This window comes from Panthera uncia, chromosome B4, assembly GCF_023721935.1.
Source record: "Panthera uncia isolate 11264 chromosome B4, Puncia_PCG_1.0, whole genome shotgun sequence".
In the NCBI taxonomy this organism is placed as follows: Eukaryota; Metazoa; Chordata; class Mammalia; order Carnivora; family Felidae; genus Panthera; species Panthera uncia.
In genome coordinates, this window is record NC_064809.1 from 25,527,547 (window position 1) to 25,671,725 (window position 144,179).

At 39.6% G+C, this 144,179-nt stretch overlaps 1 protein-coding gene across 8 annotated transcripts; it reads left to right on the forward strand.

Annotated features, from left to right (window-relative positions):
• The first annotated feature begins 30,817 nt into the window (after positions 1–30,817).
• Positions 30,818–118,101, forward strand: WAC (WW domain containing adaptor with coiled-coil). 8 transcript variants are annotated; one of them, XM_049626939.1, is made up of 14 exons: positions 30,818–31,323; positions 32,719–32,755; positions 34,332–34,527; positions 80,556–80,662; positions 86,327–86,442; positions 87,010–87,122; positions 91,431–91,739; positions 104,101–104,370; positions 105,737–105,859; positions 106,783–106,931; positions 109,695–109,813; positions 111,302–111,488; positions 112,749–112,876; positions 114,888–118,101. In XM_049626939.1, the coding sequence occupies exons 1-14, from the start codon at positions 30,836–30,838 to the stop codon at positions 114,955–114,957; spliced, it is 2,412 nt and encodes an 803-aa protein (XP_049482896.1). In that variant the 5' UTR covers positions 30,818–30,835; the 3' UTR covers positions 114,958–118,101. The 8 variants fall into 8 exon arrangements, with proteins under 8 accessions (XP_049482896.1, XP_049482902.1, XP_049482901.1 ...); XM_049626945.1 differs by lacking the exon at positions 30,818–31,323 and adding an exon at positions 31,401–31,728; XM_049626944.1 differs by lacking the exon at positions 30,818–31,323 and adding an exon at positions 31,401–31,728 and having other exon boundaries at positions 32,719–32,754; positions 34,313–34,527.
• The last annotated feature ends 26,078 nt before the right edge of the window (positions 118,102–144,179 follow it).

Genomic DNA, 144,179 nt, shown 5'->3' on the forward strand with positions numbered 1-144,179 from the left:
AAATGGTGAATCTTTTCCAGAAGGTTGCAATTTACTTTGTCCAGATCCATCAGTGTAATCATTATCTAGGGCAGCCATAGCCTTACAAAATGTATTTCATAAACAGTAGGACTTTAAAGTCAAAATGACTCCTTTATCCATGGGCTACAGAATGGATGTTGTGTTAGCAGATGAGAAAACGACATTAATCTTGTTGATCATCTCCATCAGAGTTCTTGGGTGACCAAACTTTATTGTCAATGAACAGTAATATTTTGAAAGGAATCTTTTTTTCTTTAATTTTATTTATTTATTTATTTTGAGAGAGAGAGAGAGAGAGAGAGAGAGAGAGAGAGAAAATCCCAAGCAGGATCCACGCCCAATGCAGAGTCTAACACAGGGCTCTATCTCATGACCATGAGATCATAACCTGAGCTGAAACCAAGAGTTGGATGCTAAACTGACTGAACCACCCAGGCACCCCCAAAGGAATCTCTTTTTCTGAGCAGTAGATCTCAACAGTGGGCCTAAAATATCCAATAAACCATGTTGTAAAACAGGTGTGCTGGGTTCCAGGCTGTGTTGTCCCCTTTATAGACTATAGACAGAATGGATATAGCATAATTGGGGGGGGGGGGGGCGCTAGAATTTCCGGAATGGTCAATGAGCATTGGTTTCAATTTGGAGTCACCAGCTACGTTAGCCTCTAATAAGCAAGTCAGTCTGTCCTTTGAAGCTTTGAAGGCAGGATTGACATCTCGTAGGTATGAAAGTCCTAAATGGAATCTGGCTGTTGGGTGCAAAAGGCCTAGCTTTTAGCTTATCTCAGCTTTTGACATGCCTTCCTCGCTAAACTTAATCATTTCTAGTTTTTGCTTTAAAGTGAGAGACGTGGGGGGCGCCTGGGTGGCTCTGTCAGTTGAGCGTCCGACTTCAGCTCAGGTCACGATCTCGCGGTCCATGAGTTCGTGCCCCGCGTCGGGCTCTGGGCTGATGGCTCGGGGCCTGGAGCCTGCTTCCAATTCTGTGTCTCCCTCTCTCTATGCCCCTCCCCCGTTCATGCTCTGTCTCTGTCTCAAAAATAAATAAAACGTAAAAAAAAAACCAAATTAAAAAATTAAAGTGAGAGACGTGGGACTCTTCCTATCACTTGACCACTGAGAGGCCATTGAGGGGTTACTAAGTAGCCTAATTTCAATATTGTTGTATCTCGGGAAATAGGGAGGCCTGAGGAGAGGGAGAGAAATGGGGGAATGACTGGTGGGTGAAGCAATCAAAACACACACAACATGTACTGGTTACATTTTCCTTCTTACATGGGTGCAGTTTGTGATGTGCCCCACCCCCACCCCCCCCAAAAACAACTACAATAGTAACAGCAAGGATCACTGATCAGAGATCACCATAACAGGTATAATAACAATAACAATAACGATAACGATAACGATAACGATAACGATAATGATAAAATATTGCTAGGGTTACCAAAACGTGACACAGAGACACAAAGTGAGCAAATGCTGTTGGAAAAATGATGCTGATAGACTTCATCGATGCAGGGTTGCCACAAACCTTCAATCTGTAAAAAACACAGTCTCTGCAATAAAGTGAAGTACAATAAAATGAGTATTAGGCAGTAAATTGTAGGCAATATGACACATAAAAAGGGGATGGCCTGGGCGGCTCTGTTGGTTATAAGTTCCACTCTTGATTTTGGTTCAGATCTTGATCTCACCATCATGAGATCGAGCCCCAAGTCGGGCTCTGCCCTGAGAGTGCAGAACCTGCTTGCGATTGTCTCTCCCTCTCTCTCTGCCCCTCCCCCTCTTGCACTTTCTGTCTCTCTCTCTCAAAAATAAATAAACATTCAAAAAAAAAAAAAAACCATGAAAGGAAGGATAGCAACCAATCCCAAACTTTTTCTCCTCTTACCTGTTGCTTTAAATCAGTTCTCAGAAAGAGAAAGCAGAGTGAGCTGCATTATTATTATTATTATTTTTATTTTTACTCTGCAGAATTCTCTTTCAGATTCGAATTATTTCGTTGAATGGAGATGCCGCAACTAGCCAAAATTAAACAACTTAGAGCACAACAAGGTATATTTCTTTCCATCTGTGAGAACTGAATTAGCTGCAAGTAAGAAAAAAACATCCAAAATCACAGGGGCTTAACAAAATAGCCGATTATCCTCTCTCCCACATTAAAAAAAAACAAACAAAAATCTCTCTTGGGCTGGTAACCTATTTCATGGTGCCAGGAAACCAGGATTCTATGTTTTGCTCTATTATCCTTAGCACATGGTTGCCACGTCATAGTCTGAGATGGCTTCTTCAGGCTCCAGATATCACATTCACATTGTAGCTAGAGGAAGGGGAAACGAGTAACAGCCCTTTCCCTTTAAGGACGTTTCCTGAAAGCTCCTTGTGCGACATCTGCTTGTATCATATGGGACGGAATCTAGTCACATGACCACATCAAGCTACAGGAAAGTGGGGAAATACAGTCTTCTTCTGGACAGAGATAGGGCCCCTCAAAAACTAGGGATTCTGCTAAGAAAAAAAAGGAGAAAAATTATTAGAAGAAAACCTCTTTGTCATGGAGGGCTTTTAGATTTGTAATGTTCCATAGGTAAATTAAACACTTTTTTTTTTTTAATGTTTATTTATTTTGGGAAGAGAGAGACTCACAGAGTGCAAGTGGTGGGAAGGGCAGAGAGAAAGGGAGACACAGAATCTGAAGCAGGCTCCAGGCTCCAAGCTGTCAGCACAGAGCCTGACATGGGGCTCGAACTCACGAGTTGTGAGATCACGACCTGAGCTGAAGTCAGACGCTCAACCGACCGAGCCACTCGGGCACCCCATGTTCCCATAGATAAATTAATTTATTATGTAAACAGGTCAGTAGCTCTTCAAACAGCAAAGTAACTCCCACAGAGTAAACATCAAAAATCTATTTTAGAATTTTGCAAACTAAATTTAACTTTCCAAATGATGATTTAAGATGGCCTTTTTTGATAGAACCGATGAATATTCCTTTTTCTAGAAGCATACTTCATGATGAAGAAAGAATGAAAGCCAGTTGGAAAACAACATCTTTTTTTTTTTTTTTTTTTTTTTTACTGTTTATGTATTTCTTTTGAGAGAGAAAGCATGAGTGGGGAGGGGCAGAGAGAGAGAGGAAGAAGGAGAGAATCCCAAGCAGGCTGAACACCATCAGTGCAGAGCCCAATGTGGGGCTTGAACACAGCTCAGATCGTGACCTGAGCTGAAATCAAGAGCCGGACATTCAACTCACTGAGCCACCCAGGCACCCTGGAAAACATCTTAAAAGGAAGGAATTTGGTGCCACCACCCAGTTGCGTTCCGCTTGGCAAGCAGACAACACTGATACAAGTTTGGAGCCCTGCTGATGGAGTCATATGTCCCTGCTAGGCTGGAAGGACTACATGGCCACACACCTTGCATGGACCAAGGGTGCTCCCTGTCGCAATGTGTTTATTGCAGTGGCCCAAAAGCGTATAACATGGGCCAATGATGAGCTCAATTACTCCCTACAGAAGTCATATCATCTCAATATGATAAGGAAGCTTGATTAATTAGGAAGTATTGGACATTTACATGAGCGAAATTATCATAGCATGTCCTGAAACACTGCAAGAAAAACTGGGTCCTAATTATTCGATCCTAAGTTGGGTTCAACTATACTCCTCATGACTCCTTTGATCTATCTCCCAGGAATTCAAGTTATGAATAAATACCTGAATACACATGTTAGAAAGGTTTTGCCGAAGTGGATCGTATGATGTTTTGCTGGAGCGTTAGAGTCTGTCAGGAGAGAGTTGACAGAGGTAATGATTGCTAGCTGCACAGCCCAGAGAAACCCTACTTTTATGGGAAATAATTGTAGAACGAATCGGAAACCTCTAGTGTTCTACACCACACTGTACCTATAAGCAAATTTTGCTTTATCAAAAATCCCTCAGATGGGCTTAATTTTTCTAAATTTTAAGAGAATAAAAGGGTCTGAAAGAAACCACTTGTAGGATTTCCCTTTGCATTCATTCCAACACAGATAATAATAGCTAATGGATGGTACAGAAGCCTTTGAAGGCAGTGATAAACTCTTTGCGGGGGGGAATGCTGCTAGAGTATGAACTTCCTACACTATAAAAAATAAAACCACTTATTCTTTTCATTCACAAGAGTAGCTTGGTACAAGTAGAATTATGAACATTTTTTGAAATAAAAATTGGCTTTCCTATTTTAAAAAAGTGCTTACCATTCTCTTCAGATTTTATACTGTTTTGCAAAAAGAGGTTTGCAAAGGGAAGTTTGCATTGCAAAACAATCTGGATAAACCAGGGATCTGAATAGTACGACCTGAGCAACTGTTATTACGGCACTTGAACTCGCTGGCCAAGGGGAGTTGCCTCACAGTTGGATAACTGGTGCTTCTGTTTTGGGGTAACTTCCTGGCACAACTGAGTGCTTCCTTTTTGGACACAGCTGCTCTATTGTAATACTACCAATGTTACAAGAGAAAAGTAAGGCCTAAAATGGGGATCCGGAAGCAATGTCTCATCAGTTTAAAATTTTAATCTGTGAGTAAATGAGCATACGTACAAGTGGACAACACGGTGCAAATTACATTGAATATTGTGGTTTTGTGAGCAGGGATCGGTTAGTATCTTGGGGTCATCTGTGCTATCTGTCTGATTAGCCATTTCGTATAAGACATGTGGTATCATTTTTTTACACATTTTTAAAAATTATTTTAGAGAGCGAGGGAGAGAGCGCGTGAGTGGGGAGAGGGGCAGAGGGAGAAAGAGCCTTAAGCAGGTTCCGTGCTTAGTATGGACCCCGACATGGGGCTCAGTCAACCCTGGGATCATGACCTGAACCAAAATCAAGAGTCGGATGCTCAACTGACTGAGGCACCCAGGCGCCCCGAGTTATGTAATGTTATTCAGATTGGACTCTAAGTTAAGTAGATAATAATTCCCCACACAGTGCTTTATTTTAATTGTGGTAACATTTTTTTTAGTTTATTTGTTTATTTATTTATTTATTTAGAGAGAGAGAGAAAAGTGTGAGTGGGGAGGGGCAGAGAGAGAAGGAGAAAGAATCCTAAGCAGGCACTACGCTGTCCTCACAGACCCCCAACTCGGGGCTCGATCTCATGATTGGGAGATCATGACCTGAACCCAAATCAAGAGCCACTTGCTTAACCAAGTCACCCAGGTGTCCCTAATTGTGGTAACACTTGTAAGTGTTCTGTGACTTTAAGTACATTCACATTGTCGTGCCCCCATCACTACCATCCACATCCTGTTTTCCATCATATCATACTGAAACTCTGTACCAATTAAACACAGCTCTCAATTACTCCCTCCCTTAGTCCCTGCTAACCTCTATTCTGCTTTCTTTTTCTATGAACTTGACTGAAATCGGTACCTCCTATAAATGGAATCATACAATATTTGTCCTTTTGTGACCGGTTTATTTCACTTAGCATAATGACTTCAAGATTCATCTGTGTTGTAGCATGTGTCAGAATTTCTTCCTTTAAAAAAAAAAATGTTTATTTATTTTTGAAAGAGAGAGACAGAGCTCGAGCAGGGGACGGGCAGAGAGAGGGGGAGACAGAATTCGAAGCAGCTCCAGGCTCTGAGCTGTCAGCACAGAGCCTGACATGGGGCTCGAATTCATAGACTATGAGATCATGACCTGAGCTGAAGTCAGACGCTCAACCGACTGAGCCATCCAGGTGCCCCAGAATTTCTTCGTTTTTAAAGCTGAATAATATTCCAGTGTATGTGTGTACCATATTTTATCCATTTATCTGTCAATAGACACTAGTTTGCTTCCATCTTTTGGCTATTGTGAATAATGCTTTTATGAATATTGGTGTATAAGTATCTGTTCATGGGACGCCTGGGTGGCTCCGTCGGTTGAGCATCTGACTTGATTTCGGCTCACAGTTTGTGAGTTTGAGCCCCACGTCGGGCTCTGTGCTAACAGCTCAGAGCCTAGAGCCTGTTTCAGACTCTGTGTCTCCCTCTCTCTGTCCCTTCCCCTCTCACGCTCTCTCCCTGTCTCTCTCTCCCTCTCAAAAATAAATTAACATTAAAAAAATTTAAATATCTGTTCAAGTCCCTGCTCTCTTTTGGGTATATATCCAGAAGTGGAATTGCTGGATGATATGGTAATTCTGTTTTTAACTTAAAAATACTATATATGTATTTATTTTTGGGAAAGTGCAAGCAGGGGAGGGGCAGAGAGAGTGGGACAGAGGATTCGAAGAGGCCTTTTCACTGACAGGCTGACAGCAGTGAGCCTGATGTGGGGCTCGAACTCACGAACCATGAGATCACGGCCTGAGCCGAAGTCAGATGCTTAACCGACTGAGCCACCCAGGCGCTCCAACTATTTTTAACTTTTTGAGGAATCTCCAGACTGTTCTCCACAGTGGCTACACCATTTTACATTCCCATCAGCGGTGCACAAGTGTTGCAGTTTCTCATATCCTCATCTACGCTTATTATTTTCCGTTTTTGTTTTTTTTTTAATAATAGGTATGAGGTAGTATATCACTGTGGTTTTGTGTTTTTTTTTTAAATTTTTTTTTAACGTTTATTTATTTTTGAGACAGAGAGAAACAGAGCATGAATGGGGGAGGGACAGAGAGAGAGGGAGACACAGAATCGGGAGCAGGCTCCAGGCTCCGAGCCATCAGCCCAGAGCCCGACGCGGGGCTCGAACTCACGGACCGCGAGATTGTGACCTGAGCTGAAGTCGGGCGCTCAACTGACTGAGCCACCCAGGAGCCCCTCACTGTGGTTTTGATTTGCAATTCCTTAATGATTAATGATATTGAGCACTTTTCCATGTGCTTATTAGACATTTGTTTATCTTCCTTGGAGAAATGTCTATTCAAGTTCTTTGTCCATTTTTAATCAGGTTTGTCGTTATTGTTGTTGTTGTTGTTGTTGTTGCTGTTGTTGCTGCTGTTGCTCTTTAGATATCCTGGAAACCAATCCCTTATCAGATATATGATTTCACATAGTGTTTTAAGGAGTAATTAAGTCCACAGTTATGGCTAAGTAGTGGAGGACTCATGGGATGAACACAAGTTTTGTGTAAATGAATGAAACATACTGATAAGCAGGTCTCATGGGGGAAAGAAGAAGTAGTCCAGAAATCCCCCACAAATGCCGAAGTGAAAGAGTTTGATCTTTCAGTCTTAGGCAGAGTCTGTTTTTTATCCTCCTTGGTTGTGTGGGTGTGGCATTACCTGAAGTTTCTTCCTCCTTTTCTCAACCCCAACAACCCTATCAAAGACCCACCTCAGACAGATCAATGATTTGCTTTAGGGCAGTGTTTCTGAAAGTTTCCTCACTTAATAATTTTTTCCATATTCACATAATATGTAACATTTCTTTTAACACTTTTCTTTAAATCAACTCAATTATTTATATATATTTTTTATTTATTTATTATATTTATTAATATATTATATATATATATATATATGTATTTTTTTTTTTTAAAGTAGGCTTCATACCCTACGTGGACCCAACACAGGGCTTGAACTCATGACCCTGAGATCAAGACCTGAGCTGAGTTCAAGAGCTGGATGCTTAACTGACTGCGCCACCTAGGTGCCCCTAAATCAACTCAATTTTAAGAATTGAATTTATCTTAAAAGAAAACTTTAAAATCAATATTGTAAATGGAAAACCAGAATCAGGTGCCCTTCCAGCCACAGCAGATTATAAACATCAGTTACTCCTTTGTCATCCAGGATATCCCTTGCTGCTGGCCCTAGAGAAGCATGCCTTCTCACCAACAGTGGGCCCAATTACATCTGCCAGCATGTTGGGGTGGGACTATTTATTGGACAGAAGGTGCCATTCAATGGACATTCTGTACTTGTGCACAGGTTTGTGCCCAGGGAGTAGAAATGGTCTGATGGTGGCATAGTACCATCACAAATGGTTTTCTTTTCCCTTTTTTTTTTTTTTTTTTTTAGAAAGAGAGAGGGCTCAAGTGAGCGAGGGGGAGAGAGAGAGAGAGAGAGAGAGAGAGAGATGGAGAGAGAAAGAGAGGCCAGGCTCACCTGAAGCAGGGCTTGTGCTCACCTGATATGGGACTCCAACTCATGAACCATGAGATCATGACCTGAGCCAAAGTCAGATGCATAACTGACTGAGCCACCCAGGCTCCCACAAATGGTTTGTATTTTTTTTTTTTTACTTAAAAAAAATTTTTTTTAAACTTTTATTTATTATTGAGAGACAGACACAGAGTATGAGCAGGGGAGGGGCCGAGAGATGGAGAGACACAGAACCTGAAGCAGGCTACTGACTCTGAGCTATCAGCGCAGAGCCTGACGCTGGGCTTGAACTCACAAACCACAAGATCATGACCTGAGCCGAAGTTGGATGCTTAACCAACTGAGCCACACAGGTGCCCCAGAAATGTTTTTTTTGTTTTTTTGTTTTTTTTTTTAACCATACTACGTGAAACACTACTCTAGCTTAGAGAATAGTTCTTAAGATTTTCTTCTTGGTTGGGGAAAGCCACAGATTCTCACAGGGTATGATTTGTATATGTGAGAAAAATGTCAGTTGTCTGAAGGTAATTCTTTAATTTGGTGGTCCTCAAACTTAGTAGTCTCAAGACCTCTTTACATCCTTAAAATTAGTGAGCTTTTGTTTATGTAGGTTTTATCTACTGATATTTAACATATTAGAAATTAAACCTGAGAAAATATGAAAATTTCTACTAACTCATTTTCTTTTTTTTCTTTTTTTAACTTGTTTATTTTTTATTTTTTTTAAATTTACATCCAAATTAGTTAGCATATAGTGCAACAATGATTTCAGGAATTGATTCCTTAATGCCCCTTACCCATTTAGCCCATCCCCCCTCCCACAACCCCTCCAGCAACCCTCAGTTTGTTCTCCATATTTATGAGTCTCTTCTGTTTTGTCCCCCTCCCTGTTTTTATATTATTTTTGTTTCCCTTCCCTTATGTTCATCTGTTTTGTCTCTTAAAGTCCTCATATGAGTGAAGTCATATGATTTTTGTCTTTCTCTGACTAATTTCACTTAGCATAATACCTTCCAGTTCCATCCATGTAGTTGCAAATGGCAAGATTTCATTCTTTTTTATTGCAGAGTAATACTCCATTGTATATATATACCACATCTTCTTTATCCATTCATCCATCGATGGACAGTTGGGCTCTTTCCATACTTTGGTTATTGTCGATAGTGCTGCTATAGACATGGGGGTACACGTGTCCCTTCGAAACAGTATACCTGTCTGTATCCCTTGGATAAATGCCTAGTAGTGCAATTGCTGGGTCGTAGGGTAGTTCTATTTTTAGTTTTTGAGGAACCTCCACACTGTTTTCCAGAGTGGCTGCCCCAGCTTGCATTCCCATTTGCTGACTCGTTTTAAATAATAATAAAGTACATGTTAACATTTTTATGAAACATCACCATATTTTTCAAAACAAAAGAGAGTAGCTTCATTCACATTTTTTAAAATCACTTTAATATCTAGCTTAGTGGAACTCATATCATATCTCATATCTACTTCTGCATTCAGTCTTTTGCAACATCACACATCATGAAGCCTCAGTAAACACTGCACTGTACATTCATGAAAAAGAGTGAAAAAGTCAAAAAATGCTTTATTATTATGAAAGGTTTTGAGGTTCCTGGGTAGTTCGGTCTGTTGAGTGTCTGACTCTTGATTTCAGCTCAGGTCATGATCTCACAGCTTGTGAGTTCGAGCCCTGCATTGGGCTCTGCACTGACAGTGCTGAGCCTGCTTGATATTCTCTCTCTCTCTCTCTCTCTCTCTCTCTCTCCCTCTCTCTGCCCCTCCTGCACTCTTTCTCAAAATAAGTAAATAAACTTGAAAAAACAAGCTAAACTGTCCCAGGTTTGCCTGCCACTTTAAAAATTTCTTTTAATGTTTATTTATTTTTGACAGAGAGAGAGAGAGAGACACAGAGCATGAGCGGGGGAGGGGCAGAGAGAGAGGGAGACACAGAATCTGAAGTAGGCTCCAGGCTCTGAGCTCTCAGCACAGAGCCTGACGCAGGGTTTGAACCCACGGACTGTGAGATCGTGACCTGAGCTGAAGTTGGACGCTTAACCGACTGAGCCACCCAGGCGCCCCTGCCTGCCACTTTTATTATCCATTTGACTTCGGTCAACTAATTTAACTACTTTGTGCCTTAAATAAAATAAAGATAATAATGAGGTGGTAAACATAAGGGTATATATCTATGACATTAGTAAAATAAAATAGAACCTTGAAAGGGAGGTGTATGCAGGTGCTCAGTTTAATCTTGAACTGGAAGTTCGTTTTTACTCGTATTTCCTAGTTTATATGTGAAGTTGGACATTTTTGGTATGTTTATCAGCCATTCGTATTTCTGTTTTTGACTCATTTATTAGTTTACTTTATCTCCCTTTTTGTAGAAATAGTCTTTTTACTCTTTCATGACCTCTTTATACACCATACATATATTCTCAATTCTTATATGTATTGCAATTATTTTCTCCAAATCCATAATTTATTTTGTAACTTTATTTGTGGTGCATTTTTTATCATGAAGAAGTCTTAAATTTGTATGTCAGATCTATCAGTCTTTTTCTTCCTGGCTTCTGGGTTTCATATCTTGTTACACCTAGATCGAAAGTATTCCACATTTTATTTCAGTAGTTTATATTTTAATTTTCAATATTTGGAAATGTAATACACTAAGAATTGACTTTGGAGTATTATCTGAAGAGGGGATCTAATTTTTTTCTTCAGAATGGGTAGCCAATTGTTTCAACATCATTTCTTAAATATTCTATTAATTTGCTGCCGATTAGAATGTTTTCTTTATAATACACTGATTTGTTATAACCATGTGGACTTATTTTTGGATTCTCTGTTTTGTTCCATGTGGTATTAGTCTCTTCCAATATCCATAACATACATTTTAAATTACTTTAGCTTTATAGTAAATTGTAACATATGGTATGAAAAACTCCCCTTCATTATTCTTTCTCATAATTTTGAATTTTTCCTGAATTTTAGAATGAGCTTGTCAAATACAACCCTAACTCCCCCCAAATTTTGACTGTGATTGGAATTGTATTACATTTATACGTTAATTTGGAAGCACCGTCCTCCTTTACAATATTAAGTTATCCCGGGTGCCTAGCTGGCTCAGAGAGTGGAGCATGAGACTTGGGGTTGTGACTTTAAGCCCCACGTTGGACTGTAGTTTAATTAAAAAACAAAACAAAACAAAACACAGATTAAGTTATGCCATCCAGGATTTTAAATGGCTTTTAATTTAGTCCAATTGTTTTATGTCCTTCAGCAAATTCTTAAGATGTTCTCAACATAGGTCTTGCTACTTTTTAAAAAACATACTCTTGGGTATCAAATGGGCTATTCTGTAGAGATCTGTCTGTGATTATTGCCCTCAATCAGGATAAAAACTGTAAATAAAAGTCTACAACTGTGAATTTTCCTATGCACCATATTTTTGTTTTGCCTCATCTTGAAAAATAGAAGTTAAGGCATTCAAAGTTTATAGGATGAACAAAATACATCAAGAATTAAAGAGGATTTTTTACTGGCTAAGATAGGTGAACTGTTTGTCTACTAAACTTGTCTGATCCATTAAATTTGTCTCCTCAAGCAAGATAAAATGTTTGAGTCAAAAGTAGATTCCATGCCTCTCCCTGGGTCTTGGAAAGAGAAAAGTTAGGAGTAAAATCCTTACTTTTAATGTGTAGAATCTCAAACAATCATGTGCATCAGAATCATTTGAAGGGATTATTAAAACAGAATTTGCATTGTAGCAAGTTTCCAGGTGATGCTGATGGTGTTAGTCCAATGATTACACTTGACCTCCGCTGATGTAGTGAAATAATGCTGGGAGAGAAATTCCAGTAGCCTTGTTGAGATAGATGCAAAAGGAGATGGTAGAGAGAGCATTAAAAGTTAGATCTTGGGGCACCTGGGTGGCTCAATCGGTTGAGCGTCCGACTTTGCCTCAGGTCATGATCTCACAGTTTGCGGGTTCGAGCCCAGCATCAGGCTCTGTGATGACCACTTGCTCAAAGCCTGGGGCCTGCTTCGGATTCTGTGTCTCCTTCTCTTTCTGCCCCTCCCCCATTCACCCTTTGTCTCACTCTGTTTCTCAAAAATAAATAAATGTAAAAAAAAAATTTTTAAGTTAGATCTCTTTCCACAGTAAGGATTATTATGTTTGGCATTATACTCCTTTAAATTTATGATTTTTTCCTCTGGGTTTAGGTCTTATTCATATCCCATATATTTTTGTATGAAATGTTCTGGTTTTCTGGTTTTTCAATTTGCATACAATTGGTAATCTCAACTTTGAATTCTGCTGTGACCCAAACATTATGTAGTAGAGTGCTTTAAAAATTAGTAAGGTTTTAAGTCTTTTTGTCTCATTTGTTCATTCATCCATCAAATATTTATTGAGCATCATCTGAGTCACATGCTTGGGATATATCAATGAGTAAAAGAGACAAAGATTTCTACCTTGTGGAGCTTACATTAGCGGGCAGGAGATAAGCAATCCACAATAAACATAGTAAGTAAGTTATATAGCATGCCAGAAAGTGTTCAGTGTTATGGGTAAAACAAACAAACAAACAAATAAAAAAGAAAACACATACACACACAAAAATAGGAAAACAAAACAGAGACAGGGGAATCATGGATGCAGGTGGAGGGGGCTGCAATTTTAAATATGCTAATCAAATTAAGCCTCAGTGAGAAGGTGAAATTTGAGCAAGGACTTAAAGGAGATGAAGGAGCTAGCCAAGTGGACATGTAACAGAAGAATGCACAGTTTATAGCTTGTGCAAAAGCCCTCAAGTAGTAGCATGTCTAGAGTATCTGAAGAACAAGGAGGCCATGGGAACATGCAAAGGTAGAGAACTGGAGATGGGTCAAAAACACGAAAGGGTGAGTTTTTTTATAGATTTTGGATACTAGCCCTTTGTCTGATATGTCATTTGCAAACATGTTTTCCCATTCTGTCGGTTGCCTTTTAGTTTTGTTGATTGTTTCCTTTCCAGTGCAGAAGCTTCTTATCTTCATGAGGTCCCAATAGTTTATTTTTGCTTTTAATTCCCTTGCCTTTGGAGATGTGTCAAGTAAGAAATTGCTGCGGCTGAGGTCAGAGAAGTTTTTTCCTGCTTTCTCCTCTAGGGGTTTGATGGTTTCCAGTCTCACATTCACATCCTTTATCCATTTTGAGTTTACTTTTGTGAATGGTGTAAGAAAGTGGTCTAGTTTCATTCTTCTGCATGTTGCTGTCCAGTTCTCCCAGCACCCTTTGTTAAAGAGACTGTCTTTTTTCCATTGGATATTCTTTCCTGCTTTGTTAAAGATTAGTTGGCCATACTTTTATGGGTCCAATTCTGGAGTGTCTATTCTATTCCATTAGTCTATGTGTCTGTTTTATGCCACTACCATGCTGTTTTGATGACTACAGCTTTGTAGTAGAGGCTAAAGTCTTGAAAGCAAAATCTATAAAGAATTCACCAAACTCCACACCTGAAAAACAAATAATCCAGTGAAGAAATGGGCAGAAAGCATGAATAGACACTTCTCTAAAGAAGTCATCCAGATGGCCAACAGGCACATGAAAAGATGCTCTAAGTCACTCCTCATCAGGGAAATACAAATGAAAACCACACTGAGATACCACCTCATGCCAGTCAGAGTGGCTAAAATGAACAAATCGGGAGACTATAGATGATGGCGAGGATGTGGAGAAACGGGAACCCTCTTGCACTATTGGTGGGAATGCAAACTGGTGCAGCCACTCTGGAAAACAGTGTGGAGGTGCCCCCCAAAATTAAAAATAGATCTACCCTATGACCCAGCAATAGCACTGCTAGGAATTTACTCAAGGAATACAGGAGTGCTGATGCATAGGGGCACTTGTACCCCAATGTTTATAGCAGCACTTTCAACAATAGCCAAATTATGGAAAGAGCCTAAATGTCCATCAACTGATGAATGGATAAGAAATTGTGCTTTATATACACAATGGAATACTACTTGACCATGAGGAAGAATGAAATATGGCCTTTTGTAGCAACGTGGATGGAACTGGAGAGTGTTATGCTAAATGAAATAAGTCATATAGAGAAAGATACCATCTGTTTTCACTCTTCTATGGATCCTGAGAAACTTAACAGAAGACCATGGGGGAGGGGAAGGAAAAAAAAAAGTTAGAGAGGGAGAGAGTCAAACCATAAGAGAGTCAAAAACTGAGAATAAACTGAGGGTTAATGGGGGATGGGAGGGAGAGGGGGGTGGGTGATGGACATTGAGGAGAGCACCTGTTGGGATGAGCACTGGGTGTTGTATGGAAACCAATTTGACAATAAATTTCGTATTAAAAAAAAACACAAAAGGGGCCAATTCGTATATGGTTTTTGTAAGCCACTGTTATGACTTTAGATTTCACTTTGAGTGAAATAGGGAGTGATTGAGGGATTCTGAGCAGATGAATGACACAATATAATTTATATTTTAAAAGTATCACAGGCTGTTATGTTCTGCATAGACTATAGGGAGCAAAAGTAGAACCAGAGAGATCAACTAATAGGCAATGGAGCAGTAATCCAGATGAGGGATGATCGGTTCCTCAAAAAATTAAAAATAGATCTACCCTATGACCCAGAAATAGCTGGGTCAATAGTGGAATCAGAGTGGGGGCAGTGGAAGAACTGAGAACTGGTCAGACTCTGGTTCCATTTCACAGAATTTCTTGATAAAATGAATGTGTGGTGTAAAAGAGGGAAATCAAGGATGACTCTAAAGTTCTTAGCCTCAGCAACATGAAAGATGGAGCTAACGACAGTGAAATGAGAATAACAACTGAACAGGTTTATGGTTGAAGATCAGGAAATTAGTTTCAGATGTCCTCTTGACATCTAAATGGAGATATGGAGTAGACAGATATAGGAAATTGTGTATCAGGAGAAAAATCAAGGTAAGATATCCATTCAGGAATTATCAGCAAATGTTTTTGAAAGCCATAAAACTAGATATCATCACTGAGACGTATAAAGGACCAAATCCTGGGACACTCCAATGTCAAGAGACCAGAAAGAAGCATCAGACCAGTGGAGGATACACCAGTACTATAGGGAGAAAACAGAATTTGGCATTCTGGAAATTAAGTGAAGAAAATATATCCAGAAGTAAGGAGTGACCCACTGTGTCAAATATTGCTGTTAGGTCAAATAAGATTAGGATTGAGGATCAATCATTGGGAGATGGGGGGTATTAGTGACCTTAACAAGAGTGGTTTCGGTGATTGGGTGAAAGCCTGATTGAAATAGGCTAAGGTGAGAACTGGAAAGGAGGAATAGTATAGACAAATAAAGACTAGCATTTCAAGAAGCTGTGTTACAAAGGGGAGCAAAGAAATGGAACATAACTGTCAAGGGAAGTGGAGTCAAGAGTTTTGTACTTTTTTTTAATATAGAAGAAATAACAGAATGCTTGAATGATAGTGGAGATAATCTAATATGGAGGCAAAAATTTGTTAACAGAAGAGAGAGAAGGGAGAATTGTTGAATTAATTATCATTGAGCAGCTGAGCGGATATGATCTAGCAAACTTAAAGGGCCAAATAATGACTGTTTTAGGCCTTGCGGGTCACAAATATTCTCTGTTGTATGTTCTCCTCTCATACCCAGCCATATATAAAAATGTAGAAATCATTCTTGGCTCATGGACTATGTGAAAACAAATAGTAGGATTTGGCCCACAGGTAGTTTGCCAATCCCCGAGCTAGTACACAGGCAGAAAGCCTGATTTTAATAAGAGCATGGAGAATATGCATAGCTTTTGTATAGTCATAGGCTGAAAAGCATAGTACACGAATCCAGCTACTGGTAGGTAGACACTTAGAGTAGCAGAAGCTCTCCTGATTTCTTCAATTTTCTCCAGGAAATGGGAAACGTTATCACTAAGGGTAAGATTGAGAGCAGAAAGTGCTGAATATCTGAGGAGGAGAACTGTATAAAATAGTTGTCTATGAAAAGGAGAACTTGGATAAACTTGGAGCCAACATAATTGGATTGCCTGCCAGCATTGTGAGATCACTTGAGGATTGTGTTCATAAATTTAAAGTGAGACCTCTTCACACTGTCATTTTTCTTCCAGTCATGGTCAGCTTCCTGGGAGCAAGAGTGGAATAAACAAACACCGATTAGAGTTACAGTTTTGCCAGGTGAGTACGATGAATCAAGAGAGAATATTAAGGAAATGTCCAAAGGAGTGATCAATAATAGACCGTGAAATTTAAACAGAGGGAAAAAAGGGTGAGAGGCAGTGAAACAGCGATAGGATCAAATATATTGGAATTCCCAATGACTTGGAAGAATTGTAGGGAAGCAGGTATTTAGATGAGGTGAGCTGGAAAGAAAGAAGAAGGTGGTCATAGAGGGGGATGCATGAAATTCGGATACTGGTGAGTTTGTAGTTACTGGTAATAAGTAGGGAATGACCAAGGGAGTGGCTTAAGTGCCATGGAAAGGAAAGCTAGTCAAGATGAAATCAAAACATTAGAAAAATCATTGAGGAGTGCCTGGGTGGCTTAGTCGGTTAAGCGTCCGACTTCAGCTCAGGTCATGATCTCACAGTCCGTGAGTTTGAGCCCCACGTCGGGCTCTGTGCTGATAGCTCAGAGCCTGGAGCCTGCTTCTGATTCTGTGTCTCCCTCTCTCTGCTCCTCCTCTGCTCATGCTCTGTCTCTCTCTCTGTCTCAAAAATAAATAAAAACATTTTTAAAAACTTAAAAAAAAAGATCATTGATATGCATATTAAGATCACCCAGAATGGAGGCAAGAATGTTGGAGAGACTGGAAAAGATAAATCATCAAGAAATAAAGGTAACTTTTGTTGACTTGAGGTTTTATTGTTTCGAGAGCTTAAGAGTAGGTTTTAAGATTTGTACCTCTGGAAGTTTCACTAAGGTTTTCTATGTAGCCAAACTTGATTAATAGTTGGAAATGCTCCATAGACATAAGACAATATGAATTTCCTACTTGTAAGATAGAAAATTACGTTCATAATTATTTTTCATTAGGTTTTTCTCAGTAAATATGGAGAGATCAGTTAGGAGGACATTGTATAGACAAAAGAATGATGGTTTAGATGAGGCTGGTGAAAGGAAACAGATGGGGGGACAGAAATTAATGAAATCAAATCATCAAGACCTAATGATGAATTGGATATGGCATATAAAGGATGGAAGCACCAAGGATGTCTTCTAGGTTTCTATAAAAAAGGTGAATGATGGTCTAGCATTATCATTAAGAACAGAGATTCAGGATACCTTGGTTCAAAGTTAGCCTTACTTACAAGGTGTGTGATAGCAACACGTTATTTTGCTTCTCAGTTTCCTCACTACAGAGAGCAGGTAATAATATATGAGATTTTTGTGAGGATTAAATGAATTAATGGATGTAAAACACTTATATCAGCCCTAACACATAGTGAGCCTTCAGTGAGTATGAGCTATTTTTAGCCTTTACTGAAACATTCAAAGGTCATCCATTTTGAAAGGCAAGGAACGATCTCAGCTTTGTATGTTTCAAAGCATATACTGGAAGCATACATGTGGAGGTGTTAAGTAAGTGAGCAGTTGGATAGTCAGGCCTGGAATGCAGAAAAAAAAAAAAGATCTGGGCTGGAGATACAAATTAGTGTCATGTGTGCTCAGATGGTACCTATCCACAGAAACCATTGGGGTGGGTAAGATTGCCTGGGAAAAAAAAAAAAACAGTGAGGAGAAAGACTGATTTTTTAAAATTATTTTTTTAATGTTTATTTATTTGAGAGAGAGAAAGTGGGAGTGTGGGAAGGGCAGAGAAAGAGGGAGACAGAGAATCCCAAGCAGGCTCCACACTCAGTGTGGGGCTCGATCTCACAACCATGATATAATGACAGGAGCCAAAATCAAAAGTCAGTCACTTAACATACTGAGCCACCAGGCACCCCTGATTGTTTTTTAATTGAGGTAAAACTCAATTTTAATATGACATAAAATTCACCATCTTAACCATTTTAGTACAGAATTCAGTGACTTCCCAGTACATTCACAATGTTTGCAACCACCACCACTGAATTTGAACATCATTCAACAAAGGCAGTATTACTACCATTAGGCAGTAACTCCCAATCCAACCTCTTGCTAGCCCCTTGCAAATACTAATACTGCTTTTTGTATCTATGGATTTGGCTGCTCCTGATATGTAAGTGGAATCATACCATATGTGGCTTTTTGTGCCCGGCCTCTTTCACTTAGCATGTTTTTCAAGGTTGATCCATATGCATTGGTACTTCATTTCTGTTTATGGCTGGATAATATTCCATCACATCCATATACCACAGTGTGTTTATCCACTCATCAGTTGATGGACTTTGGGGTTGTTTCTACTTTTTGGTTATTATTTGGCTACACGCATTCCTGTACACGTTTTGAACACTTATTCTCAGTTCTCTTGAGTGTGTATTTAGGAGTAGTATTGCTGGGTCATACGGTAGTTCAATGTTTAAACTTTGAGGGCCCCAGAAACTGTTTTCCATAGCGGCTGCATGATTCTACATTCCCACCAGCAATTTATGAGGGTTCCAATTTCTCCACATCACTGCTAATACTTGTTTTCAAATTATAGCCATCCCAGTGGGTGTGAAGTGGTATTTTACTGTGCTTTTGATTTGTATTTTCTTAATGGCTTACATTGTTGGGCATCTTTTCATATACTTCTTGGCCATTAGAATATCTTCCTGAGAGGAATATAGTCAAATCCTTGCCTATTTTTAAATTGGGTTGTCTTTTTATTGATGACTCACAAGAGTTATTATATACTTCAGATTACAGACCCTTAACAGATATATGACTTGCAAATATTTTCTCACATTCATTGGGTTCTTTTTCTTGATAATGTCATTTGATGCATAGAAGTTTTACATTTTGATAAAGTCCAATTTATCTATTTTTCATTTTGTCACTTGTGCTCTTGATGTCATATCTAAGAATCCACTGCTAAATCCAAAGTCATGAAGATTTACCCAAATATTTTCTGACATTTGTACAGTTTTGCTATTACACTTAGGTCTGTAATTCATTTCGAGTTAATGTTTTTACATGGTGTGAGAAAAGGGTTCAAATTCAGTCCTTTGCATGTTGATATCCAGTTTTCTCAGCAGCATTCATTGAAAATACTATTCTTCCCTCAGTGATCTGTCTTGGCATCTTTACCAAAAATCAGCTGATCATATGTGGTGCCTGGGGGGGTCAGTTGGTTAAGCATCTGACTCTTGATTTCAGCTCAGATCATGATTTCATGGTTTGTGAGATTGAGCCGTGTTGGGCTTTTTGCTGACTGCACAGAGCCTGCTTGGGATTCTCGCTCTCCCTCGCTCTCTACCCCTCCCCTGCTCATGCTGTCTCTCTCTGTCTCTCAAAATAAATCAATAAACCTAAAAAAAAAAATCAATTGACCATAGATGTATGGGTTTACTTTTGAGCTTTCAATCCTATTACATTTACATATCTATTCTTCTGCCAGGACCACACTGTTTTCATTACTATAGATTTGTAGTAAGTTTTAAAATCAGGAAGTTGAGGTGCCTGGGTGGCTCAGTCAGTTAAGCGTCCAACTTGGTTTTGGCTCAGCTCATGATCTCATGGTTCATGGATTTGAGCCCCACATTGGGCTCCATGCTGGCAGCACAGAGCCTGCTTAGGATTCTATCTCCCTCTCTCACTGTCCCTCTCCTGATCTCTCTCACTCTCTCTCTCAAAATAGACATTTAAAAACATTACAAAAAATAAAAATGAAAAAAACAAGTCAGGAAGTATGAATACTCCGACTTTGTTCTTTTTCAAGATTATTTGGGGATCCTTTGTTATTCCATATGAATTTTAGGATCAACTTGTCAGTTTCTGCAAAAAAAAAAAAAGATGTTGGAATTTTGGTAGGTATTACAATGAATCTGCAGATCAATTTAGGGAGTATTGTCATTCTAACAATATTTGGTCTTCCAATATACAAACATAGAACTGTCTTTCCATTCATTAGGTCTTCTTGAATTTCTTTCAAAAATGTTTTGTAGTTTTCAGTGTACATTTTTTACACCTCATTTAGACTTAGTTCTTGGTATTTTATTCTTTTTGATGCTGTCAATGGAATTGTGTTCCTAATTTCATTTTTGTAATATTCATTGCAAATGTAGAAAGGCAACTGATTTTTGTAGGTTGATCTTGTGATTTTGCCAAATTTGCTTATTAGCTCTAATAATATATTTTGTGGAGGGGCGCCTGGGTGGCTCAGTTGGTTAAGCGTCCAACTTCGGCTCAGGTCATGATCTTGTGGTTCGTGGGTTCTAGCCCCGCATAGGGCTCTGCGCTGACAGCTCAGAGTCTGGAGCCTGCTGTGGATTCTGTGTCTCCCTCTCTCTCTGCCCCTCCCCCCACTTACGCTCTGTCTTTCTCTCTCTCTCTCTCAAAATTAAACATTAAAAAAATTCTTTTTTTAAATTAAAAAATATTTTTTGTGGATTCCAGTTAGTCATGGAATAGAATCCTTTTACTATGCTGCTAAATTCACTCTTGTTGAGATCTTTGTATCTATATTCATTAGAGACATTGGTCTGTAGTTTTATTTTCTCATGGTGTCTTTGTCTGGGTTCAGTATCAGGGTAATGCTGACCTCATAGAATGAGTTAGTGTCTCCTCTTCATCTACTTTTTTTTTTTTTTTTTTTTTGCTAAGACTTTGAGTCTTCAAAGAAGACTTTGAGAAGGTGTTGTTTTTTTAAATGTTTGATAGAAGCCACCAAGGAAGCCATATGGTTCTCGGCTTTTCTTGTTAAAAGTCTTTTTGATTACTGATGCAGTCTTGTTACTTGTGGTATTATAGGTCCATTCTATTTCTACTTGAGTCAGTTCTGGTAGTTTGTTTTTAGGAATTTGTTCCATTTAGATTATCTAATTTGTTGGCATATAATTGTTAAACAATTCCATTTATTTCAAGGTTGGTAGTAGTAGGAGTAGTAATAGTAGTAATGTCCCACGTTATTTCTGATTGCAGTAATTTGAATCTTCTTTTTTTCTGGTTTATTCCATTTAAAAGTTTGTTAATTTTATTGATCTTTTTAAAGAACCAACTTTTGGTTTGATTGATTCTTCTGTTTTCTGTTGTTTATTTCATTTATGTCTGTTCTAATATTTATTATTTCTTTCCTTCTGCTTGCTTTGGATTTCATTTATTTTCCTTTTTCTAATTCCTTAAGGTGGAAGGTTAGGTTATGGGTTCTAGATCTTCTTTATAAATTTAGGCATTTACAACTATAAATTTCCTTCTTAGCTCTGCTTTTGCCGCATCCATGTTTTAGTGTGCACTGTTTTCTTTTTCATTCCTCTTATTTTAAAATTTCTGTTGTAGTTTCATACCATTGTGGTAAAAGAAGATAAATGATATGATTTCAATCTTTTTAAATTTATTGAGACTTATTTTATGGACCAACCTATATTCTATACCGGAGACTGTTCTGCATGCATCTGAGGTATCTTGGAATATCTCCTTCCCTCCTTTCAACTCATTGGTTCTTTGGTTCTAGAGTGAGTCCCTTGTAGAGAGGATATAATTAGAACATTAAAAACATCCATTCTAAAAAAAAAAAAAATCCATTCTGCCTGTTAATTGGAGTTTAATGCATTTATATTCAATGTGATTAGTGATAAAGACTTACTTTGCCATTTGCTTTCTCATATGTTGTATATCTTTTATGTTGCTCAGTGCCTCCACTACTGACTTCTTTTGTGCTAGCTATTTTCTAGTGTATCTTTTACTTCTCTCGTCATTTATTTTACTACATAATTTTTAGTCTTAATAGTTGCCCTGGGGACTATAATTAGCAACTAATAACAATATTGTTCAAATAAAAATCAACTTAGCTTCAAGGGTATAAAAAACTCTTTGCTCTTAGGGTTCATCCTATGTTATTGCCAATTACATCTTTATACACCATGTGCCCAATCATATAGATTTATAATTACTGGTTTTTGTTGTTGTTGTTGTATTTTAAGTCATACAGAAAAAAAGCTACAAACCAAAAATACATTAACTCTGACTTTTACATTACCTATATAGTCACCTTTAACAGTGCTTACTCATGTGGATTCAAGTTATTGCCTAGTGTCCTTTCATTTCAGGTTGAAAAACTCCCTTTAATATTTCTTGTAGGGAAGGTCTACTAACGACAAATTCTCTCAGTGTTTGCTTTTCCGAGACTGTCTTAACTTCCCCTTCATTTTTGAAGGATAGTTTTGCTGGATATAGAATTCTTGACTGACAGTTGTTTTTTTTCTTTCAGCACGTTGGATGTCATTCCACTGCCCCCTGGTTTCCATAGTTTCTGTTGAGAAATCAACTGTTAATTTTATTGAGGATCCCTTGTATGTGAGGACTTGCTTCTCTCTTGTTGCTTTCAGGATTCTCTCTTTGTCACTGGCTTGTGACAGTTTGATTACAATGTGTCTTGGTGTGAGTCTCTGAGTTTATCCTACTTGGAATTCATTGAGCTTCTTGGATATTTAAGTTCATGTCTTTCTTCAAATCTGTGAAGTTTTTGGCCATTATTTCTTCCCTTTCTCTCTCTACTCTCCTTCTGGGATGCCCATTATGCATATATTGGTATGCCTGATATTGTGCCACAGGTCTCCTATATTCATTTTTCTTCATTCTTTTTCTTTTCTGCTCCTCACGTTAGGTAGTCTTAGCTGACCTATCTTGAAGTCTGCTGAGTTCCTTAACTGACAGCTCACACATATTGTTGAATTCCTCTAGTGAACTTTTAGTTTGTTATTATATTTTTCAACTCCAGAAGTTCTATTTAGTTTCTTTCTGTAATTTCAACCTCTTTATCAATATTATCTATTTGGTGAGACTTCAACCTCTTTATCAATATTCTCTATTTGGTGACACATTGCTGTCCTCATTTCGTTTAGTTCTTTGTTCATGGTTTCCTTTAGCTATTCCAGCATATTTAAAAGAGTTGGTGGAAGGTCTTTGTCTAGTAAGTCCAGTGTCTGTGCTTCCTTGGGGACAGTTTCTATTAGCTTCTTCTTTTTTTTTTTTCCCTGTATATTGGTCACTGAGCAGGTATACACTGACCAACTGAAGTGTTCAGGGCATCCTTTGAGACCTTAGTCTTGGATTAGCTATATACTAAATGAAGAGCTATATGCTAATAGACCAGCATATACACTTTGATTATTACAATGTGGCAAGTCTGGAAATCAGATTCTTCTTCCTCCCTGGAATGTTTTCGCTGTTTACTGTGGTTGCTTTTGTTTGTTTAATGACTTTTCTGAACTAACTTTATGAAGTCTGTATTCCTTATTTGTTACCACTCAAATTTCTGTTCTGTTGGTTTAGTGGTCAGCTAGTGATTCAACAGAGATTTCCTTAAGTGCCTAGAGTCAAAAAATGAAGAAAACAATTTCCAGGCTTTATCAGAGGGCTCTTTGCGTGTGTTGGAGCATGTCTTTATCACCCAAATGGGCAATTTATAAATCTATCTTAGATTTCATTAAGCAAATCTGAGCAGATCTTGAACATTAGCCAGAGGTGAGACTTTAGGAAATTTGCAGGGTTTTTTCTGACCATTTGCCCCAGGTAGTCTTTTAGATTCCAAGGAATATGTAGGAGCTTTTCAAAGATTTTATTCTCCAAAGTATTTCACTCTTCAGCCTTTCCTCCCAGGCCTTCTGTTGTGTCTATTGTTTGCCCCAACTGTTCCTCCTTTCCCCAACTAGCAGCAGCTAATAAATTTGCCTTTAAATGTTCTTGACAAACATCCCCTCAGTAGTCACCTTTGACTCAGGAAGTTCCACATCAGGCAAAATAAGGGCAAGCCCTTGCCCCAGTCCTTCAGGGAGCCACCAGACAGGTCAAAATAAACTACTACAATTCTCCAATAACAAGGTCCATTTTGCTACCTCTGGCACCAGGAACCTACACCAGAAATGAGGCTGTTGTCTTCAAAACTGCCACTGAACTGGGGATGAAGAAATGGGGCTAGGGTTAGTTTAAATAACACAAAGCTCTCCTAATGGGATTCTACCACCTTGTTCTTGATTAAATGTTTGCCTGGTTACTGTAACCTTTTACTAATTTCCAGTTCACATAAACTTGCTTTTGACAATTATTGCCAAATTATTTGCTGTTTATGTGGAGGGACAGGTCCCTGGAGTTCCACAATGGACATTTTTGTTGACATAACCCACAAGAGACTGATTCACGGAGAACTTCAACATTTGGTAGTGGAGTAGAAGAGGATGAATCTGCAAAAAGGAATGAGAGGGGCTGTCAGAGAAGAAGAAAGAAAACAAAGAATGTGATGCATTATAGAAGCTAAGAGAGAATGTAATGCAAACAGTAGCTATTCCTGCCAAATATTCTAAGACCAAGTAGGAAAAAGATTGGAATATGTTCAGTGAAAACAGGTACATAGAAGTCATTTGTGACCTTAAGACTGTTTTTCAAGAAGTTTTCTTCCTTCCTTCCTTCCTTGCTTCCTTCCTTCCATCTCTATGCCCAATGTGGTGCTTGAACTTACGACTCCAAGATCAAGAGTTGCATACTCTACCAACTGAGCCAGCCAGGCACCCAAGACTATTTTTCAACATGATACTGGTATTTTGAGAAGGGTAATTCTTTTTTTCTTTCTTTAAAAAAAATTTTTTTTTTACATTAATTTATTTTTGAGACACAGAGCACAAATGGGGGAGGGGCAGACAGAGAATGAGACACCGAATCCAAAGCAGGCTCCAGGCCCCAAGCTGTCAGCACAGAGCCCAATGTGGGGTTTGAATCCACAAACCGTGAGATCATGAGCTGAGCCGACGTCAGATGCCCAACTGACTGAGCCACCCAGGTGCCCTTCTTTTTTTCTTTTAATAATTTTTTTAAAGTTTATTTATTTATTATTGAGAGCACAAGCTGGGGAGAGGCAGAGGGACAGAGAGCTATCAGCACAGAGCCCGAGGTGGGGCTTGAACCCACAGACTGTGAAATCATGACCTGAGCCAAAGTCAGATACTTAACTGACTGAGCCACCCAGGCACTCCAAGGAGGATAATGCTTAAAGGTGAGGGACTGTCCTACACATTGCAGTATGTTAGGTATACTTGATCCCTGATAACTAAACAGCAGTGCCATTCTTCAGCCTTAAGTGATAACCAAGAATATACAAATCAAAACCAAGTACTGCCGCATAGCTCCAAATGCCCCCTAGAGAATAATTAGCACTATCTCTTCAAGAACCACTGCATTAGAAAACTGTATTTTGGTGATATTATGGGGGCAGATGACAGTAACCTGGAATGACACCAGTGAGGTGCCGGAGACAAGGCTTACTGGAAGTTTAGCTGAACTGAGGAATGGGACAGTGTAGCAACTGGGATCAAGGAGGGGATAGGGTTTTTTGACATAGGATTCAGGCATGTTTTTAAAAAAATGGATACAATCCAAATAAAAGGGAGAGTTTAAACACACAAAGAAAGGGGTAATTGTTAGTGTAAAGTAACTTAAGAGGTGGAAGGAAAGCATGGGGGAAGGAAATAACCTTAGAGAAGCTTAATTCCTGTTTTGAAACAGGGACCTTAGGACGATGCAGTAGCATCCGAGCTAATTTCTCTGGCTTCTTCCTTGCCACATAGACTATTCTTAACGCAGTAGCTAGCATTACTTTTCTGCTTTTAACTCTCCAATGGCTTCCCATCTCACTCAGAATAAAAGCCAACCTTCTCACAATGGCCTGTTAGATCCTTCATGATCTGCCCCTTAATACCCCTCCTTTAACCTATTTGACTGCATTTCCTAAAACTTTTCCCTTCTGCAAAAAGGAATGAGAGGAGCTGTCAGAAGTAGAAAGAAGTAACCACTCCCCCCCCCCCCCACTTCCTTATTGTTCTTACACACCAAACTCCTGCCTCTAGACGTTTGCTTTTGCTGTTCCTCCTGCCAGGAATACTCCTCTCCAAACCGCCAAACAGCTTGCTCTCTCACCACCTTCGAGTCTTTGCTCAAATGTCATCTGCTCAATGACTACTGATTACTTCTTAATCAAGTCCTTCTTATAACCCTCCACTCTTCTCCATAGTATTTACTACTTTCTAAATTGCCATACCACGTATTTGTTTTATTCCCATCTTCCCCCACTAAAAGGTAAGCTGGTGAGGGGGAAGTAAAGATTTTTCTTTGTATGGCTCATTCATGTATCCCCAGCACATAGTGGGTACTCAGTAAGTTGTTAAGTAGGGAGGATGCGTGTAGGGAGATTTGCAAATTTGGAAAGATAAAATTTCTATTTGATGGCTTCAGTTTGGGAGGAAAGTGATGATGTGATCTTCTGAGAGTGTCGGGGAGGTAGTAAAGTGAGGAGGGTAGATTTGAGGAGAGTGGAAGTTTGAAAACCTGGTTAAAAGTTGAAGAGATATATAAATAGAAGATTGTCTAGATGTACTTAGGGTTCATTTGATTTTAGTGATTATGAAATTTTAGTGGAATCAGACTGCTGTATTTTCCAATAGCCTTTGGCAGTGTGCAATTGCTCAGATGTTTGGTCTAATTCAGGCCGCAGTTCTGCCAGACAGAGTCAAAGTGTTTAGGGTACAGTTCTCAGTCTTGGCTGTATTTTACCATCTATCACTTGGAAGGACTTTGAAAAGTGGCTAGTTTGTAAATTCAGACCTCACATGAGTAAATAAGGACCTCTGGACCTGTTAACTATTTACACTATTATCTCTGCTTAAAAAGATACACCATTTACTAATATGGTGCTGTCCTGGAGATTTTTACTCCCCTTTTCTAAGTACTGATTTTGGTTGCAGCTTTCCTAGTTTTCCACATATTTGAATGAAAGCCTTACATCACAACTCTGAGAACTCAAACGGTTTCTTTTTAGTTACATATTGCAGTTAAAATACAAACTCTCTTGGGGGCACCTGGGTGGCTCAGTTGATTAAGCATCTGACTTCAGTTCAGGTCATGATCTTGCAGTCTGTGAGTTCGGGCCCCACATTGGGCTCTATGCAGACAGCTCAGAGCCTGGAGCCTGTTTCAGATTCTGTGTCTCCCTCTCTCTCTGCCCCTCCCCTGCTCATGCTCTGTCTCTGAAAAATGACTAAAACCTTAAAAAAAATTAAAAAATATATATATATATATATATATATATATATAAACTCTGTAAGAGCAGAAACTAAGTTAATTTGCTTAATACTGTGTTCCCAAGACATGATACACAGGTCAATAATGTTTTTGGTTTTTTTAATGAATGAATAATAACCACCAGCAATAGGGCATGTATATGCCAGGTGCTGCTAAAGTATTTATGTAATTTCATTTACTTCTGACAAACAGCCTTATACCCTATCAAGCCAATTTTAGAGACAAGGAAGCATAATCACTGAAATTTTAGTAATTTACCTGACGTCACACTGCTTGCTAGTCAGTGAATAATGTAGCCAGAGCTTTACATTATGTCATTCTGATTCCAAAAGCCATGCTTTTAACCACTATACTATGCTGTATGGGAGGAAGGCAATGACAGAGAAAATAGGTAAAAATTTCAGGGAATACATTCTTATTTTGTGATCCTTTAGTAATTCTAGCAAAACCGGGGCACCTGGGTGGCTAAGTTGGTTGAGCATCTGACTGTTGATTTTGGCTCAGGTCATGGTCTCACAAGTTGTGAGACTGAACCCTGTGTCAGGCTCTGTGCTGGGTGTAGAGCCTGCTTAAGATTTTCTCTTCCTCTCCCTCTGCCCCTTCCCGGCTCTCTCCCTGTCTCTCTCAAATACAACTCCCGCCCCTTCAAAAAACAAAACTAAAAAAATAAATTCTAGCAAAACCTTTTTAAGTCACTTTTACAACTAGAGGCTTGAGGACTTCACTTTTTGACTCTTCTCCATGAATAGGATCACATTAAAATCATGGTCACCTACAGCCTAATGGGCCAATAGTTCTTCCTCTCTATTGGCTGATACGTTAATCTGTTGGTTGAAATATGGATCTTTTGTGCACATACAAACTTGCAATCTCTCAATAGAGAGGAATGTAAATAGTCTAAGATTTGTTATACATGTAAATTTTCAAATGTTATCTAATACAATATTTTATCCGCATTAGGAATAAGCCAGCTTTTCTCTATTTTATTTGTGACAGCCAGACTGGATCTTATAGCCACATGTCTTTTCTTCTTAAGACGACAATACTTTGCTAGTTTCCTTTTTTAGTGTTTATTTATTTTGAGAAACAGTGAGCCCAAGCAGGGGAGGAGCAGAGAGAAAGGGAGAATCCCAAGCGGGCTCTATGCTGTCAGCACGGAGACCAATGTAGGGCTTGATTTCATGACCATGAGATCATGACCAGAGCCGATAACAAGAGTCAGATGTTCAACCAACTGAGCCACCCAGGCGCCCCTTCTATTTCTTTTAGCAATTTTGTAGGTAAATATCCTTTCATTCAACATATTTTTCTGATGTCACAGAGATATCATTATAGTGGGGGACAACCAATAAACAAAATATGTATTATATGGCAAATAGTTAAAAAAAAAAAAAAGGATGACAGAGAGAGAATGGTGGGGTGCCATACACAGAGTCTTCAGAGGAAAGACCTTTCTAAAAGTGAAATAGTGTGAACCACTCAGGCGGCCCAAGTTTTTTTTTAAATGATGGCAGCTATTAAAACATGTTTTCAAGTTGACAGGAATGAATCACTTAAGAGTGAAAAAATCGTAAAGTAGACAATTCCAAGAGTTAAACAGAATTCAAGGCAAAGGTGGCCAAGTTTGCTCTTAGTAATTTTGACAGTTGATCCACAGTTACTGGAGTATAGCAGCATATTCAGATATAGAAAGGTTGGTAGATGCAATGGTGAGTAGCAGACAGCTGTTATTGATTTCTGATTTTTTTTTTCTATTTCCCTGGAGAGATTAGAAGCATAATAAGGATCTACTCAGGAGGAGTAGGATTAAGAAGTTAAACAGCTGTTTAAGAGAACAGGCGTAAACGTATTAAGGAAATTAGACTAAGGGTATGGGGAGAACACAAGGAGCTCAATCTGGAGTTAGCAGGGCTGTGTTTTTCTCCAGCCAAGTTCAACTGCTCTGCAGCAAGCATACAGTGACTTAACCAGGACTGTGGATTAGAAAGATAAAATGGAAGAGAGAAGGAAAGGATTGAAGGTATTCACAAAGGGTTTATAACAATGGATAATGGAATCTAAAAATAGGCAAGGGATTTTTTAAAACATGGGTATAACATTTAGATGTACCTTTTAGTAAATAACTGATTCTTATTTTGTGAGGTAGTTCTATGAAGTCACCGTGAACACTGATCTGTTCCTAGGGGAAAACAGGGTTAGGTTCCAGAAGCACTCTGGTCACAACATTTTCATCAGTTTCTATTTAAACATCTTATATTCATTATTGATTCCTTAACACTGAACTCGTCACAGTCAAGAGCACAAATAAGAAGCCTGAAAGTTTATCTAGGGCCTGTGTTTTCTCCACAAGGCACATCACATTTTGTGCCTAGGGGTACTAGACAGCACTTTAGCACTACGCTTGGAGGGGCATTTAAAACAGCAAAACCAATAAAAAGCATGGAAAGTGCAAAAACCACAAAAGTATATATATTATGAGAAGTACATTTATTTACAATATGAGAGCTGAATTAATAAGGGAGTGCTATCTTGTTCAACACAGCTGGGAATGTTACACTGTTTGCCACCGTGTGCATGCCCATGAATGCTATGCACACTGATTTGGTGGTTACAAATTTTTAGTGAGTAGGCAAATTTGCAAATATGGAATCTATGAATAATGAAAACTGTACATTGCCTTGTAGTTTCCTCCAGTTCGCGGCTTTTGATCAAACGGTATATGTCAAAGTTTCAGCACATGATTACCATCAAGAAATTAGTAATAATTTTTGCTGCCGGTTTTCAAAAAGATTCTGCAAAGGATTTATATATTTGTGTGTACTCTGCTAACCTGTATCTTCAGTGCATTTGTTACAAACGTGTTAGAAATTGCACGTAAGACTCTAGGTTTTTAATTTTTTTTCCCCATTTCAGTCACTAGCAGTTTTGTTTTAGTTACCAATAGCTCACAAGGGGTATTAAGCTTTTACTGGTCCTCACAAAAAGCAATAATCTTAACATCGGGCAGGGGGACTTGACAAATGAGGGTATGTAAGCATTTTTTCTTCAATCAATTGTGATTTCAGGGCCTCTTCCCCACTTCATTCCTTCTCTTTATTAGGCCCAGCAATAAGGATAATTGTTGGAAACCAAGTCAGCTACTTTTGGATACTGGTTTTTGGTGGGGTCTTGTTTTTTTCTGGTTTCCCGTTTTACCTTTCTCTTTTACGCAAATAAGTATATACTTCCTTTATGTTTATTACAATCTATTCGTTAAGTTAATGCTGCCTTATAAGAAATTCAGCGCAGGGGAAAAAAAACCCACCTGAATATCAACCACTAACCACCCCACGCTTAATTTTGGGGGGTACACCTGACTTTTCCCCTCCCAATACGCCAAAGTTGGCATTGCGCCGGTAGCGGTTTATAAAATTCAATTCGTAGCAGCTCCATTTAGCACCCCCTATGCCTTTATTCACATGCAGAACGTTCGAATGAGTTTTCTTTCACCAAAGGACTTAAAGGACAAAGAGGAACTAGAAGAGAAAAATGGGAAATACAGGTGAGGGTGGGGAGGACACTGCCGCGGACGGAAAATACTCAAGGATGAGGCGGCGGGTCAACCCTTTTCCCCTGGAAACCATCCCGCTCCAGATCAGTTTCGGTTTTAATTCACTGCCCCAAGCCGCGCGCGCGCGCCCGCGCTCCCTCCTCGAACCGGGGACCTTCGCCTTACAGCCGCTGGGGCGCCGGGTCTTCCCGCATTCTGTACGACACCCCGTAACGCCTGCGTCTTTCCTCGCCCGGCAAGCTCGCTTTCCTGCACGCCTCCGGGGTGACACTTACTTCCAGCGCGTCGACGGGCGAGCTCAGCGCAGCCCCTGCCCACCGAAGGCCGGCCGCGCGCCCGGCTTCCGGTCTGAGGCAGGTGCCCAGGCCCGGGTTCCGGCTCCCGGGAGCGGGCTAAAGGGAGCAGCGGCACGCTCCCCACCTCCCCGAGGGCGGCTGCTGTCGTTGCCAACCGAGGAAGCTCCTTGGTAACCGTCCGCCCGCCGCCTAACCGGGGAGTGGGGGGGGGGGGAGTCCGACCACCCCGCCGGAGCCCGAAGGGGCGGGGGCCGGCGGCCGAAGAGCTCACTCAAGGGCACCCGCCCACCCCCGCGCCTCTGGGCGCACGCGCAGCAGCCGCAGACTCCTTTATTTAGTCCGCGATGGCTTCTCTCGCGCCCCACCGTCCTCCTCCCGAAGGCGGCTCCCTCCCCGCGCATCCCGGAGCCCCCGGGAACAGCCTCGAGAGGGTCCCCGAGCGGGACTATCCCTAAACTGGAACGGCAGCGGCCAGATTTGCGTGTGAGGAAAAGAAGCGGCAACCGGAAAGACCTGCCGGGTAGCGAGGAGGCGAGCCAGGCCTCAGAGGAAGAGGAAGGCCGGGGCGGGCCGAGGTTTGCCGAAGGCGGCGTTCCGGAGCCGCGCGGGGCGGGGAGGCAGGCAGAGGGTGGGAGAGGAGGGGCGCGGCGGAAACTGCCGAGGTTTTCCGAAGGCCGCGGCGTCCGAGTTGCCCGGATGTAGTTGGTGGAGCGGCAGCGGCGGCACCAGCGGCGGCGGCGGCGGCGGCGGCAGGAGGCGGAGGAGAAGGACCAGGCAGCGGCGGCGACGGGGGGAGGAGGGGAGGAGGCGGCGGAGCAGGAGGAGGAGAAGGCGGAGGAGGCGGTAGCTCTCCGCGGGGCTGAGCCGGACGCGTCTTCTTGCCCCCTCCCCCCGGTTCGCCGCTGCCGCCGTGTAGTTGGCGCCGCTGCCCGGGCTGAGCGTGAGCGTGGTGTCGGCGGAGGGAGATGGCCCGGGAACGCCGGCGCCACTAACGGGGAGGTGCTGAGAGTCGCCGAGGGCGCGCCGGGCCCTGGTGCCGGTGCTGCCGCCCGCCCGCCGCCTGCGCGCCCGCCCGCCCGCCTCTCGCGGCCGCTCTCCCCCTCCCCCGACACACACTCACAGGCCGGGCATTGATGGTAATGTATGCGAGGAAACAGCAGAGACTCAGTGATGGGTAAATTGTCTTTTCGTTTCGGGCCGGGCCGCAGCGCGGGCGGGGGGCGGTGGCGGCGGCGGCGGCGGCGCGGGGAGGGGGGGGGGGGCTGTTCCTCCTTATCTGGTGCTGGCCGAGCCGCCATTTTTGTTGTTAACCCTGATCCGGATCGGGCTGGGGAGGAGGAGCAGCCGCGCGAGCAGGCGAGGACTGAGTGAGTGTGGAGGCAGCGGAGGGCCGGGTTCGCGGCGTTTCGCCCTCGTTACCGCCTTTCAGTCGTGTGTGTGTGTGTGTTCGTTGCCGGTACGTTTGGTAGGTCTCCCGCGGGGAGGGGCGCTGGGGGGGGGGGCACCCGTTTTCTTCCTCCCCGCCCGAGGTGTCTCATATCGCCGTCTCTCTTCCTGTTTTTCAGCTGTCACGACCGGAGGGGGGACTCGCAGCCTTACCAGGTACCAGCCGAGGCCGGGGTGGAGGGGTGGGTGGGGGGACGGAGGGGGAAGGGAGGAACTGCTACTCGAGCGCAGGCTTCAGAAGTCGCTACAGGCCCTTCGGTGCAACAAATCTGAAACTAGCACCGCGGGTCCCCTTAAAATTTGTGTTTGGTGCCATTAGCGCTCTCCAACAACGTTGAGTGACTTATTTTGACAGGTGACTGGAGGAAGTTCAGGGTTTGTTTTTTCTTTTTCTTTCTTTTTTTCTTTTTTTTTTTTTTTTTTTGGAAAAATATTCCTAGCCAGGAAGGACCTGACTCTATTATTTCAGTGTGAAGGAATCGATGGGATGAGGTGATAGGTGACTTCTAAGCAGTATTTATTTATTGTATTTGGGCACTAAAAATAACGTAATGATATTTAAATTAGGAGAGCCTAGGAAGAAATGATTAATTGATCTGCAGCTCTTAGTATGTCCTAAACTATCTCCTCCCCGTTTGAATGGTTTTGGCGTAAGGAATTGCCTTACTAGCGAGAGATAGTGCTTTTCTCTTTGTACGAGTTGAGATCTTTGGATACTTGGATAATTCATTCTAATATAGATGGCTCTAGGTATGTAAGGTTCCTTTTTGTTACTGCGGTTTCTGCATATCAAGTTTTTAAAAATTATAGAAGTGGGCCCTGTTTTGAGGGGGAAGAATCTCATAAACGGTAACTATCAGATGACACCAGAAGTAAATACATTCTACTTAGTACATTTAATCGCTTAAAGGGTTTCTAAGCTGATAGTTCTGTTACTGGCTAGCCGGAGTTGTTAAAGCTCAAGTTAAAAGCCTTAGGTCCCTTGAAGTGTAAAATCGTTGTTCATTACCTTTGGATAGTCAAGAGATTAAACTCTCTTGAATCTGCTCCTCTGAAACATTGTAATTACACACTGTGAAAGACTGGTCTATTATGGTTGTCTTAAGTGTGTGTTAGAATAAAACTGAACCATTTTTCTGAGGGAGTTCCATTAAGTTATGTTAGGAAGTAGGAAGTATTGACCAATGTTTTTATGCCTTAAAATTATTTTTCCACACCTGCAAGAGTAGGTGAGTTAGGCCTGAAATGTTTTATTTGAATCAGAAAGCTGGAGAACCTGATGCTTTCTTTTTTTGTAGGTTTTCAGAAACCTGCTTCTGCTTATTTATGCCTATCAGTTGTAGAACACAAGATTACACTAGTATACAAGATCACAGACTATGGAACTAGTACATGAGTTTCTACTTTGGGCTAAACTTTGTAATTTGCAGAAAAACACTGTGGAATTAATGTGCCAAGGTGTTTGGTTTCTGGTATTTACAGTATATTTAATGAAGTGTTTTTCTGTTTCCTTTTTTGAACATGATTTGTATGAGGAGCCTTATAACTCTGGGGCGTTTAAGTCTTGTCTGAATAACTTAGAGGCAGAATTGAAAATGGAAATTTTAATTTTATTGATAAAAGTTCACGAAACTGAAGTTAATACACCATATGCTAAAATTGATTTGGTTTATTGTTAAGTTTAAAGTTTCAATTCTTTCTCTCTTTTTTTTGGGGGGGTGATGTTTTACAGGCACTTAAGTATTCATCGAAGAGTCACCCCAGTAGTGGTGATCACAGACATGAAAAAATGCGAGACGCCGCAGATCCTTCACCACCAAATAAAATGTTGCGGAGATCTGATAGTCCTGAAAACAAATATAGTGACAGCACAGGTCACAGTAAGGCCAAAAATGTGCATATTCACAGAGTTAGAGAGAGGGATGGTGGTGAGTAGCTTTTTTAATGAAACTTCCACATATATTTAACAATAGCTCTCTGTAAAACAATAGGTAGCAGTGATCTTTCCAGCCTGTGGACATGACCATATGGTTGTGTCATCAAAATATTTTATTTCCATCAATTAATCCCTAAACAAGTCACTATAGAAGTAAGGTGCTGATCTGACGAGCATTTTAAAATGGATACCAATGGCATGTAAGAAGAGAATGCCTTTATGAATATAACCTATCAAATGCTTTATTAATGATGAGAGAAATGCAGAACATTTTTCCAAGAAAGGAATTTTCACCTTTTCAAGTAAAGATTTCAGTTTATTTGGCTCAGTTTAAAATTTTTATTGCTGCTTCATTTACTTTTGTAAGGAGTTCAAATGTATTTCCTACTGATACATTATGAATTTAAAAGTTCAGTAGGGTTTTTGAGATCGTTTACAGGTTTAAAAAACCAGTTGTGATTATAAAATTCTTACGGGTTTTTGTTGTAAGGATTTAAAATGTTACTTTCTGTATTCTCCAGGGTCTTATTAATGTAATTTCTATGCTGTGTTCATACAGATATTCAACTTTTTAAAAGTATGCCTCATTTCTTTTGTATAGTGCTGTTACCCTTAAGTTACTACCTTACCTCATCTTAAGTTCGTTGTGGTGGGAGGCTAAGAAAAAGTAAATGAAGTAAATTCAATAACTTCAGATTTAATTTGCCCAGAATTTATCAAAAAATGCAATTTCATGTCTAAAGCATGTATTGAGCAACAAACCAATTTCACTAAGGTGATTAAAACATGGTTTTTTCCCCACTATAAAATTTCTCCTTAATAGGTAACATGTTTGATATACAAATATTCAGCAGTGATTGTGCTTTTAGAAGCTACTAAGGAAACTCGAGTCCATGTGGCTTTCTGCCTCTGACTGCCAACTACCTTCTCAATACTTACTTTTAAAAAATATCCTGCATCTTCTGGTCTTCTTTTTTGCCTCTTGGGATAGAGAACTGCTTTGTTCAGTGTGCTCAGATAACTCGGAAACATGGGTCTCCTCTGTACATAGTTACTGGGTTGAGGAAATTAGCGATGTCAGAAGATGGTCAGATTGTGTTGAGATGGAAGAATTTAGATGGGTTATTGGATGGGAGGTGAATATAGTTCTGATGAACATAGCTGTAGTTCTGTGCTACTTATGCAGATAAACTATTTTTGTTTGTAAGTAACCAGTAGCAGGTGGGTTTGGTTATTAAGTGTTAGAAGTTCTTTGGCAAAATTACTTAAACTATTAATATTTTTAATTTTGTGGATAAATTTTCCCTAGTGTTATGTACAGTCTGAGATACTATTCTCAATCACTCTTATGTAGTGGATTTCATCTTAAACATTAGCTTTTGGAAGGCAGGTACTGTTTGCATTGTACTGTGCTTTATTTTTCAAATTTTGGTGATTGTGACAAAATAGGATGTGGCACTTCATCTCCTTATGGATAAGTATCTTGGGTTCTCTTTTAGTGGTTGTGATCTGGTTTAATGTATCATCTATTTCTAAATCCAGGAAGAAGTCAGTTTAGGTACTCTAGGAAAGTTCTGTAAGTGCTTTCAAACATTTATAGTTAACTGTACCTGATAATTCCTTTATAGGTGAAATAATCCCAAGACCATTCTGTTACTTATTCAACAAACATGGGGCAACAATTGTGTTGTATTCCTGGAAGTAAAGATAAAATGTGATCCTGTCCTGGAACCAAGTTTGGAAGACTGACTCTTGTCAGCTAGTGGTGGTTTTAGCTTAACTGCTTACTTTCTCTGTACTCCTTTTTTCTTCATTTTTATTTTAATTTTATTTCTTATATGAATTCCAGATACCTTTTCTAGGCTTTTAGTTTTCTTTATTTGCATCTGTTTGCTGATTCTTCCATTTGTAAGAAACTTCCTTGTTTTTCTGATAGTCATTTGCCGAGTTAGGCCCCACTTTCTGATTCGCTTTTTAGCTGCTTATCTGTCTTCCTCTGGAGACTTTAACTAATAGAAGCTGTGTTCTGAAGTTTGGAGTGCAGATTTGGTGTCCATTCTTTTAAAGATACGAAGTCATTTTCTCATTTTAATACTTATTTTGTCATTATACATTGACTCCAGGTGTTTGCCTTGATTGCTGATACGTGTTTGAAATGGAGTTTTTCAAAGTATATAAGTATCATCTTATTACAAACATTTGTATCTTTTTAGATTTTAATTTTTAAATATACATTTATGTATAGATATCTGTACATAGATAGGTATTTGTCTATTTAAACACAAAGCCATTACCCAAAGTCAGATGGAAGTGAGCTGGGTTCTCTGCCCATGTGTTAAGAAACAACTTGATATAAGAACGGGTTACTGCATTGTTTATTGATTTAATATCAGATGTGTTTTCATTTTAGTGTTTAAAAAAAATCTAATGAGTTTAGTAAATACCTAATAACGTAAAAGCCTATGTGCTATGCTTTGTAACTTGCATCTTACAAAACAAACGGATGTGGAACTTACAAAATGTGTGTGTTTTTTTCCGAGATTGGATTTTACTGGCATCTATCCACATCGCAACATATTTTTTTACAGTAATTACTAGATGTCTTCTATAGCACCTTGGATTTCCTTAAAAAGTGCCAGTTCAGATGTATAAAATGACTTTAAGTAATTTACCATGGAAAGTACGAAAGCAATTATTGAGAAGGATTGTCTATTGGATTGTTTGTCCTAGAAATCCTTAGCTAAAAGACTGACTGCAACATAATATGTGCAGTTAAGAGTTAAATTTTGTCCTTTAGGATTTATTAAAGGGAATGTGGTTTATTGTAAGTAAAGGGAAGTTCTGTGAGAGGATAATATTTTAACTTCGTGAATCAAGCTATTTTTTATGTATTCTGTGATTTATTTGCAAAGCAGTCTTTTGTTTAAAATGTTTTGTTTAAAAATAACCAAAAACAAGAATCTTAAGGTTTTTGGGTTTTTTTTTTTTTTTTTTTTTTATATAGCTTAGACATGTTTTAAAAGTGCAGCTGACATCCAGACCTTAGAAGTATGAGCATACGATTCAGGTTGAATTTGTATTTTCGTGGAATTTTAAAAACACTTTCTGTTTGGTTATGAAAGTATTTTTTCTGGAGAACAAGTTTCAAATGATTATTTTACCAAGTAACTAAATTTAAGAATGATGATAGTACAGATGAGTTTAGGAGGGAAAGGTATCTTTACAAGGATTCTGGAAAGCTGTTCCACAAAACTTCAGCCTCGTGGGAGTTCCATTTTTCACACTATTCCTCTCAGAATTAACTGTTAAGAAACTTACAAGATACATTTGGAATACTTTTTAGAAACCTCTTTTCTGGGGAGACAGCTCAATTGACTGATAGCAGAATAATCTTTGTTGGTTTTCTGATTTGTTGGACTTCATTGAATTTGCATAGCTTTTTAGTTAGCATTCAAATATCTTTGAGTACAAAGTAAAGTACCCTTAGTGGTTTAGTAATTATTGTTCTAAAGATTTTAAAGTTTTTAGCTGCATAGTGAAAGCTTTTATCTTGTTTTGTCATTTAGCTATATATTTGGAGATATTCAGAAATGTATTTTCATCTAATTTTTAAACGAAGGATACTATAACATTTGAAATTGTTCAGTAGAAACTATTTGGGGATAATGGGTACTTTTATAGGTTTTAAAATATACTTTAGTAACGTTTGAAGCTTTACATGTTGGATGATAGACTGGTACTTGTGTAACATGGCCTTATAGTTACTCAGATAACTTTGTTTTGAATAGAAAGGAAGTATGCTTTGCATTTATAATGCTAGAAAGTATTATAAAAATAAAGTTTAATTTGATCCTCATGTTGCTCTTGGGAGGTAGAACAGATAGCATCCCTGTTTTACAGTTCTACAAATGAGGGAAAATTTACTTGTATAAAATTGAATAGTGGACTCTAGAAATTGGTCCTCTATACTCTGGTAAATTGTTCACACTCTCAGATGAAACATTTAAGCATATTGGAAGCTTATTTGGTGGGTGTTTACTATAGCACTAATTAATTTAAAGTCAGTTTGCTTGTATCCTCTTAATGCTTTCACCCAGCATCCCCTGTGGTTACATCATACCTAATTTAGTACATTATCAAAACCATGACATTGACATTGGTACAATATATGTGTGTAGTTCTAGACCAAGTTATCAAATCAGTGTTTTAGTTTTAGAAAGAGTTTTAATGTGAAAGTTGACCAGAGTTTTTGCTTTGATATTTAAAGGCTGTCTTGATTGAACAAAATGTTTTTTAGTTGTGTAAGATATATTTAAAGTTTTTGGTGTAACATATTTAGGATTTTTGGTCCATAATTCACAGGAAACTTATTCTAGATTGTCTCTGTTAAGCATCTGCTTCTTGTCTTCTGTTGTGCAGAATGGTTGTGGTGTATGTAGTTTATCATGTTATGCTTGAAAGAGTAAAGATAACAATGAGCTGGGGCATCTTTACAGGGTTTCTGTAAGTGGGACTCACATTCTATAAGTGGGACTATTCCGCTTCTGGGATTCTGTCCTAAGAACTGGAGATAACTCTTTGTTAATCATTTCAAAACCAGTTACTTAGGTCTTGCAAATGTATCCTAAGAAGAGTTTCCTTTCCATTTATGATTTATGTGATAAATCATAATTTTGAAAGCTCTTTTACATTGTTTCTCATCTCATTCTTTAACAACTCTTTGTGAAACAGGCTGATGAGGATTATTCCTGTTTAAGTGGTTGTTCTTAGAAATATAATTTGAAGATCAAACTAAGGTTTCATATAGTGCTAAAAACTTGCTTTCCAGTTTCAATAATTAATAGTAGCCTAAATACTTCACTTGGATTGCACTTATAACCAGTTTTTAGTACTTAAAATGCAACCATTATACTCCTAGCTACTATCTTCTCTTACCGGGACTGTGTAAGAGCCTGCTGAATGGTGTTCTTTTTGCTTCACACAATCATTTCCCCCCACAGTCCAGAGTGGTCCACTAAAATACTGGTCAGTTCACATCACTCGTGCTCAGAACCCTCCAGTGACTCTCTGTTACTTACAAGGCCTATATGAAAATACTCTGTGTAATCTGGTGTCTGAGTTTCTTCAGCCTCTTCACCTACCACTCTTCCCCCTTGTTTGTGCTTCTCCATTCTGGCCTTACAGGAAGAAGTTCGTTCTTATCTCAAGGATACTGCATGTTATGCTCCTCCTCTCTGGGACGTTCATCTTTATATGTCCTCCTGGTGCACTTTCACTCAATAATGTGCTTAAATGGCACCCTCTCCCAGAGGCCTTCCCTAGTGTTTGTTCCTGGTCGCTCTGAAACAGCCATCCCCAGCACTGTTTATCCTTTTCATTGCTTTGTTCCTTGCTCGTATTTAACATGACTTGATGTTATTTATTTATAGTCATTCTGCTATAACATGACCTGTGTTCCTGAAAGGTTTCACGCTATGCAAAATAGCACCACAGGACCTACGGGAAAAATGTGGTTAGGGCCACATTAAAAAGATAGAAACCTAACAAATCCTAGCATAACATTAAATGGTTAAGGAGTCCATTAATAGTGCAGTACATATGGTACTTTGACAAAGACCTGGAGTTAGCTTGTGGAAGTGGGCATCTTTTGAAAGGGTTGCAGATTGTGAGTTATTGTGAATTGATGGGAAGAGGGTTACCTGAAATAACCCTTGTAAAGTTGTAACACAAATTGTGGATGGATAAGAAAGACTCCTACTGGCAGGATGAACCGAGGTAGCTGGCAGATGTTTGGGGTGTGCTTGTGAATTCCTGCGTAGCTTGGTTCAGCTGGGTGCAGTTGGTGTTTTTCATAGGTGAAACCACTCAGAAGTGGGAAATTTGTTATGCTCAAATAATTTCCTGATTTATCAATAGTGCTGGGACAAACTTGTGTTTTCAAAATAAGTGTTAATAGCAGAACTAACTGTATTTTAGTTTATTTTTGCTTATCTTCTGTGGAATACGCTCTAGAACAGAGAGTGAGTTTGTTTTGTTAACTTGTATTCCTATTGCTTAGAACAGTGCCTGACACCTTATAACACCTTATAACATTTCAGTAAATGGGTAGATAGTAGTGGGATTGTCAGTATAATTTAAGGGAAATGAATATTCTAGTTTTCTGAAACAGTGCTTCTCAAACTTCAACGTGTATAGTAATCACCTTGGGATCTTGCTAAAATGCATAATCTAGTTAAGTAGTGCTGGGGTTGGTTCCAAGGCTCTGTCTTTTTAACAAGATCCCACATGGTGCCCCTGTTGCTGGCTGCATGTGAGTAATGGATCTACAGCAGCTCTGCCCAGTGGAAGAAGATTGTGAGCCACAAATGCAAATCCCACGTATAGTTTTCTAATAGTCATAATGAAGTGAAAGTAAAGTACGATTAATTTTAGTATATTTTATAAACTAATTTGTCCAGAATACTACTATTTCAACATGTATTTGATATTTTAAAAACACTTAAGATTCTTTACATTCCTATTTTTGTGTGAAGTCTTTGAAATCCAGTATTTTACACCTGTAGCACATTTCAGTTTGGACTAGCCACATTTCATGTGCTTACTTGCCACGTGTGATTATTGGCTACTGAATTGGACAACACATATTCTCCATATTCTGGAGAATATGATCATTCTGTTGAATGATCTAGCTTCACACATACTCCTATTTCTCTAAAGAAATTTTTCTTTTTTTTTTAATTTTTTTTTTTTTTTTAACGTTTATTTATTTTTGAGACCAAGAGACAGAGCATGAACAGGGGAGGGGCAGAGAGAGAGGGAGACACAGAATCTGAAACAGGCTCCAGGCTCTGAGCTGTCAGCACAGAGCCCGACGCGGGACCGTGAGATCATGACCGGAGCCGAAGTCGGCTGCTTAACCGACCAAGCCACCCAGGCGCCCCACTAAAGAAATTTTTCATATGCCTGATGATTGAAATATCATGTAAAATGCAAGGTATGGTTAGAGTTGATGAATCCTTGAGCCATAGAGTGCTCCTGTACTAAAATTTTTCTCTGTTAGGACCCGTTTGTGATAGAAGAATTAGGAAATGTGGAGAATGGGGGAAAATAAAATTGCCTTAAATGCTGTCACTTGGAGTTAATCAGTTTTCACAGTATACATTTTTATGTCCTAAAATGTCAGTAGGGTTCCACAGGTAGCTTTTCCAGAATTTTTATTAAAATGGTTTCATATTCCATATTCTGTTATGCCCTTTTTGGGGGCTTGTATTTAAGATTTGTGTAGTGGATTCAGTGGACACTTGGTGTTGATGGTATCAGTCTCAGAGGACTGATCAGGAATACTTTTTAGTTCTTAGAGAATATGCATATTTATCCTTTATCCTTACCTAATAGATTGAAGTCTTCTTTCAGTTAGATTAGTGTTTTAAGTCTAGGCTCTGATACTTGTAGCTAGGTGATGTTAGGCACACTACATACTCTGAATTTTTGTGTCCTGTTCCCCTAGGATTGTTGTGCCTATTATGTATCTAAAACACTTCCAAGCAGTTAGGTGAGTGCCTTGACTGTGGCACCCTATATGATTAGGTTTACGCGTATTCCTGTCACTAAGTTAGTGGTAGTTCAGCAGGTGTTAGGTCTCAGGCTACTGCTTTCTTTAGAGTCAGGAAGGAAAATACTAGATATTTTAGTTGCCGACTGAGGAGCCTGGCAAGTGAGAGCCGTGTCGGGGGCAGGGCGACACGACACGGCAATTCTAACTTGGTACCTGCTCCTACCCAGAACTTTGCAGTTTAAGGTAGGATAGATGTAAGGATAATTTCCCCCAGATATTGCTGCTTATTAGAATCACCTGAGAAACTTAAATCTACAAGTTCCTTGACTGCCTCTGAATTACTATAAATCAGAGCAGTTTCTAGGATGTAGCCTAGAAAACTGAATTTTTAAATAAACATGAATTTATTTATGAAGTGCAGGTCTGGAGAGAGTACATGTAAGAGGAGGAGGAACTCTGAGCGAGATTCAGGAATCTAGAAGTTAGAGTGCTTATTTGCCAAATCATAACGTTAACGTGTTACCTTGAGTTTTAAAGAATTTTCTTCTCTTTAATCTTTCCTAATTTATAAATAGTACAATTTCTTTGTAGTTATACGTTAAATACCTAACCTAGTGTTCTGCGGCACATACATCTGATGCCCTACTGTAGAATTCGTGCTGGACAGTAGACAAGTTTCTAACCAGTATCAGTGACTGGGCAGGCTGCTAAGCTACTGGGGTGGTACCAGGAGCCACTATCACTGCGTGAGGTAAAACTGTCTTTGATACTCCATGTCCTCTGCCGCCACCCACCCACGCCGTCCCTGTGCGTTCACGTTGTCGTGAGACCGTTGAATGGTGAACTTCGTTTAGTTTTTGTTTGTGAAATAGGTTTCGCCTGTTGGCGTACTCTGGCTGACTTCAGGTGTTCATAAACCGTTTTCTTAAAATTGACTTTTGGGAATAAGTGCATTTTAAAAGAAACTTAGGATCTGAGTGTGGCTGGTATATTTACTTAGTGTTAGTCTTTTGTTTAATCTTTCATTACTTTTGAATCGTGTGACAGTATACCAGAAGAGCGTGACATATGTTGGCTTCTTCTGAAAGATTCTGACCTGTGCTGTCTGAATAGAGTTAGTTGTTTTTAGCCAAAACGTAACGCTAGCAAAATGCAGTATTTTGAAATATTTTGGCTCATATGGGAGCCAAATATGGGAGAGCCTCATATGGGAGAGGATCATGGTAAAGTTTCTTCACCTAATATACTGCCTGTTGCCTTTTCTGTGGTGGTTTGGTCCAGTTTCTTTTATGCCGTTTTTTTGGTTTCCTCTCAGGGTTTTAAAGCATTTGTATATATAGTATTGTATGCATAAATATCCGAGTCTCATTTATCATGGGACGTTTAAATTATTAACAATGTTAAAGTCACAAAGCAGAGCTATACTTTGTAAACCTTAATTTTATATTTTTGTATAATTATGATAGTTCCTCTTTTCTATAACTGCTAAATGTCAATGTTGATTATTTTGAAGAAAGAGGAAAAAGTGCTTAGCCCCTCAGTCTCCCCTTTGATTTGGGCCAGTTTTATTACTACCTTGAAAAGGAGTGGGTGAGTCCCTGACACTGACTCATAATTTTGGGATGTTCTTGATGTCTTGGGAAGAACAGGTTTCAGAATGCAGCAGTCATTTTAGTATTTCTGTGTTTAAATCCATTAGTGGATTTTCATTGCCATAGTTCGTGGAAAGACTTAAGTATGGTCAGTCTAGAGCAGAACGACTGGAGCTGTGACTCCTAACTGTTCAAAACTTGACTTTGTCAGCACATGTTATTAGCACAGTGAGGGGATTATATACCGTTCACTAGTTTGTCCCCCCCATGCCCTTGTACATTGGCACATTATACATTTAGGATTTGAAATTGTCCTTTGCTGATTTGGGGGCACATTGGCTAAGTTTTGGTTATGTAAAGTCTTATGTTACTAGCATTGCTTGTCGTACTGTAGATTTGAGGTAATTAGGATTTGGGTTAAGATAGTGGAAGTAGAATTTAAAGAGAATTGCGGTCCGTATGAACACTTTTGACATCAAAATGGTTAGAAATGCTAAAGAACAGCTCAAGCTTGAACCTGATAGTCTGGGTGAATCCAAGAAACAACTAGTTTTATTCATATAGGAGTGAGGCCTAGAAAGTTAGATTTTGGACATGTATTATTGGGTTACTTTGGTTGCTTTTATGGCCTTTTCTGGAATTTTACTAATATGGGAAACATCAAAGTGTCAGTCACGTGGACACTTCTCATTTCTCTTTTGATAAGGTAGAATGGGTTGAGTTAAAAACACCTTAAATTTCCTAATTTATTTTTTAAATGTTTGTTTGAGAGAGAGCATGTGTGCACGAGTTGGGGAGGGGCAGAGCAGGAGAGCCAGAATTCCAAGTAGTACAGAGCCTGTCTTGGACCCACGGACTGTGAGATCATGACCAGAGCTGTGATCAAGAAGAGTTGGCGCTTAAGTGAGCCACCCAGGTCCCCCCACATTTTCTATTTTAAAACAGGTTTACTTAATTTTTACAAAATCAGTAGGACTGTATCCAAAGAGAAAGGCCTGTGCAAGGTTGCCATTATATGTAGTTTGTGCTAATTATATGTTTTGTTTCTTCATTAAAATTAGAACAGCAGTGTTGATGAAATGATGTACATTTCAGCTGCTTCCCCTCACTGTAGTTTTATATTAGGTTAATTTGTATAATGTTGCTATTTCTGTAAGTAAAAAAAAGAATCCTCAATTTCATGTGGTTCCACTTAAGTTATTATAGATTTATAGCATATTTTACTGCTTATTAGGGCAGTCGTCATGTTTTCAAAAATATCAGGATATACTTAAATATATTTTCCTGCCTGGATAATCTTTTTATTTTTTGTTTTTATTTTTTAATTTTATATTTATTGCCAAAGATGGGTATCCAGATAATACTCATTGTGTTGATAGGGCATCTGGGTGGCTCTGTTGGTTAAGCATCTGACTCTTAATGTTGGCTCAGATCATGATCTCACAGTTCTGAGGTCGAGCCCTGCATCTGGCTCCATGCTGATCATGGAGCCTGCTTGGGATTCATTCTCTCTCTCTCTCTCTCTCTCTCTCTCTCTCTCTCTCTCTCTCTCCCCCCCTCTCCCCCTCTCCCCCTCTCTCCCTCTCTCCCTCTCTCCCTCTCTCCCTCTCTCCCTCTCCCCCCCCCTTTTCCCACCCCCCAAATAAATGAACTTAAAGACCCGAAAAACAAATAATGTTTATTGTGTTGACAATGAACATCCTTGTTCATGACTTTAATGGGCATACTTCTGTAGTTTCACCTGTAAGAGTACTTTTAGTTTTTTTGTGGGTATTTTACCAAATAAGACTGTTTCTTTTTCCTAGTTTGCCAAAGTATTTGTCAGGAATGGACCTTGAATCTCCTGCTTTTCTGCAGCCGTTAAGAGAGATGATTTTGTTTTTTTCTTCAGTTCATTAATAAACTACAGTATGTTTCTTCATGTTGAAGCACCTTTTCTTGGTCATGGTCTTCATGGTTTTGACGTGCTAGTGTTCCCCCCCCCCCCCATGTTTATTTATTTTTGAGAGAGAGAGAGACAGAGCACAGGCAGGGGAGAGGCAGAGAGAGAGGGAGACTCAGAATCTGAAGCAGGCTCCAGGCTCCCAGGTGTCAGCACAGAACCTGACACGGAGCTTGAACTCTGGAACTGTGAGATCGTGACTTGAGCAGAAGTCGGATGTGTAACCAACTGAGCCACCCAGCTGCCCTGACGTGCTAGTTTTTATTTTATTTTTTAATTTTGTGTCCCATTTCTTTATGTCCAGAAGTGAGAGGAGAAGCACTGTTTAAAATAGGTGAGAAATATTTTTTTTCCTCTTGGAGCAGCTTAAATAATAATTGGAATTACCTGTTTATGAAAGTTGTAGTTGAATTCTGCTATAAAATTCTGCTCTTAATGCCTTAATGAGTGGTAGAACTTTAGCTCTTCTCACATTTTTTGTGCGGTTATTGATTTCCTTTTCCCTGCTTCCTTTAATATTTTATTAGAAAATGTATTGATACAAAGTTTAAAATTTGTATCTAACAACAGTTTCTCTTTTTTTTGTATTAACATTGTATCCTGTACTTTTCAAAAATCAGACCTAACCAAAGACTCTTTTCTTATATTGGTATTTTTAAACAAGCTACAGAGAAAGAACTCTTGTTTTCTATTTTTATTTCGTTTTTTATTGGATTCTTCTTTGGCCTTAATTTCTTCAGTTGAATCAGTTGGATAGTTTATTTTGATGTTTTGTTTATTGAAAACATTTAAACTTGTAAATTTTCTCAGCTTGACTGCTTTGTTCATACTGCATAGGTTTTGATGCAGAGTGATTGCATTTTTATTCATATCTCGATGTGATTCCAGTTTTGTCTTTTTTCTGTTTTTTAGCCCGAGTGTTTGGGAGTGTGTTTTAAAAATGTTTAATGCTGGGGCACCTGGACGGCTCAGTTGGTTGAGTTTTTGGCTCAGGTCATGATCCTGGAGTAGTGGGATGGAACCCTGTGTCATGCTCTGGGCTGAGCATGGAGCCTGCTTGAGATTCTCTCTCCCCCCCTCCCTTGGCCCTTCTCCTGAGGGCATGTTCGCCCTTGCTCTCTCTCCCTCTCTCTCTTTCTCTGTCTCTCTCAAATCAAATGTTTAATGAATTTTATAAACCAGTATTTTAAAAATTACTATTTAACTTTCTGCTAAATTCTAATTTTCTTGGCCTGTGGAATTATTTTTTCCTTACCTCAGGGTAATTATTTTAAGTATTTTGTGGATGTTTGAAAATAATCTTCTTTTTGGTACAAAGAACTGTCAGATCAAGTTCTTTAGTTGTGTAACACCTAACTACATAATATCAGTCCTTAGTAATTTTAATTTTGATCTGTTTTCTGACTGGTGAGAAAGTTTTCTGTTATGATAGTTGATTTCACTTCTCATTTTTTAAAAACATTTTTTGCCTTACATGTTCTATATGTTTGCATGGAGATTTATAACTGATATTTTTTATGAGTGGTAATCTGAAGCTTTGCATGTCTTCATTTTGTCTTTATACAAGAAGAATGATCTTTTGGCTAGATTAAAAAATACAAATCTTTTTTTTTTTTTTTTTTCTTTTCTGAAGATACTTCTAAATTGGCGATTACCATTCATTGTTGCAGATGAGAAGTCTGATCTCAAATCTGGTTGTTATCTATAGGTAGTTTTCCATTGTGATGTGTGTCTTTTACTTTAATTCTCCTACCCCCCAGCTTGGGAGCCTTTAAGATTTTTCTTTGTCTTCATCCTAAAATGTAAAACTTCACCAGTCTTCTCTTGTAAGTGGGGTCTTTTTTCATACTTCTGCTTATGGCTCTTTTAGTCTAAAGAGAGCCCTTAGAGTTCCTTACTCCTACTGCTACTTTCCCCCTCTTTTTTAAAATTGTTTCTGACTCCTCACCTTTTGGAATTCTTGTTATATGTTTTTTGGTTATATTCTACTTCCCTCTTTTCTGATAAACAGTAGACATTTGGATACTTTTTTTTTTTTCAAATGTCTATTTTTACTTTTTTGAGAGAGAGTGAGCGGGGCAGTAGCAGAGAGAGAAGGAGACAAAGAATCAGAAGTGGGCTCCAGGCTTCAAGGTGTCAGCACAGAGTCTGACCCAGGACTCGAGCTTACAAACCACAAGATCATGACCTGGGCCGAAGCTGGATGCTTAACCAGCTAAGCCACCCAGGCACGCCAATTATTCAGATGCTTTTTGAGTGAGAATACATTGCACTCCCGTGGCATATTTCAGCACACTAATTATATTTAAAGATGTGTTCATATCATCTACCTATTGAAAGTTCTATTTTGCACAATCTACTTTTTTTTATAGCTTTTAATTTTATGAATCTGATTCAATAGAAGTGGTCTGGGAATTTAAATTATATTTTCGTTTTTTTTCCATGTCAAATGTTTTCCTCTGTTTGAGTTTAGTGCATCTCTTCCACATTATTGGGCTCCATGAATTTTTTTTTTCTTTTTTTTAGTTTTTTTTTTTTTTTTTAATGTTTATACTTGAGAGAGAGAGAGAGCGCGTGAGCGCGCGCGCATGAGCGGGGGAAGGGCAGAGAGAGATAGGCAGACAACAGAATCTGAAGCTGGCTCCAGGCTCCAAGCTGTCAATACAGAGCCTGATGCGGGGCTTGAACTCATGGACCACAAGACCATGACCTGAGCCGAAGTCAGACTAAGCTTAACTGACTGAGCCACCCAGGCGCTCCCCGAATTCCATGGATGTTTGCTGTTTATAGTTGAGTGTTCACATTTGGAAATGAGAATCTAGGTTAGCCACTGTTCAGTAGAATATATGGTTGAAACGTTTGATGTTTGAGCTATCTATATGGTAGCCACTAGCCACATGTGCTCGTGGAACATTTGAAATGTGACTAGTGCCACTGTGAACTTCAGGTTTTAGTGTTACTTAAATTTAGCCCATTGCCCATATGCTGTTTCTCTCTCACTTGAGGTTTTTTTAAAAATTTTTTTGCAACTGCTTATGATCTCTTTGTTTAACAAGTCCACTGAAAACCTTTCAGTCCATTAGTTTTTTGAAGTTTTCTCTTTCTTTATAATATATGTTTCTTATGATGTTGGTTTTCCTTTCTCTGTTGCTGTTTTCATCTCATTGCCTGCACTGAACGGTTATTATTCCCTGACACGTTCTGTCCTTGCTGCTTCTCATTCTGTAAATCCTACCCTTTGGTGTCCAGGCCCACATGTCTTTTTTGCTTATTAGGCATGTTTCAATATTTTCCATAGTTACTTTCCTAAAATCTCTTCCTAAATTGATTATTCCCCGGTTAATGCTTAGGAATGCATCCTTGATTTCCTTTTTTTTCCTCCTGTGGGGAATTCTAGACCTCATTATCCTCTTGAAGTATTGCAGCATCCTTTTAACAGATCTTTTGTCTCATTCCTATGCATTGCTATCTGAGTAAAAATTTTAGACTATAATTTTAAACATATTGCCTTCATTAACCCTTAGAAGTCTTCATTAATATTGTATTGCCAACACGATTGCCTGTGTATATGGCTTTCCTCCTTTGTCATGTACTTATCTGGGGAATCTGTCTGGTGTACATAGGGGACACTGAAACGAAAAGGGAACAGTTATGTTCATGCCAGAAATCTAACTAGCATCTCAGAGTAGATGTTTTGCTTGTAAATATAGCTTGAAAATTTGAAGAATTTAAAATCTAAGTCATCCTTGCCAAGAGTCCAAATTTCTGTCTCTTCTCAACCTACTGCCTCTCTCTGTACTACTGTCATGTAAATTTATTTACCCAGTCCTAGAACATCAAATGCTGTTGTCCTTCTGTACATTTTCACAGCCAAAACTGTCCTCTCCTATCCCATTTTTTTTTCTCTTGGTAATCCTTCAAGATTCCGGCTCTTTATTGTATGGAGACTTGCCTGAACCTTTTTATATTACAGTTTTTTGTTTTGTTTTGTTTTGTTTTGTTTTTATGGGGAGGTTAATTGTTTGCATATGTGGTTTGCCTGCTATACCGTAAGCTCCTAGAAGGCAGAAACCGTTTTAATTTTTATTGTATCAAGGCCTGGCATATAAATGTATATGCTCAGTAATGTTAAATTAATGTCTGGTATGACATTTGACATGTCTAACACATGTCAGAAATAGGTAAGTGGTAGTAATCTTCAGGGAATTACTTGGGTTCAAGTGAGTTAATTTTTCAAGTGCAGTTGAGTAAAATAGTAAGAATTTACTATTTTAGAATTCCTAAAGTGGTTGAACTTGCTTTTGTACTATTTGTGAAGAAAGCAAATAGTTTATTCAGATCTTGAGGAAAATATATAAAGTTTTAGTTATAAATTTAAAAACAAATTGTAATTGATGTGCTAATTCCATCACAATACTGCCAATCCCTTAAGTAGCCCTGATTTTTAGACTGGTACCAGTAGCTTTATTCTATAAGTACATATATATATAATATATATATATTCTATAAATATTCTATATAAATATATTCTATAAATACATATATATATAATTAGAATAAAATGACATTTTAAAGCACTCTTTAAGTTTATTTTTTTAAACTTTTTAAAAAGTTATTTTGAGAGAGAGAGCGTGCACATGTGCACGTGAGCACGGAGGGTCAGGGAGCGAGGGAAAGGGAATCCCAAGCAGGTTCTACACTGTCAACACAGAGCCTGATGCAGGGATCGATGCCATGAACTGTGAGATCATGATCTGAGCTAAAATCAAGAGTCAGATGCTTAACCTACTGAGCCACCAATGTGCCCTGACATTTTAAATGCTACAGACTTTTTACTAATTTTTAACTGTTCTTTTCCTAAAGCATAGTCTCTTTTCCAAATATAACCCTATATTTGAATATTCAGTTTTTCGAGCTTTATTGAAATTAAGAATTTCCCCAGAAATTCTCATATGTGGTGCTCCATTTCTCAAGGGTAAACCCTTGAGAATTACTGCTCTAGTTATTTTTAATTAGTGATTCATTGTGTTGTGATTTTTATTCCTAAAATGATTAAAATGTTAAGATCATTTTGGATCAGGAAAAAAAGAGTGCAGCTATAACGTGGCATATTTGGGCTCATGAATTTGTGCCTCTTGACAATAAAACTGTGACTTTTAAAAAGTAAACTCTTTGAAAGAATATAAGCTATTCTAGTCCAGCAGTGGCTCAGTTGAAGTCTTTTGGGGTTGAATACATATTTTGTTGAAAATCCAAGAGCCACAGTAGCAGATCATTCTTAATTTCTCTTTAATAACTCATTTTGTTTTTGATATGAAACATTAGCCAGTATTCCTTCTACCATATTTACCAGTATTTTAATTGAATTACTCACTATTTTTAACCCATCTCCAATGTTTGAAGAATTAGCTTAAGATATTTGAGTGAATATATTATAGGCTTTGAAATGGTTTCTCGAGGAGGAGTGATAAATGGTTTGAGAAGTGACACTGGAGAGTCTTAAGGTGAATACTTTGAAGGTTTCTACTTTTTTTGTATGTGAGTATTCTAATTTTTTTTTTAATCACATATTTGTCCCTTTTCCAATTTTTTCTTTGTCTTTAGTCTTAAAGGATGTGTGTGGTTTTTAAAAGCTGTCTTGCTTTGAGGAGCACCTAGGTTACTCAGTCGATTCAGTGTCCAACTTGGGCTCAGGTCATGCATGATCTCACGGTTCATGAGTTCAAGCCCCGTTTCAGGGTCTGTACTGACGTCTCAGAGCCTGGAGCCTGCTTCAGATTCTGTGTTTCCCTCTCTCTCTCTGCCCCTCCCCTGCTCATGCTCTGTCTCTGTCTCTCAAAAATAAATAATCATTAAAAAATATAAAAGCTATCTTGCTTTGAAAAGCGCTGATTTATTTTTGTAGATGTTGGAATGGTGTATCATAAGATTTTTCCTCTAGGCTCAGAATTGATCAAATTAAGTGGAGAAAGTCCATTTGCTGGGCAGAGTGGTACTTAAGTTTTGATTTGTTAGCCCTGTTTTGTTTTATTTTGGTTTTTTTTGTAAACATATTGTAACGCTTTCAGTATCACTAAGATAAGTATCAATGGAGGAAGGCAGGGAGGCATATAGAGAACTTGCATTATGTGCAGTGTTATTTCCAAAGACTCTTACTGGTTAGCCTTTGAATATACATGTCAAAATCATCATGTTAAGGAACTACTACCAAATAAAATTTACAACGTAAAGTTGTCGGATCACAGAGCCAGAACTCTGAATATTGACTGGATTCTAATTGTCTTATAAGAAAAGTACCTTTTAGGGACACCTGGGTGGTTCAGTCAGCTAAGTGTTCAACTTTGGCTCAAGTCATGATCTCGTGGTCTGTGAGTTCGAACTCTGCATAGGGCTCTGTGCTGACAGCTCAGAGCCTAGAACCTGCTTTGATTCTTTGTGTCTCTCTCTACCTCCCACGCACTTTATCTCTCTCACTCTCTCAAAAATGTTTAAAAAAATTTTTTTTAAAGAAAAGTTCCTCTTGGGGTTTGGATATATTTTCGGGATGCTGTGCTGCTAGAGATCGATCATTGTTAACTTGATAACAAGAATTAAGGGGGAAATGTGTAAAGCGGAAAGAGATACCCATATCTTGAGATATGGGTTGTAGTTGTGTTTTTTGTTTTTTACTGGTTATTAGCTTTTTTAACCATGGGCAAATCATGTTCATATAACTTCTTGGCTACCGCTTTTTTTTTTTCCCTTCCCCTTTTTATAACAAGGTTGGATTGATAATCTCCAAGGTCCTTTCCAAATAAATGGCTTGAGATGTGTGCATGAGAATTTTCTGATTTTTGTGCTTTAATTTGTTTATTTGAGAGAGAACTCACTTGCACACACACACAGGAGAAGGGCAGAGAGAGAGAAGCCCAAGCAGGCCCTGCACTTTTGGTGCAGAGCCTGATGCAGGGTGCGAACTCAAGAACCATGAGATTATGACCTGAGTTGAAGTCAGGTGCTTAACTGACTGAGCTACCCAGGTGCCCCCTGCATTTATGAAGTTTAAATTGAGAAACAAGATTGACATTTTTGAAGACTAGTATAAACAGAAGTCCTAGAGTTTTTACTGTATATGCTATATATAATATAGAAATCAGATTTTGTTTATATAAAAAGTGGTTTAGTTTTTAACCTTGTCAATATAAGCTTCTAGTTTATTAAGTCTTAAGTTGCCCACCAAATTCAGAATTCATTTTTTTACTTTAAGTATTTACTTATTTTGACTTTCCAGAGTATTAAACATTTTAAACTTAATCTACTGGTCTAACACCAGTTTCTTGTGGGTTTACTTTTTAAAAAAGTGAAAGATAATATTTGCATATTCTAGAAGTTCTTTTGTAGTCTTTGTATTTTAAAAGTGGAGCCTTTCTGGTTTTTATTTAACGGGTGAGAAATGGGTATTATAAAACAGGCATTATATAGTTACATAATGCCATTTAACATTGTGGGAAGAGTCCTTACAGATTTAAAATATAAAATTTAAATTTTTACATTTAAAATTTTACATTTAAAATCTGTAAGTGATGGGCCCCCGAGTGGCTCAGTTGGTTAAGTATCTGACTCCTGATCTCAGCTCAGGTCTTCATCTCAAGGTTTTGAGTTCAGGCCCCTGTTCTGGGCTCTTTACTGGTCCTGAAGCCTACTTAAAAATATATATAAAGTTTGTAAGTGAAGTGTAAATGTTAATTCCTAAATTTGGCAATTTATTTCCAGTGAAAATTGAGAGTCAATATTTATAATGTTGTGTGTGTTTCTGTAGCTGGGGAATGGAATGAGTACTGAGGCTTGGGTGAAGCATCCTGGGTGTGCATTTGTATGGTTGTATGAGCTTCAGTTCTCTTTGCGTCTTGGTTTCCTTTCCTTTCCTTTGCTTAGCCCTTGATTTTCTTAATGCTCTTATCCTCCCTTATCCCCAATATCCAGTTTTTGAGTCTCTTAGATCGAGCCTCTGAAATAGCTTTTGAATCTATTCATTTTTTTCTCGGACCCTGATCCTCTTTTGCCTGAACTAAAGACGTGGGATACTGCCCCTTCCTTCCCTGCTAGTTCATTCTCCCCAGCACAGCCAGAATCACCTTTTAAGGAAAGTACATTTGCTCTTTCTTTATGTAAAAAATCTTTCAGTGTCTTCCACCCCCTTAAGATAAGGTACAAATGTTTCACTGAACAGCTTGCTATATCTCTTTCTCATTTTCTTGCTTTCTTACATGCTTCAGTTCTTTGAGGATAATGAGTTCTGTCACACATGGGTACTTCACACGTGCCGTTTCCTTCTAGGATATTGTCTCTCCTCCACCTCCTTTAGCCTAGTTAATTCCTTCCTGTTTTTTAGGGTTCACCTTAGAAGTTACTTCCTCTCACCTCCAGTGCTCAGTCTCGGTTAGTTAGCACATCTGTTACCACATGTAACACCTTATTTCTGGTGATTGTATGGTAGTGTCCAAAGCTTGGCCTCTCATTTTCCCCTCCCAAGCCTGCTTTTCCCACAGTCTGCTGTATATTGTTAAATAGAAAATACAGCCTCTCAGTTGCTCAGGCCAATAATCTTGAGCCTCCTAAACCAGTCTTTCTGCTTTCCTACTTTCTAGCTCTTCAGTTTATTCTCCACGCAGCAATCATATCAAGTTACCCCTTTGCTCAAAACCTTCTCACATGTCCTTACAATGGCCTACAGGCCCGGTGTGATTTGTTACTCTCTCCATTGTTACCTCTGACTTTATGTCTCTAGATTTTACTTTTCATTTGTTTGGCTTTAACCACAATGACCTTGTAGTTCCTTGAGCGTTCTATGCACATTCCTGCCTCACAGTCTGTCTTTGCTTTCTTTTTTATTGGATATCTCAGATGTCTTCTGTCATTTAGGTAAGTTTGAAAATGACATACAAAATGTGGATTAAGAATACGTATCCGAGTAATAACACTGAATTGAATGGAATTATCAAAAGGATTACAGTGACATCTGTGGTACCGTGGTTCTTACCCAGGCCAGCAACAGATTGTTCAAATGCTGGGTTTCTCATGAATCTTTTTTTCTCCTGCCAGAGGAGTAAATCTCTAATCTTAAAGACTAAATTCAGTGTGGTAATTTAGAGTCTATAGTTTTTTTCTTTTTAACAAAAAGTGAACATACACTATCAAATATATTCCCAGTAACCTTAACAAGCCTTTGGTATTCTTCAGAATACTTTAGTGTATTTTGGAGAAACCTATATTCATTATGTTTTTAGAGAAACGTTATGGCTTTTTTTCCCTTTCAAAGAGTCACTCGGAGTGTTTAAAAATGCCACTCATTCCCACTCAACGACTACCTGAGTCAGAACTTCTAGGTGATGAAACCTGGATGTCTGCATGTTGGGGCACGTAAAAATTTGACAACCAGTACTTCGTGCTATAGGAATGGTAGAGTTACAATGGAATAGAGGAATTAAGGATTCCAGGGCATGGTCAGTGGCAGAAAGTTTGGGGTAGACTTTTAATTTACAACTTGTCGGTGTTCCTGTGCCTTCTGATTCTGAATGACATTTTGTTACTTGAGGGTTACACTAGAGAACCTTGAGGAATACTCTTTGATTCAAATCAAAGAAACATCATGAACAGTTTGGTAAAGAGAGTTTATACAACTCCTTCTTTCTAGGGAAATGCCTGTTTTGTCTTAGTGCTTTGGTTGCATCAACAAATTTTAGGTGTGTGTTATAGGAATTGGGAACTTTTTTTATATTAGCACTCAGTTTTTAGCCTGAATGTGAATGGGTTATTTTGGGTTGAGGATGGCTATTTTTTCCTATGTGCTAGCAGTAGTTCTGTTATGTGAAAACTTTGTTGCTTTAATCCTTTTAGTGTATAACAGTGTTAAGTTGGAGATTCTCCTAAACGTTTGGGACTGGCAGTTGCATACTTTGGTTATATTTCTGTGAATGCTGCTTAAGTCAAAATTATTCAACTTGAAACAGTCTTTTTCTAGTAAAAACAAGTGGTTATACCCTAAGGTGTTTGGAAATTAGCTTTGAGTATCTGTGTAATTGACTTACAGGCATAATTTAAAGCATTTTCAGTGCTGGTGTAAATCCTGTTGAGGCAATATAACAACAGCATTATAAAATTGTATTAATGTCATTTAGTATTATTGTTACCTATGTGAAGGATACGAAATTTAGAAAGCTCAGTCTTTAGAGAGAAAACTTTACCTCTGTGAAATTACTCATTTTTTTCCCTGCTGCCACTTTAACTTTCTTCTCCAGTGTTATGTGCAGCAGTCTACTTTTATAAAAATAAATTGTAAAAAATTTTTTGTGAGTGGACCAACCTATGTAAGTTAGGAATTTTTATTTTTCTTGGTCTTCATTATTGCACTCCATTGTGTTAAAAGACTGTAGTTATATTAATGAAAGCACATAAAAAATAACTGAATTTGCTTCAGAATCAATAAAACATGGCAAATTCAAGAACTTCATGGAATCCCAAGGTAGGACTGTCCCAAGGATTAAAAAGACGCTGCCAAGAGTGGAGCATAATATTTATGCATTGCAGGCTTCTTAGTTGATGAAATTGGTAGGCACCTAGAAGTCAAAGGTTGACCAGAAAAGAAGTTAGAAGATTTCAAGGAATTGTAAATTGAATCTGTAGTAGTGCATTGGTACAGATCAACGAACATGAATTTGTTATTGTAACAAATGGAATATGTAATTGTAAGAAAATACTGGGGAAAGTGATATTTTCTATAAGATACTGATATAGCAGGTAGAAATAAATTGGACGTCTACCATGTTAGAGAGTTCGAGAAAAGTGCTGCCTCATAGAAAAAGCTGAAGAAGAGGAAATAAAAATAATCTAGGGAAGTGTAGGGGTTGTTAATAAAGAAATGTTGAAAGTAAGGGTTGCTGTATAGAAATGAGGAAGGTAGGGTGCCTGGGTAGCAGAGTAGGTTAAATGTCCGTCTTCAGCTCAGGTCACGATCTCGCAGTTCAGGAGTTCGAGCCCTGCTTCGGGCTCTGCTTACAGCCTGGAGCCTGCTTCGGATTCTGTGTCTCCCTCTCTCTCTGCCCCTCTCCCGTTCATGCTCTGTCTTTCTCTGTCTCAAAAATAAGTAAACATTAAAAAAATATATATATTTTTTAAAAAAATGAGGAAGGTAGGCATATGACTGTGAGGGGAAGAAGTATGTTCCAGGCTGAGAATAGTAAATGGCAAGGGCTTCACATGAGAATGTGTTTGGAATATTTGTTTGAACAAGATAGCTACAGATGTTTTTAGGGTGAGGGTGATAGAAGCTCAAGAGAGGTGAGGCAAGGGCCAGATCAAGCAGGGTCTTGTAGGCTTTTGAAAGGATTTGGGGTTTTACTCAGATGAACCATTGGAGGATATTGAGTGACTTAATCTGTAGGAACAAGACAGGCAGTATTACATTAGGACAGTATTGCATTAGTGGAAAGAGACCATAGTGGCTTTGGATTTGGATGAAACAGTAGAAGTGGTGTTATTCTGGATGTATTTTGTGAAAGAATCAACAGATAAACTAGAAGAATGACTCCCAAGAGTTTTCGCCTAAGCATTTGGAAGCTGGAATTGTCCTTTATTGCACTGAAGAAGACTATAGAACGAAAGGTTTGGGATAGAATTGCGAGTTTTGTGGTTTTGGGTTGTCTTAAATCTGAGATCTTGTTCAGACATCAAAGGAGTAGGCAGATGGCTGGGTCTGGAATTTAAGGAGGAGATTGGGTTTGAGTCCTCGGCATATAGAGTGAATTTAAAAACTAGGAGACTAGATTTCACCCAGACTAGAAAATGAGTAATGATGAGGGTTCTGCAGCCTTTCTTTTCCGTAAAGGACCTAGATAAGTAAATATTTTTGACTTTGCAACCATATGGTCTCTTACAAATACTCTGCTCTACCAGTGTAGTGCAGTGGAACTATGATATCGTACAAAGGAATGAGTGTGGTCAGATGGCCAGATTTGATTAGCAAAAAGTTTGCACACCTCTGCCATCAACAAATTAAGATATAGCTGCAAATTTATCTGGTGGTGCCACCGTGTTTAGAAGTCAGGGACTCTCCATGTTTAGAAATCAGAGAGTGACTAGGAAAGGAGATGGGGAAGGAACAGCCAGTGGAGTAAAAGAGAACCTTAGAGAGAGTATCTCCTGGAAGCCAAGTGAAGAAAGTGTTACATGATGTTTGTGATGACTTCTGTCTAGGTCTGTCAGTAGGTTGGGTAACGTGAGTCCTAGAGGGTATTGACCTCCAGCAGTTTCAGTGGGCATGGGGGAATGAAGACCTGATTGGAGTGTGTTTAAGAGCATAGAAGAGGTGAAGACATTGATGAACACAGGAGTTTTGCTATAAAAGAGTAGAGAACAGAGGTATGGCTAGAGTAGGATGTGTGGGTTAAAGGAAAGGGTTTTCCTTCCTTCTTCCCCCCCCCCCCACACTTCCTGCCTCCTCCTCTTCCCCGCTCCCTCCCTCTCTCTTTTTTTGAAGAGTCATTAAAATATACTGATAGGCTGATGGAACCGATCTAGTAGTGGAAGAACTTGCAGAGGGACTATTGCTGGAGCAGTGTTGAGATTTAGTATACAAAATAAAGGGTTGACCTGAGATAGGAGCATTAACTATTCATTGATAATAAATAAAGAGGACAGCCTATTAGTATTTGAGTGTATATACTGATTGTTCTTTGTCATTTAATTATAGCTGGAGAGATCACTATAGCACCATTTTTTAAGTAAATCATAGGAAGATTTATTTGAAACTATAGTTGCTAAATTGGTGTTCTTAATGCTTTCAAACTGCATCCTTTGGTGCCATTGGTGTTCTGCAAAAGTACCTTGCCAGGTCACTGTTAGCAAGAGAAGAGAGACCAATTCTATTTGTATCTGTTTTATATATCTCTTCTGGGTAAGATTTGTTTTTGGAAAAAGATTCTTCTTTAAAGGTTTTGAAAACCACTTGTCAAAATATTTTATATTTTGTTAATATGAAGTGATAAATGTCAGAGTTAAAAGAGGGCCGCCTGGGTGGCTCAGTTGGTTAAGTGTCGGACTTCAGCTCAGGTCCATTATCTCAGGGTTCATGGGTTCGAGCCCTGTGTCAGACTCTGTGCTGACAGCTCGGAGCCTGGAGCCTGCTTCAGATTGTGTCTTCCCCCACCCCTCTCTCTGCCCCTCCTCCACTCACAATCTGTCTCTCTCAAAACTAAATAAATGTTTAAAAATATTTTTAAAAAAGTAATGGAAGGTGATGATCTGCACCTCTTCAGAACTCTATGCTCCCCACTTAATTGAAGAAATACATCATTAAAAATAAAGGAAGCCTCTTGTGTAACTGCCCTTCTTCAATCATAGTATCCTCTGGATGTCACACTCTCAACCTTGTCCTGCTCCTTTCCTAGAATTACCCTGATTTTGGTATTTGTTGTTCCCAAGAATTTGTCTTCTTTTGATTTTGTGTCACCTAAAATGTACTTTCATAAATTTTCTTTTGACAGAAATGAAAAGTTTACCTTTATCTTATTTATTTTTTAAATTAAAAAAATTTTTTTAATGTTTATTTTTGAGAGAGAGGACAGATAGTGCAAGCAGGGAACGGGCAGAGAAGGAGACAGAGAATCCGAAGCAGGCTGCAGGCTCCAGGCTCTGAGCTCAGCACAGATCCTGATGCGGGGCTCAAACTCTGGAGTTGTGAGATCAGAACCTGAGCTGAAGTTGGATGCTTAAAGGACTGAGCCCCCCAGGCGCCACTAAACTACTGTTTTTAAAAACACTTACATTTAAAAGTAAACTTCTCAGGGCTTTGTGCTGACAGCTTGGATCCTGGAGTCTGCTTCAGATTCTGTGTCTCCCTCTCTACCCCTCCCCCACTCATGCTGGCTTGTTCTCTCTCTCTCTCAAATATAAATAAACATTAAAAAAACTGAAAAAACAGTAGTTCAAAACAGTCTGTATTAGGTAGGGTATGTGGATGTATGTGTGTTTTAATGAGATTTGACCCTAGATTGCAAAACTTAAATTTTTTCGTTGGGGGGGATGGTGAGTGAAATACTTTCTGGCTTTCTCTGCTAGACTATTGCATCAGAATCTTTTGTCGGTAGGGTGGTTGGGGAAGGGTTAACATTGAGACGACAGGAGAACAGAGAACAAGAGCTGATCGTGATACACGATATATTGCAGACATTTGAGATGCGTCCTGTTTTCTTTTTTTTTTTTTTTTAAGTTTATTTATTTATTTTGAGAGTGTGAGTGGGGGAGGGCAGAGAGAATCCCAAGCAGACGCCACGCTCAGTGCTGAGCCCGACCTTGGGGTCAATCTCCCCATTGTGAGATCATGACCTGAGCCAAAATTGAGTCAGACCCTTAACCCACTAAGCCATCTAGGCAGTCCGAGTTCTGTTTTCTAGTAGATTTTCTAGATGTTTTCCCCCCAAGCTCCTTAAAGACAATGACATCAGTTGAAAATCTGATTCAAATAGAGTGATCTCACCTTTTATAGCATGCTCTTTTGTCTGGTACGTGTTGTCCTTGCATATAATAGATGCTGAATAATATGATTTAATGAGAAAATAATGTTATGGTTAATAGTTTTTGAATTTGAATATAACTTAAGAATATACTTTTAGGAGATAAAGGTAACAAAAGTTAATAAAATTGACAATATTTAGGCATTTTCTGTTCCTTATTTGAAGGGGTCAGACTAATTGAATATTGGTTTTCCTATACCATAGGATAGGAAAAAGTTTAGTGGGGATAGTCAATTATGTTAATACCAGTGAGTTAGTGACATTGTGGTACAAGGAAAAGAAATAAAATTTAACATTAGGGCAAAGGACTCTAACCTATGTTTGTCTTCCCCTTATTAACTCTGTAGCCTTGGGCTCATTATTTAAAATTTTTCTTTGGATTTTGAACTGTAAAGTAGGTATTTTTACTACCCCTCTCAAAGACTTGTTTGAGGATTAAATGGAATAATGTACCTGACATCTGTAACAGTCCCTAACGTGTACAAGGTAATCAAAACATGTTACCTTGTTTTTTTTTTCTGTTTTGTGATACTTTCTGTTTTGAGTAAAAATCTATTTGATTTAGGCACAAAAAGCCCTATTCTTTCAGTATTACCCTTTTTAAGTAATCTCTTATTCCTCTCTACTTGTACCTAATATTTCTGTCTTTATTTTTGGCTTCTGCCCAAGCTTAGTTGTGTTCTAGAAGGTAGAACACATGAGATTTTGGATTTCAACAAAAAAAGGGAATGTTTAATGTGGCACTGTTTTTTATTGAAAATATTTCTTGAAATTTAATTCTTAAAATGCTGTATTTTATAGCTTTAATCAGTTAGGTTTCAGAATTTTACAGCGAGCTTGAGCTGAACTGTCTGAAGTCTTTTTGATTACCTTCTACTTTTAAAAGTTTATGGCAATATAATGATAGCAACACAAGAGACTTCTCTATTTTTAAGAATTACAATAAAACCTTATTTGACTAAAATAAAGTCTTTGTGAAATGGCATCAAATATAGAAGTGTAAAAAAGGAAAGGATGGTGTGAAGTTCATTGATGTGATTGGCTGGTGTCGGTGTTGTCTCTGCAAGGCAAGATGATTTATGTGAAGGTGATAGAATGAGAACATGGAGGTTAGACAAGTGAACAGGGTGATTAAATATGAAACAGACTTTGTGGAGATGAGGAGGTTTAGTGGGGATAGTGAGGAGCAATGATGAAAGTCACCTTCCAACAAGAATGGCTTTATGATTAGGGACTGTGAGAGAAGAAAGCCACAATGTCCCCTCTACTTGTCATCAACAAGCAGGATATAGAAGGAGCTGTCACACTTGGGTTTAAATCCCAGCTGTTTGTTTTTAGCTGGTTTCCTTTTTTTAAAAAATCTTTTAATTATGAGGTAATTGTAGATTTGCTTACAACTGTAAAAAATACTACAGAGAGGCCCAGTGTACTTTTTATCTAGTTTGCATGCATGCAGATAATATCTTCTATAACTATAGTATACTATCATTAGCAGGAATTTGACATTGTTACAGTTGTAGGTGTGGAAAACTTTTCCTTTCCCTTCTGAGGTTCTTTGGCTGGTCTAACAATTAAATTGGCATCAAACCGATAAATAGGAGAAAACAATTTGATTTCCTATCTACAAGAGCCCCAAACAGGGACTCATGAGTCCATCAGTTGAGGCACATACGATGTCTTGAGTCAAGGAATGGGATGGGGCCTGGGGCTTCATAGGGGCGGAAGGTAATTCACAGGATGATAAAAGCAGATGTTTGTAATTAGAAGTTTGCCCTGCCATACAAATAGGTCTTTTAGTTTAAAAAGTTATCTCAGGTAATTAGGAAGCTCGTACCAGAAAAAGACTATCTAAATTCTTTTAGGTAGTTATGGGAGAGGGAGAACTTTTTCCTGAGTCTGTAGGGTCTTAATTTTCTTTAGCTCAAAAATATCCACATGCTGAAGTGGCATATTTTTGGGTGACGTATTCTGCTCTCCTTCACGGTCTCCTGTGGCCGTATTCAGATTTTTACCAATTTTACATGCATTGCATATGTGTGTTTCATGCAATTTTATCACATGAGTAGATTAACATGACTGCTGTCACAGTCAAGATACAGAACAGCTCATCACAGTAATTTCTTGTGCTTTTTATAGCCACATCCACTTCCCTCCTTCCACTCAACCTCTAGCAAGCTAACTGCTCTCAATCATTACGATTTTGCTGTTTGAAGAGTATTATATAAATGGAATCACAGTATGTATGTAACCTTTTAAGATTAAATTTTTTAACTCCTCATAATTCCCTTGAGAACCAAGGGGCTGTGTATCAGTGATGCATTTCTTTTGTATTGCTGAGTGGTATTCTGTGGTATGGTGAACCTCAGTTTGTTTAACCGTTCACTTGGGTGGTTTGCAGTTTTGGGCTCTTACCAACATAGCTGTGCGTTCACGTACAGACTTTTGTGTGAAATAACTTTTCTTTGTTGCAGATAGCTAAGGTACAATTGCTGGATCATATGGTAGGTTAGCTATTTATTTAACTCTTATTTTTTTTAATGTTTGTTTATTTTTGAGAGAGACAGACACCGTGAGCAGGGGAGGGGCAGAGAGACAGGGAGACACAGAATTCGAAGCAGGCTCCAGGCTCTGAGCTGTCAGCACAGAGCCTGACATGGGCTCAAACTCACGAACTGTGAGATATGACCTGAGCTGCAGTTGGAAGCTTAACCGCCTGAGCCACCCAGGTTGCCTTAGCTGCTTAGTTTTTTAATGACAACTATAAGTAGAAAAATTTTCACTTAATGGTCATCAGTCATCAAACTGTGTTATTATAATTACTGTTGCCAGAATTTAATCCTCGTGTATTGTTCTCTCTGTAATTATATTCTTCTGTAAGTCATGATACAAATACCTGCATGTTTTTTTAGGAAAGCCTTTAATCACTGGATGCTAATTTAATGTTTCAATATTTATATCTAATGTAGAGTGATATTAAATGTATCAGATTTGCTTTCTTCTGTTTTACTTAGAATGTAATATAAGCAACTCTCCTGGGTAACTTGTACTTTCATATTTGGTCATTATACTTATTGGAACAAATAACACTATTCATTTAATAGATTTAAGGCAATTTTTAACCTGTCAAACTCGAGCTGTTATATTTTCACAGAGGTGCATATTGCTGCTACTCTCTTTTTAAGACATTTAAAAATTGTGTTCAAAAAGCAGTCACATACTCTAGAGTCAGACGTAGCACGGTGCCAATACCTACTAAACTGCAGTTGTCAAAAAACACACCGTAATATAAAATACAGTCAGCAGTAAAATTACTGGATGTTATTTAATCTGCCTTGGAAGATTTAGGAGACTTAAAGAGATTGTAGTGTATGTTGTAGCCTTTGGCACGTGTCTATCAATCACCTGGGAAGCTCAAACGAACTTGAAAATTCTCGTTCTTAAAAGTGGTGGTATGGGACTAGAAATCCCATAGTTTCTTTTGATACATAGTTAAGTCTGTGAAACTAAACAGAACTCCAGGGAAGAATGATTTCTGTTTTATTCTGTTAGTGTCTTGTACCATCTTTGGTATTTGCTCTTCAGTGTTTGTCAAATGTGAGTACTGTGTGCAGCAGGGTGAGGGGTGTAGCCGAGTGCTTTTATGAAATAAAATTACAACAAAGGAAACATTTAAAGTCTATTTTGAGTAAATTAATATTTGCTGTATAATGTCATTTGGCATAAAAGTTTTCAAAATAATCAGTGATCATAAGTGGCTGTTGATTCCAGATGTTAAGCAGGTGCGTTTAGCTGCATTTAGTGCACACTGCTATCTTAGCAGTACAGCTTCCCTCCGTTTGAGATTTGTAATTAGTTCGATTTTTCTTACGATTGTTAGTCTGTGTTAATCTAACCCCATCTTTCCCCAGGTTATGAGTACTTTAATTTTTGAATTCTTAAATATTTGATAATGTCCTACTGTTGTTCATTATAAATGACGTCTTGGTTAGAGAGGTAATTTTCTGGGTCACATCCATTTTCTTCTTTTAGCACAAGACATTATCACTTTGTATTCTAGCATTTAAGGTTTCTGTGGAGAAGTATGAGGTCAGCCCTTTTTTGTTTGTTTTATAAGTGACCTGCTTCTGCTGCCTGGATGCTTTAAGAATTCTTTCTTCATGCTTAAAATTCAGCAGCTTTACCAGACTGTGAAGGAAGATACGCATCAGTTTTATCGGTTTTTTATTTTTCCTCCTGTATGGTGACCCCCTTCAATCTCCAGAATGAGATCTTCCTGTATTTCAGGAAAGATTTTTTTTTTTTTTTTTTTTTTTAAATACTTCAGTGTCCTGTTTTCTGTTCTCTTCTTCAGGACCCTCCAGTTTTATGTATGTTGGCTTCATTTTTCATCTGTGGCATTTTATCTCTAAGTGCTAGCATCCCTGTTGTTTTGTCTTCTGTGCTTTGTGTTATTTTTCAGGTCTGTGTACCTCCTTATGGATGACATCACTTTCAGCAATGTTGATTCTTTCATTACCTCAAATGTTGTATTTGTTTCTTTGATGATTGCATCCTTAAGTTTTTCCTCTTACTTCTTCCAGCTCCCCCACCCCTTTATGGTATCCTTTTGTTTCTTGTTTTGCTTTTGTTTCATAAAATTCCTGTTCTTTGTACTCTGAGATAGAACAGAATTTGTTTAAAAGTTAACTTTTTTCAAAGTTTTTTCTTCACCCTACTAATGGTATATACCATTACTTTGGTCTGTGTATAGGTTCTGTGTAGGGTGGTTTCTGTGTACTTGAGTGAATTTGAGTATCTGTGTGTGTGTGTGTGTGTGTGTGTGTGTAAATTGTGATTCATTTCTCTTCGATTCTGTTTCTTATTCTCCTGGACACTACATTAATTGTATCCTTAGAAACTGGTTTTTTATCAAATGCTTGGCAGTTAGGGAAAGGGGTATGGGAAGTGTCTTTTGGGAGGAGAGTCATGGAAAGGAGTGTCATGAGAAGGCAGTTCATTTGTTTTTTTCTCAACCCACACTGTATGTGATTAACTCTCTCTTCAGAGCTCACTTTTGGGGTCAGTGCAAAGGTTTAGCGTGGCAGGGCCCTCCTTCCTGTTTCAGGTTGTTCTGTACTTAATTGGGCCAAAAAGTCAACAAATGGGCCAAGTGACCTTTCTCTCCCAGCTCTTCTGCCTGCTGTAGTTTTCAAAATATATATCCTAACAGACTTTAGAGGAACTGGGTATTGGTCTTTAGCACTTTTCTGTACTGAATATGGATTTGATTTTAATTTTCTCTTGAAACCATCTGTCAGTGCCAGTTTGTTGGGTTGTGACCATTCCATTGTTGGATTTGATTAAATTTTCTGTCCCCCCCCCCCCCTCCGATTTTGATAGGTTTTATAGAGGGCAAATATAGAAACTTGTTCATGTGGTCATCCTTCTGAAAGTCTGTCTTTAATGTAATTTTCATTACCAAGTTTTTGTGCTACGTAAATCATTTAATTGTTGAAATATATTTATCATTTGAATCATTGAATTACAGGCTTTTAAAATCAATTTGGAAGTAGTCTCTTAAGATGACTCTTCATGGTTCTTTTCAGTGTTAAGGTATTGCTAACTCCATTTTTGTATGGGTTGGGAATTCTGACACCTAGGTAAGTGGTCACTAGAAGACACAAATATTTCTCTGATTGGTTATTAGGGTATTTGCATGCTATATGGAGTATAATGTTGCCATTAGAAACAGTGATGTAGAACCACTTTTTTATTGAGTGAAAGTGTTTCTGGATATTTAGGGGAAAATCCACACATTAAATAAGTAGTATGCTTCTGTGTTTGGGTATTATATGTACATGTAGGAAAAAAATCTAAGAGGATAGAGTTATTTTTCCTGATTTTTTTTTTTTTAAGATTATGAGTATAGTTAGTATTAATACCTGTTTCAGATAAGTTATTGCAATTTTAAAAAAAGTAAAAAAAAAAAAAGTCTTGATTGGGAGTGTTCTTGGTATTAAAACGTATTACTTGGTGATAAATGATCATTATGTATAAAGATCATCCCTTCTTGAAGTTTATCTTCTTCATACTAAGGAAACTACCTATTCCTGCAGTTGGTAATTTGTTGTTAAAAGTCTGTTTGAAATTTATCAAATGCTGTCTCAATCTGTTTTTTTTTTTTTTTTTTTTTTAACGTTTATTTACTTTTGAGAGAGAGAGAGACAGAGCATGAACAGGGGAGGGTCAGAGAGAGAGGGAGACACAGAATCCCAAGCAGGCTCCAGGCTCTGAGCCATCAGCCCAGAGCCCGACGTGGGGCTCGAACTCCAAAGACTGCGAGATCATGACCTGAGTTGAAGTCGGATGCTTAACCGACTGAGCCACCCAGGCGCCCCTCTCAATCTGTTTTTAAAAATCGGTGCATTCAAGATTTATATTCATGCAAGTTCGATATTCAGATATTGTGCTTTCCTGGCCTGAGGTGCATATATAGTTGTGAATTCTAACTTCTGTAACGCCCTATGGTTCTTGTTGTCTTTGTTAGAATTTTGTAATGGGTTTCTTTTATGATTGAGTCTGTTTCTGGAACACATGATACATTATAGGAATTCTTTTTCCTTGAAAGTTTGAAACAGTTCCTAAATCAACCTCTGTAATCTAAGTCTGGCTAGAGCTGTTATTGGACAGGGAGGGGGGTGAGAGATGGAACAATGAGACTGAAGGGAGAGTGAAGAGATCTGTAATATTTATCCAAAAAATGTTGCCATAAAATGGATACGTCGGTTAAACATTATCAGCAAATGTGATCTGTTGAACTTCTCCTCTTCTAATTATTGAGCTTCTATTTTTATTTTTATTTTTTTTTAATTTTTTTTTTCAACGTTTTTTATTTATTTTTGGGACAGAGAGAGACAGAGCATGAACGGGGGAGGGGCAGAGAGAGAGGGAGACACAGAATCGGAAACAGGCTCCAGGCTCCGAGCCATCAGCCCAGAGCCTGACGCGGGGCTCGAACTCACGGACCGCGAGATCGTGACCTGGCTGAAGTTGGACGCTTAACCGACTGCGCCACCCAGGCGCCCCTGTTTTTATTTTTAAAATACCTCATAGTAAGCAGCATTTGCATCTGTGTTTATAAAACTGGTTTAGGCAATGTGTCAGTGTTTACTTTTCCCTTTAATAGACACCCATTTCACAGTTGGAGAACACCTAGACACAGTGTCCAATGTTACATTACCAGTAGCTGTATGTAAAACTTCAGCCCTGTCTCAACGCAAAAGCAGGATGACTTAGCAACAGAAACCGATGGGAGTTTTGGAATAAATGCTGTCTGTTTATGCGTCTCCACTAGGAGCCATGGAAGAGCAATATTAAAAATGTCTTACCTGGGCTCCTGGGTGGCTCAGTCGGTTAAGCCATGACTCTTGGTCTCGGCCCAGGTCATCTACCGGTTCGTGAGTTTGCACCCTGCATCGGGCTCTGCGCAGACAGTCTCGAGCCTGCTTGGGATTCTCTCTCTCCCTGCCCCTCCCCTGTGCAACATGCTCTTTCACTCTGTCTCAAAATAAGTAATAAACTTTAAAAGAGAGATATCCTAACTTAAAAAAAAAGTTCTACATGTAAGGGAAAACCCAATGTTTTCTTTGAGGTTACTCTTCTGTAATGTGCTGCCTTTTTCTTTTAATACCTCATAATTTTGGGAAAGCACTTTTCCGATTAATATAATGGTGTACAGGGAGGAGGGTAGAATAATTTTTTACTAATATGTACTAATTATACAGTTTTAGTGGGTGTTGGCAGGTAGTGAAGGTCATCTTAACACTTTTTTGCTGTGTCATATTAGTTACATTTAACAAGTGAAGTTTATATACTTATATATAACCCACAGGATTTGTTACTACTACCTAGCTTTTTGATAGCTAATATATAGAATTTATCTGTATCATTCCTTTTGTTTGTTTTATTTATTTTTAAGAGCGAGAGAGAGAGAGACAAAGTGTGAGCCGGGAAGGGGCAGAGAGTGAGGGAGACACAGAATCCGAAGCAGGCTCCAGGCTCTAGGCTCTGAGCTGTCAGCCAGATCCCGTCACGGGGCTTGAACCCATGAACTGCGAGATCATGACCTGGGCCGAAGTTGGATGCTTAACTGACTGAGCCATTCAGGATTCTGTGTCATTACTTTTTAAATGATACTGTATGGAGGCTAGAGGTTCCAAGGATGGGACTGAGCATGTCTTCAACCCCTTATACTCCCATCACAATAAGAGAGTATCCTGCTGTACATATCGGGCTTTCATTCGTGCATGTGTTTTATTTTAGTCTACTGACAGACCCAAGCGCTGTTACAGGTATTCTAGCTGTGACATGAGAGGCAAAGTCCCTGTGTTCAGGGAGCTTTTCTCTCCTAGTAGAAGAGACAGACAATATGAAATAGACAAACAGGATAATTTCATATTGTGGTCTGTGCTATAAAGGAAATAGTGATTTGACATGGTAATGGAATGTGACAGGAGGTGGTCAGGTAAAGGCTCTTTTAGGGGGTAACTTGTGAATTGACATTTGCAGGAAGAGCAGCAAGCCATGTAAGGAAAGAATTCGGTGGCTTAAAGTTGGGAAAATATTAGGCAACTATTTCTTTGAAAGAATATTCTTCTTTAATCTTTTGTGTTATTCTTAAAGATAAATACTCTTAAGTCTCCTTTTTTCATGGTGTACCTAGTACTGTTCAAAAGCATTGGGGGGGAAAAACCAAAATACTCAAAAGCAAGTAACAGTTCTTAATATTTTGAGAGTTCCTTGTCTGAGAGATAAACTCTGTTTTTCCCTTAGTTTTGCTTCCAAGGTCCTTCAGTAGTTTTTTCTTAATTTAGCTTTACACCCCTTTTAGCTCATCTATAGAAAGTTTATGTTCCTATCCCACTAATTTTAGTGGGAATCGTTATTGCTCTCTGAACCCTTGTCATCCTGTGCTTTCCTTACGCCATTTCTCATATTGTTTTTCTTGACTGAAGTTTATTCTTCATTTCATTTTATCCAGTTAAATCTTTTGTTAGATGATCTTTGTAATTTCCTTTACTATCTTAATATAAACTGAGAGTTACAAGTGTGTGAAACATATGAGAGCGTAGCACATACTTGAGGATTCCTTTGTTTTCATTTTTCGACCATTTCTAGATTGAAGAATACCATGAGGCTTCCAAAGTTGAAACTGATTACTTTGCTCAATTGATTATAGTCAGGAGGTAAAATTACTTGGAGACACATAGGCATGACAGGACCTGCCTCTCTTTCGCCGTGTTTGCTGTACTCTCTCTAAAGGCATCAGCTTGGGAAAGGATAGTTTCCAACTACATAGTCTCTCCTACCCACCTATTCAGAATCTTAGGATAATTTGGTAAGTTTCCTAAAACTCAATTTTTTTCATGCTAACCTATGCTATATTCTTTTCTCTTTCAAAGGAATGCGTTCCTTACTTTGGCTAGCCACATTGTTAATATAAATAGAAGAAAACAGAACAATATGAGTTGTAATGTAATTACACTCCATACAAATAGCCGTTAAGGAGAGATATGTGCTATGAGAGGGGGCTTGTTTTAGGTTGGAGGATTAGGAAGGGCATTTCTAAGGATGTGGCTTTTAAGCTGAGACCGAAGAAATGGATGACCAAGAGATAGGCAGATAAAGAATGGGAGATAGAGGTGAGATAGAATGTATGAAGGATCTAGGGTAGGAAAGAACTGGGCATGTATTCAGAAACTTGAAAGTGGCCAGGATAGCTCAGGTGTAGAGGGCAAGGTGTGGTTAGTGCTGCAGAATAAGGCTGGAAGGGTAAGTAGGGCCAGAGAAGTTGAATGGCTTCCCACTGTAACCATTAAAATTCAAGACACCTGTCATGATTGAAGATACAGGCTTGAAAGATTACTTCGACTGCTCTGTGGAGACTGTTTTCAAATGGAGACCAGAATGAAAGTGGGAGAGCAGTTTGAATATTACAGTGAACCCAGTGAATTTCTACTGGAATTCATAAGAATGAAGAGATCCTTACTTCAAGATTAGTTCTACATCAGCCCTGTCTTGCTGTTTGCTCTGTGTCGTACTGAATCAAGTGCTTGAGATCATTGAAGAGTCCAGAGTCCTGTGTTGATAGTTTTTCTAAACAAGTAGAAGTAATTCTGCACACTGTCCAACCAGTATCTTATTTGACAAGCGAAGATAATTATAGAAGGTGGGTGACCTCCTCACTTTTATTTAGTAAGGCAGAGGCAAAGTCTGGACTGAAGCCTATATTTACCTGCTTGAGTGCTGTTTTCCCCACATGGTTCTCAATTTTAAATGTCTTTTTAAAAATTGAGGTATAGGGGCACCGGGGTGGCTGAGTCGGTTGAGCATCCAACTTCAGCTCAGGTCATGATCTCACGGTCCATGAGTTTGAGCCCCGTGTCGGGCTCTGTGCTGTCAGTTCAGAGCCTGGAGCTTGCTTCGGATTCTGTGTCTCCCTCTCTCTCTGCCCCTCCCCGACTCACGCTCTGTCTCTTTATCAAAAGATGAATAAACGTTAAAAATTGAGGTATAATTCGCATACCACACAATCACCACCCCCCCACCAGTAGCAGTCACTCCCCATTTCTTCCCCTCCCTGCCCACTCCCCAACCACTGATCTGCTTTCTGTCTGGAGAGAGTTTTCTGTTATGGACGTTTCATATAAATGGATTACATGTGGTCTTTTGTGACTGGCCTCTTTCACTTAACATAGTGTTTTCATGGATCACGTATGATGTGTCATGTGTCAGTACTTAATTCCCTCCCCCCCACCTACCCAGGTTAAAGTTTCTTTACTTCAGTAATTCTTAGATCCTTTAAAGTACATTTAAGTTTTCTATGAGAGAATATCATATACAACTTTTTCCAGATTTACATGACCATGTGACATTTTGTATTCAAAGCATCTCATAGAATTAGAGTTTAAGAAATGATGAATTAAGGGTTTCTGTCTAAGCTAGACAAGTCAAAGTCACATTTAAGTTACGGCAGATTTTTTTTTTTTTTTTTTTTTTTGGTAAGTTTTATTGGTGTGTAATCCACCTCCTGTACAGTTGACTAATGTAAAGGGTGCAGTTCAGTGGTTTTTAGTATACTCCCAGTTGTGCAACCATCACCACCACCCATTTTAGAACAATGTCATTACCCAAAAAGAAACCCTATAGCTTTCACCTTGCCCCCAGTCTTAGGCAGCCTTTATGTCTCTATAGATGTGCCGATTATGGATGTTTCATCCTAGTGGAATCCTACAAGGTACAGCCTTTTGTGACTGGCTTCTTGGATTTAGCATAATATTTTCAGTTCATCCATGTTACACGTTGTGGCAGTACTTGTTCATTTTTATTGTCGGATAATATTCTGTATCTTATTTATCTGTCAATCAAGTAGACATCTTGTTTGTTCCTGTCTTTTTTTGTTTGTTTTATTTTTGAGAGAGACAGTGCACAAGCATGGGAGGGGCAGAGAGAGAGGGAGACACAGAATCTGAAGCAGGCTCCAGGCTCTGAGCTGTCAGCACTGAGCCTGATACGGGGCTTGAACTCAAGAACTATGAGAGCATGACCTGACTGAAATTGGAGGCTTAACCGACTGAGCCACCCAGGCGCCCCTGGTTTGTTCCTATCTTTTGGCTGTTATGGACTCTGAACATTTGTGGACACATGTTTTCATTTCTCTTGGATATATACCTAGAAGTAGAATTACTGGGTCATATAGTTCTGTGTTAAAAAGAACTATTTAAAAGGTTTAAAAGTGTTTAACCTTTTAAGGAAATGCCAGACTGTTTTCCAAAGCAGCTTAGTATTTTATATTTTCAACACCAGTGTGTATGAGGATTTTGGTTTCTCTACATCCTCCTCAACACTTGTCCATCTTTTTTGACTATAGCTATCCTCATGGATGTGAAGTGGTGTTTCATTGCAGCTTTGCTTTGCATTTCCCTAATAGCTAATGTTGGTGACCATCTTTTCATGTGCTTTTTGGTCATTTGTATGTCTTTGGAGAAATGTTTGTTATCTTTTAGTCATTTAAAAAGTACTGTTTGGGGACGCCTGGGTGGCCCAGTTGGTTAAACGTCCGACTTCGGCTCAGGTCATGATCTCGTGGTTGGTGGGTTTGAGCCCCGCCTGCGTCGGGCTCTGTGCTGACAGCTCAGAGCCTGGAGCCTGCTTCAAATTCTGTGTCTCCCTCTCTCTCTGCCCCTCCCATGCTCATGCTGTCTCTCTCTCTCAATAATAAATGTTTAAAAAAAATTTTTTTTTTTTTAATTTTTTTTTTCAACGTTTTGTATTTATTTTTGGGACAGAGAGAGACAGAGCATGAACGGGGGAGGGGCAGAGAGAGAGGGAGACACAGAATCCAGAATCGGAAACAGGCTCCAGGCTCCGAGCCATCAGCCCAGAGCCTGACGCGGGGCTCGAACTCACGGACCGCGAGATCGTGACCTGGCTGAAGTCGGACGCTTAACCGACTGCGCCACCCAGGCGCCCCTAAAAAAATTTTTAAATAAAGTACTGTTTGTCTTTTATTGAGTTGTGAGAGTTCCTACTAGTAGATCTAGGTAAATGTCCTTTGCATATATATGATTTGCAAATATGTTCTCCCATTCTGTGGATTGACTTTTCACTTCCTTGATGGTGTCCTTTGAAGCACAAAAGCTTTAAATTTTGGCAGAGTTTAATTTATATTTTTTCTTTTTTCACTTGTACTTTTGGTGATGATTTGAGCTTACATTTACTTATAAGAGTTTTAGTTTCATCTCTTACATTTAGGTCTGTGATTCATTTTGTATTATATGTATGTATAGTGTATAATGTATGTATGGGGTGAGGAAGGAGTCCAACTCAACTTTATTCTTTTGCATGTACACCTTCCCTTAAAATATGTTGTGAAATTCCATTTCTAGACTGTAGGTAAATATAAATAATGTTACCTACACATGTTAGAGTAAGAAAGATGTGGGTAGTTCTAAAGGAAGTATGTAATACATACTTTTCACAAAGTAGTTTGTATCACTGCAGAAAAATAGGTAGCATATTCATTTGGGATAAACATAAAGGATAACAGTACTGCTTTTAAAACAAGCTTTATTAATGAAATTCAGTGAAAGCTGCATCTTTCATTTATCTCTGCTAGTTTAATTTTTGGTCCTTACTCTTAACAAAGGAATCTCTTTGATATCATTTGTTTGTGATAGATACAACAGCAGGTATATTGTATGACGTTGTTGGTGATGAAGTTTTTCAAAGTGATGAGCATCTTGGTAAGAGTTTGAAACAGAACTAAGTACTGTACAGTACAATCTAAATTTCTAGAAAAATTTGCATATTGTGTTAAGCAGAATTAGGTTCTAGGTTTAGCTAATTATAAGCTAATTTTTTAGATGGGACAGATCTTTGAGAAATGGCCTCTGTACACTAGGCATCTCTGGCCCTCTTTCACTAATTGTCAGTGGGTACCTTCATCTAGAACGGTGCTGTCCAGTGAGCCATGTATGCAGTTTTATTCTACCAGCCAACATCTGACATTAATTTTAATCATATATACTATTTAACCCAACATATCGAAAACAGGTCATTATGTAATCCATATGAAAATATTAATTGTGCTATTTTATATTCTTTTTGTATTGAGGCTTTGAATCCAGTGTGTGTTTTGTACATACGGCGGATTTCCATTTAGAGTAGCCACATTTCAAGTGCTCAACGGCTGTGTGTGGCCTAGTGAACTATCACTTGTATAACACAGATCTCGAAGGAGTAACTCAACTACAGGGGACTGTCCAGTGCAAGCCTGTTGTCGCCACATTATCTTATTCATTTCCACCCTCACCGAGAAACGAGAAACGTAGTCTGATTACATTTTGCTTTTCCACCACCATTGAGCTCGTGTACAAGTAGTAAATTGGAGAATGACATCAATATAAACTGAAACTGTGTTCGTTCATATGTGAAATTTTTTTTTTCTAGGCAGGGAGAATCAGAATAGCAGGAGTAGGTTATGACCTTCAAATAGAAAGGATAAAGCCCTCAACCAGCTGCTGCACAGGCAAGACCCCTAAAGTCAAGTCTACTCCCCCAGCCTTCATGGCTCCCTCTCTGTGGCAAGTTGCACTTTCTTCTCTGTCCATTTTAACTGTAGCCTCAATGCTCAGAACTTCACTTCTCTGTTCTCCGCCTCAGCAAGCTGCATTTCTTTCCTAATTTTTTTTGCGTTTTTAATATCCCCTGAAACAATCTACAACTGTGCTGAGCTGCTTGCCTGTGCTATTCAAGTTTTTGTTTATGCTCTGGTTGTAATAAAGTTGCATAATTTTGAGTGATTTGCTCTTATTCTATTTTTCCCATAAGACTTATTTTTAGTGTGAGTTTGCAGAATTTAAGGTTTTTCAGGAAAATATTTGTCATGTTATGGTAAAATTACTCATTATAGGTGTGGCTTTCTTTGTAAAATCTCCTTATTTTTAACTGTTTGTGGCCTCTTTCTTTGAACTATTCAAAGGAAGACTGAAGACAGTGGAAGGCAGTAGAGCATTTAAAATAAAAGTGTGGCCCGGATACTGACCATATTAAAACCCTCTTATGAAAAATTTATGTCTTGGGGGTCTCATCCCATATACCATGAATCAGAATCTTTGTGACATTCAACCTTGAAATCTATATTTTTTTAATATACTAAAGTTTGAGATCTGCTGAACCTTATTCAGGCATACTTACTATCTGCTTTTATTAGTTTGAATAGCAGTTTAGGGTGGTTGAAATCTTGCATTTAGCATTCTAGGTATACCTTACCCATTCCAGTTATTTGTTGAAGGCATTAAGACTTAATTTCTAAGTCTGAGGATCTGATAACGGTTGTTCTGAATAAGGATACAAATGCTGTGATATTTATCCCTGAGTAGAATGAAAACTGTTGTTTCACTTTTTGAAAAGCTGGTTGCATTTCCCAGCCTTGTTTGATCATATAGAAGTTTATACCTGCTGTTTTTCCTCTACGCAGGCGCCGCTACTTTATCTTAGATTAAAGCCCAATCTAGCAATATTTTAGTATTGTAGGTCTCACAGTCATTGTTACAATTAAAAGAGAAACAGTAGCCATAGGTAATACTTAAATGGTTGGCTCTCACTGTGTTCTGATAAAACTATTGATGAAAACTTACATCCAGCAGGTTGTATTTTGCTGATACCTGGATTCTAGTCTGACATTAGCATCTAATCATGTTGGTACATCTCTGTTTCATTTCTGCCTTTGGTTAAGCATAGACCTATAACCCCTTTATTCCACTCCCCACCCTACCTTTAAACCTAAATCTCAGTAATATCCTTTTCTTAGAGGTCTTTAAGACTTGCTTCACCAGTCCTCACTTTTAATTTTTTAACGCTGTCATTTAAAGTCGATTTTATCCCGCTTATCCATAAATCTACCTTTCTCAGATTTTTTAAGTAGTGAGCCCTTTTTTGGTAATATACAGAGAGCATTGGGGAGCCTGGGTGTCTCAGTTGGTTAAGCATCTGACTTCAGCTCAGGTCATGATTTCACTGATGGTGAGTTCGAGCCCCTCATCGGGCTCTGTGCTGTCAGTTCAGAGCCTGGAGCCTGCTTCAGATTCTGTGTCTCCCCCTCTCTCTGCCCCTCCTCCATTCACACTCTGTCTCTCTCAAAAATAAATAAACGTTAAAGAAATTTTGTTTTTAAATATACAGAGACCATAAAGGGTACCAGACCATATAAACAGCTTTTGCTTCTATTATTTTCCTGGGCCAGACAGCATCCGTGAGACTGTCTTTAACCGGCTTTATATATATATTTATATATTATATTAATTATTATATATATGTGTGTGTATGTGTATACGCATTTTTTTCCTCACCAGCATATAATCTTCCTTTGTGCACTTGAATAGTCACTGGATATAGTATTAAAATTCTGAGTTCAAGGTTTATGCATCTTTGGATATATTGTCATCCACAAATCACTTATTTTTTCTCTCAGTCTTAGACTCTGCAACCTACTAATAAAAATTTGTGTTCTGGGGAACCTAGGTGGCTCTGTCGGTTGACTGTCCGACTTCAGCTTGGTTCATGCGTTCAAACCCTGCATTGGGCTCTGCTGTCAGTGTGGAGCCGACATCGCATCCTCTGTCCCCCTTTCTGTGTACCTTCCCTGCTTGCTTGCTCGCTCTCCTTCAAAAACAAATACACATTAAAAAACAACGGAAAACTTGTGTTCTTACTCTGAAACACACAAACTCATTGTAGGGCAGTATACAAAAATTCATGTGAATTTTTAAGATAAAAGATTTAGAAGAATTTTGTGATGTAGCACTTTTTGTATAGGTATGGCAAATGTAGCTCTGAAAATCATAACCACCATCCCCATTAACTCTGATGCTGGGTGTGTATCATCACTATACTTTTCTACTTGGGTGTTACTTCAGTTTGGAAAGAACTACGTGGAGAAATGAAGACTCAAATGGCATACCCCCCAAAACTGCATTAGAAGATAATATAAATTGTAGCTTTTATTATAGAGAGTTAGTTTTAACTTAATATAATCATGTTATTCAGAAGCAAATCTGCCCTGCCTTAAGTTCTTAAGCACACCCTTCTGGCTAGAATGTACGGATTTATCGCCTACCATATCATATCATGCTTTTTATAAAAACCTCTTTTACTTAGTTTTGAATTCTGTTTAAGAATGTCAGTTTATTTTTAGTCTCTTACTAAAATATCTGTGTCTTAATCTTGCTTCTCACTTCTAAGTTTCAGTTGTTTTGCTAAGTGGTCTAGATAAATCTGTTTCACAGGATGTAGACTCTAATCCCTATTGAAAAAGCTCCTGTCTCTGAAAGTGCCTTCTCTCTTAACAGCTGATTCAGTTTTCTCTTCTCTCTCAAGTCTTAGACTGGTGTGCCTCTGTACTTGGCGTTTTTGGCGATTATGTTATGCCCTCTGAAAACACATACATCAGGCCTGAAAGCTCTCTGATACCATCTGTGTCAGACTTGTGGAAAGTACACTGTTTCTTCAGAGGCAAGAGCTTAGCTAATTGGGTGGTTGTCAATTTTTGAATTTTTGTTGATAGTAAGAATAACATTAAAGTGGAGTAGATTCATGGATTTTAACCTCATGGGAGGCTCAGTCAGTAGACCTCATTCCTAATATAGCTTATGTTTGTTTTTTTGAAGTTTGTTTATTTTGAGAGAGACTGAGATAGCACAGGTGGGGGAGGGACAGAGACAGGGTGAGAGAGAGCATCCCAAGCAGGCTCAGCGCTGTCACGGTGGAGCCAGACAGGGCTCGCATTCACAAAACCCAGGAAACCGTGAGATCCTGACCTGAGCTGAAACCAAGTCAGATGCTTAACCAGCTGAGCCACGCAGGCACTCCAAATATACCTTAACGTTTATAGAGTACTTCACTTAGCATGTCTTTTCAACAAATCTTTAATTTGGGTCTTTTATTTTATAGATTTAAGCATAGATTCTCTTGCTTACGAATAAATACAAGTAAACGTCAGGGCATCTAACACTGGCTTCTTAAAGGATTATTCTAGGATTCTTTTCAGTCTTTAAAATTGGCCTTGATTTTCTTTATTTTCAACATACCTTTGGAAATTTCAATGGGAATCTCTACTAGGGATGTATAAATATGACATTCCAAGTGTGTATTATTCTGCTTTTTATTTGTAAACCTGACTTTAAAATAAGAGCTGTAAAGAGTGCAAATTTTGGCATAGATCTGGTTTTCTTAAAAACCTGGGAGTATTGCCTTTTCTTTGTAACTGAGTGTGTTGGGACTTGGTGATTGTCTAAGAGGCTCACAGGACCCAGTGTGTAATTACTACCCTGGCTGTGACCTATTATCGTGAAAAGATACAAAGCATAGTCAGCTAAGGGAAAAGATATGCAGAGTAAAGCCTGGAGGAGACCAGGTGTGGGCCTCCAAGAGTCTTCTTCCAGTAGAGTCAGACAAGACCTACTTCTTCATTCCTTCAGCAGTGAATTGTGACAATACATGTGAAATGTTGACCACACGGGAGGCTTATTAGAGAATTAGTACCCAAGATTTTTACTGGATTTGGCTTGTCGTTACATAGGCACCTCTCCCTAGCACGTACCAAAAATCTGGATTCCCAATAGGAAAGCATATGTTAAGCATAAACCATATTGCATGCACAAACAGCTTAGAGCCAGTGAGCAACTGTCAGCTGTTGTGGGAACTCTCCAGAAATCTAGGTTCCCACATGTGAGCCAAAGGCCAACTGTGTAAGCAGGCTTTTCTAAGGATAGCAGTCTTAGCCCGGCTCTGTAACTTTTCTGCACACTGAATTAATCTTGACTGATTTCGTCTTGATTGTGTTTTATGTTGTTTATTGAAGAATGTTTAGCCAACTGTATTAAAGTTTAGGGTGTTTTATATAAACACATGCCATACAGCAAGAAAAAAATTAAAAACAAGTAGATGAAGAAGTCATCAAGCAGTAGCCTTGTTGAGAAATTTCCTGTTATACCACCTCCGTTTTGCCAGGTTCTTAAGTAACCCTCTTTTGTCACTTCACTAGCTTTTTTGGGTCTTTGGATCTGCTTCTGGCATCCCTTGCAAACTGGCCCTTATCCAAGGTTAAGTGTTGGTCATTGCCTTTGCTCTTGCCATATTCTTACTTCATTCCAAGCTCATAGTGCTTGTTTATATTATCATGCAAGGTAAAGTTAGAGTCTCCTACCTTTCACTTCTAATGGAGGAGACTTCCAGATCCCCTTCTGAATTCCTGGTTCTGTGTAGATCTGCTGACCACTTCCACTTGGGTATCTTAAAACTTTATAGTCCCCTTCTGTCCCCAGTTCACTTTCTTATCCACCTAGTTTCCTCTGCTGATATAGTTAATTCTTAATTATTTCTACTAATAACAACTCTGGTTCTAAGTGCTAATTCCTAGACCAGTCATCCATTTAAATTACTCTTCCCACTTTTTTGTTCATTATAGGGTACCCTCCATACCATTGACAGTGTAGTTGTTTTTCTTTTTTTTTTTCTTTTTTTTTTTTAACAAAAGTTGAATTATGGTACCTTGTTGCTGAAAAATAAACATGTGGAATGAAATTTGAAATACTAGCAATTAGACTTTTATGATGAGCCTTTTCATATCCTTACCAGCATTTTTACAAGTCTATGTTTTTATACCTTGGCTTTAAAATTTGTTGTTGTTGGTTTTTTTTGTTTTGTTTTGTTTTGTTTTTACTATTTATTTATGTTTGAGAGTGAGAGCAAGAGGGGAGAGGCAGAGAGAGGGGGAGACACAGAATCCGAAGCACTTCCAGGCTCTGAGCTGTCAGCACAGAGCCCAACGCAGGGCTAGAACTCATGACTCATGAGATCATAACCTGAGCCGAAGTTGGACGCTTAACTGACTGAGCCACCCCGGCCGGTGCCCCTCTTTTTTTTTTTTTTTTTTTTTTTTTTTTTTTTAAGACCGTGAACACTTATCTCTGATGGTCTCTGAGATGTGTGGTTTATTCATAAAACTTATGAATTACTTTAAAAACCATTCTTAGGTAGAGTTGGTCCTGTTATTAGGGGACTTGATAACATTTCACCATCTTGAAAGGGAAGTACTTTCCCTAAGATTTAGTTTTCTTGATATTGTTTTAGTTAAAAAATTGGCAGAACTCTTTAAAATAAAGTTGTAGGAGCTATTTAAGAAATTGAAAAATAGGGGCGCCTGGGCGGCTTGTCAGTTAAGCATCTGACTCTTGATTTCGGCTCAGGTCATGATCTTGCGGTTCTTGAATTTGAGCCCTACATCCCCACATCTGGCTCTGTGCTCACAGTGTGAAGCCTGCTTCTCCCTCTCTCTGCCCCTCCCTCTCTCTGCCCCTCCCTCCACTTGTGCGTGTACTCTCTCAGTAATACGTAAATGTTCAAAAATATTTTTAAAAAGAAATTTAAAAATAATTGCAAAAACATATTGGATATTTGTGACTTTTAGTTGTGTATCGCTTGAAATTTTGTGACTTTTTTCTTTATGTGTGGTTGTGTTTCTGTCTTTCCCTAATATAACTTATTTAAAAAACAAAAAACAAAAACAAGTTGCCAGAAATGATGTAGATTAGGTTTTGCTCATCTAAATATAGTTAACATTTTTCCTTAGGCTGTCAGCCATGTAAGATACATGCTCTTCAAGCCATATCTTTAGTTGGCTCACAAATGCTTAATATTGCAAGAAGTATGAATATGTATATATTCCTGATGCTTATGTAAAATGATTTAGGGTTACACGGTGATCTGTAGTATGGTAGAAACCAGTTGAAATTAAACATGAAATACGATTTATAATTCACTTTGCTCTTTATTTCTTTTAAGGGACCAGTTACTCTCCACAAGAAAATTCACACAACCACAGTGCTCTTCATAGTTCAAATTCACATTCTTCTAATCCAAGCAATAATCCAAGCAAAACTTCAGACACAGTAAGTATATAAACATGCTCACTTTTGGTTTTGGGTTTTTTCTGTTTGTTTCATTTATTGCCCTACCCACCTCCACTCTCCACCCCTTCAACCAAGTCTGTTGTTGTTGTTGTTGTTGTTGTTAAATCTAATGTCTTTTTTTTTTTTAAGTAAATGTTGACCTTTTTAAAAATGTATTTGAAGTAATGAGCTTACCTTTTAGTAGAATTGAGAATACTTGGGAGACACCATTTTGATATTTCTTCACTTTTTTACTGTACAGAGCAAAATCTACCGTTGCAATATCTGAGATATAAAGATCTGTAGATTATGAAACTTCTATACTTACCTAAAGTGGTTTAACTTGAGCTTGTTCTCCTTCTATAATATGTACACATCTTACAACATCTGTTAAGAGCATCTCCTGGGTTACACACTGTACTAAACACTAGTGATGTGAAGATTCCTGTCCTCAAGGGAATTTAAGTCAGGAATTTTAGATATTTCTAAACTGAAGTAATAATAACTCAGCTTGTGTTTTTTAAAGTCAGGGTTTAAATGAAAGTTGTAACAAGTCCATTTTACAAAAGTTGCCAAGCATATGCTAGGTTGTAGCTATATAGTACTAAGAAAATGTGGCCCATCCTAAAGGAACTTTTGGACCTGTGGTGAAAACTGAAGAGTGAACAGTTAAAACAGTGTGCGTTAGGGGTGCCTGGGTGGCTCAGTCGGTTGGGCGTCCGACTTCGGCTCAGGTCGTGATCTCGCAGTCTGTGAGTTCGGGTCCCGCAACAGGCTCTGTGTGGACAGCTCAGAGCCTGGAGCCTGCTTTGGATTCTGTGTCTCCCTCTCTCTCTGCCCCTCCCCTGCTCACAGTCTGTCTCTCTCTGTCTCTGAGAAATGAATAAACCTTAAAAAAAATTTTTTTTTAAACAGTGTGAGTTAAAGTTGCTTTGGGAGCACTCAGAAGGAGAACTCCCAGCTTGGATGAGAGTAAGATATTAAAGTACAAGTAACACTACTGAGCAGATTGAATAGAACTTAGCCAGTTGAAGAGGTCTGGAATTTGTGTGCTATGCAAAGGGAACAGCATCTACAAAGACAGTGAAGTGTGAGATAGCCCAGTGTATCTGGAGAACGGCAAGGATTTGATAGTGTGAAAGAATGGCAAGAGTTCAGGTTACAGATGTGAGTGGGAGCCAGATCACAAAAAAATAATACATCTTACCAAGGAATATGAATTTTATAGAAAGGCAGTGGAGAGCTATTGAAGCATAGAATTGGTGAGGTAACCTCATACTTGCAATTTACAAAATTCTATCCGGTAGTACCTTGGAAAATCTAGGAAGGAAAGAACAACTAGAAGACTATAGAAGTGGAGGTTGAATCCAACAGATTTTGCTTTGGTGATCATCATGACTTAATCAGCATTGAAAGGTGCTTGGGATTGATTATTTCTTGTCCCTTGTTGAAGCAGTGTGGATAGTATATTTCTGCAGAAAGTCGAAACATAAATGGTAGTATTTTCATAAAGGTAGATTTAGAATGGTTTTAAATATTGTATTAGTCAGGGTCCAGGTAGGAGAACAAAACAATACTGGATATTTCAGCACAGAAAATTTAATAGTGCAAAGAATTTTATATATAGGATTAAGCAGATACTGCATGCTTTTGAGGACTGAAGAAACAAAAAGGAACATTCGGCTATTGCATCTATAGTAATCACCATTAGGGCCAGAGTACAGTAAGAAGACGTTGTGGTTATTAGAAGCTAGTAGTTTAGAGGAGGAGTCCTGCAGAGATCTGGCTAGAACCTCAGTGGTATGAAGCTAGTTCTGGTTTCAGACAGCAGGGAGCCAGAAACTGGAGCCAGCTGTGGCTGCTAGGCTTCTCCTTTCTCCTGCCTTTCAGTCCTGTTCCAGTGCCTACTGTTGGCAGAATCTAACGGGAAGCCAGGTGACGAAATAGAATGTAATTTGCAGTATTACAGAACAGCATAGAAGTGTTGGTGTTGGGGTGCCTGGGTGGCTCAGTCAGTTGAGCCATCCGACTTCAGCTCAGGTCATGATCTCACAGCTCGTGAGTTCGAGCCCTGCGTCAGGCTCTGTGCTGACAGCTCGGAACCTGGAGCCTGCTTCGGATTCTGTGTCTCCCTCTCTCTCTGCCCCTCGCCCGCTCATGCTCTGTCTCTGTCAAAAATAAATAAACGTTAAAAAAAAAAAAAAAACAATTTAGGAGCATGGTGTCGAGACTGAGACAACAGCTTGGTAAATCTTAAGCGGTGTCTACCAAACTACTTGTGAGGAGTCATTTCCATTAAGGTGTATAGTCAGGATTTTAGGATGAATCTTTTTTGTGGAAAATGGCTCCATTAATTTACAAAGTAACAAGCAATAACTTAAAGTTCCATTTATCACTCACAATTCTGATTTGGTACTTGCTGACAGTTATTGTGGCAGGCCATGTGGACATTAGTTTAAACAGAATCTTTATTCAAGGAAAACTCATTCTGGTTATTTTGATTTCCAAGATGACAATGAGCAGTCAGAGAAGTTTCATCAACCCAAATCATGTTAGGGGATTTCATTATGTGGGTGGATGCTGAAGACTACTGAAATGGAATGAATTAAGTGTTACATGTTTTCAGAATCAGGATTTCCCTTTTGGTAAATTTCAACTATAGGTATATAATTAATCTCCAAGCAGGTGTCTTTTTTATTATAATGTACCCAGTGGGCATGACACATGTTTTATAAAGTATAAATTTAATCTTACCTGAGAAGTTAGCTTTTCAAACTTCTGCATGTTACTTAGTTGTAAACTGACTTTCTCTTCAAATCACTTCTAATGGAAGCTTTTGAGTAGAAAATAAAACATAAAATTAGTTTTTAGTATTTTCATAATGGAAGAAAAGATGAATATTAGGTAACTTAGGTCAACACGATATGGAATAACTTTTTAAAAAAGTAGTTCTTTTTTCTCTTCGAAGTTTTCACGTTTTAAATCTGTCTTTGAAAATCTTATTTAGTTATCTACAAAGACATTTTATTGTTGGGTGATTTATATTTATAAACTGTTGAAAATCAAATTGAAGTCTTATTTTTTCAGTATTAGATTAAGATGCTCACATGTCCTGTGATGATGAACATTTATTGTGGTTTAACACAGAACCGAGCCCATGGTAACTAGGAAAAGCTTTTTGAATGCGTCCTCCTTCCTGATCTAAATCATAATAGGATTTACCTCATGTAGATTATTTTAGATTAGTTACGCGTATTTGTGATTTTTAAGAGGCCTCTAAATTGCTTCATTTAGGAAAAAAATTATTCCCATTTAAATACATAATTGGTATCTTCCCTTCTGCCTGTCCACCAATTTTGATTTGCTAGGGATTCAGTCCTAGTTTGAATTCAGTCCTAGATGACTTTGCATTTATATATCAGCTCTACTGTTATGGCTTAAGTATCTTCTGCATATTTTGGAGCTTTTCAGTTCGAGGCCCTCAGGATCTAGTTTCTGTAATCAGCCTTGCCCAAAGATACTCATCTTAATTTAAAAAAAAATTTTTTTTTTAACGTTTTTATTTATTTTTGAGACAGAGAGAGACAGAACATGAACAGGGGAGGGGAGACACAGAATCCGAAACAGGCTCCAGGCTCTGAGCTGTCAGCACAGAGCCCAACGCGGGGCTCGAACTCACGGACCGTGAGATCATGACCTGAGCTGAAGTCGGATGCTTAACCGACGGGCCAACCAGGCGCCCCACAGCTTAATTTTTTAAAAACTAGAAATTTATCAGAGAATTCTTAGGACTCCATGAAATTCTTTGTTACAGTAAATGCTATCTTCGATGCTGTTGTTCAGTGAACTGTTCCTTAATAACCATTCGTAGGTTAATTGCAAGATTAACCATTTCTTTCCCATGGTCTCACTTGGGCAAGAAGTAGTGGGATTCTGTATTCCAAGAAAGACAGTAGAAAGGGATATGCTTTTTTAAAAAGAGAAAAGCAGTGTTTGCGTAAGAGGTAAAAGACATTTTGAATTGGAGAACAGATGGTGCCTATGGAGTACTAACTGTTTAGTAGTATTCGTTAAGAGCAGTTGTTTTCATTCTTTCTCAAGATCTTTCTACATTCATGAGTTTTGAGAGGCTTTGTTTTTTGTTTATCTTCTATCAGTATTTGCCATATTAAAAATTAAAACTTGATAAATATGAAAAATAATTTTTAAATTGGTCAATTGTAAACCCTTTATATGTTAGCGTATGTAATGTTTTTATGAAAAATAACTACAAAACAAAAAAATAGAATCGAATTATCTCTTTGACACTTGTCTCAATAGAAGATACCTAGAACTTCACATCTGCTCTGCATTCAATCTCCCATGGTTGGGTTCCTGCAGCTTGGTACTTGTAGGCTACTTCTGGAAACTAGAAGGATTGAGAGTTAACTTCCCACTGGTATCAGAAGTTTGGAGGCACATGGGTGATTTCCAGTAGCTTCATTTTTGGGGAGCATACTCCCAAGAGCATAAATGTGGCAGAATCTGCAATATTTTTTCATCTACCCTCAAAATTATTGTGACCTATTTAGAATTGGAGTTGATTTGGTGGAAATAATGGGCATCCAGAAACATAGGTGTTGACCCTTTTTTCTGTCACAATTAGTTTTGTGACCTATGGACAACTTGTAAGTTCGTTCTCTAGGCTTATTTCCTACTTGGTGAAATTAAAGCAGGGCATGAGAGTTTGTTCCTCAAGCTTTAAAATTGTTCACTTTACACCGGTGACCCCAGAAGAAGTGTGGACTACCAGAGTATGACATTGTTTCATTTTGATCTCAAAGCTCCTTTGAGAAAATAGTCAACTTCATCTAGAAGTACACTTGGAAACCTATCCGATTTCCTGGGGCCAGTGCAGGCACTTAGACTTCATACTTTTTGAGATCAGTTCCATGGAAATGGGGCCTCCTTTCAGACTTTTCTAATTTCTTTATAATTTAACAGTATCTATAAAATACCTAGAGAATGTGAGAATTTTTGAAAGGCTGGTTTTTGTTACAGGGAAATGAGTGATGCTGCTGACCCTGTGTATTAGACAAGGTTTAGCTAACACTTGGCCCATCTCATGGATTTTGAAGGTGAAACAAATTTATAGCACAAGGCTGTGTTTACATTTCTTTTTTTAATTTTGTGCCTTTTTTTTTTTCCACTAAGTAAGTTAATATAGGCAGGGTGTTCTCTCTTACATTGTATGTGAGTACTGTTGTGCCATAATGAGTTTAGAACTGCTGCACTGTCCTGTCATCAAATCAGTCAGTTGAGTGGGTTTTCTAAAACACTCTCCCTCCCGCTGCCGTGTGACTGGATTTCAGCAATTAAAATTACAATAATGGGGAACTTTTTGTAATGCTTTTCTACAGTCAAGATGTGTTAATTTTGCATTTCTTATTCTGTGCCTAATCTAATGTAATCTGTTTAATTTTATAGGATTTTCTATTGTTATTTTTGATGGTTTTCAGTAGACCAAGGTCTCCTAAGATATATATATACAGAGAATTACATTCTAGATCAAGATCCCTTTGTTTTATAGTCTTTTTCCATATATATGCTTTGAAAACCTTTGGCATTCTTGATATTGATTGATTAGCATTAACATTTTCTAACTTGTAAAAATGTATTTTTAAGCCTTATGATTCTGCAGATGACTGGTCTGAGCATATTAGCTCTTCTGGGAAAAAATACTACTACAATTGTCGAACAGAAGTTTCACAATGGGAAAAACCAAAAGAGTGGCTTGAAAGGTATTTGCTCTTATTGAAAAATATTTCTTCTTGATTCTACAAGTTAATATCTTAGAACATTCTGAGTTTAGATTTCTTATAGTGAAACTCCTCGTTCTCCTCTTTAGTTGTAGGAGTTGGCCCATTGTGTTTTCTATAATTTCTCTTAAAATAAAAAAAAAATAACTTGGACAGATAAGCAGCTGTCCCCAAGGACTTTGTAAACAGTATATTTAATTATAATTTTATATCATCCTATATTTATGTGTCTTATAATTTGTAATAGAGATCTTTATAATTCTTAAAGGATAATATGTTTCCTTCATATATGTAGAATTAATATTGGAGAGTTTTGGTTGTAGGGTTAATGGCATATAAATAATTGCTATAATATTGCCATCACTGAGAAACATTAATGTTCTGTTAGCTATGTCTCTCTCATCTTCCACACCACTTGATAGTATGGCTGTGTTCAGTTCTTTTATTTTCCATATACCATTTTGTTTTGACCATTTGTTGAGAAGTGGCACATGTAAACTCATTGTACTTGATATTATTTTTATGGGTTTATCCATGTTTTATTTTTAGAGAACAGAGACAAAAAGAAGCAAACAAGATGGCAGTTAATAGCTTCCCAAAAGATAGGGATTACAGAAGGGAGGTGATGCAAGCAACAGCCACTAGTGGGTTTGCCAGTGGAAGTAAGTATTAATTATTTTCTTTGCAACAGTATAATGTTTGATTCACTCCTGTAGATCATGTATTTATCTCTGTATGCATAACTGTTTACATATGTAAACTAAAATAATAGTAACATACAGGGTTTCTTTTATGTCAGATCTGTCCCCTTAACCTCCACCATTTTGATTGCTGAAAAGAAAAAGGGTGCACAGAGGAATAGTACATCTATGTATTCATCACTCCTCATAATGGCTATAATGCAGCCGAATTGGTGAGAAATAAAATTTCATAATGTGGACTGACTGCTTTTTAAGGCAGGAGTTTTGTGTTTTTTCACCTTTCCTGAATTGTGTCCTATTAAACTGGACAGTGAAATCCCTTCCAAAACTCAGTGTTTCCATCTAATTATTGATTTGTGGCCACACACAGATCGTGACATCCAAATATCGGTGCTTTGTGTTTATCAGGGAGTAACTTTTTTATCCTCATAGCTGGATACTGATTTTGTCATAATCCTAGATCTGTATAACGTCTCCATAATGTGGGCATACCTTAATATTTTTTGAGGTCAGATTATGTCTAAGTGGGACAGTATGAGTCCTATACTTTTATTTCTTAATTCAAATTGAGTTTGAATTTGAAGCTTTTTACTAGTGGTAGTCTATTCCCAGTGGCTTCCCTTGCCTGGAATAGAATTTAAATGCCACTGTAGAATTTTTAGGCTCTTTGTCAAATTTGAAATTTTGAGAAGAATCTTAAAAAGATGTGTTCTGGAAATTCTTGGACTTAAGCATTTGAATCTTCCTCCTGTAACTTATGTAGGGGATGTGTTTGGTCTCAGCAGAGGATGCTGATTTTTTGATGGGAAAAACTTTAAGGTGAAACAGATAGTTAACAGTTCTTCAGCACTGAATGTTTAATTTACATTCCTTGGAACATTTAATTTTTTTATATTCGTGAAATTGTACTTAATTCTCAGAAAACAATGACTTAAAGTACTGAAGTAAAATTAAAACTATTTTGAGACAGAAGGCTTGGGTTCTAGGTCCATTTCACTTACTACCTTAAGTAACTGACTTCTGGCAAACAATCAAAAATGAGATAAAGGGTTTTCTTTCCAGGTTAAAAAAAAATAGCACCCTGCTTATGGGCCTTCCGAACAAACTGCAGAAAAAGGGATATTAGGAGGTATGGAGAAGGAGTGGCACATGGGTGTAAAAATAATAACTTTATTAAGGTATTGGGACAGGCCTCTCAGTGGCTCATGGTTCCCGGATAGGAAAACAGAGCGTAGTGTGTCTGCTTTATTCTTTCCAAAACAAAATACTCTTATCAGTTAAGTCTCTTTTCCTCCCTTGAGGGTAGAGTACATGAGAGAAGTAGTTAAAGATCTGATGCAAATAATGATGGAAGTGAAAATGTTATTTTTTTTGTCTTTTTAATAAACCACCTTTAAGGAAATAAAATCAGTTTTTAAATTGTGTGCATCTTTTTCTTTCAAAGATGAAATAGTTTTTTCCTTTTTTTCATAACTTCACAAGTGAGGCATGTTTATTGTTAAAAAATTAGAGGGGTCAGTTTTAAATTCCGTCAGCCAGGAACATTTGGGGTTATACTTTTTTTCTATATGCTTACAAATGTTTATAAAAACTACATATATATGTGTGTGTGTGTGTGTGTGTGTGTGTGTGTGTGTATATATGAGATGATATGTTACTGCTTTTAGTCTTTTCTTTTGTTAATTAGTATTTCAAGGAAATGTTTCTTTGTCGGTTTATAAATCCATATGTGTTAAATTGGCTGCATGGTTTTCCATTTTTGGTTGTGCCCTCGTATATAAATAAGATACTTAGGTGGTTTTTTGCCTTTTCCTAATGTCAACAGTGCTGCAATTCCTATTATTACTTCCTCAGCCAAATTCCTCGAAGTGCAAATGATGAGTCAGTAGGTCTGACTTTGTGTTGAAATAGAGTCATGAGTCACACCTTTTCAGTTTTAAGTAATGTTTGAGAAAAACCTTGACTTTCTCCTTTTATTTTTCCTTAATTGATCAACTGATTTGTACTTAGGTGTGGTAGTAATGAAGTCATTATGCCATTTCAGTGCTTAACTTGGTCTATCCAAAAAATGTTGGCAACTTTCCCATATGTCCAGTGCATTGGTGTTCATATAGGATAAGGCCTAAAGCTTTGTAGTTCATAAATGCCGATAAAATGTGTGGGGCGAGGCGGGGCAAGATTGAAAGGTTTTATATGTAAAGACATCAAGGTAGAAAATAGATTTGTTTTTTGCACTATAGCAAATAATGTTATCCAGAACTTGACATTGAAAACTTTCTGGATAAAATTTTTAATTTGACATTATTGCTGCTAGGTTTTCATTGTCTTTAATCTGTGCCTCATAGAATGATTGCTCTGTGCTTAGAGAAACCTTAATTTGGGGTTTCTCAACAGTAGCACCGATGACATTTTGGCTTGGGAGATTCTTTGTTGTGGGACGCCGTCCTCCATACCTGTATACTGTGCCTGGCCTCTACTTGCTGGGTACCAGTAGCACACCTCCTCTCTCCCCAGTCGTGACAACCAAAAATGTCTGCAGACATTTGCCAAATGTCTTTGTTGTGGGGGGTGTGCAAGCAGAGTCATTGCGTTAACTGTGTTTTGTCTAGAATTGTGAATAATAGAAAGTTGTTGCAGCTGCTACTTCCTTAGCTCCTGTAATCCTGCTGCCATTTTTTTCCCTAAAGCTTAGAAGTGAAGAAGTATCAGCTTTAATTTTCATCTGAATGCATTTGCTTGTTGTACTTTGACTCCAGTCATACAGAACTGAAAGGGACTTTTGTTGGTGTCCAGGAAAAAAAAGTTCTTGGTAATCAAGTGACATGATTAGGGGGAATTGGGCATGGTGTTATTTGTTTTATCAGTCCCGAAAAGTTTCTATTGTAGCGGTATTCTTCCCAGGAAGACATTCTAGAACAAAATTTCTTAAGTTTCATGTGCTGCATGCAAGTTGATGGTTTAATGATGAGTTAATATCATGCAACAGATGTTTGTATTCTGCTCTGATAGCTCAATCTGTGTGTTCATTTCTTTTTTTTTTTTTTTTTTTGCTAAGGTTAATATGTGTGTAACTTATAACATTGAATTTCATTTATTAAGTCAAAAGACTGTGTTTTCGTACAACTGAAGGTTTTTTTGGCAGTTCCCAGTACATGTTGTTTAGCATAACACGTAGGAGTTGTGCACTGAAGATTTGGAAACTGACTTGTAGTTTCAGTATACTTCCTTCTTTGCACTGTCTTGATCTCTAGACTCAGAGGAACCACGAATTGGAAAAAAACTAAAATATTCAACAGGGAGGGCATCCTTTGGTAATGTTATCATTGCATATGTACTTGAATCTTAAGATGTTTCTCTACTTGAAAGTTGCTTAATTTTTTAGTTATAAATTAGACTATTAGAATTTTGGCTATAGAATTTTTGATAAATCCAAATTTTGTTATCATGATTGTTGAAATTTTCCTTGTACTCTTTTTTGGAAGTAGAATATTTCTGAGGTTTCAATATTTTTGTGACTTTAAATCGGAAGGAGATGTTTTTAATAGAACTGGTAAATAGCGAGTAGAATTTTCTGACTGTGCTGCCAGATGTAGGCTTTGTATTTTCAGGTAGAATTATCTATAACTTGAGTTTATAACTAAATGGTATTATTAGCATTATTAAAAATATGAACTGATTTATGTTTTGAAAGCACAGTACATCATAAATTCAGCCATCCCAAAATAAGGTCATTTAAGCCCTAGCACAAACTACTTTAGAGACCACTAGTTAGCTACTTTACTATTCAGAACAATCAGGCTAATAAAGCTGATATTCCTTTGCCGTTGAACCACTGTGGATAATTCAATTATTAGAACCTGTGGTCCATATTTTAAAGGAATGGACCACTTCCCTTTTCTATTTTAAAATATTTAAAAGGGTTTTCATTTGAGTAAAATGTTATAACTCCATATATTTATTTTTTCCATGTTTTGTGTGAACTGTGGTGTGGTTCTAAAGAATCGCCCGAAACTAGTAGCCCACTTGAAGTCTGAGTATAGATTAATGCTTAATTACAATTGAGCTAAAATTTCTCTCTTTCAGTATTCGGATTTTTATATATGCTAGTGGTAAAACTGCAGATACTAACTGGGCTTGCAGTTTTATATCAAGATACAAGTACAGGTATGTTGCTAAATTAGCTGATGTTAAAGACAGGATTCTAACGTAATCTTTTTTCTTCCCCCTTCCGTCATTCCAACATCTCTTTTTTCGAACTGTGAACTAAAGTGGAAGACAAGCATTCCAGTGATGCCAGTAGTTTGCTCCCACAGAATATTTTGTCTCAAACAAGCAGACACAATGACAGAGACTACAGACTGCCAAGAGCAGAGACTCACAGTAGTTCTACGCCAGTACAGCACCCCATCAAACCAGTGGTTCATCCAACTGCTACCCCAAGCACTCTTCCTTCTAGTCCATTTACGCTACAGTCTGATCACCAGCCAAAGAAATCATTTGATGCTAATGGAGCATCTACTTTATCAAAACTGCCTACACCCACATCTTCTGTCCCTGCACAGAAAACAGAAAGAAAAGGTATGCCATTATTACCAGATGATGCACGTTGAACTATAGTTTCTGAGTTTTTGATTATATTACATTATCTCCATTAGCTTGAATAAGACTCTTTAAAAGTCTTTTGGAATGTTACTGCATAGATTTAGGTCTAGAGATAGCCATATTTAGCTTTTTCTTTTAATTTTTAATTATGAAGCTTTTGCACTGTTTTTTGCCTTTGACACTTTGAAGTCACGTGCTTAATTTATAACAGTAATGGTTTAAATAACTTCTCAAAGTCAAAGGACTGTCCCTTCATATTTGTATAATTTTCAGTTTTTGTAATAATTGTCATGATGGTTTAGTTCAGATATGGTTTCAATTTTCTGTTAATTAAAATTTAATATGAATATAATATGAATAGACATTTTAAAGCTTGTTATTTCTGCATACCGTGCAACTATTGGTTTTAATTTGTGAATTAGAAAACTGTGTCATGGGCCATAAGATAGAGTCTTAATGTCTGAAATAGAACTTTAATCTGAAGAGTAGAAGTTAAACTTTGCAACCCAAATTGTGTTTTTATACAACTCAGTGCTGATAACCGTAGCTTGTTAAAAGAGTTAAGAGAAAAATTGTGGCAACAACTACTCGGGAGGTAACACACAACAGAAGCAGAGCGATGAGATAATTATATCTGCGTGGACCACAGTTCTACTAAACTTCACACGTAATAACGCGTTTTAAGACATAAAGGCAATTAAAAGGCATTAAGGAAGTAAATTATGGGCAAGACCCATTAGCAGACTAATTGGCAGATTAGCATCAGTAACTGTTGAGAAACTTTTAAACGTCCTATGAGTTTGGGAGATGCTACATGGATCTGATGAGTCTTTAAGCTTTTAATCTATTACCCGATTCGGTATTTCACATTAATTTGTTGACAAAGGGTTCTCATAGTTTGGTTTCTTTTGCTTCTTGTTTCCTTTTATGCATGTTACTTGAATTTCTCTTGTAGTAGTGGTTACATATTAAGCCACAGACTTTGATCGTATAGTCTTTTTAATACATTAAACCTTAAGCAGGTTGTTCCAAATGTCAGATTCCGCTAAGGTGGTTTGTACCAGAATTCATACATGTAAGTCCTATTTACCTTGATGCAGAATTAAGTTGGTGAAGAGAATTCTTGAGAGATGAAATCTGAATTAATGCAGTAATTGTTAATGTGATAGAACTTTCTAAAGGATGTTAATGGTTTATAATTTTGATTATTTGGTCACAGAAATTTTATTTTAAAATCCTGTCAGTTAAAATCCTGTGGCCTTTAAAAAGTCTTTGTCTCATTTCCTCTCTCGTTCATTTAACACTTACTTCTTAGCTCTTACCTCCCTTTTGAAATTCTTTCTTTCCTTAGCTTCTGGGATACTGCCACTCTTCAATTTACTAATTCTCTTTGCCCTCCTTAAATATCGGTATCGTTCAGCCTTTTCCTGTGGTTTGTTCTTTTTTTCTTGCTCAGCATGTTCTCTTTTGCTGAACAGTTGTTCTTGTGGCTGCTTTGTCTACAAAGGTGACTCCCAAATCTTTATTTCTAACTCCTACTGCATATATGTGTCCCAGATTCCTCCCTTTCCCCACAATTTATTCTTAGGTTCTCAGTGAGTAACTACACTATTCTCCCAGCTATTCCTTGTTCTTCAACAAGGTTCATCTGCACCTACCCTTACCTGTCTATTGACAAATCCTGGATTCTGCCTTCTGTATCGTGTGTGTGTGTGTGTGTGTGTGTGTGTGTGTGTGTGTGTGTATCCTTTCTCTGGTTATTGTTACTACCGTTATTGAAACTCAGGGCATCTCTTTTGAAATAACTATCTGATAACCTCTCTGCTTCCTTCTACCCAGACTTATGGTGGCATCATCATAAAATTTAGGTTGGATTGTGTTAACTTCTTTGTTTAAAATTTTCTAATAGTTTTCCATTATCCACAGGATAAAGTCCATACTTTTTAGTAAGATGATCATAGCAAGTACTTGATAGTCTGGTTGCCGCCTGTCTGACTGGCTTGATCTCCACCATTCCCCATATTTCATCTTTTGCAAACTTGTGCATTTCTTAGGGCATGTTATATTCTTTCATGTTTTGAGCCTTTGCTTAAAAGAAGGACATGTTTGTTCTTCCGTTCCATCCTGTTGAACTCAGTACTCTTTCTTTAAGAGCCAGCTCTAATGTCATTGGGTTTTCAATGTCTCTCCCAGTCTCTGTGTTTCCCAAACATCAGGTGCTTTTATTTATTACAGCACTTACACATTTTAATTTTAGTTCCTTTAATTAAACTGTTTAGGGTTAGATGTTAATTGCATGTTGAACTTGTTTCACCTTCTGCCCTCTCCCTCCATGCTATAAGCACCATTCCTGACAAACTTTTTAAACATCATTAAAAATTAACTGTGTACCAGGTTTGGGGCCAAGTGTTTATCATACAATTTAGTTTATTCCTTAAAACATAATTATACGGGAAGGTGATGTATCTCTTAGCTAAGAACCTGAATGTTGCCACCTGGTGTTAGAGGCAGCTTCGCCATTGTTTCCATTAAAACTGTAGGTAATGAAAGACACAAATCTATATTAATTTGGAGTCCAGTAACTCAAAATTCCTGACAAATCATAGGTATTATAGGAAGAACCTTGATTACTTTGGAATTGACTATTGATAGAGGGAAAATCGTATCATCTTTGCAGGTACTCCTTGCCTCCGAATTGAAGACAATATTCTTATATGACTGTTTGGATCTTTTCGGATTGTTTAGCACTTAGTCTAAATTTGTGAACTGCTCATTAATTTGAAATATTTTTTTTTCCTCAATGGAGACATCCATGTTATTTAAGTTAAGCTTCCTATTGACTCTTCTCATCAATACAGTGATTTCCTTGTTTGGATTTGCCCTAACAAATAAATTTATATTGAGAGGTTGATGGTTCTGGTACGATCAGACTCTTTGGACTCTTGGTAATAAGTGCTGATAGTATAGCTAAGCTCTATCTAGGGATATCAGTGGTAGGGTGCTGTCTTAAGTAATACAAGAGCAAGGTCTTTGTTTTGTTTACCACTTCTCTGTCTCTAGTTGTTGACAAAATAATAGGCAGTCAGTAAATATTTGTTGTAGATGGATAAATACCTGAAAGAAGGGTAATGAGTGTGTTAAAAGTTGGGGAAACACCTGCAGTGGTCATGTTTTAAGAAATGTATTTGCAGAAATAAAGTATTCTCTATTTGTTGTGAATCTAATTAAAAGATACCAGCAATAGATTTAGATGCCAAAATGCCAGTGTGCCTTTTGAGAAAAAGAGCCCAAGATAAATTCAAATACTTGCTTGAGAAGCCAGAGTGTGGAGAATCTGAAGCTCCCGTTTTATAGGGAACAATCCTGGTGTTCAGTAGAGTGAAATAAGGTCGTGTATCTTTAGATCTGTATCTGTTGCTAGGGTAACATTTGAACATCTGCTGGCAAGATTACTCTCCTGAACAACCGTATAACAAAGTAACAGAGATAGTGATGTGCTTAAAAACCTAAAATTTGATTTTTATCGGTTGGTACCCCATTGACCATTCTAAATCGGTCCTAACTCTGCCCTCCCTTCTGGATTTGTGACATGACAAAATGAGCAAGAGACCTTTGCTTTGGCCAAATAACTGCCAGTCCAGAGGAGTTTAATGACCTTAATTATGAAGTTTCTTATTTAGTAATTTAGAGTTTTGATTTATTAGCATAGATAAGCTTGAAAAGTAAAGCAAAATGGCCACAGAAGCAGATCTATTCAGTGATTTACAAGATAGCTTTTAGGAGATTAGCATATCTAACCATTTACTTGGTTCCACACTCTTAATCTAATGGGAGGGGAGATTAGTCCTTCATTAACATGAGGTGTGAGTTAGGCACTTGGAATACATTTCCCTTTTGTGTTTTGATGGTGTCTGTAGTCAGTGTGAAACCTGAATGAACCTGAAGACTTAAGTTGGTCATTAACCAGCTGTAGTGGGCCACCTTCAGCCCTGAGTTGCTTTGCTTTATAATAATTTTTGGGATTAATAACTATTCATGAAAATTAATAAGACTGGCCATAGAGTTACTCAAATTTTGTTGAATAACTGAATACATTAGTGGAAGAATTTAGTCTGTTTTAATCAATAAGTTTAAAATGATGTTAGTCAACCTAAGATGGCACTTTGAACAGTGGTGCAGGAGAAATGCAGTACCTGTGATGAAAGAATATTAGAAAATACAGTTTTAATTTGAGAGTAGGGGAGGACTTTTTAAATCAAGACCCAAAATGCATTTGCCTTTGAAAAAAATGTTGATAGATTTGAACACGTAAGACAAATGAGCAATGGATATGAACAGGCAATTATAGAAGAGGAATTTAAAATTGCCAGCCTTGGCTTACAGTTATAAAAAATTAACTTAATGGATCAGAGACCTTAAACCTAGGAGCTAAAACTATAAAACTCTCAGAAGAAAACAGGTGAAAATCTTTAGGACATTGGATTTGGTGGTGATTTCTTAATTATGATACAAAAAGCACAGGCAGCAAAATAAAATAAATTGAACTTCATCAAAATTAAAAACTTGTGCATCAGAGGACACTCTAGAGTGAAAAGACAATCCACAGAATGAGAGGAAGTAAATTGTAAATCATATGTCTGATACAGAATTAATGTCCAGAATATATGAAATCCTGTAACTGAACAATTAAATGAAACAACTTGGTTCAAATATGGGCAAAGGATTCGAAAAGACGTTTCTCCAAGGAAGATGTTCTAGTGGCTAGTCAGTAAGCTGAAAAGGCATTCAGCACGGTGAAATACATAGTTCACACCCATAGGATGACTACTATAAAAACAGCAATGAAAATAAGTGTTTTTGAGGATGTGGAAAAAATTAGACCCCATGTACATTTCCTGTAAGATTGCAAAATGATGCAGCTCCTTTGGGATACAGTGTTTCCTCAAAAAAACAAAACCTGGAATTACCATAGGATCAGACAATTCTGTGCTTAGGTACATAGCCAAGAGAAGTGAAAGGGAATCAAACAGGTATTAATACATGGACGTTGTTCTTACCAGTATTCTTTACAGTAGCCAAAAGGTGGAAACAGTCCAAGTGTCCATCAGCTGAAACAGGATAAACAAAATGTGTGACACATGCAGCGTTACCCTGAAAAAGGAAGGAATTTATGACACATGCTGCAACATGGATGAACCTTGAAGACCTTATGCTAAGTGAAATAAGCCAGACCCAAAAGGACAAATACTTGTGATTCCGCTTCTATGTGGTACTCAGAGTGAGCAAATTCAGAGACAGAAAGTAGAATAGTGACTTCCAGGGAGCAGGATGGTGAGGAATCCTTGTTTAATTGGTTACAGAATTTCTGTTTGGAGAGATGGAAAAGTTCTAGAGATGAATAGTGGTGATGTTTACGTTGCACAACAATGTATATACTTAATGCCACTGAATTGTAAACCTAGAAATGGTTAAAGTGGTAAATTTTATATTGTATGTATTTTAACAGCATAAAAATTTTCAAGAAAAAGCTTTGTCAATACAAATTGGAGAGTAAAATGAGATTTTTCATCCTTAAGATTAGTGACAGTTAACAGTTGAATGTGGGGAAGCACAATCGGTGGGAATATATAAGTTGGTTATTGCAGGAGTCATTTTAATAAAATCTGTTAAAAGTTTTAAAATGTTTATCCTTTATATCTGTTAGCCTAAAGATTTTCTCAGTTGAATAAAAAAGCAAGTTGCAAAAATATATCCTAATATATTTCACATCAACACCATACTTAAGTACCTTAGTGGATGGATAGATGATTTAAAGTATTCATGAGTTATCAAAGTAAAAATAAATGAAAGTCACAGATTATATTGCTGTCAACAAGCTACTTTACAGTTTTGTTTTGTTTTCTTATTCTACTACGCTTGAATACTTTGTTTCCTTTGCAACTTCTCCATGTTGTAATTTTCAGTGTCACACCACTACTACAAAATAGGACAAAACAGACTGCCCTTGTTGCATCGGTGGTTTGTACTTGTTTGCATGTCCTGGTGGAGTGGCATTACAGCAACTGTCCAGACATCATAGGAGATTAATGTTTAGAAATGCAATATAGTACCTTTTACTCTTTAAGTGCCGTATCTGTTTAGATCTTACTGTGTAGTTCAAAAAGGAACTACTTGGCATACCAGCAAAATGTAGGTCAGAAATAGATTTTGACTTTGGTTTATGCTCTTGGATATTTTGAATGGGTGCCTAGAATTAGAAGAGGTGAATGTTACTTTTAACCTTAACAACTCAGAGTGTAGTAACAGATTTCTGTGTGATTTGTATGTGCAGTTTAGTCTTTAGTAGGTTTCGCCCCCTACTGGTAAGCGTTGGAAATATAAATGAATAATTCATATTTACAGGCATAAAAGGAAAGAAAAAGGTTTTGTCAATGCTATATATACAGAAGTTAAAATCAGAGGATAACATACTTATTTTAAGGCTCATATTAAAGGGAATAATTGGTTAGAGATCTGTAAATCATAGAAATATCAGATGGGAAAGTGAATTTAAGTTTAAAACAGCTTTGGGAAGAGACTAAAAAAATGCTCAAAGGAACCTAGGTTGGTTTGAATGCTTGGGAAAGTTTGTTTTTAAAGGAATGAGACCAGGCTGATATTCTTTAAAACTGAAAGCCTATAGGAATGGCTTTGTAATGCAAAATAGTTTTTATTTATGTTTGATACACACTTGTAATGAGCATGTTATTAAGTATATCAGCCTTACTTCCTAACAGATTAGATTCCAGATTAAAAGGTCTCATAGAAATGTTAATTACAATTAAATACCTGAGGGTACCTGGCTGGCTCAGTTGGAAGAGCTTGCAATTCTTGATCTCAGGGTTGTAAGTTCAAGCCCTAAATGAGGTGTAGAGATTACTTAAATAAAACTTAAGAAAATTAAACGTCTATATAGAAAAAACTATATTTTGGAGGTTTTTAAAAATAGACCTACCCTATAACCCAGCAATAGCATTGCTAGGAATTTAGCCAAGGGATACAGGAGTACTGATGCATAGGGGCACTTGTACCCCAATGTTTATAGCAGCACTCTCAACAATAGCCAAATTATGGAAAGAGCCTAAATGTCCATCAACTGATGAATGGATAAAGAAATTGTGGTTTATATGCACAATGGAATACTACGTGGCAATGAGAAAGAACGAAATATGGCCTTTTGTAGCAACGTGGATGGAACTGGAGAGTGTGATGCTAAGTGAAATAAGCCATACAGAGAAAGACAGATACCATATGGTTTCACTCTTATGTGGATCCTGAGAAACTTAACAGAAACCCATGGGGGAGGGGAAGGAAAGAAAAAAAAAAAGAGGTTAGAGTGGGAGAGAGCCAAAGCATAAGAGACTGTTAAAAACTGAGAACAAACTGAGGGTTGATGGGGGGTGGGAGGGAGGAGAGGGTGGGTGATGGGTATTGAGGAGGGCACCTTTTGGGATGAGCCCTGGGTGTTGTATGGAAACCAATTTGACAATAAATTTCATATATTAATAGTGAAAAAAAAAACTATACTTGATGACTGTTCCAAATATAATTTCTTATATTTTTTTAAAAAAAGGATTGAGTATAAGATATTTTTGAGAGACACAGAGTGCGCACGAGAGAGAGAGAATCCCAGGAGGGGCAGAGGGAGAGAGAGAGAGAAAGAGAAGTGGGGCTTGTGTTCCTTCTACCTGAAGGGGAACATGAGCTCACACCATGTGGGACTCAAACTCATGAACTGTGAGATCATGACCTGAACCGAAGTCCGATGCTTAACGACTGAGCCAGCCTGGTGCCCGAATGTAAGATTATTTAAAATAAGTTTAAATAAGTTAAATTTATCTCTCAGACTATATACTGTTAATCCCTGTTTTGAAAATAGCATAAAGTAAGCCATTAATTGGCTGTTTGGAGACCTTAGGCTTTCCACCCCATTATCATAAGTTCTACACCTAGAGGTTAAGAGGGGAGGGAGAGCACATGTATGTGGACCTGGGCCTTAATGACAGAATCAGGCACCCATTCAACAAACACTTGTTGATGCCACCTTGTTGCCAAGTCCTATTTTTGTACCAGGGCTACAGAAGTAAATACAACAAAATTCCTCTCTTGAAGGAGTTCAAGTTCTAGTAGGAGGGAAACATAAAGCTAATAAACTATATAATAGAAGATGCTGAGTAATATGATAGATCTGTGTTAGGACAGTCAGAACTCAGAGGAAAGGTACCCAACTAATACCTTTTGTGATATTTAAAAAAAAAATTTTTTTAATGTTTATTTTAGAGAGAGAGACAGAGCACGAGTGGGGGAGGAGCCGAGAGAGAGGGAGACAGAGTCAGAAGCAGGCTCCAGGCTCTGAGCTGTTAGCACAGAGCCCGACGTGGGGCCCAAACTCACGAACCACAAGATCATGACCTGAGCTGAAGTCGGACGCTCAACCGACTGAGCCACCCAGGCGCCCCACCTTTTGTGATATTTTAATGATAAAACTAAGACTGCCTTTTGGGGTAGCATATTTATATTAATAAGCTCCATTATTTTCAGTTATACATGTAGATTGAGGCAACTAATATTTTAAATGTATAACGTAACATGCTTTGGAAGGGCGTTTGCATGGGTATGTGTCTTAGGGTGGAGCTCTTATTTAAAATAGCATGGAAATATTTATATGAGGAATCTAAAAATATAAAACCAAGCTTATAGATACAGAGACCAGATTGGTGGTTGCCAGGGGGGAAATGAGTAAAGGAAGTCAAAAGGTATAAACTTCCAGTTATAAAATGGAAGCATGGGGACAATAATGTGTAGCATGGCAACTATAGTTATTAATACAGTTAATATTTGAAAGTTGCCAAGACAATCAATCTTGAAAGTTCTCATCACAAGAAAAATAATTTCGTAATTGATCATTTCACAATATATATGGATAAAGATTGTTGAACACCTGAAACCAATACAGTATTGTATGTCAATTGTACTTCAATTAAAAAAAACAATCGTATACTGAAGACCTGCCTTGAAAAAAAAGATTTAGTTTCCCTGTCTTGCATCTTATCCTTAACTCTATTCACTCCTGTATGTTTGTGGTATGCTTTTTTAATTTTGTTTTGCTTTTGTTTCCTTTGGTTTTTAAAGTTAAAAGGAACCTCGGAAGTTCTCTAATCTATTTTTTCAAAATCAGCAAGGATGTCAGAATCACCCATAGAATTCTCACAAGTTCAACATATGCTTGGGCCTCCCCAGGTTCAGTAGGAGTGGAGTCCAAGTATCTAGGTTTTTGTTTTGTTTTGTTTTAATTTTGTTTCAGCTTTATAGATGATTCTGATCAGCATTTTGTTGAAAACTAATATTCAAAATCAAACCTTTTAATAGAAAAATCCTGGCCTTTCGATCGAGATGTTACTTGTTTAAGGGTCTCATAGGTATTTAGTAGTACCAGCTAGTTTTATACTGCTCATCAGTAATCTTCCACAAAACTTCAAAAGAAATTTATTCTTATGGTAAATAAACATTAAAACTAGGAGGTAAGGATATTTATGTTTTGTTACTTTATTTCTTTATAGTGATGTGTATTAGTTTTCTATCTTGGGAGTGTTTCCTTTTCTTGGATTAAAGGGTAACACTGAAAAGTTTTTAAGTTGTGTTGATTTTTTAAAGTCTGGATAGATTTAACAGCATCAAAATACAGTTGGAGACCGTTTTTACCTTCTTTAGTCATAATATCACTGTTCACGAGTTCGAGCCCCGCCTTAGGCTCTGTGCTGACAGCTCAGAGCCTGGAGCCTGCTTCGGATTCTGTGTCTGCCTCTCCTTGTGTCTCTCTCTCTTTCTCAAAAACAAATAAACATTAAAAACATTCTTTAAACATTAACCAGGAATGGCCCTAAGGGGGGGTGTACCTGGGTGGCTTAGTTGGTTTAAGATCCTACTCTAGATTTCAGCTCAGGTCATGATCTCAGGGTTGTGAGATCCTGCCCCTTGTTGGGCTCCCTAATGACCTGGAGTCTGCTTGGGATTCTCTCTCCCCTCTCTTTCTGTGCCTCCCACGCTCTCACATGTGCTTGTTCATGGGCCCTCTCTCTCAAACTTAAAAAAAAAAAAATTTGCCCCATAGCAATATGTTGACTAAGCTGACCCTTGTGGAATATGATCTGGAGAAAACTGTTATTATAGTCTTTACCCCAGAAAATGTAATAACTGACAGCATGTTTTCACAGAGAAAACCTTACTTCATTCAAGTTTCTGTATATTTGTGAATCCAGAACAGCAGGGTTAGACATGATAAGCGGTCTGCTAGGCTTAATAACCCTCCTTTAGAATGTGTGCCTTACAAAAATTAAAATGTCTTATACTTTATGAATTGGTCTTAGTTGATTAGCATAGCCTTGAAATGTATTTATAGCAGCTATGAGGTCCATACTTGAGAGAGCTATTGCCCCTGGTTGTGTTTTACTATTACAGTGGTGGTGTGTGTAAAAAGGCTGATAGAGGAGTCCCTTTTCAGTAAGTTTGCTAGTAATTCCCAGCTTCTTTGGGGACATGAAGATTAAAGAATGTTTAGTTCTGAGAATTGGAAATGAGGATTTACAGTTACTACCAGTGTAATATTCCTGAAACTTTTATGCCTCGTAATAGTCTTAATTTGGGTTGTACAATGTATATATGAGCTTGAAAATCATCTTCAAGAAATGGGTGTGTATGGGAAACTAAAGATACTTAAGCAAATCTTCATATTTAGTCTTTAGGCCAGTATTGTAAGAGCGTGTATGAATATCTTGAATAGTTGAGTCTTAATGTTTTTTACCCAGGTGTCCTCTAACTCATTTTTTCGTCCATTAAAGTTACTGTATTAGTAAAATTCCATGATATGAAAATAGTTTATGTTCATCTTTCTGTTGGTAGACATTTAGTTTGTTTCTAGTTTTGTGCTAAAATGAAAACAAGCATAGTACTATTATAAATATTGTTGAATATTTCTCCCAATTTACATACATCAGTTTCTCTAAGGGTATTCTTCCTAAAGGGAATTACTGAGTCATCAGGTGTGTGCATCTCCACATTTCCTAGATAATGCCCAATTATTCTGCAGTGTGGGTACATCAATTTAGTGTCCATCAGAAATGTTCCTGTTACTCCTTTTCAACATTTGATATTGTCAGATTTTCAAATTTTTGTCAATCTGGTAAGCATAAAAGGATATCCTGTTGATTTGCATTTTCCTGAATATCAGTGAAGTTGATTACCCCGTGTTTTCTAAAGGCATTCAAGTTCCTTCTGTGAAATGTCTTTTTATTTCAGGTCTTCTGTTCATTTTTCTATCATGTGGTTTCTTTCTTGATTTCTAGGTAAAGTACTTCGGTTATCAATACTTTGAATGCAATTGGTTTGTTTTTTGTAATTTTCTGTATCTAGATCTCAAAGATACTTTCCTATTTTCCTTTACTAGTTCTAAAGACTTAAATATGTATACAGAAGCTTGATCTTCCTTAAATTGGTTTTAAATGTAAGTTTTTATACTGGCAAGACACATCTCACTAGCTGTGTTCTTTTTCTTCACGAATTTTGTGGCTGTACCAGCCCTTGTCTTTTTTAAGTAAGTTAATAGAATCATCTTGTCAAATGCTGCTAAAAATGCTATTGGGGTTTTGATTGCAATTACGTTGAATCTATATACATAATTTGCATGGACTGCTTTCAAATGATGATAATTTTCCATGAATGTTTTTAAAAGTATGTAATCGTAAAACTCAATTGTTAAGTATAAAAGTTCAAAGTAGGGAGTCTCCTCATTCATCTGTCCTTCCCCTATTCTGGAGGTGCTCATCATGGTGCCAATCTTGATTTGTATTCAGGCCATTGTGTTTATTAGGAGGGTTGTTACTGTGGTCATAAACATTTTCATCTTAAATTAAGTTCAGGAGAATTACATTGTCCGTTTATCCTAATGGAAGCTTATTTAACGGTGTAGTTAATTCATAACTTTTTGAAACAGCATTACCAGTAAACAGAGCATGGTACTTTCAGAATCAGACATGAATGTGGTTGAATCACTGCTTTCTTTATACCAGGTGTTGTGATTTCAAGCAAGTTCCATAATCTCTCTTTTTTAGTTTTCTCACCTATGAAGTTGGGATATAAAAATGCCCTCCCTCATTATTCTAATCAGTCAAATATTTACTGAGCCCCCTCTGTGCTACCTTGGAAAGATTAAATGAGGTTACTTGAGTTAGGTGTTTGACGCAGGAAAGTTTTTTTTTTTGCTGTCGGTTCCAGTTTTCTCTATTCAAGTAACTTTTTTCAGCCTTGTTATCTCCTTTTTACCCAGAGTCTACGCCAGGAGACAAATCTGTATCACATTCTTGCACAACTCCTTCCACATCTTCTGCCTCTGGACTGAATCCCACGTCTGCACCTCCAACATCAGCTTCAGCAATCCCGGTTTCTCCTGTTCCACAGTCCCCAATACCTCCATTACTCCAGGACCCAAACCTTCTTAGACAGTTGCTTCCTGCTTTGCAAGCCACACTGCAACTTAATAATTCTAATGTGGACATATCCAAAATAAATGAAGGTAAATTTTCATAGTCAAAACTTTTTAAAAATTCATTTGCATTGGTCTTTGTTTCATTTTGAAATTCACATTTGAACTTCATTTGCTAGGATTTATATCCCCCATAATCCAAGGCCTTTGGTATTGTAATTGCATTAGCAATATTTGGATTTTTTCTGTATATTATTTAAGACTTGCTGTGTACCTGGTAGTTAGTGGAGATGAGCTGTTCTGTGTTTGTGTAATGTGTATGGTGAGTTGATTTTTTTTTTTTTTTAAGTAAAAACAGCATTTCCAAAAACTGATATGAAAATACTTGAATTCTAGAATTTCAAAAAAATTCTTGAATTCCAAAAAAACCTCTTGTATAGGAGTACATTATTTGAGATATTAAGCTAATTAATAAAAGTAGGAATTCAGGTAGTTCCTTATAATACTTGAAAAAAATTTGAGGTGAGAAATAACATTTTTCTTGTTTTTCTAGTTAATTGCAGTATTCCAACTTTGCTTGTCAGCATGCTACTTATTTAGGTAGTCACCTCAAAGAAGTCTGAATAAAAATGGATGTAGTTTTAATTCACAAACCATTCAAACAGTCCTAAAGGCATTGCAAAATTTTCTGTTTAAAATAGTCAATTTTGACTTGTGTCCATTGTTGTCCCAGAATATATTTAATAGTAGTGTTAAGTGGTTAATTTCTTCTTTTATCTTAAACATGTAGCTATTTCAGGCTAGTTGGTCAATAATCTTCTGTCTTTATTGTACTTTTCTGTATTTTGATTTTATTGTGTGATAGGTAACTGTGTTATTAGGGATTGTGGGGCTTTTCAACAGTTTGAAGAAATGATAGCGTAAAAAAATGCCAACAATAAAAAATCTTGTATGTCGAAAATACATGGTATTCCTAAATTACCTAGCTTTTTAATGTCTGCCTTTAAAAGATTGTTGGAGTATCAGTGCAGGATTTGAATGGTCAGCTTGTCTAATAAAGCATTTGCATGATATAGCTACCATTTATTTATCCAGTTAATTCCAAGTAACATACTGAGCACTTTAGCAGTGGATGAACAGTTTTCTGGTTATATAAGCAAATTCCTGGGAACATGCTTTACTGTTTTTATCAAGTCTTGGAGGAGTTTCTTTAACTGAACACCTAAATTTTAGTGTGAAGGAAACTACTGTTTTCCTTTGCTATAAACTGATTAAGTTTCTTTTCCTCTGTCTTGTCATTTCACATTTCTAGATCCATTTTATTACTCCTATCTTCTAGAGTTCTAAGTTTGAAACACTGTAGTTTTCTGTGGGTTCTTTTGAGTTTTCAAGTTACTACTAATGCCATAAATGCTTCTGTGTTTTTATTTTAATTTAAGGTATAATATGTTTTTAGTTCTTACAGCAGCTGTGACACAAGCCTCATTGCAGTCTATAATTCATAAGTTTCTTACTGCTGGACCATCCGCTTTCAACATAACTTCTTTGATTTCTCAAGCTGCTCAGCTCTCTACACAAGGTATTCATATTCTTAGGTATCACGAGAATTGCATATTAACTTGGAGGAGGGTTTCATAGCAAATTTTTCTTTAGTCTTTGAAGAAGTTAGCTATAATAATGATTTGGGTTTTTTTTAACACCAGTATATACAGTATTTTTACTTACTGATTCTTTTTGAGATGAGGCAAGCTTTGACATTTGTTTTGCAGTATTGCCATTAAACCTGTAATATACATTTAATTCAGAATTTAAGTTGCCAGTGAAATATTTTACTCCAAAGATAAATGTAAACTGATGCCCTCAATCTTTGTGAGACATTGAATGTATTTTAAGAGTTGACGTTTGGTTTCAGCTTTGATGGTAGATGGGTTTTGACCAGAGGATACGGAAATGCTCAAGTCTTGTCTTGAATCAGCCATTTCTCTTCTCTGTGGAGGTGTTCAATGGAGAGGGACATACATAGGAAAAAAGAGAAGTGAAAGGGTCACTTTGACTTGTCCCCCGACCCCAGGTCAAAAAATTGATAAACTGAGCAGGAATACTTGTTCTGAAATTGAAATGTAACAGTGAAAAGACTTCTATTCCTCTGGTTAGCCTCATGAAGCAGGAGATACAGGGGGATAGCCAGGCTTACGTGTAGAATAAGAAAGAGGAAATAAGGATGGTGAGGGTGGCTTCCCATGTAAGAACAGGTTCAGGCTTACCTTCTTGCTCCAGCCTAAGAAAGGGGTTAGGGGAGGCACACATTAGGTGTGCCTGTCTAATCCGCGGCTAATGTAGTCCATGTGGCCCCAGTGAGTACTTCAGGTTCTTGACTTTCTCGGGTAAGTGTTAAGTGTTCTCTTTGGGGGGCAGGGGGCCTGTGAAGAGATGGAAAGACCTCTTCACATACATTGCAGAGGTTTTGGTTTCTTTGAAATTAATTGCTTCACTTTTTTACAGCCCAGCCATCTAATCAGTCTCCAATGTCTTTAACTTCTGATGCATCGTCCCCAAGATCGTATGTGTCTCCAAGAATAAGCACACCTCAAACTAACACAGTCCCTATCAAACCTTTGATTAGTACTCCTCCTGTTTCATCACAGCCAAAGGTATGTCGCTTTTGAGGGAAATTTGGAAAAGAAACCACTCACTTTTGGAAAAACCAACTTAATGTTTTAGAATCTGTAGTGTCGAAAAAGCTCTCTTTGAGAACGTAGGCAGTGGTGGAATGAATGAGGGGTGAGAATAGATGCAGGTTAGACTTGGTAAACTGAGGGCTAGATTAGGGAATTTCATCTGTGCTTCCTCTTTACACACTGATTCTGTTCTCTTACTCGCTTTGGGATTTCTGACCTGGAGAGTGGGATAAAGAAGGATATGCTAATTGTCTTAATGTTTGTAGAATTGTTTAACTCTAAAAGGTAGGAGAGAACATGTTTTCCAGTGGCTCCTCCTACCCCATACTTTTATTTCAGAGATGAGTCTGTTTCTGTGCTAATGCCTTTAACGTATATATTTAACGTCACATGAGAATCAACGACTGTTTGGTTCATTTAATAGATAAGAAAACTAAGCCTTCAGTTAAATCTAGTTTTTTTGTGATGGACTCAGAATTTGAGACCTAGGTCTTTCTGAACACAGAACCCATTTTACTAAGCTATACTGCCTGTGTTTGTCCAGGAGAAATTTTCTCTAGATGGCTCCTCAGGGCACAGTTAGAAAGTTGCTGGTCTGTTCCTTTTGGAATATATTTAACAACAACAGTGCTGCACCCCAATTTTGTACTACATCATTTGAGTCTTGCCTACAGATTCATAAGTAAATCCCAGTCCATGCTCATTCTTGGCTTTGTAGTCCTACTACCAGCAACACATTAAGAGATTTGGAAGTCGGTATGTACAAATTGCATTTGTTTTTTCTTAATGGTAAATTTAGGAAATTCTTTTTAGTTGTTGTAAAAAGCGGGCTGTTTTCAGTCCTTGATGCCAAGGAATTTTTTACTGAAATAAAATCATAAGCAGAAGCCTAAAAATAAAAGTGCCTTGATCCATAACTTGAAATTGATGGTAGGCCAGCTTAGGTCTTCCTGTTGGCTTATCCCTTCCTTTTTCAGTCCTTTATGCATGTTTTAAGGTCAATCTGGATTGAGTTTTTAAAATTCTGACTTAAACTTGTTAGTTTATTGTGCAGTTTCTTATTGTTTGCCTGTATTTTCATGGGAGAATTGTGAGTTTCAGCTAAAGAGACCTTATTCTTAGGCCTTATCCTTAGAGCTTAAAACTTAACTTCAGGGTGGTGTCTTAAGAGTATAATAAATGATGACTGAAAGGGAAGTGGTAGTGTTAGTTTTATAGTCAGTTATAAAATTAGCATTTCAAATCCCTTAAGCATATGGCTATCAATTTTTTGCATTCAAAAACTTTTTCGGGGTGCCTGGGTGGCTCAGTTGGTTAAGCGGTCGACTTCAGCTCGGGTCATGATCCCCGGTTCGTGAGTTCAGATTCTGTGTGTCCCTTTCTCTCTGACCCTCCCCAACGCGCGCGCGCTCTCTCTCTCTCTCTCTTTTTCTCTCTCTCTTTCCCTCTCTCTCTCTCTCTCTCTCTCTCTCTCTCTCTCTCTCTCTCTCAAAAATAAACATTAAAACAAAATTAAAAAAAAAAACTTTTTCAAGTTTGTTTTTTTTTTTTTAAGTGGACATTGGGTATTCTATAGATCTTCTAAAAATGGTCTTTATAAAAGGACATGTTCTTTTACATTCAGAAGTTTGCCAGGCTATCCACAGATTTGTTTTGGAGAAAATGAATCAAAAAAAGAAAAGAAAAAAATAACTGCTATCGGAGGATGTGACTTAATCACAAATGGCTGTTGTTGCCTTTGCGCCTTAATTTGGGGCTTATGTTTAAAACTACTTCTTTTCCCTCTCAGTGGCATCTGAACCTGCATAGTATATATATCGCCACTGACAATTATGGACCTCTTCTTGTTCCACCTCTACAGGGTAACATCTCTTTGAAGACCACTCCAGTTGAATTTTGCATGGGCCATGCCTATACCAATATATAGGCCAAACTATACATTCTCTGCACATGTTGAAATTTGAGCCAGCTGTATTTTATGTGATGTGTTAACATTAATTTTTCTTGATCTATAAGTAACAGTAAATCAGAAAAGCTATTTTAGCATATTGGAAAGAAAACTTTCCACAACAGTAGGCACAACATTAGGAGAACTAGTTTCTTAGACTATTGTGCTAAGAAAGTAGTCTTTTTTTAAATAATTTTTTTAAATGTTTATTTATTTTTGAGAGAGAGGAGGGGGAAGGAGCAGAGAGAGAGAGCGGGGGAGACAGAATGCAAAGGAGGCTCCAGGCTCCGAGCTGTCAGCACAGAGCCCGATGCAGGACTCGAACTGACAAACCGCAAGATCATGACCTGAGCCGAAGTTGGACACTAAACCAAATGAACCCCCAGGCACCCAGAAAGTAGTCTTAACGGCCTTGGGCTGTTTTATGAAGAAATTAGATCCTAGTCTCAGAACTTGACTGTCTTCTAACTACATGAACTTGGGGAACTTACTTGAGTTCACTTCTTTAAATCTCTAGATTTTTCACAGTTTAAGATTTTTCAACCAGATTTGGAGGGGTGTGTGGATTTGGGGGCCTTAAATTACCATGATTTATACTATTAAATATGTCTGTATCGCTAATACTAACTTTATTATGAAACAGAATTAGGACAGTTTGTGTTATCTTAAATTACTAAAGAATAGAAATAATAGGTACTTTTCGTTGATAGTACTTTTGCTTTTATTTAGTTTCCATGGTATTTGTCTTATGTGATAGAAGGATATCTCACCAGATTTTGACATTTCAGGTTAGTACTCCAGTAGTTAAGCAAGGACCGGTTTCACAATCGGCCACACAGCAGCCTGTAACTGCTGACAAGCAGCAAGGTCATGAACCTGTCTCTCCTCGAAGTCTTCAGCGCTCAAAGTAAGTTGATAGGTGTTGAAACATTTTTTCCTTAATATTGCATGCTGCATTGTTTGAATATTATAAATATATATGTGTAATAGAACTTGATCTTGGAAGAATCCATGGATAGCCTTTGTTTTGTGCATTATAAGATTTATAAAGGGAAATCTTATTACAACTAGGTGATTTATCTCTAGTATTGAAGCTGGGTTATTCTTGAAGAAAGTGATTCCTTTCTTTAGAATTTTACTTAGTGGAATATGATGGGATTAACAATATGTGATACTTGTATAAAGAGGGCACATGAGTGTATAATACTTTACTTGTTGGAAATGACATCATTTTTAACCTCATAGCAGTTTTAGATTTTGAGTGTATTGACGAAGCCAAAAATGTTACATCTAAGACTCGGGCCAGTATTTATTTCCCAACTGGTCTGTGTCAGGTTTTCCTGATAGCTTTAACTCTGACCCCTATGTGGATTGCTTGTCAGATAGGGCTGTGTTGTGTTGTCACTTTCTTTGTTAATTAACAAATACAACTTTAAATGATTTTCATTTGATTGATTTTCCTATTTTTATTTCTTGCTATGAGGTGGCAAAATAATTCAACTGTTGTTTTTATTGTTGTTTTCTAAACAAGCATTTCAGAACTTATACATCCAAATGAGAGTTGTTCCCTTCAAAATAATCACCTTGGGAAGCTGTCTTCTTACTCCAGCAATGTTGCCATTGCTCAGAACATTTTTGGGAAACTCTTCTTTTAAATTGTCTTTAGAGGCGGCAGTATTATTTTAAATATCCTCAGTGATGAAAACTCTTCATCCTTTGGGAGATTTAGTTTTTGGAAATAACTGAAATTCATTCAGAGCCAAGTCTGGTGAAGCAGGTAGGAAATCAACTTGGGTGATTAAATTTTTGGTTCTCACCACCATATCCCCAAACCCTAGCCCAAACCATACAGTTTTAAAAGAAGATAACCAATCTCAGAGTGTTACTTTTTTGGTCTTATTTTGCCACTAAACTCCTTCATTGCTCTCCAATAAAATGCCTGTATTTTGCTTCACATTATCTACCCTCTGATTGAGTATTTCGTTCTGATGTTAAACAAAGGCAATAGATTTTTTCCCCTCCATTATCTACATGTATGTAAAATAGAATATTCAGTTCCTTGTATCTACAACGGTTAAAACTGGACCGTTTCTAACATTCTTATTAGTGTCTCTGGTATACGAAATCAACAGTTTCTGTTGTCAAATTTAGAGAGCAGTGGTAGTTTAAATTTAACTGACATTAGTGTTAAAAGGGCTCTTTTTTCCCCCTAAAGTGTGGAGAGGAATACACGATATAAATACAGTTTGGATTTTAAATTCTATTTATTTGATGTTCAAATAACAAATTTTTCTTAGGAATTTGGATATCTGTAAATTAGTAGAAGGTATTGACACTTTCTAGGATACCTACTTTTTTAAACATACTACACATTCAACTTTGTTTTCTCTTCCAGTAGCCAGAGAAGTCCATCACCTGGTCCAAATCATACTTCTAGTAGTAATGCATCAAATGCAACAGTTGTACCACAGAATTCATCTGCTCGACCTACATGTTCATTAACACCTACGCTAGCAGCACACTTCAATGAAAATCTCATAAAACATGTTCAAGGATGGCCTGCAGATCATGCAGAGAAGCAGGTATGTTGCATGATTCACAGAAGATGTTTTACCTTTGGGTGAGTGACGAAAATACAACTTCTCCTTTTAGAAAATCTAATCCAAATCACTGAATTTAAGCTACATTTTAAAATAACTGATTTCTAATTAGATTGTCTGTAGTCATTTTATAAAATATTTGATAAATAACTATAGGGTATTTATGAGGTGACTTTTTATCCTATTAAAATAATTACTGTTACAGCTACCGTTATCAGATACTCAGCAGTTAGCACCTGTGCTGAGTCCTTTATTTTTCTCCACTTCTCAAAACTGTTAACCGGTGCAGGTAAGGAGTTTTCCCATTTTACCAATGAGTCCCTTACGACCAAATAAATTCTATATCAAGGTCACCCAGTTAAATCATGATGGAGCTCACATCAAAGCCATGGTGTTTTTTCCACTCGGCTGGCCACTCTGATATTTAGAACCCATTCATGTAGTTAGTCTTCCGTCGTTCTCTCCACTAGACTAGCAACTAGAAGTGAGGCAACAGTTTTGCTTTGTAGTGAGGGACCTTTGGACAGTGCAGGTAACTGCCACTGGCTTCTCCCTTTGAGCGGATCACTGACTGTCTGAAATTTTCTCTCAGTTCACAGAGATAATGTTGTGTGTCTTATGACACAAGAAAACAGGCCCTTTTATCAGTGTTACACCTGAACTTTACTCGAGCTGACTCAGCATCTTTTTATTAACCACAAATCACGAGATCTATCCTAGTGCTGTGCATTACTGAAATTGGAAATACTGTTTTCTCAAGCAGTTGAAGGGGAGATCTTTGAAAAGTACTTTCCACCATTAGCGATGGGTTTTCTTTTTTTTTAATTTAATTCAATTCAATTTTATTTTTATTACTATTTTTTAAATGTTTATTTTCAAGAGAGAGAGCACAAGTGGGGGAGGGGCAGAGAGAGAGGTGTGGATTTAAAGGAAAAGAATTAGGGGCGGCTGGGTAGCTCAGTCAGTTAAGCGTTCCACTCTTGATTTTGGCTCAGGTCATGATCTCCTGGTTTTGTGAGATCGAGGCCTGTGGCAGCACGACATGGAGAGCCTGCTTGGGATTCTCTCTGCCCGTGCCCTGCTTGCACACGCACCCTTTCTCTCTCAATAAGTAAGATAAACTTTTAAAAAAATAAAAGGATTAGTTTGTAATCTTGGTTTAAAGTTCTACTCAGCAGTTTGATGTTTTTTTGGTATGTGATTGTGACATATTTTCCACGATTTGTATTTCTTTAACTATAGGCATCAAGATTGCGAGAAGAAGCCCATAATATGGGAAGTGTTCACATGTCAGAAATTTGTACTGAATTAAAAAATTTAAGATCTTTAGTCCGAGTATGTGAAATTCAAGCAACTTTGCGAGAGCAAAGGTAAGTTTTTCACTGAAATCCATTTTTGTGTGAGCGTTGTATATCTTCACGTGAAGAATATAAACCACATCTCACTTTTGAAATTTAAAGTTCCTTCTGCTATATCATGTTCCATAATACTGTAACTGCATTTTTATAGTTTAATAGTATTCCTGGCGAATGGTAATGGCATCTAGATTTTAATTCTCTAACCCATGGTAAATGCTGTGATAGACTTCTTTTCCCCTTATGTTAGGACTCTGTAAGGTACAGTAAGTTTTAAAAAAATAAAATGTTTGTGTGCCTGGGTGGCTCAGTTGGCTAAGCGTTCAACTCTTGATTTCGGCTCAGGTCATGATCCCCATGGTTGTGAGATGAAGCTTCACAGTGGGGCTCCCCATTGAGCATGGACCTCGCTTAAGATTCTCCCTCTCCTCTTTCTGTCCCTCCCCGACTTGTGCTTGCACGCTTTTTCTCTTTCTCAAAAAAGAAAAAAGAAGTGAAATGTTGCAACACTGCATGTTAAGTATACAGGAATTTTTAAAAAATAAAAATATTTTTTAAAAGTGAAATGTTGGCAGCAGCTGATTACCAAGGGTCTCTTCTTTAATTGAGCGTGGGATTCTGAGGATGCTTGTTTCAGCTGAAATTTCAAATCGTTATTTACATGGTGTTCGGATCATCTGCGGATCCCTTGGGAATTACAGTAAGACTATAGTTGTCCCAACAAGTATATCTATTTTCTGAATTGTTTTCACTTAAACTCTTCCTGTCTCCTATTTCTTAATCTAGTATCATACTCCAGTAAGGATACCTACATCCCAATAAATAGTATAGATATTTTTTAAATGCCGATTACAGAATGAAGGACAAACTTTTAATGGCTTCACATCCTGTCTGTGTAAGTCACTGGTTTATAGGTAGAGTTACTCTTAACATGAAACCACAGATATTTAGTAAACACTAAGTTGGAGTTTATCCTCAACTTGGAAAAGTAACGCATCTTGCAGTCACTAAAGCATCTGGAGGTACATTTTGAATATCACTTGACAGTTGTGTACTCTAGGGTTGCTCTGAAAGTACTTCTAATAGACACAAAGCTTGACTTCATTTTGGCTTGGTAAGATAGACGGTTTGACTTGCAGGAACTTGCAGCCTCAACCGTTGACACAAGTGTACACGGGTAAATACCAGCCCGTCCCTCTTATGATCATGCCTAGTCCACTGCTACGGGCGGTAAATGGCCCACTTCACAGAAGAGAGGGCCAGAAGGGGGACAGTTTCACGAAGCTCCTGGAAATCTAGTTGCCCGTGGAGTTGGTGTTTTACTAACATTTATTTTAAATATTATGTGTCACTTGGACTGTGACGTGGCTCCGTTTTTAAGGGTCTGTATTTATGTTGGGAATTGTTCTTCAAAACGATTAGCCTCCTGCACCTAGTTAATTGTAGGCTTACTGGATTGTGGCCCAGAAGTCATGCAGTCTAGGTTTATCTCCTATTTAATCTCCGCTGCCTCTTGTGTGTGGGTCTCTGATGATACAGTAAACAAAGTACATTTTATAAGTCGGTCTTGATATCGGGGCACCTGGCTGGCTCAGTCAGTTAAGCACCCGACTCTTGGTTTCCGCTCAGGTCGTGATCTCCTGGTTCGTGAGTACAAGCCCCGCATCAGGCTCTGTGCTGACAGTGCAGAGCCTGCTTGGGATTCTCCCTTTCTGCCCACCCCCCACTTGTGCACACACGCTCGCACTCTCGCTCTCAAACTTAAAAAAATTTTTTGTTAATCTTTATATTCAAATTGGAATTTTTAGGAAACTAGGAACATTCTAACTTTTGTCATCATAATACTTTAATACGTATCATATACTCACTGGTCATTTTGTGTTAACAAACCCATATTTAATTACTTAGTCTGAACTGCGGTTACTCATTTTATCTTTTTTTAAGATAATATCTGTAGTTAAAAATGTGGTTTTTGGTAACATTTGTATGAATTACATGAGTTCTAATGCCTTCTTTTATTTTTCAGGATACTATTTTTGAGACAACAAATTAAGGAACTCGAAAAGCTAAAAAATCAGAATTCCTTCATGGTGTGAAGATGTGAATAATTGCACATGGTTTTGCGTACAGGAACTGTAAATCTCTATTGCCCGATCTTAACATTTTTGAGCTGCATTTAAGTAGACTTTGGACCGTTAAGCTGGGCAAAGGAAATGACAAGGGGATGGGGTCTGTGAGAGTCAATTCAGGGGAAAGATACAAGATTGATTTGTAAAACCCTTGAAATGTAGATTTCTTGTAGATGTATTCTTCACGTTGTAAATATGTTTTGTAGAGTGAAGCCATGGGAAGCCATGTGTAACAGAGCTTAGACATCCAAAACTAATCAATGCTGAGGTGGCTAAATACCTAGCCTTTTACATGTAAACCTGTCTGCAAAATTAGCTTTTTTAAAAAAAATTTTGGGGGGTTAATTTATCATTCAGAAATCTTGCATTTTCAAAAATTCAGTGCAAGCGCCAGGCGATCTGTGTCTAAGGATACGATTTTGAACCATATGGGCAGTGTACAAAATATCATGAAACAACTGTTTCCACACTTGCACCTGATCAAGAGCAGTGCTTCTCCATTTGTTTTGCAGAGAAATGTTTTTCATTTCCTCAGTGTGTTCCATTTCCCTCTGAAATCCTCGATCTGATTTTATCCATTTTTTTTTAAGGCTCCTCTTTTTCTCCTTTCTTAAGGCACTGTTGCTATGGCACTTTTCTATAACCTTTTCATTCCCGTGTACAGTAGCTTAAAATTGCAGTGATTGAGCATAACCCACTTGTTTGTATAAATTATTGAAATCCATTTGCACCCTGTAAGAATGGACTTAAAAGTACTGCTGGGCATGTGTGCTGAAAGTACATTGATTGCTCAACTAGAAAGAAATGGCCCAATGAACATGGTTGTGGGAGGGGAAAGAGGAAACAGAGCTAGTCAGATGTGAATTGTATCTGTTGTAATAAACATGTTAAAACAAACAAAAATTGTTATTTTTCTTTTCCTTCGGTCAATGCATATTAGAAATTGAACTACCTGGGGATTCTTTATCAGAACTATTCTTGTTGAATATTTATACTTAATTGAAATAATTCCTTAAGGGAGGTTTTGTTTAAAGCATATTAACAGGAAATTGTGTATAAGATATTTAATGAACTAAGAAATTCAACAAGAATGATTAAGTCACTTCCCAAGTGGTTGTCATTTGTTATAAACCCTGGTTTAACCTGTCTTGCTATTATGACATTTCATTTTGAAGGATGTTTGTGTTGTAGCTAACTGTTCAAGTCTGGTGCTGACTGCTGTTCTTAGCCATCACAAAACGCTAAATTTGTGTCATTGGAGCTTCCTTCTGTTACCTGGAAATGGTGGGAAAGCTCAGCTTTGTATATTGTTTCCTAAAGTATATTAAAATAAAAAAAGAAACTATTGCTACTATAAAATTACCTTGGCTTTTTTTTTTTTTCTTTTCTAAAATATTGGTCACATGGCCTTAGCATGACACTGCCAGTATTCTATCAAATCACAAGGGTTTCTTTGTGCAGAAAATTTAATTTCAATTTCAAAAATCTTAACCGATTTAGAGACTTTTTTCCTATTGAGGCAGATGTATTTATGTGCTTTCAGAACTGCCAGCACCAAGGGCTTATTTTGTGATGTTAGACATGTTGTTGCATTCTGGGATACGAAAATTCCAAAATTGCTCTTGTGCTTCAAGCATATTTAAAGTATAGAAGATAATGCTCAAACCTTGCAGTAAACTTTAAAAAAGTAAACTGTAAGTGATAGTATGGATGATACTTTCGAAAATACATAAATGTTCCAGTGTAATTAAGAGGAATCACAATCTTCTACTGGAAACTGATTTTTTTTTGTTGTTGTTGTAACTTGAGCTTCCTTTTAAAAATGTAAGAAAAGACGACTGTCAAATTATATCCTCATGGAATGTTCATACCTGTAAGATTGTTAACATTTGCTGGGCTTGATTAGTGCATGTAAATGAAACTCCAAAGGGCAATGTTAAGCGAGAACTCTTAACTGATGGAGTCCTGTATCTTTCCTGGAAAGAAGTGAGCAGTTTGTGATGTAGTAGGCAAATGTTTCCTGGTCAGATGGCAACTTGACTTGTGGTTTAAGGTAAATTGGAATTTTATTTGCTAATAGTTTATGGATCTATGTCACCTTATTCATTTGCTTTGAAAAAATGTTTACATCCCTAAATGAATTGCTCATATATATATATATATATATATATATATATATATATATATATATGTGAGAAGATGCCTAATATGAAATTTCCTGGTGAATTTTTAAACAATTAAAATTTTTGTGGAAATATTTTTACAATATTTGATTCACTTATTCTGTAGTAAATTATCTCAATCATTGCGTTTAATACATTGTGTCCAGCTACAAACCTTCTTGAGATAACCAGGGAGTATTTCTTAAGATAGGCATGATACCCAAGAATATTCTTCATACAGTCGGCCTGTTGCCATGGCTTGGAACATGTATCTCATTTTGATGGGCACCTTGGCTCAGATAATTTGAAAATAGGAATGCAAAGAGTCCCTAGGAAACCTCAGGGTTTTTATTTTAAAAGGACATTAGCAGTCTTCTATTCAAACCTTAAAAACTGGTGTCGTAATAAAACGTATTTTGTGAAGGTGAGTCTGTTAGGAAGTCTTTACCCTGAAGAACCAGATTTCCTACTTTTACATTGTTTTCTGTTTAACTAGTTTGACTAATTTTTCATTTTAAACCTTGGACTATGACTCCAGATTTTAAGCACACTGAAAACTCCATTCTTCAGCTCTTTTTAAAGACCTGATGCTTCTTTTAATAACCCAAACAAATGGTTTTATCTTCTCAATTTTATATACATTTCACACTTCTGAAACCTTGGAAAGGAGGTGCTTAAAACTTTGCAAAGTGAATTGTTATCCCATTTCCAACAATCTATTGTTTAAACATAACTAGCTTTAAGGGATTATTTCAAAGGGGGGGGGGGCACAAAGTAATTTATTCTGCAAACCGGAACTATTGTAGTTGAGGACTTAAAGCTACTGTATTTAGATGTGGGTTTTGAATATACGGATTTCTTTTCAATACCTGTATATATGGCTATATTCTTGTATTTGTACTGAAGTGTACAAAATGACACTCAAAGTAATAAATATGTTTTGACTATATTGTGCAGTTATTTCAGAACAGTCTTTTGAAAGTCTTAGTCTTAGAATGCATAATTTGCATTTGAGTAAGAAAATACCAAATTACTGCAAAAGTTTTACTACGATTCAGTAGTTTCCATATAATTTAATTGCACTATTGTGATGAAAAATATAGCTTAATCTTTTGAGGTCTTGAGATCCTCTTCTAATTTGCTGTAACCCTTTTTTCCTGACCTCTGAGTTTTGGGAGTGCCCTAAAAGTACAGTCTGCCTAGGTGATGTCATCTTGGCCCTTGGCTCTGAGAATCCCAATCTTCGGTCAGTTTCATCCACATTAACCTCCAGTCTTGAACCCTTCAGCTCCAAACAGCAGTCAGTGTAGATACTTGCCTCAACATGGCAAATTCTCAAAAAAAAAACAAAACAAAAGCCTTGTGCCTCAGACTTCACTCCCTAGTGTCCCCATTTTCAGTAATTGATCCCGTCATTCCCCATTGCTTGAGACCCAAACGGACGAAGCATCCTTTGTCTAGCACCCTGTATTTAATCCATCAAACCTGGTTTCCAAAATATATTTTGGGTCTGAGCGCTCATTACCTCCATGTTTACAACTCTATTCCAACCCACGATCATCTATGAACCAGCCAGACTGCTGGCATGATGGCCTACTCCGCTTACCACCACCACCACACGTACCCAGTCTGTTCTCTATGCCGGAGAGAAATGAGAAGCATGTATCATTCTGGTCGATGACTTCACATACAACAAAGTCCAAACCTCTCCCTGTAGCTTGTGCTCAAGGCCCTGAATACCCACTAGATTCTCCCTCTCACTGCAGTCTCACCTCAGGGTTTTTAAAATACCTGGCTGGAAAGCTCTGTTCTTGGAGACTTGTACAGCTTGCCGCCCATTCAGTCTCTTCTCGAAGGACACACAGAAGCCTGTTCTGACCTCCCGTCTAAAAGAACACCGTCACTGTTCATTCATTTTCTTCGAGAGAACAGTGTCTGATACATAGGAAGTACCCCAGAAATGTTGAAAGGGATTAAGAAAAAGGGCTGTGGAAAAAATCAACTTACAATTTGTAAAGAAACTTTTTCTTCAAGGGTTTTGATTTTGGTCCTTACACCTTGGGAGATAGGCATGAAACAGCAACTAGCTTTTTTCATTTCTCTTTCTCCATTTCTTTTCTTCTTCCCTACCTTCCTTTCTTTCCTTTACTGCAACTTACTATTGGTTACCAAAACCTAAGTCCGTACCTGTTTTTATTGTGAAATGTGGTCTCTAGACGTTTAATCAATGGAACCAGTAATCATTAGAGGCCCCTCAAGGTAGGGATGCTTTCACAGGCCTGTTTGGTTCGGATGACGCCTTTACATCCAAGGAATCCGTTCCGACTTTTTAGGACAAGGGTGTAGGCAGAAAACACTTGACCACACTCTAAGGTGTGTCACAGAACATCTGTACCACGTGTATATATCCTACAGGAAAATGGCTGGGGTGTGGGAATGGCCTGCCTTTATGACAGGTGGGAAGATTTAAGATTGACAGGCCCTTGACACCATTGTATGCACTTTATAAACAGGATCTTTTTCCTTTTTTAAGGTGGGTACCATCGCTTAGTTTGATCATCCTGTGTGGCTGTGTCAGCATCACAATACGTTTCCTTATCCCTTTTAGGTAGTTAACAGGATTATTACCTTGGATGTGAAAGGCAGAATGCAAGGACAAAATCGGGTCTTTTGTGTTTTGTCTACCTCCCAAACCTAGAAAGGTCAGCACATAGTGGCTGCTCAGAATTTTTGTATGAATCAGTGAGTGAAATACACATTTTAAATATTTTCTCTGTTAAGTTTGCTCAAACTTGTATTTAATTTTTAGGCATAATGTTTTCAAAAATATTTTTTAAATTAAAAGTTTGTTACTAGAGGGGGCTCCTAGGTGGCTCAGTCGGTTGAGCGCCGAACCCTTGATTTCAGCTCAGGTCGTGATCTCACGGTTCATGAACTCAAGCCCCACATCAGGCTCTGCACTAACAATGCGGAGCCTGCTTGCGATTCTCTCTGCCCTTCCCCCACTCACACTTTCTCTCTCTCTCTCTCTCTCTCTCTCTCTCTCTCAAAAATACATAAACTTAAAAAAACTATTAGGGGAGCCTGCCTGGCTCAGTCAGTGGAGCATGTGATTCTTGATCTTGGGGGTAAATTCAAGCCCCATGTTGATTGTAGAGATTAGTTAAAAATAAAGTCTTGAAATTATTGACTAGAGCTTTGAATAGAGTCACTCTGAAGCTTCGACAAGCCTCTTGCCTAATGTTTTTTTTTCATTGATGCCTTGAATATCATCTTAATAACTAAAACTGTTAAAATGATAAAATTTTACCATGGTTGGACATGAGCTCTAATTTTTAAGACACCAGTGCAGTCTCAGGCTACATCTCTCTATGCCAGTTTCAGAAGCCCAAAACTTCCAAAGATAGCATGTAAAAACACTGACAATGGAATTGGAGGATAAGATAGCTGATGAAATTTCACCCAACGCTTAACAAAAGTATTTAAAGAGGCAAAATATTTCTCCACAAACATCAAAACAATGAAAGAAAACTTCTATGATCTTTGAAAGGTGATGGAGAGAACGGAAAATAGAAAATTTTGGTATAATTTACCACGTTAAATGATCCCCAAATTAGTGAGGGTTCAGTCAGAAAATAGAGGTCACCTTAGTTATTTCAAAAGAGAGTTTGAAACTAATGGCGAATGAAAACAAGGCAGCCTTATTCAAGGAAATGTCAGGAGAGACCTGGGAAGATAGAGGGAAGGGAGGGAGGGAGCAGGATCCAAGGAAAAGACAGAGCTTCTGACCAAATGCCATGTGAAGCAGAGGGAGGGAGAAACCCTGACTTTCCCTCTTTTTGTCCTCTAGTTCTGCCTACGTTGGCAGAACTTACTCAGAAGCAAGAGGACGAGAGAGCTTGGGACAGTCCCTGCAATGCTGAGAAGGGTAGAGAATGAAGGGAGAAAAATGAATCTGAGGGCAAACCCCCAGCATAACCTCTGACCCTACCAGCAGACAAAGGGAAGAAAGAATGTCAATTCAAGCCACCTTTCCTGACAATAACGGAGGCACGTCTATGAAGTTCTAAGAAATGTGTAAGAAAACGTATTGGGACCCAAATATTGTATTTAGTAAGCTGTTCAAATATAAAAGCAACAGTGACTCCCAAACATGAAAGGGTCAAAGACTGTTATTGAATTCTTGAGTCCTTGAAGAAAACAACTGACAAAAGCTAAGAGATGAGTGATGAATGGTGATAAAAGCATTACTGATGACACAGAAGCAATTTACATATGCAACCTCAGAATAATGGGAAAAGTACATGAATTCAGTAAAATGTGGCAATGTTGAAATAAAACGGGAAATGGTCAGAAGATGTGAGGAAATATAAGTGCCTTCATTTTTGTTTTAGTCAGAAAGTCCAAAGTTGATCAAGAAATAAAGTGGCACCAAGGTACACCAGGTTCTCACTCTAGTGACATTCCATTTAAGTGAAGGCAGAACAATAATAAGTTGAAAAAGCAAATGCATGCAAAAAAAAAAAAATCGGAATTCAATACATAATGCATGATAAATGCAGAAATAATTGTGAAGAATATAAAACAAGGTACTAAATTAGAGACCCACAAGGGAGGGATTGCTAGCGATTTTAGATCATGCGTTTAGGAAAACCCTTAAAGACTTCTTAAGGCATGACTTTTGAGTTAAGATCTGAGGAGTGAGAACAAGACAGCCATGTGAAGCTTACTGTGTTGTGCTTAATAAGTGTCAATGGCTGAAGGGACCTCCCCCCAAAAAAATGTATTTATAAAATGGAATATTATTCAGCCATAAAAAAGAAAGAAATCCTACCACTTGCAACAACATGGGTGAACTTTGAGGGCATTATGCTGAGTGAAATAGGTCAGAGAAAGACAAATACTGTATGGTATCGCTTTTATGTAGAATCTAAAAAAGCTGAACCCATAGAAATAGATGAGACTGGTGGTTGCCAGGGACTGAGGGGTGAGGAAATTTGGGAGATGTTGATCAGAGTTGCAATTATCAGATGAATAAGGTCCAGGCATCTAATGTGTAATATAGTGACCATAGTTAATATTGTAGTGAATACTTGGAAGTTTCTAAGAAATTAAATATTCTAAGTACCGAAAACACACACACACACACACACACACACACACACACACTAAACCCAAAATCATGTGAGACAAATCTTATTATGGTAGTGCAATATATACATGTCTCAAATCATCATATTGTGCACCTGAAACTTGCACAATATTATACATCAACTATTTCTCAGTAAAACTGGGAGAGGGGAAGATATGCGTAAGCCTGTGTGAAAAAACTTTAGGGGTGCCTGGGTGGCTCAGTCAGTTAAGGATCTGACTCTTGATTTTGGCTCAGGTCATGATCTCAAGGTCATGAGATTGAGCCCCATGTCAGGCTCTGTGCTGGGCTGGAGGCTGCTTGAGATTCTCTCTCCCTATCTCTATGCCCTCTCCCTATCAATCAATCAATCAATCAATCAATAAAATTTTTAAAATGTCAAAATCCTCAATATATTCAATGTAATTTCAATAAAGTACCAACTTTTTTTTGGTGGGAATTTGATAGAATGATACCTATGTTCACCTGGAAAAATCAACGTACAAATTATTGGAAATAATTTTTTTCTTTTTTTTTCCTTTTTTTAATGTTTATTTATTTTTGAGAGAGACAGAGTGTGAGCGGGGAGGGGCAGAGAGAGAGGGAGACACAGAATCCGAAGCAGGCTCCAGGCTCCGAGCTGTCAGCAGAGAGCCCGACGCGGGGCTCGAACTCACGAACCGCGAGATCATGACCTGAGCCGAAGTTGGACGCTTCATCGACACAGCCACCCAGATGCCCCAAAGCTTTTCCAGTTTTGAACACAATATGAATTCCCTGAGAGAAGTCTTGTGACAAAAAAGTGCAGGTGAGGGTAGAGAGAAGCTTGCTTACAAAATCCTCTCTCCCTGCCTTTGTGTCCTTCGGTTGTTTATCCAGTTATGTATAGAAGTTGCCAAGATGTGCAAACATTTGCTTTAGCTAAATATTATGGTCACAACAAGAATTTTTCAAGTGACCGGAGTGATTAGCTTCAGTATCAATGGCCAACTCTGGGTGCCATCGGCTTGGCCAGGCCCTTCGAATCCGCCTTCCGCCTGTACCCTTCCCCCTCCTCCACACCCTACAGAAAAAGACACCAACTTACACTTTCGGGGCCTTCATTCAGCCCCTTCGTTTGTTGTTCTTTTCCACTTTGTTTTTGATTCCTTTTGCTAGGCTCTAACGTTTCCTGGTTGAGCATAAAAATGGAAAAGAAAGGGTGACTCAGTTGGCTCAGTCTGGCTCTCCATTTCGGCTCAGGTTGTGATCTCACTTCTTGGGATTGAGCCCCGCGTCCGTCTCTGTGCTGACCGAGCAGAGTCTGCTTGGGGTTCTCTCCTTCTCTCTCTCTCTCTCCCTCTCTCTCTGTCCCTCTCCCACTTGCACTCTCTCTCTCTCTCTCTCTCAAAAATAAATAAAGTTAAAAAAAAAAAAGATCTGGGCAACAACAGATGCTGGCGAGGATATGGAGAAAGAGGATAGCTTTTGCAGTGTTGGTGGGAATGCAAGCTGGTGCAGACGCTCTGGAAAACAGTATGGAGGTTCCCCAAAAAATTAATGATAGAACTACCCTGCAACCCAGCAATTGCACTACTAGGTGCCCACGGGATATAGGTGTGCTGTTTCGAAGGAACACATGCACCCCCATGTTTATAGCAGCACTGTCGACAATAGCCAAAGTATGGAAAGAGCCCAAATGTCCATCGAGGGATGAATGCATAAAGAAGATGTGGTAGATATATACAATGGAGTATTACTCGGCAGTCAAAAAGAATGAAATCTTGCCATTTGCAACAACGTGGATGGAACTGGAGGGTATTATGCTAAGTGAAATTAGAGAAAGACGAAAATCCTATGACTTCACTCATATGAGAACTTTAAGAGACAAAACAGATGAACATAAGTGAAGGGAAACAAAAATAATATAACAACAGGGAGGGGGACAAAACAGAAGAGACTCATAAATACGGAGAACAGAGTGAGGGTTACTGGAGGGGGTGTGAGAGCAGGAATGGGCTAAATGGGTAAGGGGCACTAAGGAATCTACTGAAATCATTGTTGCACTATCTGCTGACTAATTTGGATGTAAATTAAAAAAAAATGATTAACAAGAGAAAACCAAATTTTAATTTTGTAAGTATGGGAGCCCTGTAAAGACGGGAGATTCCGAGGGCAGTCTGGTAATTGAGGCTTATCTAACATCCGGAATTAAGGCAAAGGGTGGGGGTCCCCCCCACCTACGGAGGGAAGGTGACATGTTTGGAAAGCAAAGTTTGCCCTGTGGGGCAGGTAAGTTTATTAAGTAAGAAAAAGACATCTCTCTGGTAAGGCCATCTTCCGGGTCTAGGTCTCCTTTCTCATGTAAATTTACGTCGTTGAGAGACGCTAAAAGGCTGTCCCTGGATCTGCTGGGTTTCGATTCCCTTTAGCTCGAACTAACCTTCAGGCCCAAGCGACGCATTCTGGGGTAGCAAATTTCGCTCCACTTAATTGACCACAGTATGCAACTCTTCCGTCGCACGCTGTGTCAGGTCAACTTGGGTTGGGTTGGGCTGGAACCACTGAGGTTTATCAAGTAGAGGAAAATTCCTTATGTCCGAGAAGGTTTGATGCTACCCCCGGGGGGTGTAGGCTGGAATCCAGTCCCACAAGATTCAGTTTGCCCGTGAGCCCTCCCCAGCCTCTAGAAATTCTACTCACTACTCACCTGGAAGGGCGCGCATGCGCGTGGGCCACATTCCTAGATTTGGATATTAACCCGTGAGCCCTGCCTAATCTCTCTCCTCCCACTCCAGTGATGCTTGTGACTTTATATTGAAAGACCGTCACACATACAAAAAGTTACCACTGTCTGGATTCAATACCTGGGCTCTCTTTTGTCCCCCGGATCCGTTTCAAAGCCAGACGCAGACGCTGCGGCACTTACCCCTACGCCCTTCAATGTGAGTCTCCTAAGAGCGAGCCTGTTATCCTACATAACCAGGACACCGTTGTCACAAGGACAGGTACAATTTCATGGAACTGGGGGTTAAGGAAAATTAGGGGAATAGAGGTCAAAGCAGGGCCGACTTGGCTTCCCACTGTAGAAGCGAGCTTTTAGAATCATTCTTCCCAAGCAGACTCGCAAGTGTTACAAGGAGCGTGTTTCTTTTGCAGTCCGAAAAGCAAACCGAAACAAAGACAAGGGGGAATCAGGGCCGGTAGCTTCTGTGTCTGGTGGCCGCTCTGGGTGCTTCGCGGGCCTGGGCACGCCTGCTGCCGCCACCAGGTGGCGGTGTTGGGCTGCCGTCAGCCAGCTCACCCCAACTGGTGAGCTAGCCCCCCAAGAAACTTTAGGTAGGGAGCAAGAGAACGGTTACGTTTTCAAAGTCAATGTTAGAACCGCAGGCAGACCCTGAAGAGGCAGGAAGGGGGAAAATGACAGAGAACTTATTTTAATGAACGCACTTCGGGGCTCAGTCGGTTAGGCATCAGACTTCGGTTCCGGTCATGATCTCAGGGTTCGTAGAATCGAGCCCCGCGTCAGGCTCTGTGCCGAAAGCTCAGAGCCTGGAGCCTGCTTCAGAGTCTGCGTCTCGCTCTCTCTGCTTCTCCCCTGCTTGTGCTCTCTCTCTGTCTCCCTAACTATAATACCTGGCATAAAGCAGACGACTTTGTAAATAAGTGAACATTTAGTGAATACATAAACGAAACAAGCAAACGGATTTTTTTTTAAGTATTTTGTGGGCGTTCAGCACTGTGTTAGCCACAAGCAATTGGTAAGTTTCTCAGTCTATGGAAAGGAAAAGAAAAAAAAAATCTTCCCCTAAAACTAAGGATGTTCCAGGAGTGACCCCAGAAGCTGCCTCATCTGTGCCTCTGGGCCCGCGAGAACTGAGAGCATTCGTGGTATGAGGGGGCAGCTGGGTTCTTCTGTCCTGATGTGCCGAAGGCCGCTCTGGACAGGGGTCCCCAGTACCTGCCGAACTGCAAAGCAAGGCTTGTGAAATAAGAGAAAATAAAAAAGCAGGGCACCTGGGTGGCTCAGTTGGTTAAGCGTCCCACTATAGATTTCGGCTCCGTTCATGATCTCACGGTTTGTGAGTTCAAGCCCCGCGTTGGGCTCTGTGCTAACAGCTCAGAGCCTGGAGCCTGTTTCAGATTCTGTGCCTCCCTCTCTCTCTGACCCTCCCCTGTTCATGCTCTGTCTCTCTCTGTCTCAAAAATAAACAAACTTGAAAAAAACTTCTAAAAAAGAGAGAGAAAGAGAGAGAGACAGAGAGAGAATCCCAAGCAGGCTCCTCACTGTCAGTGTGGAGCCAGACATGGGGCTCGAACCCACAAACCGTGAGATCATGCCCGGAGCTGAAATCAAGGGTCGGACGCTTAACCGACTGAGCCACTCGGGCACGCCTCGATGACATTTTTATAACCCGAAATTACAGGCTGTTTGGGGGAACTATTTTGAACTCAGGGCTTTGTGCTGCTTTTCCATAGGATGCAGACCTTTCCAGCAACTTCCCTCTGGCTGTCCTGCTGAAGAGCTAAATAAGTGTTTGGGAGCAGCACCTCGTCTCCTGGGGAAGGGCACCCCTCCAGTGGTCCCGGGGTGCTCCCTGACGGAGGTGGGGTGCTGGAACGTGGGAGGGAGGCCTCCCTTGGGTCTTCCCGGCTCTGGGGGCCGAGCTCTGCCCTGGCTTCTCTTGCTGCAAACGTTGGTGGGTGGAGTCGCCTTGGCGGTAGGCTGGGGGTGCCAGGCCGGCGGGTCCTCCGTGCGCGGCGTGGCCAGGGCCCAGTGGACGCGGATGAAACCGGCAGAGGCAGTCCTAGCCGCCCCTCCTGCCTCGGGCCGCCTCGCCCCTGCCCATCGCTCTGGAGATTCTACCTGAAGTCTGAGACGGTGGACCCCAAATTACCTCTGCAGCTGGGGACCTGCCTTCCCACCTGTGCTTTGAGTAGAAGAGGCCGTTTCTGGGGCAGATACAACGCAGGGTTTTCCACACGAAAGTTAAGGTCTGGTCAAGTAAAACAGATGGGGTTCGTGTTGTGCAGGACACGTCCGACTTCCCTCTTCCCTTACTCCCCGTCTCCCGACCTCTGCCAACAGTTCTGCCCCTCACAGCTCCGAAAGACCAGAGTCCTCAAGGCAGGTGGCACAGGGGGAAAGAACAGTAGCCCCGGACGCCAGGAGCCCAGAACGGCTAAGGGGAAGGCAGGGCGGGCCAGTTAGCTGCAGGGTCTCCAGTTTTCTGTGCTGGTCAGACCCTTCCCAGACCGGACGGCACGCAGCATTGAACTCTGCAAGACGGGAGCGATCCCCGGAGCTAGAAGAGAGGTCAAGGGACAGCCACAGTGGTGATTAACGTGGTAGCAAAGGAATTGGAATGATTAACGCAATGAAAAGGGTCAGACCACATCCCACGGTGGTCTTCTGATACCTGAAGGGGTGTCACCGGCCGTGCTCCACTGTTCTTTGTCCTAAGGATGATCGGACAGGAAACGGAGTTCAAAAATTCTGTAAAATGTGTAGGTCTGATGAGAGGGAGACCTTCTGGGTCGTGAAGGTCATTAGGCCCAAGAAGGGATGTAGAGGGAGGTAGCACCTCCTTGGGGTCAGCCCAAGGGCCAGGCCCGGTGTCCTGTTGAATGGAGGGCCTGTCTCTCGCTCTATTTGAGTTAACAATGAAATGGGTTTCGGGGGTGGGGTGGGGGGGCGGGGAGAGAAGAGCGTGTGGAAACTGACAGGCAGGTGAGAAATGTGTGTGAAATGGCAAAACGAGTCAACCCTGACACCTGTCACTTGGAGGAGAAGTCAGAAATATTACCTTTTGGGGCACCTGGGTTGTTCAGTCGGTTAAGTGTCCGAGTTCGGCTCAGGTCTTGATCTCACGGTTCGTGGGTTCAAGCCCCATGTCGGGCTCTGTGCTGACAGCTCAGAGCCTGGAGCCTGCTTTGGATTCTGTGTCTCCCTCTCTCTCTGCTCCTCCCTGACTTTCACATACTCTCTCTCAAAAATCAATAGACATTAAAAAAAATTAAAAAAAAAAGAAATATGACTCAAAAAAATTTTTTTAACCTTTTTTTCATTTTCAAGAGACAGAGAGAGACAGAGCATGAGCAGGGGAGGGACAGAAAGAGAGGGGGAGACACAGAATCCAAAGCAGGCTCCAGGTTCTGAGCTGTCAGCACAGAGCACGACACGGGGCTCGAACTCACGAACCGTGAGATCATGACCTGAGCCGAAGTCCGACACTCAACCGACTGAGCCACCCAGGCGCCCCAGAAATACTACTTTTGTGATGATACTGTACTTAGAAACTACTTGTGCCTTGGCAAATAATTATCACCGGTGACCCTTGAGCAGCATAGTTGTTGAGGCCCTATCTTCCTTCCAGAAGCATAGGCCCATCCCCGAAGCCTGTATGCGCCTGACAAATACTAGCTCAGGCCTCAGTTGTGGAGTCCTCACTCTGGCAGACCTTCTGCTGACGTCAGATGAGGAGGTCTGCTCAAGCAAAGCTACACGATCGGGTCTTGGGAGGGTTTATTTATCTAGAAAACCGAATCAGGCTTGGACCTAAAGCCAAAAAACTGTGACGTACCTAGACCGGAGCTGGGGAAAACACATCCTTCTAGTTTTCAGAACCTTATTGTCCCATCTCCTCATTTAGAGTTTATTTAGGATGGTGACCGTCACTCCAGCCTTCTCATACTTACTGTTTGCATAGCGTATCTTTTTTCATCCATTTGCTTTCTGTTCATATGTGCTTGTATATTTAATTGGCACGTCTAAGTAGTTAACCCAGATATATACATAATACATACATATGTAAAATCTTTATCTGACAAAGCTTGCCCTTTATTTTTTTTTGTTTATTTATTTATTTTACGAGAGAGAGTTCAAGTGGGGAAGACACAGAGAGAGGAGAGAGAGAATCCCAAGCAGGCTCTGTGCTGAGAGAGCTGACTCGGGGCTCGCTCGATCTCACGAACCATGAGATCGTGACCTCAGCTGAAACCAAGAGCCGGCCGCTTAACCAACAGAGCCACCCGGGCACCCCAGAGCTTGCCTTTCAGTTGGAGTGTTTAATTCATTAATGCCTAATGTAATTATTGATACATTTGGGTTTGGATCTATTGTTGCATGACTTTTCTCTTGGTCTACTCTGTTCTTTTTATTTGTCTTTTTCACCTCCCCGCTCCCTTTTCTTTCTTTAAAGGTTTTTTTTGTTGTTGTTGTTGTTGTTTGTTTTTTAAGCAATCTCTACACCCAGCATGGGGCTCGAACCTACAACCCGGAGACCAAGAGTCACACGCCCCACTGACTGAGGCAGCCAGGCACCTCCTCTCCTCACTCTCTTTTTAATATCACCGCCATGTCTCACGTATGCAGCCTGGGTCTCTCTCTCTTGAACTCCAGACTCTGAAATTCAATTCTCTACTCAACACCTGTGTTTGCATATTCAACAGGCATCTCAAACTTAACATACCACACCCAAGCTCCTGACAGTCCCCTCCCTAACTCTCCCGGGGGTCCCCCTCTAGGACAATGGCAGCTCTCTCCAGTTCTTCCAGCCAAACTTTGGGGTCTTACTTGGCCCTTCTCCTTCTCTCACACCCCACATTCAACACATGCACATCCTGTCAGTCTTGTCGTTAAAGTATCTCCAGAATCCACTACATTCCACAGCCACTCCGGCTCCACCAGCCTCTATCATCCCAGACCAAGTGCCATTACCTGCGCCATAACAATGGTCTCCAACTGGTCTCCCTGAAGTCCATTTTCAACATGGCAGCCAGAAGGATTCTTTTTAAAGCCACGTTAAGTCACTTCACTCCTCTGTTAAAAGCCTGCAATGCCCTTCATTTTCTTAGAGGAAAAAGGGAAGGGTTTATGATGACCTATAAGACTGCTCCCCATTATTTTTCTGTTCTTCTCTCTTTTTCACTCTTTCCCTTGTTCCCTCCATTCTAGCCGCCTTCACTGTTCCTGTGCCTCGGCGTATTGCAACTTTTTTTCATTATTGCCCCCGTCAGGGGCAAAAAGGAAAATGTCTTTTTTTTAGACATTTTTCCTAATCAGCCCTACCCTCACCCCATGACATTTTAATACCATGGACATACAGGCACATCTTGTTTTCTTGTGTTTCGCAGCTACTGCAGCTTTTACACATCGGAGGTTCGTGGCAGCCCTGTGTCGAGCTTCTACAGCATTTGCTCGCTTCGTGCCTCTGTGTCGCATTTTGGGAATTCTCACAATACTGCAAACTTTTTCATTGCTACGATATTTGTTGTGACGATCTGCGATCAGTGATCACGGCTTGCTGAAAGTTCAGACGATGGCTAGCATTTTTTAGCAATGAAGTAATTTTTAATGAGCCCATACGCGTTGTTTTTTAGACACAATGCTGTTGCACTCTTAACAGACGACACGATAGTGTAAATGTAACTTTGATGTGCTCTGGGAAGCAAAAAATTCATTTGACTAGCTTTATTGAGATAAATATTCCCTTTATTGTGGTTGGTCTGGAACCGAACCCACAATCTCTCTGAGGTATGACTGTACTATATACATGTTTACTTAACTTACTTGAAATAACTTAACTTACTTAAAATCACTTAAAAAGTTAAAGTAACTTAACTTACTTAAAATCACTATCCGGCCCATTTCTGTGCTTGCCTGCCTGCCTGCCTTCTTTCCTTCCTTCCTATTTTCTTTTTCTTTTTCTTTTTCTTTTTCTTTTTCTTTTTCTTTTTCTCTTTTTCTTTCTTTCTTTCTTTCTTTCTTTCTTTCTTTCTTTCTTTCTTTTCTTTCTTTCTTCCTTCCTTTCTTTCTTTCTTTCTTTCTTTCTTCTTTCTTTCTTTCAGATTTTGCTTTTTTTTAGTAATCTCTACACCCAACGTGGGACTCAAACTTACAACCCCAAGATCAACAGTCGCATGCTCTATGGATGGATGGCTGGAGCCAGCCAGGCACCCCTGTATCTGTGCTTTATACATTAGAAGAGTAAGATTTTCAGGGTGCCTGAGGGGCTCAGTCGGTTGGACGACTAACTTCGACTCAGGTGACGACCTCACGGTTCGTGGGTTTAAGACCAGCATCAGGCTCTGTGCTAACAGCTCAGAGCCTGGAGCTTGCTTTGGATTCTGTGTCTTCCTCTCTCTAGGCCCCTCCCCCTCCCCTGCTCGCATTTTGTCTCAAAAGTAAATAAACATTAAAAAAAATTTTTTTTTAAAGAATTAGATTTTCATCATCCTCCCAAGAATGACTTTTCACCCCCTTAGGAGGATGTCTCCCCTGTTGGGAATGCATACTTTCACTATTTGCATATAATTCTACCTCAGGACCTTTGTACTTACTACCATCTGGCACCTTTATATGTTCCTTGGCTGTTTTTTGTTGTCTGTCTGCCTTCATGAGAATGTAAGTCCCAGGAGATATTTGTGTTCCTTGAGGCATCCCAGATGCCTGGTTCCTGGCACACAGCCCGTGACCATTCATATCTGTTGAGGACCCACACGCTGAGCTCACTTGTGCACACCTGCCTCGCTTTTGTGTGACTTCGTCTGCTGCCATGTCATCTTTTCTCCCTTTTATCAGCCAGGTCCTGTCCTTGCTTTAAAACTCGAATCAACGGCGCCTGGGTATTTCAGTAAGTTGAGTGAGCGTCCGACTTCAGCTCAGGTCATGATCTTACTGTTTGTGAGTTCGAGCCCCGCGTCGGGCTCTGTGCTGACAGCTCGGAGCCTGGAGCCTGCTTCGGATTCTGTGTCTCCCTCTCTCTGCGCCCCTCCCCCACTTGTACTCTCTCTCTCTCTCTCTCTCTCTCTCTCAAAAATAAATAAACATTAAAAAAATAAAACAAACAAATAAATAAATGAAACTCAAATCAAGCAGCAACTCCTTCCTGGCTGCTTTTCTGGCTTGATGTCCTCAAGAGTATTATAAAGTTCTTTATACCCCACACTCCTGGCAGGAGATGTAGAATTAGAATGAATTACTGAACTTTTTTCTCTTTGGTCTCATCTGCCTCAAAACGATTCGGGCACCTCCTTGGGCACTCACTATGAACACTACCTTTTAGCCTCCAGAGGCGTTTGGTTATTCCTAAAATCACGTGTGTTTGTGTGCCATCGGAAGACTGTGTGTGTGGACGTGGGGGTGCTTCTGAGTTGGGCGTGTGGACACGAAGGAAGGAGAGAAAACCATTTAGTCTTTAGGCTGATTAACACTGTCTAAGTACGCTTTGGGTACATTCAATTGGCCTTGTGCTACTGGAAATAAAGAATATATTTTTTTGTTGTTGCTGGTTTTCATTGCATTAGATCATGTGGTTTTAACCCAGGGGCCTCAGGAAGTGCATAGTAAATTTGAGCCCTCGATCAAATAAAACAAGTGTGCTTAAACTGCGTTATGGTTGTGCCACAAATGCTAAAAGTTCAAGTTGACATTCCAGCCCGAGCTCCTAATGTTATTAGTGAGGAGCCCGGGGCGGGGGTGGGGGCGGGTGGGGGGGGGTGGGGGTGGGGAGCAGAGAGGGTATCCGACTTCAACACACGCGGTGACGTTTGTGGCTCCACAAGAAATTGAACTTGGTGATAACCTCACTCCTTTGTGTTTATCCATTTTCTCGCGTGTTCAGAGGTCAGGTCTGGGTAGGACAGCGAGTGTCCGTATGTTTTGCCAAGTAGATCTTTTGTTGGGTGGGCATCTGAGAGGAGGGACAGGCTTTAGGCAAAATCACTATCCGGCCCTCCAGCCCCCCCCCCCCACACACACCCCCAGCTCAGCTCTCCGGTGCTGACGGACTGAGGGTGGGGAGGGGCTGTCCTGTAGCGGGAGTGGGGCCTGCAGCCTGCTACCCCTGCCCCCCCCCCCTCCCGCCACAGGCTGGCAGCGTTTGGCCTTGTCTGTGTTCTGTTTGTCAGCAACCCGGGGAATGTGAGCAGTGAGTGTGCAGCATCTCAATTCAAAGAGCAAGCACCATCAGGGACGCCTGGCTGGCTCAGTTCATGCAGGTGACTCTTGATCTTGGGGCCATGAGTGTGAGCCCCCCGTTGGGCCTGGAGATTACTTGTATTTTTTAAAGTTTGTTCATTTTTTTAGAGAGAGCGAGAGAAAGCGGAGAAGGGGCAGAGATAGGAGAGAGAGAGGATCCAAAGCAGGCACCACGCTGTCAGTACGGAGCCTGACGTGTGCCCTACTCACCAACCCCCGAGATCATGACTCGAGCCGAAATCAAGAGTCAGACGCTCAACTGACTGAACTGCCCAGGTGCCCTGTGGAGATTACTTTAAAATAAATAAATAAATAAAAAGGCAAATAGGGGTGCCTGGGTGGCTCAGCCAGTTAAGCACCCAGCTTCGGCTCAGGTCACCATCTCACGGTTCGTGAGTTCAAGCCCCGAGTCGGGCCCTGTGCTGACAGCTCAGAGCCTGGAGCCTGCTTCCGATTCTCTGTTTCCCTCTCTCTGCCCCTCCCCCGCTCATACTCTGTCTCTCCCTTTCAAAAATAAACGTCAAAAACATTAAAAAAAGAGTAAATAATATTAAAATGTTGCCTATGGAACATACCAAGCCCCAGCACACAAGCCCCAGATGGAACCACATCTGGAGAGCCAGACTTTTCCGGCAGCCGCGGCAGCCTTTGGGCATAATTACGAGAAGGAGAAGTCTGTGTTCAGGGTCTTCTCCGGTATCCTTCTTTCGATCTCATTCTCCCGTCCATGGTCTGTCCTCAGGTTTCAGTCCCTTAGCCTTCTGGGAACTAATCTTCACAGCTCACCAAACAGAGTTTCCAGTGATGTTTTAGTTTTAATCCTTGCAACATTCCTAGGAGGTGGGAATTATTGTGACCTCTGTTTCATCGGTGAGAAAGCGGGAGTGGAGGAGACACTGAGTCAGGTGACATATTTTGGCATCAAAATCAGAGATCATGTAACTTCCTAGATCATATAACCCAGGCAACGTGTAGATTCTGGCCAAGAACCTCAAATCCTAAGATTTTCCCTTATCAGGTAACCAAAGTAGTAATGACAGCCAAATGCATTGAGGGCTCACTCTGGATAGTCGTTTATGCCATGTGCCTTACATATAATGTCTCATTTTTTTCCTCCCAATAACCTCGTGAAATGGTTATTTAATTGCCATCTTTATTTTTATTTATTTTGAGAGAGAGAGAGAGAGAGAGAGAGAGAGCACAAGCAAGAGAGGAGCAGAGAGAGAATCCCAGGCAGGCTCCTCACTGGCCGCGCAGAGCCCGATGCAGGGCTCGAACTCACAAATTGCGAGATCATGACCTGCGCCAAAACTGAGAGTCAAATGCTTAGCCGGCTAAGCCACCCAGGTGCCCCTTTATTCCCATCTATAAAATGAGAAAATGGAGGCTTAGGAAGATTTGAAGACTTCAACCAAGTGTCTTCTGAACAAATCGATCCATTAAATCCACTATAATTTAAAAAGAAGTAGCAGGTAAAAGGGCGCCTGGGTGGCTCGGTCTGTTGAGCATCGGACTTCGGCTCAGGTCACGATCTCGTGGTTTGTGGGTTCAAGCCCCGCCTCGGGCTCGGTGCGGACAGCTCAGAGCCTGGAGCCTGTTTCCTGTTTCGGATTCTGCGTCTCCTTCCCTCTCTGCCCCTCCCCCACTCACACTGTGTCTCTCTGTCTCTCAAAAATAAATAAACGTTAAACAAACTTAAAGAGAAGTAGTGGGGAGAAGGAAGTGGGGGGAAGGGATAAAGGGGAGGGGAGGGGGGCGGGAGAGGGAGGTCGGTGAAAGAGACAGAGGAGGAGGAGTCTACAGGAGCCACAGACCCAGTCCTGGCTTGGCCAGCGTACCAGTGAGTGTTTGAGTCCAGAGCGTGCCCACAGCCAGCGGCCGCCTCCCCAGGCCACGGCCTCCATCGGCCCCTAGGGAAAAAGTGTTAGGTGGATGTGGGGTCAGGAGGTTTGTGGGCGGAAAAGCATTACTGAGCCGTTATCTCAGATGCCAGTAGTTTGTATCTCGGACCAATGTAATAGTGGAGGAAGGGGCATGACTCCCACCTAGTTTAGCTGGAAAGGTAGTCGCTTGCCTGGGGCAAGTCCAAGCCAGGAAGATCCCAAGGGAGAGACCAGCTGACCATTCTGGGTGGCTCTCAGTTTGCTAAAAACCCTTCTGCCAACTTAGGAACGTTGGCAAAGCTCTCTTAAGTTTTTTGGTTTTTTTTTTTTAAGGTTTATTTATTTCTGAGACAGAGAGAGACAGAGCATGAGCGGAGGAGGGGCAGAGAGAGAGGGAGACACAGAATCTGAAGCAGGCTCCAGGCTCTGAGCTGTCAGCGCAGAGCCCGACGCGGGGCTCGAGCTCATGGACCGCGAGATCATGACCTGAGCCGAAGTCGGTCACCTAACCGACTGAGCCACCCAGGCGCCCCAAGACTCTCTTAAGTTTTTATTAAAAACTTTGTAATGCATGTTTTGCCCCTCCCCCTATTGCCAGCACTGCTCACCTCCAAGTGCAGACAAATCCGGCCTTTGTCCTTGCTCTGCACAGCCATTGCCGCTCTCCCAGGCCCATCTCCTTCCAGCCGGTGCTGGGAGACTAATCATCCAACTTTCATGGAGGCCAGCAGGCCAACAATATTTTTCCATCCCTCTGTCCTTAGACACATGTCTCAAGGGATCCAGTTTTGGTGGACCAGGTTTTGGGTGTAAGAGCAGAAAGCCCAACTCGGTGCCCTGCGGCTTGGGAGCTCCCCACTGGGCAGCACCTACTCCCCGTGTCCCCCCCACCTCCCAGTATCACTCACAAGGGCGGCAGGCCCCTGCTCTGGGCTGAGGCTCTCGGGGTAGGTGAGCAAGGTTTTTAATCTCTCTTGCAAAAGCTCTGTTCCAAGAGTCACTGTTTGACAAAACGATAAGCACAGTCGAATCGGTGTAAGAGTCCGTGTGTCCTCCGGGGGAAGCATTTAACAGGATACGCGGGGGTTTTCGTTCCTTTACCCTAAGAAGGAGGTCGGACTTCCCTAGAGCTGCACTGGAGTGTTCGGCAGGAAAAACTCTTCTCAGGCAGCGCTCCCAGGACGGGTGATGGAGAATGAGCCTGATGAACCACTTCAGTCACATTGTTCGGGAAGCTCATCGTTGTTGACGGTGAAGGGGTGCGGCCTCGTTCTGTCCGCTTGCAGCCATCACTCTATACTACCAGACTGCCAACTCTCTCCGAGGACTTGTCGTGAACTGCATTAACTGACGACAGAAAGGAATCCAGCAAGTGATCAGACATTCTAAAATCAAAACTGAGAGCTAAGTGCTGAAAGCAGCCTTGTGTCCGTCTTATCCAGGGAGTCCTCGTCTAGGACGCTGGGTTGTGCAGAAAAATTATCTGGTACAACTAATGGCGGTGACTGAAATACGATGCAAATTCATTCACCGTTTCCCTAGACTGTTGGAAAGCCACACTGAGCGAGAGTCAGGGCCTTCGGCTCAGGTTTCTGCTGCGTTATGGCAACGGAGCAGGAGAAAACAGCTTTCTGAATCATCTGGCTTTGCGTGTGTTAAAGCGATACCTAATTAGCACTTCAAGGAAGTGATTATTTGGGTAGAAACAGTGCCCCAATTACCCAAAAGAGTACACTCATGGGCAGCTTGGTGAAGCATGAAGAACAGAGAAGACTCGAAAGCTTTCGATGACCCGTCCTGAGTCCCCCTTCCGCTGCTCTTGGGCTGTGTGATACTGATCAAACACGTGACCACTTAGAACTGCGGGTTCAGCCTCTGAAACAGGATGGTAACATCTTCCTTATCCGGATCATGGGATTGCCAGGAGGAACAAAAGAAGTAAAGCCAAAGCTCTTTGGCTTTGTAATGCTTACCGTTACATCCTTCTCCATGGGGTTAACTCTAGGAAACAGGTTGTAGGTTATTTAGGGACCTGTCAACAGGGGTCGGTTTGGGTGTCTGTCTGAAAGAGCCTCCCTCTTGGCTGGCAGGGCAGGTCAAGCTCTCTGAGCCGTACGTCAGTCTGTCATTTGGAGCCTCGGTACTTTGGTGCTTCCGTTACAGAGCTCAGCCAGAGGTTCCCGAAGTGTGGTCTCCTATCAGCAGCCACCTGGGAACTTAGTAGAAATGCAAATTCTCAGGCCCTACCTCAGCGTTTCTGAATCAGGAACCCTGGGGGAGGAACCCACGAATCTGTTTTAACAAGCCTTCCAGATGATTCTTCTGCTTGCTCAAGTTTGAGAACCATTGAACTAGGTCTTAGAGCCTCTGCAGAAACCAAGAACAAGGGCCCCTTTAACAGCCTGTTACTCATCCTTCACAATGTGAGCGGGCAGGACAAAGGAGGCTTAGAATTCCAGACCCAGGAGGGACGTGAGACGCCATTTGTCCGGTTGGCTCATTCCATAGCTGAGGATTCTGCAGCCCTGAGGGGTCAAGCGAGATCTGACCCCAAACCAGGCCGAGAGGTGATGTCAAGACGACTCAGTCCGGTGCTCTTCTCCTCCGTCCCATTTCCCTCTTGCGTCCAGATCACAAATGCCATGCAGTTGCTACTCAAAGAAGGGGGTCCAGCACAGAGAAGCAAAGTCAGGTGGAGAAGCTCGGCTTGGTTAGACCCACTTACCTCCAGCCCAGAGGGCAGGACTCCAGGGGAAGTCATGGCTGCCTTCCTTGCTCCCGGTCTGGAAGATGAAGTTATCTGTACGTTCTTCGTAATTGGTGGCTCTCCCGTCCATTGTCCTCAAAACACAAATGAGGTATGGACTTCGGAGGCCCTGTCTCTTCCAATGGAAGCCACTTCCCTGATTGGTGTGAAAATTCTGGCTGGTAGGAAGGCTGGGATTCCTAGATGTTTCTGCTTATGCGCTTAACGAGCACTGAGGGTGAAGGTCAGGGATCCCATAGAAGATTTCCGCAGAGGATGGCCAAGTTCTGAGCAGAAGGGGCCTGCAGATACAATCAAGCCATCGGGGAAAGCAATCACTGACAGCTGCCTAGGCAGGTTGGTTCCTGCAGCAAAGACTGACGCCCAAGAATGACCCCAAAGCTCATTCCCAGAAATCCTCTCTTCAGGCTCATAGGACCTGAGAGAGGTTTGGGAGCGGCAGTGATTCAACCCACTTATAAACAGCCTTTGTTCTCAGCAGTCAAATGCCTCCCTTTCTCTCTTTCTTTCTCTCCTCCTTTTCTCAGTCTCCTTCAAATTACTCCATTTGGCAAGAGGTGATTTTACCTTATAATATGGCTGAAATGTTTCTATGGAATCTCAGCTCAGAACGCTAACAAATTTCCTTCTGTATCTTTGTTCAAGGAGAAACTGACCCCGATTTACCAGTGAATGCAATGGCCCCTCACACCTTCCCACCTTTTGGATGGGCCAGAAGGTCGTGCCCTGAGCCCTGAGTCTCAGTGCAGCTGGTGTGACCTTGGAGAGCCACGTAGCCTTCTCTTGGTTTCTTCCGCTGTAAAATCAGAGACGGAAGTGATCATTTTCATGATTTAATATAAACAGTGGCTGGCATGGCCTCATGCAGCTCTTAGTACCCAGAGGAACTGTTTGGTTAATTTCAGCAGTCGAGACTGGCAACTCGTGTAGAGTTGGAGACTGAATTATCCTGTTAGACCCTTGGCTTTGATCTTGACCCAAATGAGAGTCAGATTTTCATGCCCCAAGGCGGGAAGAGTCGGGTAGCTCCAGACTTCGATACAATACTGCCATGCTTGGTTCTGGGGGAAACGTCCATCACCCATCTTTTGGTGGAATACAGATCAGGAGGGGAGGGGATTTTCGTTTAACTCATCTGCGTGGAGGGTTTCTGTCTGTTTGCTTTTTAAAGCTGGAGCTGGCCAAAAAAAGTCTGTGGATTTGTAGAAACAATGCACACATTTAGACTTTAGAGATTAGGAGTCATGCTCTGTGGTGGTTCTGCTCAGTTAACACAGTTCCATTGGAAAATGTTAGAAACCAAGGAATGAACCAAAGTCTTTGAGAGTATGGACTCCTCTGCGGGGAAAGTCCTGGCTTGCCGGTGGGTGACACAGGCAAGGGTGTTTTGTTTAGAACAGTGGTCACTGTTGTTGTCCACGGCTTACCTGGAGTTGCAACCACCACCTTCTCCTGGCCTTACACACAGAGAGAAGCCTGTTCATTGTTGTCCAAAGCCCTAAGAAGATTCTGGAAATAGGGCTCACAGCCCTCTTACTGAGGTCACCACATGACACTGAGACACAGTTATTAAAATATTGACTCGGAATCTTCCCCTCGGTGACCTCGCTACTTGCCCCGACAGCAAATCACAGCTCCTGTCTTCCCAGCTGGGCGCTACTTCCCTCTCACCACAAGGGGGCGAGAAAGACACGCCACCGGCCAGCTCCCTACCGCCCCCCGGGGGGGATGTCCACCCGACAGGGGAACCGACTCTGGGCTGCAAAGACCAATGCAATACAGTCTCCGAAAAATAAAAGTGACAACAGATGTGCATAATGTAGTGCTGGCTTGGGGAAAAAGGGTTACCCTGGTGGGAGTTTTTGTTTTTTTTTTTAACCCATTTTTTTCCTCCAGAAAAGAACACATTAGTTTAGGTCACTTTAAGGATACATGGGTAAGAATTCAAATGTGTGATAAAAGAGAGGGTCTGGTGATGGGGAACAGAGGCCCTGTTCCCAGAGCTGTTACTCTTGCTTCAGGACCATGTGATGTGCAGGACATCTGGGAAGGATACTGGGGAGGACAATGCTTTCAAGAGAAGGCTAAGTTATGGTTCTAGGCTAAGTTATGGTGAATCTATTCCTGGTTTCGGAGTCCAGTTCCAGGCACACCTCGAGGGGTACTTACCAAGGAACTTAAAATACTGTGCTAGCAAAAGCTGAGAAAATAAATCTACAATTACATCATGAAGAAAGACAGGAGACCTACATGGGTTCTTTCTCTTTCTCCTTCCTCTTTTTTTTTTTTTTTTTTTTTGGTCTGGAAAGAGGATATGATATGAAATCACTTACGAGGAAGGTTGCAAAGGCCTGGCGGGCACAATTTGTCTTTATTCCCATTGAAAGTCAAATCTGTCCAGCAGTCAACTGAAAGAAGATGGGCAGAAGGCTTTGTTCAGACACTTGTCAGGAAAGGGATATAGAATGCCTTTTGGTGACACAGGCAGTACAGGGTGGGGAGAATCTGAATCAGTCGAAAGTGGTTTTTGAGATTTTCTCCTTGGTCTTGCACGGATCCCAGCCTTGAATTAAGACCATCTATATTTACGTAGCTGTCCTCACGTGGGCCATCTGCCCTTTGGAGGCTATCATTTCCTGCCTGTGAACCAGTCTTGTTAACGTTAGTAAGGGCTGGGTCTCAGGACTGTGACTAGCTCATACTAGGCTCATTTTGTACATTAGAAAGAGGCACCCCCTCAAGCAGTCACAGCCAGCTTCGGGGTACACAGCCAAGTCTGAGAGTCACAGCTGAGCCTCAGCCCTCCCTCCCCCCCCCCCCCCCCCCCCCCATCAGGGGGACAGCCTCAGTCTTGAACAGCTCTGGGCAGCCCGAGTTCACTCTTAGGTCCTTACTCTTTAGATGAGTTCCAGCGCCCCGCATTTTTCCTACTTCTGGAAAATGACACAGCGTCGTCGTCTTTAATATTCGAGCTGTAGCTGTAATTAGAGCATCTCAGTGTTGCAAGGGACGTCGAAGTGTCACCTGCTCCAACAATTACTTCACACCCCCATCCCGGGACTTCATCCCCGCACTTGGGAACCACACGGTCTCTTCAGGATGCCTCGTCCGCCTCCGGGTGGCATTATTGCTAGGAAGTTCTTCCTTATTTGAACTCTCCCTGGCGACTTCTGGCGGGTGTAGCTGGCACCCCCTGGTCCTTGTTACGCCCTCTGCGATTATACAAGCAAGTCTCTCTCTCTTTTCAATCACTGAAAGTCTTCCCTTCACATTTATCGTTCGATGTGGTATTAAGTGCTATTACTTACCTGATTGCTCTCCTTCATCAAAGGCCTTTTAAGGTGCTACACTGTGCCTTGAGCTCAGGCGTTTTGAAATGGTCGGATCAGTGCAGCCTCCAGTACAACAGTCATCCCTTGGAGCTGGACTTTTTAACACGTATCGGCACCAAGTTGCCCTGCCGGAACCTTGTGTTATTATTCACATCTGTTTTGAAGACACAACGCTTCTAAAGGACCGATGGGTCACCTAGCTGCCTTGTGAAGGCCTCCTCAAAGCATTTCTTGAAAAGCAGTAATTTTTTTTTTAATTTTTTTTAACGTTTATTTATTTTTGAGACAGAGAGAGACAGAGCACGAATGGGGGAGGGGCAGAGAGAGAGGGAGACACAGAATCGGAAGCAGGCTCCAGGCTCCGAGCCATCAGCCCAGAGCCGTACGCGGGGCTCGAACTCACGGACTGCGAGATCGTGACCTGAGCTGAAATCGGACGTTTAACCGACTGAGCCACCCAGGCGCCCCATTGAAAAGCAGTAATTTTTATTTGACTTGCTGGAGGAGGTAATGTCACTTGCTGTGTTCCACCCTGATTTCATTTTTGAAGCTGTCTTTCACCGAACCTCGAAATGGTCTGCGAGACCATTCTCCTGGTCGTGTCCGATCAGTGACAAAACAGCTCTAGCGAGATGTAACGATGTTTGGCCCCAACCACACCCTATGTTCATGTGCTTTGTTTCCCACGTGGCTTATCTCCAAGACCCCACTTAAGTTCAGGGGTGATGCTGGTAGTAATGGTGGGATCAAAGCGAGATGATGAGGACAGAGTTGTTTCCGGCCCTACCGACCCTAGCCTGGGGGGAATCTGCCCAGACCAGAAGGGTTTGCCCGCCCCCCCCCCCCCACACACACAGCCCCCCTTTTACTATTGGGACAAGTCCGTGTCGCTGGACTAGTCACAAGTGAGAGAGGCGGCGGGGCGAGGCCGAGGACCCGGCCGGTGAGTCAGGCAGGGGAGCGCGGCCGGGCGGCGCGCACCTGAACTCGAGCGCGGCCCCGGGCGGGGCAGCGGCAGAGCCACGCGGGCGGGCGGGGAAGGGCCCGGAGAGCCCCGCGGGCGTGGACTCGGCGCGGGAGGAGCCGAGCGCCGGTGCGGGTGCGTCCGGGTCGGGGCTGGGTGATGTAAAACAGAGCGGGGCTGCTTGGCGCCTCGGCCCCATTACCTCCAATTATAATAATTGGTGCCTCTCTGCCGCGTTTGCTTTCCCCCCAGGGAGCTCGGCTGCGTCTCCCGGTTTCTCCGCCTCGCTCTCCCGCTCCCGGCCCAGTCCGTCCGGCTTGGTCCGCCACCCCCAGCCTCGCCCTCCCCTCTATCCATCTGCCCTTCCTGGACAGTGTCCCCGCGGGGCCGGGGGTGGGGGGTGCTCCCTGGAGCCGACACGGAGTCCCATTGATTGGCCCGAAATGGAGCTGCTGCTGCTGCTGTGCTCTTGCTTCTTTCTACCGAAGCTTCAGAGGGCCTCTTAGGCCCAGGTACCTCTGCTTCCATCCCAAGAAACTGGGAACCAGGGCAAATGGGCGGGGCCTGGAGTTAACCCCCCCACCCCCCACCCCCCGCCCCAACCCCCTGGATCTGTCAATGTGGAAGATTCCCCCTTGGCCACCGCCCATCCCCATCACCCTCTGCCTTTATCTCCTGACTCTTGCCGGACTTGGGCTGAGTGTTGGAAACAAGAAGATTTTAGACCTGACGGGGCTTTTGTTTGTACATTACCTCTGACAAAATAAATAAATAAATACATAAATAAGTAAATAAATAAAATCAAAACACGGATTCTTTTCTCTGCATGACCTACATCAATCAGGGGCCGGAACTCACCTATGTCCAGGAAAACTGTGCTGGTCTCCACAGGATGATTTCAAGGATTAGGACAAAAGGAATGTCAGCCGCACCCCTCCCCCCCCCCTTCCTCCCCTCTTTCTACAAAACTTTGTTAAAATTAGATAGTCACCTAAAAGAAGGATGGCAGGATTGGAAGCATTTGGAGGGCAGGAGCCTCTTCAGCAACCTTGCTGATGATGCATAAAAAAGAGTATGGCTCATGGGACAGTTCATGGCAAATACATCCATAATCAATCAGGATTTTACTGGGAAATTCTTCTCTCTGACAGTGAGGAAGCAACACCAGAGTTCTTTGAAAAATGCAATTGACTTGGAGACGGATAATCTTTCAAAGGAGCCCAGTTACAGGGTAGAAGATACTTTTTGTGTTTGCCCGATGACGAGGGGCATGAATTAGGGCTCCTCCTTTAGTGAGCAGCTACGGTTCTCGTATAACGACAACTTAGCCGACCAATTTGTCTCTGCTGATTCTTAGACTAGCAGCCGTCGTGAGAGCTAACCTGTGTTGGCCAAGATCCATGCTGTGTTTACAGAGATATCACCACCCTGCCAAGACTGGACTGGCAGTGCCCTCATTTCTACTTCAGATTTCCAGCTCCGGGGAGAAGAGAATCCTGAAACCAGCTGAAAAGTCCCGACGCTACCGTAAACGTGTTCGAATGAGTGAAAAATAGATTTGGATAAACTCGTTGTTTCCAAGGAAAATCACTGAACGTTTCTGTAGCGTTTCACGGCTAACATGATGGGATCGCAAGTTACTCCCTCAGCAATCTCTGAGACAGCCAGACCACCTAGCACTCCGGTCCTCATTTTCTAGGACAGGAAACAGGGCCACAGAGGGAGCAGTTGAGTTGCTGGTGATAACACCCTGAACGGTGGAGCATGGGTACCAATTCAGGTCTCCGTCTCCCAGGGGATTGTTGTTTCCTCGTCCACAACGTTCTATCATTTCCATTCAGAATTCACTCGTTGACATTAATTCAATAAAAAATGAAATTTATTCTGGATGACACTGTGAAAGGCATCAAAGGGAATAGAAAGCAGAGTAGAGGTATTTTCCGGTCTTTATTTATAATTTCTTCGAGGAGCCAGAATGAAAAGAGAAGTA

Bases quoted from the DNA above. Each gene is read 5' to 3' on its own strand.
- WAC (XM_049626939.1), top strand. From the start codon at position 30,836: ATGGGAAATACAGGTGAGGGTGGGGAGGACACTGCCGCGGACGGAAAA. The intron at 104,371-105,736 runs GTAAATTTTCAT...ATATGTTTTTAG, and splicing joins CATATCCAAAATAAATGAAG to TTCTTACAGCAGCTGTGACA. The intron at 105,860-106,782 runs GTATTCATATTC...ACTTTTTTACAG, and splicing joins TGCTCAGCTCTCTACACAAG to CCCAGCCATCTAATCAGTCT.